The following is a 118,480-nucleotide window of genomic DNA, read 5'->3' on the forward strand; positions in this document are numbered from 1 at the left end:
TGCTTCCTTGGTTTACTCTATTTTCTTTCCCATACTCATGATATAGCTTCAACCAAGGAAATGAGGAAGCAAGCAACCTTGTGAATGGCAGAGCCACAGGATGGAAGGAGCCTGCGTTCCTGAATGACTTCATGGAGTGCAGCAGCCTCAATAGTCTAGATTATTCCCCATGGAACATGAAAGAAGAATAAACTTCCATTTTCTGTACGCTGCTGTCTTGGGCTCGCTATCAGCTTTATTTTTCTCTGCTGATACACTAATAATGGCATAGAACTTGTAACTAACAGCAAGTAATCACAGATGAATGCAGGAGACACCAATGCAGCAGCCATGTTCTCAGAATAAGTCTTATTTTCTCATTCTAGAGGGAAAGATACACCCTGGATGGTGTAGAAGCACTGCCATGAGGTGCCAAAGCATCCCAAGCCTTGAGGAGTGTGCCAGATCCCAGTCACAAGAAAATCGTCTTTTTTGGTTGCCTCAGTTTGAAGTATTTGCGTTCTACTACCTCTACTTCTACTCCAGACTTTAAAATGTATGTCTGTACCTTTTATAATTTGCAACTGACTTTGGTCATCACATATCCCCTCTCTTTTAAAGTATTGAGTTATTTTCTTTTGTCTTTGATGGTCACCTTTTACATTTCAAATCTCTGATTTAAGCTCTAACTATGTCCTTTTAACCTCAACTTCTAAATCAGGAGGTCAGAATCTCAGGCCACCTGCTTTTGTAAAGGAGTCAGGGAGGTATGGACACCTGTTTCTGAGATTCTGTTGCAATACAGCACCATCCATTTGTGTGTTGTCTATGGCTGCTTTCACACTCCAATGGAAAAGGTGAGCAACTGTGATGAGATGGCCCACAAAGACAAAAATGCTGACTTACCTTACCTGTTTCATTAGCTTATAGCTTTACTGGAATTTTTTTCCATGCCAGACTTATTTTTCATACTGTTCAGTGTTTGAATCTAGGCATTTTCCCCCTTACAGCTTTTTTTTAATTGAAGTATAGTTGATTTAGAGTTTTGTGTTAATTTCAGGGGGTACAGCAAAGTGACTGCATTCCATACACATACACAAACACATGTATATATTATTTTTTCTATTCTTTTCCATTATAGGTTATTATAGTGAATACAGTTCCCTGTGGTGTACAGGTCCTTCTCGTTTACCCAGTTTTTTTAAGTTTTTTATTATGATTGATTTACAGTGTTCTGTCAATTTCTTCAGTATCACAAAGTGACCCTGTTATACATATATATATATGTGTATATATATATATATATATGTATATATATATATATTCTTTCTCTTATATTCTATCATGTTCTATCACAAGTTCATTGTGCTATACAGTAGGACCTCATTGCTTAGCCATTCTAAATGTAATGGTTTGCATCTACTAACCCCAGACTCCCAATCTGCCCCACTCCCTCCTCCTCCCCCTTGACAACCACAAGTCTGATCTCTCTGTCTCTGAATCTGTTTCTGTTTTGTAGATAAGTTCATCTGTGCCATATTTTAGATTCCACGTACAAGCGATATCATATGGTATTTGTCTTATTTGACCTGTTTCACTTAGTATGAGAATCCCTAGTTGCCTCCATGTTGCTGCAAATGGCATCATTTTCTTCTTCTTTATGGCTGAGTAGTATTCCATTGTGTATGTGTACAACATCTATTAATCCATTCTTCTGTCAATGGACATTTAGGTTGTTTCCATGTCCTACCTATTGTGAATAGTGCTGCAATATATCTTTTTGAATGAAAGTTTTGTCCAGATACATGCCCAGTAGTGGGATCACTAGATCATATGGTACTTCTATATTTAGTTTTCTGATGTACCTCCATACTGTTTTGCATAGTGGCTGCACCAATTTACATTCCCACCAAGAATATAGAAGGGTTCCCTTTTCTCCACACCCTCTCCAACATTTGTTATTTGTAGACTTACTCATGGTGGCTGTTGTGGTTGCTGTGAGCTGGTACCTCAATGTAGTTTTGATTTGCATTTCTCTAATAATTAGTGATGTTGAGCATTTTTTCATGTACCATCTGTATGTCTTCTTTGGAGAAACGTCTACTCAGTTCTTCTGCCCATTTTTCAATTGTGTAGTTGGATTTTTTGCTGTTGAGTTGTATGAGTTGTTTGTATATTTTGGAGGTTAGCCCCTGTCAGTTCATCATTTGCAACTATTTTCTCCCATTCCATGGGTTGTCTTTTCTTCCTTTTTTATGGTTTCCTTTGCTGTGCTGAAGCTTGTCAGTTTGATTAGGTTCCATTTATTTATTTTTGTTTTCATTTCTATTGCCTTGGGTGACTGACCTAGGAAAATATTTGTGTGGTTGATATCAGAGAATGTTTTGGCTATATTCTCTTCTAGGAGTTTGATGGTGTCTTGCCTTATGTTTAAGTCTTTAAGCCATTTTGAGTTTATTTTTTGTGCATGGTGTGAGGGTGTGCTCTCATTTCATTGATCTACATGCAGTTGTCCAGTTTTCCCAGCACCACTTGCTGAAGAGACCATCTTCTTCCCATTTTATATTCTTGCCTATTTTGTTGAAGATTAATTGACCAAAGGCATTTGGGTTTATTTCTGGGTTCTCTATTCTGTTCCCTTGGCCCATATGTCTGTTTTTGTACCAGTACCACATTGTCTTGATTACTGTAGCTTTGCAATACTGTTCAAAGCCTGAGAGAGTTAGGCCTCCTGCTTGGTTTTTGTTCCTCAGGATTGTTTTGGCAGTTCTGGCTCTTTTATGGTTCCATATAAATTTTTGGATCGTTTGTTCTAGTTTTGTGAAAAATGTCATGGGTAATTTGACAGGGATTGAATTGAATTTGTAGATTGCTTTGGGTAGTATGGCCATTTTAATGATATTAATTCTTTCAGTCCAGGAGCATGGGATATCTTACCATTTTTTCGAATCCTCTTTCCTTGATTATAGTTCTTAGCATAGAAGTCTTTCACCTCCTTGGTCAAGTTTATTCCTAGGTATTTAATTTTTGGGGGTGCAATTTTAAAAGGTATTTTTTATTTTCTAATGTTTCATTGTTAATATACAGAAATGCAACTGATTTCTGAATGTAATCTTGCTAATTTGCTGGATTCATTGATCAGTTAGAGAAGTTTTTGTGTGGAGTTCTTTGTTTTCTATATATAGTATCATGTCATCTGCATACAGTGACAATTTTACCTCTTCTCTTCCAATTTGGATACCTTTTATTTCTTTTGTTTGTCTGATTGCTGTGGCTAGGGCTTCCAATACTATGTTGAATCAAAGTGGTGAGAGTGGGCATCCTTGTCTTGTTCCAGATTTTAGTGGGAAGGCTTTTGATTTTCTCCATTGAATATTATATTGGCTGTGGTTTGTTGTAAATGGCTTTTATTATGTTATGTTCCCACTGTACCCACTTTGGTGAGAGTTTTTATCATGAATGGATGTTAGATTTTCTTAAATGCTTTTTATGCATCTATTGAGATGACCATGTGGTTTTTGACTTTTGTTAATGTGGTGTGTGACATTGGTTGATTTGTGTATGTGAAACATCCTGGTGAGCTTGGGAAGAATCCCACTTGTTCATGGTGTATGATCTTTTCGATGTGTTTTATTGGATTCAGTTGGCTAAAATGTTGATGATAAATTTTGCATCTATAGTCATCAAAGATATTGGCCTATAATTTTCTTTTTTGGTAGTATCTTTGTCTGGTTTTGGTATCAGAGTAAGGGTGGCTTCATAGAGTGTCTTTGGGAGTCTTCCTTCTTCTTCAATATTTTTGAAAAGTTTAAGAAGGATGGGTATAAGTTCTTCACATGTTTGGGTAGAAATCACCTACCAATGAAGCCATCTGGTCCTGGACTTTTATTTGTAGGGAGTATTTTTATTACATATTCAATTTCATTTCTAGTGATTGGTCTGCTCAAGTGATCTATTTCTTCTTGATTCTGTTTTGGTAGGCCATACATCTCTAGAAAATTGTCCTTTTCTTCTAGGTTGTCAGATTCGTTGGCATATAATTATTCATAGTATTCTTTTATGTTTTTTTTTTAAATTTCTGCAGTATCCATTGAGATTTCTCCTTTTTCATTTCTTATTTTGTTTATTTGGGTTCTCTCTCTTTTCTTCTTGGTGAGTCTGGCCAGAGGTTTGTCAGTTTTGTTTACCATTTCAGAGAACCAGTTTTTTGTTTTATTGTTTTTTTCTTTTTCTAAAATCTGTTTTATTGATTTCCATGATTTCCTTCCTCCTGCTGACTATAGTATTTTTTGTTTTGTTTTTCTAATTCTTTTAGTTGGTAGATTAGGTTGTTAATTGGAGATTTTTCTTGTTTTCTAAGGAAGGCCTGTGTTGCTATGAACTTCCCTCTAAGCACTGCTTTTGCAGCATCCCATAGATTTTTTAAATTACTCAGTGAATTTTATTACATTTATATTTGTACAATGATCATCACAGCCCAGTTTTAGAGTATTTCCATCCCAAACCCCCACCCCCCAACCTGTCTCCTTTGGAAACCATGTTTTTCAAAGTCTGAGTCAGTATTTGTTCTGCAAAGTTCATTGTGTCCTTTTTTTGGATTCCGCATGTAAGTGATTAGCATATGATGTTGGTGTCTCACTGTCTGACTAACTTCACTTAGCATGACAATTTCTAGGTCCATCCATATTGCTGCAAATTCTTTCCTTTTAATGGCTGAGTAATATTCTGTTGTGTATATGTATATCTTCTTTATCCACTCCTCTGTTGATGAACATTTAGGTTGTTTCCATGTCTTGGCTATTGAAAATAGTGCTGCAATGAACATTGGAGTACATGTGTCTTTTCTAGTCATGGTTTTCTCTGGATAAATTCCCAGGAGTGGGATTGCTGGATTGAATGGTAATTCTATTTTTAGTTTTCTCAGGCATCTCCATACTGTTTTCCACAGTGGTTGCACCAATTAAGTTCCATTTTCTCCACACTCTCTTTAGCATTTATTGTTTGTAGATTTTTGGATGATGGCCATTCTGGACAGTGTAAGGTGGTACCTCATAGTGGTTTTGATTTGCATTTCTCTGATAATTAGTGATGTTGAACATCTCTTCATGTGTTTTTTGGCCATCTATATGTCGTCTTTGGAGAATTGTCTGTTTAGATCTTCTGCCCATTTTTTGATGGGGTTGTTTGTATTTTTTTGGTATTGAGCTGCAGAAGGTGTTTATAAATTTTGGAGATTAATCCCTTATCAGTCATTTCATTTGCAAGTATTTTATCCCATTCTGTGGGTTGTCTTTTTGTTTTCTTTAGGGTTTCCTTTGCTGTGCAGAGACTTAATTTATATCAAGTCCCATTTGTTTATTTTTGTTTTTATCATCATTACTCTAGGAGGTGGATCTAAGAAGATAATGCTATGGATTATGTTGGAGAGTGTTTGGCCTATGTTTTCCTCTAAGAGTTTAATAGTGTCTGGTCTTATATTTAGGTCTTTAATCCATTTTGAGTTTATTTTTGTGTATGGTGTTAGGAAGTGTTCTAATTTCATTCTTTTCCATGTGGCTGTCCAGTTTTCCCAGCACCACTTATTGAAGGGGTTGTCCTTTCTCTATTGTATATTCTTGCCTCCTTTGTCATAGATTAGTTGACTGTAGATGCATGGGTTTAATTCATACAGTTTTGATGACTGTTGCTTTGTAGTATAGTCTGACGTGAGGGAGCCTGATTTCTCCAGCTCCATTTTTCTTTCTCAGGATGTCTTTGGCTATTCTGGGTCTTTCGTGCTTCCAAACAAATTTTAAGATATTTTGTTCTTGGATTTCCAGTCGTGGCTCAGCAGTTGGCAAACCTGACTAGCATCCATGAAGATATGGGTTTGATCCTTGGTCTCACTCAGTGGGTTAAGGAGCTGGCATTGCCATGAGCTGTGGTGTAGGTCACAGACACAGCTCAGATCCCACATTGCTGTGGATGTGGCTTGGGCCAGTGGCTACAATTCTGATTGGACCTCTAGCCTGGGAACCTCCATATGCTGAGGGTGTGGCCCTAAAAGACAAAAAGACCAAAAAAAAAGATACTTTGAGTTCTGTAAAAAATGTCCTTGCTATTTTGATAGGGATTGTATTGAATCTGTAGATTGCCTTGGGTAGTATAGTCATTTTGGTAATATTGACTCTTCCACTCTAAGAGCATGGTATGTGTTTCCATCTATTTGTGTCATCTTTGATTTCTTTCATCAGTGTCTTATAGTTTTCAGAGTACAGGTCTTTTGTTTCTTTAGGTAGGTTTATTCCTAAGTATTTTATTCTTTTTGATGCAATGGTGAGTGGATTTGTTTCCTAATTTCTCTTTCTGATCTTTCATTGTTAGTACATAGAAAGGCAATTGATTTCCATGTATTAATTTTTTATTCTGCAACTTTTCCAAATTCATGGATGAGCTCTAACAGTTTTCTGGTAGTGTCTTTAGAGTTTTCTAGGTGTAGTATCATGTCATCTGCAAACAGTGATGGTTTTACTTCTTCCTTTCCGATTTGGATTCCTTTTATTTCTTTTTCTTCTCTGATTGCCATGGCTAGGACTTCCAAAACTATTTTGAGTCCTCTTTTTTTTTCTTGATAAGTCTGGCTAAGGTTGTATCAACTTTGCTGATCTTTTCAAAGAACCAGCTTTTCATTTAATTGATATTTTCTATGGTTTTCTTCATTTATGTTTCATTTATTTCTGCTTTGATCTTTATGATTTCTCTCCTCTGCTGACTTTAGGTCTTGTCTATTCCTCTCTCTCTAGCTGCTTTAGATGTAAAGTTAGGTTGTTTATTTGAGCTTTTTCTTGTCTCCTGAGGTAGGTTTGTATTGCTATAAACTTTCCTCTTAGAATGGCTTTTGCTACATCCCATAGGTTTGGGAGTGTTTTGTCTTTGTTGTCATTTGCTTCTAGGTATTTTTAAATTTCCTTTTTCATTTCTTCAGTGATCCATTGGTTGTTTAGTAGCGTGTTGTTTAGTCTCCACCTTGTTTGGGTTTTTTTGCAGTTTTTTTTTCTTGTTGATGGTTTCCAGTTGTATAGCATTGTGGTCAGAAAAGATGCTTGATATGATTTCAATTTTCTTAAAGTTACCAGGGCTTGATTTGTGGCCCAGAATGTGATCAATCCTAGAGAATGTTCTGTGTGCACTTGAGAAGAATGTGTATTCTGCTGCTTTGGGAATATTCTACACATACCTATTAAGGTCATTTAATCAGATGCATCACTTAAAGCCTGTGTTTCCTTGTTGATTTTCTGTCTGGATGATCTGTCAATTTATGTAAGTGGTGTGTTAAAGTCCCGTGCTATTATTGTGTTATTGTCAGTTTCTCCTTTTAAGGTTGTTAGCAGTTGCCCTATATGTTGAGGTGATCTTATTTTGGGTGCATATATATTTATAATTGTTATATCTTCTTCTTGGATTGATCCTTTGATCATTATGTAATGTCCTTCTTTGTCTCTTATAATATTCTTTATGTTAAGGTCTATTTTGTCTGAGTATTGCTACTCCAGCTTTCTTTTGATTCCTGTTTGCATGGACTATTTTCTTCTATCCTCTCACTTTCAATTTGTATGTGTCCCTATAAGTGAAGTGGGTCTCTTGAAGACAGCCTGTATATGGGTCTTGGTTTTGAATCCATTCAGCCAGTCTATGTCTTTTGGTTGGGGCATTTAGTCCATTTACATTTAAGGTAGTTATTGATATGTATGTTCTTATTGCCATTTTCTTAATTGTTTTGGATTTGTTTTTGTTGCTCTTTTTTCTTCCCTTCTTCTCTTGTTCTCTCCTCTTGTGGTTTGATGACTATCTTTAGTGTTCTATTTGAGTTGATTTTTCTTATTTGTGTATCTATTGTAGATTTTTGGCTTGCAGTTACCCTGAAGTTTTGATATAGGAGTCTATATATATATATATATATGAGATTGTTTTAGGTTGTTGGTCTCTTAATTGCAAGTGCACCTCCAGTATCCTGCATTTGTACTCTCCTCTTCTCATGATTTCTCCTTTTGGTAGCACATTTGTGCATGGATGATTTCTTATCTTTACTGTATATATACCTTGCTGGTGATCCTTGTCATTTATGGTATTTTTGTTTCTAGTTGTGGCCTTTTCTTTTCTGCCTAGAGAAGTTCCTTTAGTATTTGTTGTAAAGCTGGTTTAGTGTTGCTGAATTCTCTTAGCCTTTGCTTGTCTGTAAAGCTTTTGATTTCTCCTTCAAATCTGAATGAAAGCCTTGCTGGGTAAAGTAATTTTGTTTGGAGTTTTTATTCTCCTTTTCTCATTTTAAGTATATTGTGCCACTCCTTTCTGGCCTGCAGAGTTTCTGCTGAAAAATCTGTCGATAACCTTATCGGGGTTCCCTTGTATGTTATTTGTTTCTTTTCCCTAGCTGCTTTCAATATTTTCTCTTTGTCTTTAATTTTGGTCAGTTTGATTAATATGTATCTCAGGATGTTCCTCCTTGGATTTATTTTATGTGGTACTCATTGTGCTTCCTGGATTTGAGTGAGTGTTTCCTTTCCCATGTTAGGCAAGTTTTCAGATATTATCTCTTTGGATATTTTTTCTGTCCCTTTCTCTCTCTCTTCTCCTTCTGGAACCCCTATAATATGGATGTTGGTGGGTTTAATGTTGTCCCAGAGTTCTCTTAGACTGTCTTCTTTTCTTTTCAATCTTCTTTCTCTTTTCTGTTCTGCATCAGTGATTTCCACTAGTCTGTCCTCCACCTCACTTAATTCGTTCTTCTTCCTCCTGTATTCTGCTGTTGGTTGCTTCTAATGAATAATTTATTTCATTTAATTGTATTTTGCATCTCTGCTTGCTTAAATTTTAAATCTTATATTTCTTTGCTCAGTGTTTGCTGTAAATTATCACTCTTTGCTTCCAGTTTATTTCCAATGTCTTGCATCATCTTCACTATCATCAGTCTAAAGTCTTTTTCCTGGAGGCTGAGAATCTCCTCATGGCTTAGCTGTTTTTCTGGGGTTTTTCCTTGCTCCCTCATCTGAGTTATAGTTCTCTGTCTTTTCATTTTCATAGGTTTTTGGTGTGGGGACCGTTTTACAGATAATAGAGTTGTAGCCTCTCTTACTTCTGGCATCTGCCCCCCCTTGTACCTGAAGTTGGTACAGGGGCATGCTGTAGGCTTCCTGATGAGAGGGACTGGTACCTGCCCACTGGTAGATGGTGCTGATTCTAATCCCTCTGATGGGTGGGTTTTTGTCTCTGGGCGAGATTAGAGGTGGCTGTGTGCCTGGGGGGTCTTTAGGCAGCCTATTTACTGATGGGTGGGGCTGTGATGCCACCTGGATTATTGTTTGACCAGGGGCTTCTCAGCACTGATGGGTGGGGCCAGATTTTCCCAAAATGACCACCTCTAGAGGAACACACACTCATGAATATTCCCAAGACCTTTGCCTCCAATGTCCTTCCCACACAATGAGCCACAGTCGCCCCCTGTTTTCCAAGGAGATCCTCCAAGAACTGCAGTCAGATCCAACCCAGATTCCTATGGAGTCCCTGCTTTTCCCTGGAACCCAGTGCACATGAAAGCCTGTGTGCCCCTTTCAAGAATGGGGTCTCTGTTTCCCCCCGTCCCATGAAGCTCCTGTGCACAAGCTCCACTAGCCTTCAATGCCAGATGCTCTGGAGGCTCTTTCTCCCAATGCCAGGGGACCTGATGTGGGGCTCAGAACTCTCACTTCTGTAGGTGAGTCTCTCTGATACAGCAACTTTCCAGTCTGTGGGCTGCCCACCCAGCGGGTATGGGGTTGCTTATATTGCATAATCACCCCTCCTACAGTCTTGATATGGCCTCCTTTTTGTCTTCTGGAGTGGGATATATTTTTTGAAAGTTTCCAGTCCATTTGGTTGAAGATTATTCAGCATTTTGTTGTAATGTTATTGTTTTTATGAGAGAAGGTGAGCTACAGTCCTTCTACTCCACCATATTAATCCCATCTCCCCCATAGATTTAGAATGGATGTGTTTTCATTGTCATTTGTCTCAAGGTTTTGTTTTTTAATTTTTTGGTATTTTTTTAAGGGCCACACCTGAGGCACATGAAAGTTCCCAAGTTCCCAGGCTAGGGGTTGAATCAGAGCTGCAGCTTCAGGCCTACCCCACAGCCACAACAATGCCAGATTGTAGCTGAATCTGTGACCTACACTACGGCTCACAGCAACACTGGATCCCCAACCCACTGAGCAAGGCCAGGAATCAAAACCACATCCTCATGGATTCTAGTCAGATTTGTTTCCACTGTGTCACAACGGAAACTCCTGTCTCGAGGTATTTTTTGATTACCTTTTTGACTTCCTCCTTGACCCATTCATTTTTAGTAGCATGTGTTTTCTCATTTCTTTTTCCTATGGTTGATTTCTAGTGTCATGCCATTGTGGTCAGAGAAGATGCTTGAAATAATTTCTGTGCTCTTAAATTTGTTGAGATTAGTTTTGTGCTCCAGTATGTGGTCAGTCCTAGAGAATGTTCCACGTACACTTGAAAAGAATGTATATTCTGTGTTTTGGGGATGTAATGTCCTGAAAATATCAATGAAGTCTAACTGTCCTATTGTGTCATTTAGGACCTCTGTTGCCTTGACTTTCTGTCTAGAGGATCTGTCCATTGATGTGCATGGAGTGTTAAAGTCTACTATTATTATATTCCCATCGCTTTCTCTTTTTTTGTCTGTTTGTATTTGTTGTATGTATATCAGTGCTTCTATATTAGGAGCATATATATTGATGATTATAATATCCTCTTCTTGAATTGATCCTTTTACTTTTAAATGGTGTCCTTTGTTGTCTTTCTTTATGGTCTTTTTTTAAAGTCCATTTTGTCTGATATGAGTATTGCAACTCCCACTTTCCTGTCGTTTCCATTCACATGAAATTTTTTTTTTCATTCCCTCACTTTGAATTTATATGTGTCCTTTGCGCTAAGGTGAGTCTCTTGTAGGCAGCATATTGTAGGCTCTTGTTTGTTTGTTTTTTTAATCTAGTCTGCCACTTTATTTTTTTATTAAAACATTCAGTCCATTGACATTTAAGGTAATTTTTTTTTTGTCTTTTGTCTTTTTGCTATTTCTTGGGCCGCTCCCATGGCATATGGAGGTTCCCAGGCTAGAGGTCGAATTGGAGCTGTAGCCACTGGCCTACGCCAGAGCCACAGCAACTTGGGATCTGAGCTGTGTCTGCAACCTACACCACAGCTCACGGCAACACTGGATCATTAACCCACTAAGCAAGGGCAGGGATCGAACCCGCAACCTCATGGTTCCTAGTCGGATTCGTTAACCACTGCGCCACAACGGGAACTCCCTAATTATTAATAAATATGTATTTATTGCCATTTTAAACCTTGTTTTCCAGTTGTTTTTTTTTTTTTTTGGTTGGATAATTTCCTTTTATTTTATGCTTGTGTCCTCTTCTTTTTAGTTTTTGTGAATGTAATGTTTGGTTTTGATTTGTGGTTGTCCTGGTTTTCAAGTATGTTAACCCCTTTCTATATCTGCTTGCTTTAGCCTGATACTCATGTAGGCTCAAACACATTCTAACAAAAGTCTAAATTTTCTTACTTTCCTTCCCCATATCTTAACGATTTTGAGATCCTTTTTTTTACATGCTTGTGTTTATCCTTTTGCATTTCCTTGTGTTTATTGTTACTTTTAGAAATAGGGGTTTTTTCCCCAAATCTTTATACCGTCTTATTTAAGTGATTGCTTTCCAATTGTGATTTCCTCAATCCTATATCTTCTTACTTATTTCCCATTTAGAGGATCCTTTTCAGTATTTCTTTGAGAATGGATTTAGTATTGTTTTTGTTTGTTGGAGAAATTCTTTTTTTTTTTTTTTGGAGAAATTCTTTATTTCTCCTTTTATTTTAAATGATATTCCTGCTGGGTAGAGTATTGTAGGCTTCAGATTTTTCCCTTTTAGACTTTGAATATATCTTGCCACTCTCTTCTGGCCTGTAGTGTTTCTGTAGAGAAATCAGCTAATAGCCTTATGGGGGTTCCCTTATAATTAATTCTGTTTTTCTCTTGTGGCCTTTAGAATATTCTCCTTATGTTTAACTTTTGCCATTTTTATCATAATATGTCTCAGTGTAGGTCTGTTTGGGCACAATTTGTTTGGGGCCCTCTGTGCTTCCTGTATATAGATAGCTGTTTCCTTTAGATTTGGAAAGTTTTCAGCCATAATTTCTTCATATACATTTTCAATCCCCTTTTCTTTTTCTTCCCCTCCAGAACCCCTATTGTGTGTTGATTGGCCCACTTAATATTATCCCATAGATTTCTTATATTGCTTTCATGTTTTTTCATTTGGTTTTCTGGCTGCTGTCCTGATTGGGTGATTTCCATTATTCTATCTTCCAAGTCACTAATTTGTTCCTCTGCACTATTCATTCTTCTTTTCAATGTCTTTGCATCTCTGCAAATGAATTTTCCAGTTTTTCATGGCTCCTCCTTATAGTTTCTAGTTCCTTTCTAAAGTAATCTTTAGAAATATGAATAGAAATATGCATTACTGTTCATATATGCTCTTAATTCCTTCAGTATTTTCATTACCTCCTTTTTGAACTCTATGTGTTAGACTGTAGCGATGTTTCATTCTTTGCTCCTTCAGGTGAATTCTCCTGTTCTTTTAACTGGATATGTTTCCCGAGATTCTTCATTTTGCTAATACTTTTCTTACACTGTAAGTTTAGGGAAAACAGCTATCTACTGTAGTCTTAGAGCACTATTTATATGCAAGGATGCCCAAGGTAGGTTGTGAGGGCTTACTTTTTTTTTTTCCCCTTGAGAGCTGCTTTTGGTTTAGATGCTTGCTGTCTCTTTCCTTAGTGCATGCAGGCTGTTATCCCCTTTATAGTGGGTGTGCAAGGGTATGGCCTGCATGCACTTCCAGGGAGATGGAGGCAATGGCAGGACCTGTAGCCAGTGCCTGGTTGTTGGACCCTTGACAGTACTAAGGATCCATAGGGAGGTGGGAGCACAGGCTGCTCCTGGTTGCAGGACTCTGGGAAGTGGCTGTGACCCTCAGGGATGTGGAGGTGGTGCCCAGTGGCAATGTCAGGGCCTATACATTCCCAAAGGAGTGAAAGTAAGGGGTGGCACTTGGTTGCAGTACCCTCTTTGGTGGTGACCTCTGAGGTGACATGAGCTGCGGGTGGTGCCTATTCATGGGACCCATAGTGGTAGTGGGCTGTACCCACCTCTGGAGTCTGAGATGGCTGTGGCAGTTTGCACTCACCACCCATAGCCTGCGCCAGAGGTTCCCTCCACCTGAGAGTCCTTGCATGCTAAGAGAAAGATGTTCCTATGGTTGTCCCACCCCTCCTCCTCTCACCCTCCCCAACAATGCGCCCTGCTTCCCCTGTGGGCCCAGGCCTCCTCCTATGATGCCTCGGTTGTGGCACTCCACTCCTCAGCCTCTGGTGCACTACTCCCCGCCATCTGCAGGCTGTCTCCACTTAGCCAGTCTTTCATATCCTCTCCATGGAACTAACCTCCAAAGCCTGAGGCTGCCCAGCCCCCACCTGAGTGTCTCAGGCTGTGGTGTCCCAGGTGGTGGTACCGATGGTTGGCATGGTACTCTCTTTACTTTGCCCTCCTCGGTCCAGCTGCTGAGCTATTCTTCAAGGCTTTGAGGTTCCCCCTCCATCCTGGCTGATCTCTCCATCAGTCAGGTGGCCTCCTCCCAGGGTGCAGATTCCTTTCCTCTTTCACAGCTCCCTCTCAGGAGTGCTGGTACCTTTTTTTTCCTCTTCTCTCTCTTTTTTCCTTTTGTTCTACCCAGTTATGTGGAGAGTTTCTTGCCTTTTTTGGAGGTTTAAGTTCTGCTGGCATTCAGTAGGTGTTCTGTGTGAATCATTCTACATATAGAGTTTTTTTTTTTTTGATGTGTTGTGGGAGAAGGTGAGTGCCACTTCTTACTCCTTTGCTATCTCAACCCCTACTTGTTTATCTATTTTATGCATGGTAGTATGTATCTGCTAATCCCAAACTCCTAATTTATCCCTCCCTCACCCTTTCCCCTTTGGTAACTATACATTTGCTTTCTATGTCTCTGGGTCTGTTTCTATTATATAATAACAGAACTTATGTAAATAAGTTAATTTGTATCATATTTAAGATTCTACATATAAGTGATATATGATATTTGTCTTTCTCTGACTTCACTTAGTATGATAATGTTTAGATCCATTTATGTTGCCATAAATGCCAATATTTCATTCTTTCCTATGCCTGAGTAGTATTCAGTTGTATGTATCTACCACATATTCTTTATCCATTCATCTGTCAATGGACATTTAGATTCCTTCCAAGTCTAGATTAATGTAAATGGTGCTACAATGAATATGAGGATGCATTATCTTTTCAAATTAAGTTTTCGTGTTAATAAAACCCATGGTATATGCCTGGGATTGGGATTTCTAGGTCATACGGTAATTATATTTTTAGTTTTTTAGGAACCTCCATAATATTTTCCATAGTGGTTGTACCATTTACATTATTACCAACAGTAGAGAAGGGCTCCCTTTTCCCCATGCTCTCTCCATCTTAAATTATTTGTAGCCTTTTTGATGATGGCCAATTCGGACCTGTGTGAGCTGGTACCTCATGGTAGTTTTGATTTGCATATCTCTAAGAATTACCGATATTAAGCATATTTTCATGTGGCTTTTGGACACTTGTATGTCTTCTTTGGAGAAATGTCAGTTTAGGTCTCCTGTCCATTTTTGATTGGATTATTTGTGTTTCTTTTTATATTGAGCTGTATGAGCCATTTGTATTTCTTGGAAATTAATCTCTTGTCAGTCACATCATTTGCAAATATTTTCTGCCATTCCATACATTGTCTTTTCATTTTGTTTATGGTTTCCTATGCTATGCAGAAGCTCTTAATTAGGTCCCTTTTGTTTATTTTTTTCTTTTGTTTCCATTACTCTAGGAGATGGATAAAAAAAAAAACATTGCTGTGATATATGTCAAAGAGTGTCCTGCCTGTGTTTTCCTCTCGGAGTTTTATAGTATCTGGTCTTACATTTAGGTCTTTAATCCATTTTGAGTTTATTTTTGTGTACGGTGTTAGGGAATGGTCTATTTGTATTTTTTAAATGAGTTTTATTTTTTCCATTATGTTTGGTTTACAGTGTTCTGTCAGTTTTCTACTATACAGCAAAGTGACCCAGTTTCTCTCTCTCTCTCTCTCACACACACACACGTATATTCTTTTTCCCACATTATCCTGCATCACGTTCCATCACAAGTGGCTAGATATCCTGCATCATGTTCCATCACAAGTGACTGTTCTATGCAGCAGGATCTCATTGCTTATCCACTCCAAATGCAATAGTTTGCATCTGTTAACCTCAGACTCCCAGTCCATCCCACTCCCTCTCCCCCTTGGCAACCACAAATCTGTTCTCCCAGTCCATGAGTTTCTTTTCTGTGGAAAGGTTTGTTAGTGCCATATATGAGATATAAGTCATATCATATGGTATTTATATTTCTCTTTCTGACTTCTATTAGTATGAGAGTCTCTAGTTCCATCCATGGTGCTACAAATGACATTATTTTGTTCTTTTTAATGGCTGAGTAGTATTCCATTGGGTATATGTACCACATCTTCTTAATGCATTCATCTGTCGAAGGACATGTAGGTAGTTTCCATGACCTAGCTATTGTGAACAGTGTTGCATGTATCCTTTTCAAGGAACATTTTGACCAGATATATGCCCAAGATTGGGATGGCTGGGTCATATGGTATTTGTATATTTAGTTTTCTGAGGTACCTCTACACTGTTTTCCATAGTGGTTGTACCAGTTTACATTCCCACCAATAGTGCAGGAGGGTTCCATTTTCTCCAAACCCTCTCCAGCATTTATTATTTGTTGACTTACTAATGATGGCCATTCTGACCAGTGTGAGGTGATACCTCATAGTAGTTTTCATTTGCATTTCTCGAATAAATGTTAACATTGAGCATTTTTTCATGTGCCTCTTACCCATCTGTATATCTTCTTTGAAGAAATGTCTATTCAGGTCTTTGCACATTTTTCAGTTGGGTTGTTGGTTTTTATGCTGTTGAGTTGTGTAAGTTGTTCATATATTTTAGAGATTCAGCCCTGGGCAGTTACATCATTTGAAACAATTTTCTCCCATTCCATAGGTTGTCTCTTATTTTATGATTGCCTTTGCCGTACAAAAGCTTGTAGGTTTGATTAGATCCCATTGGTTTATTTTTGCTTTCATTTCTGTTGCTTTGGGAGACTGACCTAAGCAAACATTTGTATGGTTGATGTCAGAGAATGTTTTGGCTATGTTCTCTCCTAGGAGTTTGATGGTGTCTTGTCTTATGTTTGAATCTTTTTTTTTTTTTTTTAGGCTCTTGTTTGTTTTTTTTATTTAGTCTGCCACTTTATGTCTTTTTTTTTTTTTTGTCTTTTTGCTATTTCTTTGGGCCGAGCGGCATATGGAGGTTCCCAGGCTAGGGGTCGAATCGGAGCTGTACCCCCCAGCCTACGCCAGAGCCACAGCAACGCAGGATCCGAGCCGCGTCTGCAACCTACACCACAGCTCACGGCAACGCCAGATCACTGAGCAAGGGCAGGGATCGAACCCGCAACCTCATGGTTCCTAGTCGGATTCGTTAACCACTGCGCCATGACGGGAACTCCATATGTTTGAATCTTTAAGCCATTTTGAGTTTATTTTTGTGCCTGGTGTGAAGGTGTGTTCCAGTTTCATTGATTTACATGCAGCTGTCCAGTTTTCCCAGCATCACCTGCTGAAGAGACTGTCTTTTTCCCATTTTATATTCTTGCCTACTTCATTGAAGATTAATTGACCATAGGTGTCTGGGTTTATTTCTGATTCTCTATTCTATTCCATTGGTCTGTATGTCTGTTTTGGTACCAGTATCACACTGTCTGGATTACTATAGCTTTGTAATATTGTCTGAAGTCTGGGAGAGTTATACCTCCTGTTTGGTTTTTGTTCCTCAGGATTGCTTTGGCAATTCTGGCTCTTTTACGGTTTCATCTACATTTTTGTATTGTTTGTTCTAGTTTTGTGAAAAATGCCATTGGTAATTTGATATGGATTGTATTAAATCTGTAGATTCCTTTGGGTAGTATGGCCATCTTTATGATATTAATTCTTCTAACCCAGGAGCATGGGTATCTTTCTATTTCTTTGAATTAAAGAAATTAAATTTCTTTAATTTCTTTGATTAATATCTTACAGTTCTCAGCATAGAAGTCTTTCACCTCCTCAGTCAGGTTTATTCCCAGATACTTAATTCTGGAGGGTGTGATTTTAAAATATATTGTAGTTTTATATTCCTTTTCTAATATTTCATTGTCAATATACAGAAACGCAACCAATTTCTGAATGTTAATACAGTATCCTGCTATTTGCTGAATTCATTGATCAGTTCAAGTAGTTTTTGTGTGGAGTCCTTAGGGTTTTCTATATGTAGTATCATGTCATCTGCATACAGTGACAATTTTACCTCTCTTCTTCCAATTTGGATACCTTTTATTTCTTTTGTGTGTCTGATTGCTGTGGCTGGGACTTCCAATATTATGTTGAATAGAAAGTGGTGAGAGTGGGCATCCTTGTCTTGTTCCAGATTCTAGCAGGAAGGCTTCCAGTTTTTCTCCATTGAGTATTATATTGGCTGTGGGTTTGTCATAAACGATTTTTACTATGTTAATATCTGTTCCATCTGTACCCACTTTGGTAAGAGTTTTTATCGTGAATGGATGTTGGATTTTGTTAAATGCTTTTTCTGCATCTATTGAGATGACCATGTGGTTTTTGACTTTTGTTAATGTGGTGTATGACATTGATTTGTGTGTGTTGACACGTCCTTGTGAACTTGGGATGAACCCCACTTGGTTGTGGTGTATGATCTTTTTTATATGTTTTTGGATTCGGTTGGCTAAAATGTTAAGAATCTTTGCATCGATATTCATCAAAGATATTGGCCTATCTATAATTTTCTTTTTTTGTAGTATCTTTGTCTGGCTTTGGTATTAGGGTGATGGTCACTTCATGGAGTATGTTTGGGAGGATTCCTTCTTCAACTTTTTGGAAAAGTTTAAGGAGGATGGGTATAAGTTCCTCTTTGTATGTTTGGTAGAATTCACCAATGAAGCCATCTGGTCCTGGACTTTTGGTTGTAGCGACTGTTTTTATTACATATTCAATTTCATGTCTAGTGGTCAGTCTGTTCAGTTGATCTATTTCTTCTTGATTTAGTTTCGTGGGCTGTAGGTCTCTAGAAAGCTGTCTGTTTCTTCTAGGTTGTCAAATTTGTTGGCATATAATTGTTCATGGTATTCTCTTATGGTTTTTTGTATTCCTGCAGTATCCATTGAGATTTCTCCTTTTTCATTGTTTATTTTGTTTATTTGAATTCTTTCTCTCTTCTTGGTGAGTCTGGCCTGAGGTTTGTCAATCTTATTTACCTTTTCAAAGAACCAGCTCTTGATTTTATTGATTTTTTTTTCCTATTGTTTTTTGAATCTCTATTTTATTGACTTCCTCTCTGGTCTTTATTATTTCCTTCCTTCTGCTGACTTTAGGTTTTGTTTGTTCTTTTTCTAATTCTTTTAGGTGGTGGGTTAAGTTCTCTGTTTGAGATTTTTCTTCTTTTTTGAGGAAGAACTCTATTTCTATGAACTTCCCTCTGCTTTTGCAGCATCCCATAGATTTCAAATGGTTGTGTTTCCATTATCATTTGCTCGAGGTATTTTTTTTCATTATTATTATCATTTTTTTTGTCTTTTTGCCTTTTCTAGGGCCGCTCCTGCGGCATATGGAGGTTCCCAGGCTAGGGGTCAAATTGGAGCTGTAGCCACCAGCCTACGCCAGAGCCACAGCAACACGGGATCTGAGCCACGTCTGCAACCTACACCACAGCTCACGGCAACGCTGGATCGTCAACCTACTAAGCAAGGGCAGGGACCAAACCCGCAACCTCATGGCTCCTAGTCGGATTCGTTAACCACTGTGCCACGACGGGAACTCCTCCAGGTATTTTTAAATTTCTCTTTTGCTTTCCTCCTTGACCTATTGGTTTTTTTAGTAGCATGTTATTTAGTCTCTGTGTAGTTTTTTTTTTTTTCTCATTTCTTTTCCTGTGGTTTATTTCTAGTTTCATATATTGTGGTCAGAGAAGATGCTTGAAATAATTTCTATACTCTTAAATTTTTTGAGGTTAATTTTGTGCTCCAGTATATGGTCAATCCTTGAGAATATTCCATATGCATGTGAAAAGAATATATATTCTGAGTTTTTGGATGTAATGTCCTGAAAATGTCAATTAAGTCCAAATTTTCTATTGTGTCATTTAGGATCTCTGTTGCCTTATTGATTTTCTGTCTAGAGGATCTGTCCATTGATGTGAGTGGGGTGTTAAAATCTCCTACTATTATTGTATTCCCATCAATTTCATCTTTTATGTCTATTAGCACTTGTTGTATGTATCTGGGTGCTCCTATATTAGGAGCATATATATTGATGATTATAATATACTCTTATTGAATGGATCCTTTTATCATTAAATAGTGTCCTTCTTTGTCTTTCCTTATGGCCTTCGTTTTAAAGTCTATTTTGTCTGGTATGAGTATTGCAACTCCTGCTTTCCTATCTTTTCCATTCACATGAAATATCTTTTTCCATCCCCTCACTTTCAATTTATATGTGTCCTTTGCCTGAAGGTGAGTCTCTTGTAGGCAACATTTTGTAGGCTCTTGTTTTTTTCATCCAATCTGCCATTCTATTATATCTTTTGATTAGAACACTCATTGTCATTGATAAATATGTTTTTATTGCCAACTGGTTTTCCAGTTGATTCTATTTTTTCTCCTTTGTTCCTTTCTTTTTTCTTTTCTTTTCTTTTTTTTTTGGCTGAATGATTTTCTTTTATTTCGTGCTTGTGTCCTCTTTTTAGTTTTTGTGAATGTATTATTTGGTTTTGATTTGTGGTTGCTCTGTTTTTCAAATACGATAACCCCTTCCTATCAGGCTTGCTTCAGCCTGATAGTTTTATAGGCTCAAATACATTCTAAAAAAAAAAAAAAGAGTCTAGATTTTCTTACTTTTCTTCCCCACATTTTATGACTTCAAAGTCCTTTTTTTAACGTCTTTACGTTTATCCATTTGCTGTCCCTTGCATTTATCATTGCTTTTAAAATAGTTTTTTTTTTTTTTTTTTTTTTTAGTTCTGTATACTGGCTTATTTAAGTGATTACTTTCCAACTGATTTCCTCCATCGTATATCATAGTTATTATTTATTTGGAGGAGCCCTTTCAGTATTTATTTTAGAATGGATTTAGTATTGCTGCATTCTTTTAGTTTTTGTTGGAGAAATTCTTTATTTCTCCTTCTAGTTTAAATGATATTCCTGCTGGGTAGAGAATTCTAGGCTGCAATATTTTTCCCTTTTAGAACGTTGAATATGTTTTGCCACCATCTTTTGGCCTATAGTGTTTTGGCAGAGAAATCAGCTGATAGCCTTATGGGGGTTCCCTTACAATTAACTCTTTGTTTTTCTCTTGCTGCCTTTAGAATACTCTCTTTAACTTTTGCCATTTTTATTATAATATGTCTTGGTGTGGGCCTATTTGGTTTCAACTTGTTTGGGGCCTTCTGTGATTCCCGTATCTTGGTAACTGTTTCCTTTAGATTTGGAAAGTTTTCAGCCATCATTTCTTCATATACATTTTCAATCCCCCTTTTTTTTCTTCTCCTCTGGAATTCCTATTATGCATAGATTGGCCCACTTAATATTATCCTATAGATCTCATACTGCTTTCATGTTTTTTCATTTGTTTTTCTGGCTGCTGTCTTGATTGGGTGATTTCCATTATTCTATCTTCCAAGTCACTAATTCAGTCCTCTGCATTATCCATTCTGCTCTTCAGTGCCTTTAACTCAGTTTGCATCTCTGCAAATAAATTTCCTAATTTTTCTTCATCCCTCCTTATATTTTCTAGTTCCTTTCTTTTTTAATTAATTTTTTAAAAATTTGTATTATGATTGATTTACAATGTTCTGTCAATTTCTGCTGTACATATATATAAAGAATATATATATATTCTTTTTCTCAGATTATCCTCCATCATGTTCCATCACAAGTGACTAGATACATAGTTCCCTGTGCTATACAGCAGGATCTCATTGTCTGTCCACTCCAAATGCAAGAGTTTTCATCTACTAACTCCAGATTCCCAATCCATCCCACTCCCTCCTCCTCACCCTCCCAAATGTGAGTCTGTCCTACATGTCCATGATCTTTTCTCTTTTGTAGATATATCATTTGTGCCTTATTTTAGATTCCACATATAGATGATATCATATGGTGTCTGTCTTTCTCTTTGTGACTTACTTCTCTCAATATGAGTCTCTAGTTCCATCCATGTTGCTACAAGTGGCATTATTTTTCCTTTTTATGGCTGCATAGTATTCCAGTGTATACATGTACCACATCTTTCTAATCCATTATCTGTTAATGGGCATTTAGGTTGTTTCCATGTCTTGGTTATTGTGAATTGTGCTGCAATGAACATACGAGTGCATGTATCTTTTTCAATGGACGTTTTGTCTGGATACATGCCCAGGATTGGAATTGCTGGGTCATATGGTAGTCTATATTTAAGTTTTCTGAGGTATTCCATACTGTTTTTCATTATTGTTGTACCCGTTTACACTCCCACCAACACTGTAGGGGGGTTCCCTTTTCTCCACATCATCTCCAGCATTTGTTATATATGGACTTGTTAATGATGGCCACTCTAACTGGTGTGAGGTGATATCTGGTTGTAGTTTTGATTTGCATTTCTCTAGTAATTACTGATGTTGAGAATTTTTTCATGTGCCTACTGGCACTTGTCTTCTTTGTTGAAATGTCTATTTAGGTCTTCTGCCCATTTTTCAATTTGGTTGTTTGTTTGATTTTGGGTTGTATAAGTTGTTCATATATTTTGGAGATTAAAGCTTTGCCAGTTGAGTCATTTGCAAAATTTTTCTCCCATTCTGTAGGTTGTCTTTTCTTTTTAAAAATGGTTTCCTCTGCTGTGCAGAAGCTTTTGAGTTTAATTAGGTCTCATTGGTTTATTCGTGTCTTTATTGTCTTTATTCTAGGAGGTGGGTCAAACAAGTTTTTTATGAGACATGTCAAAGAGCATTTTGCCTATGTTTTCCTTTAGGAGTATTATAGTATCTGGCCTTACACTTAGGTCTTTAATCCATTTTGAGTTTATTTTTATTTATTGTGTTAGACAATGTTCTAATTTCATTCTCTTGTATGCAGTTGTGCAGTTATCCCAGCATCATTTATTGAAGAGAATATCTTTCCTCCACTGAATGTTCTTGCCTCCTTTGTCATAGATTAAATTGACCGTAGTGTCTGGGTTTATTTCTGGGCTTTCTATTGTGTTCCATTGATCTATATTTCTGGTTAGTATCACACCATTTTGATGACTAGCTTTGTGGTATAGTCTGAAGTCAGGGGGCCTGAGTCCTCCAGTTCACTTTCTTCTTTTCAATATTGCTTTGGCTATTTGATGTCTTTTGTGTTTCCATACAAAATTTAAAATATTTTGTTCTAGTTCTGTAAAAAATGTCATTGGTAATTTGATAGGGATTGCACTGCATCTGTAGATAGCCTTAGGTAGTATTGTCATTTTGACCATATTGATTCTTCCAACCCAAGAGCATGGTATAAATTTTCCAACTATTTGATTTGTGTCTTCTTTGATTTCTTTCATCAGGGTTTTATAGTTTTCAGAATGCAGGTCTTTTGTCTCTTTAGGTAGGTTTATTCCTAGGTATTTTATTCTTTTAGATGCAATGGTAAATGGGATTGTTTCCCTAATTTCTCTTTCTGATCTTTCATTGTTAATGCATTAAAATGCCCAATTTCTGTGTATTAATTTTGTATCCTGCAACTTTACCAAATTCATTGACCTCTAATAGTTTTCTGGTAGTGTGTTGAGGATTTTCCAGGTATAGAATCATGTTATCTGCAAACAGTGATAGTTTTACTACTTCTTCAATTTGGATTCCTTTTTTCTCTTTTTCATCTCTGATTGCCAAAGCTAGGACTTTCAAGACTATGTTGAATTACATTGGTGAAAGAGGATGTCTTTGTCTTTTTCCTAATCTTAGTGGAAATGCTTTCAGTTTTTTTTACCATTGAGAATGATGTTAGCTGTGGTTTGTCATAAATGACTTTTATTATATTGAGGTAGTTCCCCTCTATGCCCACTTTCTGGAGAGTTTTTATCAGGAATCGTTATTGAATTTTGTCAAAAGCTTTTTCTGCACCTATTGATAAAAGCATATGGTTTTTATTTTTCAGTTTGTTGATGTGGTGTATCACATTGATTTGTGGATATTGGAGAATCCTCCCACCCCTGGGATAAATCCTACTTGATCATGGCATATGATCTTTTTAATGTATATTCGTATGTGGTTTGATAATACTTTGTTGAGGGTTTTTGCATCTTTGTTCATCAGTGATATTGGCCTGTAATTTTCTTTCTTTCTTTCTTTCTTTCTTTCTTTCTTTCTTTCTTTCTTTCTTTCTTTCTTTTTTGGTATCTTTGTCTGGTTTTGGTATCAGGGTAATGGTGGCTTCATAGAATGAGCTGGGGAATGTTCCTTCCTCTGCAATTATTTGGAAAAGTTTCAGAAGAGGTGTTAATTCTTCTCCAAATGTTTGGTAGAATTCAGCTGTGAAGCCATCAGGTCCTGGACTTCTGTGTTTTGGAAGTTTTTAAATCACATTTTCAATTTCAGTACTCATGATTGGTCTGTTCATATTTCGTATTTCTCCTGATTCAGTCTTGGTAGGTTGTACCTTTGTAAGAATCTGTCCGTTTCTTCTAGGTTGTCCATTTTAATGGCATACAGTTGCTCATAGTAGTCTCTCGTGATCCTTTGTATTTCTGCAGTGTCATTGTAACCTTTTCCTTTTTCATTTCTAATTTTATTGATTTGAACCCTCTCCCTTTTTTTCTTGAGTCTGGCTAACTGTTCATCAATTTTGTTGATCTTTTCAAAGACCCAACTTTTGGTTTCATTGATCCTCTCAATTGTTTTCTTTGTCTCTGTGTTACTAATTTCTACTCTAATCTCCATTTCTTTCCTTCTGCTAATTTTGGGCTTTGTCTGTTCTTCCTTCACTAGATGTTTAAGATGTAAAGTTTTGTTTATTTGCATTTTTTCTTCTTTCCTGAGATAAGATTGTATTGCTATAAACTTCCCTCTCAGAACTGCTTTTGCTGTGTCCCATAGGTTTTGGATTGTTGTATCTTCAGTGTCATTTGTCTCTATGTATCTTCTAATTTCCTCTGATTTCTTCAATGACCCATTTGTTATTTAGTAGCATATTGTTTAGCTTCCAAGAGTTTGTGTTTTTTGCTGTTTTTTCTTTTCTTTTTTTGGCTTTTTAGGGCCACTTCCACAGCATATGGAAGTTCTCAGGCTAGGGGTTTAATCGGAACCACAGCTGCCAGCCTATGCCATAGCCAAAGCCACACAGGATCTGAGCCACATCTGCAACCTACACCATAGCTCACAGCAATGCCAGATCCTTAACCCACTGAGTGAGGCTAGGGATCCTGCATCCTCATGGATTCTATTCAGGTTCATTAACCACTGAGCCATGAAGGAAACTCCTTGCTATTTTTTTTTTCTGGTAGTTTATTTCTAGTCTCATAACACTGTGATCAGAGAAAATGTTTGAAATAATTTCAATTTTTAAAAAAATTTCAAGGCTTGATCTATGGCCTAAGATGTGATCTATCCTGGAGAATGTTTCATGTGCACTTGAGAAGAAAGTATATTCTGCTGCTTTGGGGTGAAAAGTTCTATAGATATCAGTTAAGTCTATTTGGTCTTGTGTATCTTTTAAGGCCTATGTTTCTTTGTTGATTTTCTGTCTGGATGATCTGTCCATGGCTGCATGTAGGCTGTTAAAGCTCCCTACTATTATTGTGTTACTGTCAATTTCCCCCTTTATGGCTGTTAGTAGTTGCCTTATATATTGTGCCTGCTCCTGTGATGGGTGCATATATATATTTAACATTGTTGTTTCTTCTTCTTGTATTGATCCCTTGATCATTATGTAATGTCCTTGTTTGTCTCTTGTGACCTTCTTTATTTTAAAATCCATTTTGTCTGATATAAGTATTGCTACTCCTGCTTTTCTATAATTTCCATTTGCATGTAATATTTTCTTCCATTCCCCTCACTTTGTCTGTATGTGTCCTTAGATCTGAAGTGGTCTCCTGTAGACAGCACATATGGGTCTTGCTTTTGAATCCATTCAGCTAGTTGTTTTTTTTTTTTAAGTTGGAGCATTTAATCTATTTACATTCAATGTAATTGTGGATAAGTATGTATTTATTGTCAATTACTTAATTTTTTTTGGCTTGCTATTTTGGGTCTTTTTTCTTCCCTTCCTCTTTGTTGTCTTTTCTTGCAATTTTCTGACCATGTTTAGTGTTATGTGTGGCTTGGTTTTTTTTTTTTTTTAATGTGTATGACCATTATAGTTGTTTGACTACTGGTTCCCCTTATGTTTTGATATATCCATCTACATGTGTATAGAATTGTTTCTTCTTGCTGGTCTCCTTAATTTCAAATGCATTTTCAATGTTCTGCATTTGTTCTCTCCTCTTCTCATGCTTGCTAGTTGAGATATAATATGTGTCAATGGGTGATTTCCTACTTTTAAATTATGTTTGCATTTTGCCAGTGAGCTTCTTCATTTTTAATACTTTTCTAATTGTGGCTTTTCCTTTTATGCTTAGAGAAGTTCCTTTAGTAGTTGATGTAGAGCTGGTTCAGAAGTGCTGAATTAGCTTTTGCTTGTCTGTGAAGCATTTGATCTTTCCATCAAATCTGAATGAGAGCTTTGCTGGGTAGAGTATTCTTGGTTCTAGATTCCTCCTCTTCATCACCTCAGACATATTTTGCCACTCCCTTCTGGCTTGTAGAGTTTCTGCTGAGAGATCAGCTTATGGGAATTCCCTTACATGTAATTTGTTGCTTCTCCCTTGTGACTCTTAATATTTTTTCTTTGAACTTAATTTTTGTCAGTTTGAGTAGTTTGTGTCTTGCTGTATTTCTTCTGGGGTGTATTTTTGTATGGCCTTCTTTGCACTTCTTCCACTTAAGTGAGCATTTCTTTTCCCATATTTGGAAATTTTTCAGTTATAATCTCTTCAAATGTTTTCTCTGGCCCTTCCTCTCTCTCTTCTCCTTCTTGAACCCCTATGATATGAATATTGGTAGGTTTAATGTTGTCCCAGGTGTTCTCTTAGACTCTCCTCAGTTTTTTTCCTTCTTTTTTCTTTATTCTTTTCTGTAGCAGTGATTTCCACCACTCTGTCTTCCACCTCACTTATTTGTTCTTCTACCTCTGTTAACCTGCTGTTGGTTCCTTCTAGATTATTTTTCATTTCAGCTATTGCACTGTTTATTTTGCTCTTCAAATCCTCTAGCTCTTTGTAAAACATTTAAGTTCTTGATCTGAGTCTCCATTCTTTTTCCATTATCTTGGATCATCTTTACTATCATCACTCTGAATTCTTTTTCGGGTAAATTGCCTATCTCCTCATCATTTAGTGGTTTTTGTGTGTTTTTGCCTTGTTCCTTTGTCTGAAAGCTGCTTCTTTGTCATATATTGTCTACCTTTCTGTTTATTGTCCCCTTGATAGTTGCCATGTAGATGCTAAAGCAGGTGCCCAGTCCTGAAGTTCTCAGGGGTGTTAGTGGTTCATGTGTACCCAGAGCACATGTTGGGAGTAACGGTATCATGCTTCTTCTGTAGCTGGGTGTCTGCTAGGAATAGGGATGGGGTCTGTGAGGCAGGTGGTGGTACTTCACTGTTCACAGGCTTGCTTTTGCAGCTCGCAGGGGTAGCAGTGTCTCTTACAGGCCCTCCTGCTAGCAGGTAGCTTTGAGTGCTATTCCTCATAGCTTGCAATGTCAGCGGTTTCTCCTCCCATCTCTCTTTGCTGTGTAGGCTCTAAGGTCTGCTCTCTGTAGATATAGGAGCAGGTGCCACTGTTTTTCCAGCACTCTCCTTGCCTGGCCACTCCAGGGATCGCTCTCTAAAACCTCAGGGGCAGGGGGCCTTCCGTAATTGTTGGTCACAGGCTCTCTCTGTAGCTGCAGGATGTGTGTTTCTGCTGCTGGTAGGAATGATCTCTGTAGCCCTGCAGATTGGAATATGGGTTAATGGGTCTTCCCTGGCTTCCTTGGTGTGGAAGGACTGCTATGGACGTGAGCCTTCACAGGGCCACTAGCAGGGCTCCTGTATATTGTGCTTTTTGCTGGTTGAGCAGTTCACAGCTCCATCACAGAGTGGGCACTGGGAGCTCTCTTGGGAAATGGGCACTGCTGCCAGCAGCTCTTGTGGCACTGTCCTGCTAGTGTGAGGCTCTTCAGATTTTCTGGGAGGAGATGAGATGCCTGTGTTTTCCCTGATCAAGCAGGCCACTGCTTTTGCAGGGAGTGGGTGCAGCCACCAGCAGCTTTTCTGGCAATGCTTTGCCGGCAAGAATCTCTGCAGATTCTCTGGTGGAGCCAAGGCACCTGTGTTTTCCCTGATCAACATGGAGCGGGCACCAGCAGACCTCTCATGGGAATGGGCTCTGCCACTCTGGCATGAGCCTCTGCAGATTCTCTGGGCAGAGCTGAGATGCCTGTGTTTGCCTGCTTTCCCTGCTCAAGGGGTTCACTGCTTTTGCAGGAAGTGAGTGTTGCTGCCAGCAATTTTTCTGGCATTGCCTTTGCTGGTGCAAGCCTCTGCAGATTCTCTGGGCAGAGCCAAGGTGCCTGTGTTTTCCCTGATGGACAGGGAGTGGGCACTACCTTTCTGGGTGGAGTTGAGATGCCTGTGTTTCGCCTGCTCAAGCGGGTCATTGCTTTTTCAGAAAGTGGGTGCTGCCGCTAGCAGCTTTCCTGGTGCTGCTGTGCTTTTCAGAACCTATACAGATTCTCTGGGTGGAGCCAGAGCACTGTTTTCCCTATCTCTTGGGGGATGAGCACCGCCACTGCCAGCAGTTCTTCTGGTGCAGGTTGGGCTCCACTAGCATGGGGCCCCACCAGAAGGAACCAGAAACTTGTGTTATTCCCCAAAGCAATTACTCCACCTGCTCCAAGAAGTCTGTAGCCCTGAGGGCAGGGCTGCTTCCCAGACATTGCTAGGCAGCTGCTATGGCCAAGAGGTTCCTGAGCCAAAGAAGGTAGTGTCCTTCAGCTTGAGAAAGTGGGTGTAGGAAACAAGGCTGTAGTGGTGGATCCCACCTCTTATTTCCTGCACCCCCAAACAATGGTGTCTAATCTCTAAGCCCAGCTAGGTTGCCTCTACTAAGATGCTCTCCATTGTTGTCGTCCTATTTTCTAGACCCTCCAGCTGTTTCCGCCTGGCCAAGCCTGGTTTTATCCTCCACAGAGTCGGCCCCAGCTCCCTCTTTGGGTCTGATCTCGTAAGTCCAAAGTTTTAGTTCCCAACACCTTCTGGCACTTGCCTACAGTTGCCTGTTGCCCATAGCACTGACCATTTGTGAAAGACTGTCTCCCTTTTAACTGCTTCAAACCATTTGTCTGAGTTCCTCCTCCGTTTTGGGCTGATCTTGTCACTGGTGGGGGAGCCTCCCAGGACACAGAAGCTGTTTTTCTTTCCAGCTCCCTCCCGGGAGAGCAGATCCCATCTCATTTCCTTTCACTTCTTTTTCTCTTGTTCTTCTTTCTTCTTTCTTTTGTCCTATCTGGTTTTGTAATGTTTTTCTTCTTCTATTATAACCTTGAGGCCTTTAGCCAGTTTTTTGCAAATTTTCTGTGTGAATAGTTCCCCAGATAGTTGTATTTTCAATATACTTGTGGGAGTAGATGAGCCTTATGTCCTGCTACTCTGCCATCTTAGACCTCCTCCTGTATTTCTGGTTCATATCTAATGTAATTTTTTTTTGGTCTTTTTGCCTTCTCCAGGGCTGCTCCCACGGCACATGGAGGTTCCCAGGCTAGGGGTCCAACCAGAGCTGCAGCCGCCGGCCTACACCACAGCCACAGCAACTCGGGATCTGAGCCACGTCTGCAACCTACACCACAGCCCACGGCAATGCCGCATCCCTTAACCCACTGAGCAAGGCCAGGGACTGAACCCACAACCTCATGGTTCCTAGTCAGATTTGTTAACCACTGCACCACGACGGGAACTCCCTGTAATCTTATATATTATATATTCTCTTAATTCCTTCATATTCACCCTTAATTCCTTCAGTATTTTCACTGTTTCCTTTTTGAACTCAGTGTCTTTTAGACTGCAGAGGTCTATTTTGTTGTTTGCTGCTTCAGGTGAACTTTCCTGTTCTTTTAAGTGGAAATGGTTCCTGAGCTTCTTCATTTTGCTTATATTTTTCTGATTCTGTGAGTTTAGGGAAAACAGCTGTAGTCCTGGAGGGCTATTTATATGCAAGAGCTCCCCTTTGTATTTTGTGGGAGCTTACTATTTATTTTTGGCTTGGGAATTTGGATATTTGCTGTCTCTTCCCCCAATGTGAGCAGGCTGTTATCCCCTTGATAGGGCGCTGTGTGTGTCCAGGGAGAAGGAGGCAATGGGCCGGGCTAGTAGTCACTGCCTAGTTTCTGGACTCTTGACAGTAGCAAGAATCCGTGGAAAGGTGGCGCAGTCTATTCCTAGTTGCAGGATCCTGGGAAGCGGTAATGAGCCTCAGGCAGATTTTGGCGGTGCCTGGAGCATTTGGCAGAGGCAGCGGCAGGGTGTATTTGTTCTCAGCAGAGTGAGAGCAACAGTGGATGGTGCTTGGTTGCAGTGCCCTCCTCTGTGGTGCCCACTGAGGTGATTTGAGCCACAAGTGCTGCCTGTTCATGGACCCCTAGTGGTGGCAGCTATGGCCACCTCTGGAGTTGGAGATAACTGCAGTGGTTTGCCCCCACCACCTATAGACCACAGAGGAGGCACCCTGTCCTGCATAGCCTGTGTCACCTGTAGCTGGCACAAGAGGCTCAGTCACCAGCCCAAGATGCACCTCGTTGCCCATAGCCATACCCTCCAAGAGTCTGCTCATGTGCAGAGAAAGATATTCCTATGGCAGTCTGCCCCTCCTCCTCTTGCCCTCCCCAACAATGGTGTCTTGCTTTCCCTGCAGGCCCAGTCCTCCTCCCAGGTCCCCTTGGCTCTGGCATCTGCTCCTCAGCCCTTGGTGCACTTCTCCCTAGCTCTCTCCAGCTGATTCTGCACTGACTGTACTGTCAACCTTAGTCCTCTCCCCAGAACTGACCTCCAGAGCCTGAGGCTCAGCACCCAGCCCCCATCTGGTTGTCTCAGGCTGTAGTGTCTGGGGGCAGTGGTACTAATGGTCTTTGCAGCTCTCTCTACACTTTGCCTTCCTCAGTCCAGCTTCTATGCTTTTCTCTGCTGCTTTGAGGGCCCTCTGTTTCAGCTGATCTCCCCACTGGTTAGGTGGCTTCCCAGGGTGTAGGTTCCCTTCCCCTTTCTCAGCTCCCTCTTAGGAGTACTGGTCTCATCCTGATTCCTATCTCTCTCTTTTTTTCTTTGGTTTTCCAGTTATGTGGAGGTTTTCTTGCTCTTTTTGGAGGTTTAAGGTCTTCTGCCAGCATTCAGTAGGTGTTCTGTGCGAATCATTCTACATGTAGATGGCTTTTTATAGATGTGTTTGTGGGAGAAGATGAACACCACGTCTTACTCCTCTGCCAATTTGATCCCACCTACTGTATCAAAGTAGGTACAGTATACTTTGTACGACGAAGGTTCAGAAAGTTCTAGTAACTAGTGGATAGGATTTTAGGCTATCCATTAAAAAGCTGTAAAACCTAGACTGAAAACACTACCTAATTCTTATTTAATGGAATGTTGGGGCAAAATATTTTGAGATGCATAGCTTCTATAGAAAATGAGGAGCATTATAACTCAGAGAGAATTATGGCTCAGAGCCATGGAAATAAGAATGAAATGGACTGGCTCAGAAACCTAGTCCATGGCAGTGGCTTGGCCATGGCAGTGGCAGCAGACATGAGGCTGGAAGCCGCTCTGGTAGCAGCGGTGGTACCTGAGAGGGGAGGGAGGCCAAGACAGTGATTATAATACAGTCTGGTATGTTTTATTGAGATATGTTGTAAGAACACAGAGGAAGAATATCTAAAGCGGAAAAGTTTCCATGAAGGGTGACAGAAGGTATTCCATGAGGATCCAAAACTACCAATGGACTATTCAACCCCTTCCCCCAGCACCCAAGAGCCCCCTGAACTATGATACAGAGTACTACAAGTCTACAGGGGGTGTAGCATGAATGCTGAATTAAAGAAGGAACCAGGCACAGAAGGGGCCCCCTTCTATAGAGACCCCATGCTCAGGAACAGAGATACCTGAAGTGGAAATAGAAATGAGCAAGAAACATTATAATCCTACCCTCTACCCTACACACATATGCATCCTCATTCATGGAGTCCCTGCAATGGACAACGGGGGAAAATGGACCCCCTTATGCCCAACACAATCAGTCATGACTCCAGGAAACCTGAGCAAATAATGCAGCAGGTATGATTAAGGCTTTACCGGGGATCAAACAGGGCTGGGCAGGAACCACACTGGAAAGCAGGGCCTATACACCAAGCCAGGACTTGTCTTCAGGGCAGTGCTGGGAGTTGAGAGCAGAGCTCTCTGAACCAGGGGTCTGGTTTGGCTCCTCAGAACAGAAGCAACAATGGAAGGGAAGGATAGTAGGTTGGTTTTAGCGAAGGAGGGATAACATGGGGTGAGAGAGGAACTTTGCTGAAGATAAGTGGGGACTGAAGCTTGAAAGGATGGATGGAAAGGGATTGGGAGGGAGATAAGGGGGTCAATAGGGCACCTAGAGTGAATAGAAGGAGAAAGAAAAGGAAAGATGGTTCTGGGTGCAAGGAAGTCCAGGTGTTCTCCAGGGTGCTGGCACAGCAAACACAGCACTGGCTCCTTATTTCATCTCCTGGCCTTCCAGGACTCTACTTGTTGCCCCACACAGCAATCTTTAGAAACATTGGGTTTGGGTGGAAGCGGCTGGACTTCATGTAGGCAGAGATCTTCTTTAGGCCCTGATGGTGGGAAAAAGAAGGCCAGATATCAGGTCTGCTGCCCCCACTGGGACTCATGCAGATCTAGGTTTGGGACCCAGGCATAACCCTCCTATGTGGGGGTCAAATGGTGGGATAAAATAGTCTTTCCAAGGTCTCCAGCTCTGGAAAGTCACCTCTTCCAATTTCCTGTAATTCATGGGATATCTTGATAAGACTTAGCACTCATATGGAGACTTTACCCAGTGCTTGGTACTATGTGTCCTCTAGAGATGAGGACATAGGTTTTGAATCTCTACACAACTACCCTGCAAGATACTAAGGCACACATAGGTTAAGCATGACCCTCATACTAATACAGCTCATAAGTAATATGGATAGAATAGAGCCAGGCTTGCTCATTCTCTTGCTCTCTCCCCACCCCCAACTCCCCATTATCAGTTCTTTCTGCCGAACCTCCTTCCTCACAGCTGAAAACAAAAAGAAAGAGAGGCCCACTTATCATTAGGTTACACAAAGGGCTAAGTCACCACTCAGGGCATTTGGCCACCAAAAGTGGACCTGGAGGAGAGTACAGGATGGAGAAAAACAAGGTAAAACATCTGCTATTTTAGATACATGGGCCCTAAATAGTTAAGATGGATATCTAAGGAAGAATTCCAATGAGCCCAGATTCATGCATCTTTCCATACACAGAAAAGCATTCAAATCATTAATTATGATTTTTTGATCAGCAGAACTTTTTACCAAGATGTATGGCTGACTACATGTATTTCCTAGTCTTCTTCCCTGAATTCTTGAGATCAGTTCCTTCAAGTTGAGAGGCTGTCTCCTGGGCTATAGTTTTAAGTAAGATCCCCAAATAAACAAACTCACACCTCTTACATTGTGTTGATATTTTTTTCAGTTGGCAGTTTTGGAGACCATGAAGAGACCCAGAGCTGATTTTTCATCACCTGAACTTTGAAAGGATCTGAAGACTTTATACCAGCAAGGTCCATTGTCCCCCTCCACTTCCTCAGTAAGTTGCAGATTTAGGTGCATCTCTTCTGGTCTCAGATCTCTCACCTTGGTTAACAATCCTGTTTTGTTCATGGTGGATAAAAAAGGTACCTCACTTCTCAGTTGAAAGATGCCTAGTTTAAGAGACATTGGGAAGTTTGGAACTAGATGAATAGGTAAAGGGATAGTTGATGGCTTTCCTTGAATTGACTTAGTTTAACAGAGTTGTTGGAATCAAAGTGTAGATACTATATGAGAGTTCTTAGCTCCAAAGATAAGGGACACAGCTCTATCTTGGCCTCTTGGTCACAGATACTCTTGAGGTAAGAGTATCTCAAACAACCGAGAAACATGCAGTACTGGTAGAGGCAAGTCCTCATGCCATAACTGCTGTTCCTGAGGGAAAACCCAATCTTTAAAGAAACTCGCCCATCCGAGGATGCACAAAGATTTGGCCACCCAGCGTTCCCAGTGCTCATGGTGGTTTTAGCTTGTAGGAGAAAGAAAGTGAAACAATTAAAAAACTGAAACAGAGGAGTTCCCATTGTGGCTCAGGGAGTTAAGAACCCAATTAATATCCATGAGGATGCAGGTTTGATCCCTGGCCTAGCTCAGTGGGTTAAGGATCTGGCATTGCCATGAGCTATGGTGTAGGTCACAGACAAAGCTCAGATCCCACATTGCATGGCTGTGGTGTAGGCTGGCAGCTACAATTCCAATTGGACCCCTAGCCTGGGGATTTCCATATGTTGCGGGTGTGGCCATAAAAAAACAAACAGATAAATTTAAAAAAAACTGAAATAACTTTCAGGTGACACCTAGAAGAGTTAAAGTCACAAATAGCTCACCGGCCCATCACACATTGATCAACAGTTGTTTCATCCTGATAGACTCTGAAATGGAAGCAAAACTTTCAAAAGAAAAGAAAGTGGGGTAACAGATTGCTAACCACTGAGTAACATCCCAGCCAGGTTCAGCTTTAGTAGTTACAGGGCTTACATTTTCAAGTACTTACTTACTTGGGGCAACTATGCCTAAAATGGTCAAAATGGGTTTCTTTTGACATTCCAAAATTATCTTTACTTGTGTGTCTATATCCAGGGAGAGAAAGCAGGCTGTAAGACCAAACAGACTGAATGGGATATGTATTTCAATTGGCATTGACAAGCTTCTAAAAAAGGAAATTATAAAATAACTTCTTTGCAGAAAAGCAACAAGAAATTACTTAAAATTATTTCAGACTTTTAAAAAGGCCCCTGAAGCTGGCCATGTTCTGTGCTCCTCCTTGTTCCTTTAAGTGTACACAGCCAGGGAGTTCCCAACATGTCTCAGTGGAAACGAATCCAATTAGGAACCATGAGGTTGTGGCTTCAATCCCAGGCCTCACTCAGTGGATTAAGGATCTGATGTTGCCGTGAGCTGTGGTGTAGGTCATAGACATGGCTCGGACCCCATGTTGCTGTGGCTGTGGCATAGGCTGGCAGCTATAGCTCTGATTAGACCCCCTAGCCTGGGAACCTCAATGTGCTGCAGGTGTGGCCCTAAAAAGCAAAAAATAAAAAAGTGTACACAGCCATGCTCTCCTTCTTTGCATCCCCCTCTCTGAACTTCCCTTTATGTAACACAAAAAATGATTCCTCACAGGAAGCAACAATAATTCGAGAGGCTTGATAAAATTGTGATTCTTTTGGCCAAAAAAGATTTTAAAACTTTTTTTACCCAAAACTATGACTTTAAGCAAACAAAATCCCTTCTAGGAAGAGTTTGCCTTACCTCCCTGTGCTTTTAAGATGTAAATGTTCTACCTGACCTTCTTAAGCATTTTCCACTGTGTTTTGAGAGCTTAGTCTCTGCCACTGGAAAAGTACACAGATGGTGCCCCTTTGCCAGCAAGTGAAATAGACTGGGATTAAAGCAGTCTCTTTATCTAGAAATGCTATTTTTCAGGAAAATTTGTCCTGAGTGGTCCCATTCCATAAGGAGCCTTTCTTGTCTCAACAGTCCTTGCATCTCCCTATATAAGGAAAGCCTTTACTTTCTTAGAATACATTTAGGAACCAACTGTCTAGATCCTGTGAAGGCATCATCCTTTTCACTCTCTTGTGCAGAGATACCTCTTGCATCTTACTGGTTTAAGCCATATTTGAAATGCTAACAATGGGTCCTCTAAATTGGATCTGATTTCAGAGAGACAGCAGTGAGTGATGGCTTGGAGCAAGATCTTAATCCTCTGCTCAAGAGTTGAACCAGTGCAGCCTGGATAAAAACTAGGAATCCCAGCCACCAGATCAGAGGCTAAAAGCAGAACTGCCCTGATTCTTGCCCACTGTTGAAAGCAAAAATATTCCAAGGAGGCAAGGACTATGAAAAGAGGTACAAGGTTTATCATTAGAAATACAGTACAATATGTGGGGGAGCACAGAAAGAAGTAGTCTATCTAAGGCAGAAGCAAAGCAGTCATACACATCCAAAGGAGGAGTGCAGGTTCGGGTGTCCCCCTGAATGAGAAGCACACCAGCGAGGTGATTTAAATCATTTATATAGGCCAGTTCTTCAGGGTCTTTGTTTTCCTTTGGCTGAATTACCTTGTGTTATTTCTCAGACCTGACCAGACCCAGGGCCCTCCCTGATATGTGTGTACATCTTTTGGCCAAGATAGATTCCAGAGCAAAGGGTAATGGGATGGTTATCAGGACTTATTATGGCATTTCTTATGAGGTCTACAGGCAGCAGGGGCAAACCACAACAGTCATCTCAGACACCAGGGGTAGGCATGGCCCACCACTGCTAGGGGCCTGTGAACAGGCACTACCTGTGGCCCCAGTCACCTCAGAGGTTGGCAAAGAAGAGGGCTCTGCAAACGAGCACCTCCTCACTCTTTGACCCAGAGGGGTCTTTCAGTGCATGTGTAGTTGGAGCCTCCCTGACTTCAAGGATAGGAAGTATGTGACCTCTTGCTCTTTGCCCAGTCTGGGCTTAGCCCCTTCCCTGTCTCTGCTATTACCATTATTTAACATGTCCATAGAAGATAAATTCCAGCTATTTGCCAGCTGTTGTTATTTCTATTTTAAAGTATAGATAGGTGGCTGGTTGTAAATGTCTATCATGGAGCCCAGCTATATCCTGCCTCAGATCCATTGGAACCCTTTTTTAAAAAATTTAAGCTTTTTTTTTTTTTCTTGGGGAGAAGGATCAAGATGGTGGAAGAATAAGGCATGGCACTCACCTTCTCCCACAAACACCTAAAAAAAACCCTACATAGAATGATTTGCACAGAACATCTACTGAAGGCTGGCAGAAGACCTTAAAACTCCAAAAAAAGCAAGAAAACCTCCACATAACTGGGTAGAACAAAACAAAAAAAAGAGAGAGAGAAAAAAAAGGAATCAGGATGGGACTAGCACTCCTGAGAGGAAGCTCTGAAAAAGGAAAGGAATCCACATCCTGGGAGCCACCTAACAGATGGGGAGATCAGCAGAGACAGAGAGACCTCAGAGACACAGAGAAAAGCTCAGAAGCTGGACCAAGGGGGCAAAGCAGCGTGAGAGCCTCATAGACCATCATACCACACCCCTGGACACCACAGCCTGAGATGCTTGGGCAGGGGCTGGGCACTGAGACTCAGGCTCTGGAGGTCAGTTCCATGGAAAGCCTAGGGTTGGCTGTGTGGAGACAGCTTGAGGGGCTAGGGATATACCATGGGATGGAGAGCTGAGCAGCATAGCTGAAAGAAACCAGAAGGAGGTCTGGGCCTACAGGAGAAACAAAGGCACCATTGTTGGGGAGGGCAAGAGGAGGAGGGGCAGACCACAATAGGAATATGGTCCTGTGCATGCACAGACTCTCAGAGGGCGGGGCACCTCTGGTGCAGGCTATGGGTAGCCAGGCACCTCTTGTGTAGGCTAAGGGCAGTGGGGGGCTAAGTGTAACAGGGCATTTCTTATGAGGTCTACAGGCAGCAGGGGCAAACCACAACAGTCATCTCAGACACCAGGGGTAGGCATGGCCCACCACTGCTAGGGGCCTGTGAACAGGCACTACCTGTGGCCCCAGTCACCTCAGAGGTTGGCAAAGAAGAGGGCTCTGCAAACGAGCACCACCCATTGTTGCTGCCACTGCCAAAGTCTCCAGTCACCACCTACACCTACCTGGGCACTGTCACTTCCCAGGGCCCTGCAACTAGGAACAGCCTGAACAACCTTCCCATGGGTCCTTGCCACTGTCAAGGGCCCAGCAACCAGGTACTAGCTACTTGCCCTGCCTATTGCCTCCATCTCCCTGGAAGCATGCACAGCACTCTAAATATCAAAAGTAAGCTCTCACAAAATATCCAGGGGCACTCCTGTATATAAATAGCCCTCCAAAACTATGTAGTTATTTTCTCTAAAATATGGGCAAAATTAAAAAGCTCAGGAACCATTCCCAGTTGAAAGAACAAGAGAGTTCACCTGAAGCATCAAACAATGATACAGACCTGCAGAGGTCTGTGTCTATTAGAACTCAGTCTAATAGACACTGAGTTCAAAAAGGAGATAGTGAAAATACTGAAGGAATTAAGAGTGAATATGAAGGACTTTTAGAGTGGATATGAACAGTAATACAGATTACTTTAGAATATAAGAAGGAACCAAGAAAAATTAGAAAATTCATTTGCAGAGACACAAGCTGAGTTAAAGGCACTGAAGAGCAGAATGGATAATGCAGAGGACTGAATTAGTGACTTGGAAGATAGAATAATGGAAATCACCCAATCAAGACAGCAGCCAGAAAAACAAATGAAAAAACATGAAAGCAGTATGAGATCTATGGGATAATATTAAGTGGGCCAATCTATGCATAATAGGAATCCCAGAGGAGAAGAAAAAAAGGGGGATTGAAAATGTATTTGAAGAAATGATGGCTGAAAACTTTCCAAATCTAAAGAAAACAGCAGTCGAGATACAGGAATCATAGAAGGCCCCAAAGAAGTTGAACCTAAACAGGCTCACACCAAGACATATTATAATAAAAATGGCAAAAGTTAAAGAGAGCATTCTAAAGGCAGCAAGAGAAAAACAAAGTGTTAATTGTAAAGGAACCCCCATAAGGCTATCAGCTGATTTCTCTGCCAAAACACTATAGGCCAAAAGACGGTGGCAAAACATATTCAACGTTCTAAAAGGGAAAAATATTGCAGCCTAGAATTCTCTACCCAGCAGGAATATCATTTAAACTAGATGGAGAAATAAAGAATTTCTCCAACAAAAACTAAAAGAATGCAGCAGTGCTAAACCCATTCTAAAATAAATACTGAAAGGACTTCTCTAAATAAAAAAAGATATAGGATGGAAGAAGTCATACTTGGAAAGTAATCATTTAAATAAGCCAGTATACAGAACTAAAAGGAAAAAAATACTGAAAAAGCAACAATAAACACAACAGCAGAAGGACAAACATAAAGATGTTTAAAAAAAAGGACTTGCGTCATAAAATGTGGGGAAGGAAAGTAAGAAAATCTAGACTTTTGTTTTTTTAGAATGTGTTTGAGCCTATACAACTATCAGGCTAAAGCAAATAGATATAGTAAGGGGTTTTCTCTCTTGAAAAACATAGAACCACAAGTCAAAACCAAACATTACATTCCCAAAACAAAAAAAACACAAGCATAAAATAAAATTGTCCAATTAAAAAAAAAGGAACAAAGGAGAAACATAGAATCAACTGGAAAACAAGGTTTAAAATGGCAATAAATACATATTTATCAATGATTAAATATGTCAATGTACTGACTGTTCCAGTCAAAAGATATACAGTGGCAGACGGATAAAAAAACAAGAATCTACAATATGCTCTCTACAAAAGACTCACCTTAGGGTAAAGGACACATATAAATTGAAAGTGAGGGGATGGAAAAAGATATTTCATGCAAATGGAAAAGACAGGAAAGCAGGAGTTGCAATACTCATACCAGACAATATAGCCTTTAAAATGAAGGCCATAAAGAAAGCCAAAGGACACTATTTAATGATAAAAGGATCCATTCAAGAAAAGGATATTTCAATCATCAATATATATGTCTCTAATATAGGAGTACCCACATATATACAATAAATAGTAATAGACATAAAAGGAGAAATTGATGGGAATATAATAACAGTCAGAGACTTTAACACCTCACTCACATCAATGGATAAATGCACTAGACAGAAAATCAATAAGGCAACAGAGATCCTAAATGACACAATAGAAAATTTAGACTTAATTGACATTTTCAGGACATTACATCCAAAAAATCCAGAATATACATTCTTTTCAAGTGTACAGGAACATTCTCGAGGATTGACCACATACTGGGGCACAAAACTAACCTCAACAAATTTAAGAGTATAGAAATTATCTCAAGTATTTTCTCTGACCACAATGGCATGAAATTAGAAATCAACCACAGGAAAAGAAAAGAGAAGGAAAAAAACCCTGATTATATGGAGACTAAACAACATGCTACTAAAAAAAAAAGCAGTGGGTCAAGAAAGAAATTAAAAAATACCCCAAGACAAATGATAATGAAAACACAACCATTCAAAATGTATGGGATGCTGCAAAAGCAGTTCTTAGAGGGAAGTTCATAGTGAAGTGATATAGGCCTTCCTCAGAAAAGAAGAAAAATCTCAAACCAACAACTTAACTGACCATCTAAAAGAATTAGAAAAAGAAAACCCAAAGTCAGCAGAAGGAAGGATTTCACAAATATCAGAAGAAATCAATAAAATATATTCAAAAAATAGGAAAAAAATCAGTAAAACCAAGAGCTAGTTCTTGAATTGACAAACCTCTGGCCAGACTCACCAAGAAGAGGAGAGAAAGAACTCAAAACAAGCAATGATAAAGGATAAATCTCAATGGATATTGCAGAAATACAAAAAAAAACCCATAAGAGAATATTATGAACAATTATATGCCAACAAATGTGACAACTTAGAAGAAATGAAAAACCTCCTAGAGACTTACAGCCCACCAAAACTGAAACAAGAAGAAATAGATCAATTGGACTGATCACTAGAAATGAAACTAGTAATAATAAAATTACTCCATATAAACAAAAGTCCAGGACCAGAGGGCTTCACAGGCTAATTCTACCAAACATGCAAAGAAATTATAACCATCCTTCTTAAACTTTTCCAAAAGGTCGAAGGAGAAGGAATATTCCCAAACACATTTCATGAAGTGACCATCACCCTTATACCAAAACCAGGCAAAGATACTACCAAAAAAGAAAATTATAGGCCAATATCTTTGATGAATATAGAGGCAAAAATTCTCAACATTTTAGCCAACTGAATCCTAAAACATATAAAAAAGATCATACACCACGATGAAGTGGAATTCATCCAAGGTTCACAAGGATGGTTCCAACATATGCAAATCAATGCATATATCACAGTAACAAAAGTCCAAAACCACATGGTCATCTCAATAGATTCAGAAAAAGCATTTAATAAAATCCAACATCCACTCATGATTTAAAAAAAAAAAAAACTTTTACTAAAGTGGATATAGAGGGAACATACCTTAACATAATAAAATCCATTTGTGACAAACCCACAGCCAATATAATACTCAATGGAGAGTAGCTGAAAGCCTTCCCACTAAAATCTGGAACAAGACAAGGATGCCCACTCTCAATACTTTGACTCAATATAGTATTGGAAGTCCAAGCCACAGCAATTAGATAAAAGAAATAAAAAGGGTCCAAATTGGAAGGGAAGAGGTAAAACTGTCACTCTATACAGATGGCATGATACTATATATAGAAAACCCTAAAGACTCCACACAAAAACTACTCAAACTGATCAATGAATTCAGCAAAATAGCAGGATACAAGATTAACATTCAGAAATAGGTTGCATCTCTGTATACTAACAATGAAGTATCAAAAAAGGAAAATATAAAATATCTAAATATAAAAAAACCTTTTCAAATCACTCCCCCCAAAATTAAATACCTAGGAATAAACCTGACCAAGGAGGTGAAAGACTTCTATGCTAAGAACTATAAAACATTAATCAAGGAAATTAAAGAGGACTCAAAGAAACAGAAAGATATCCCATGTTCTATCCCATGGAAGAATTAATATCATTAAAATGGCCATACTACCCAGAGTAATCTACAGTTTTAATGCAATCCCTATCAAATTTTGCATCTTGATAAACATTGATACACACATTTATTACATTTTTTGCAGAACTTTAACAATCCAAAAATTTATAGGGAACCTTAAAAGACCCAGAATTTCTAAAGCAATCCTGAGGAACAAAAAACATAACCCACAACTCTCCCAGACTTCAGGCAATATTACAGAGCTACAGTAATCAAGATGGTGTGGCACTGGTACAAAAACAAACATACAGACCAATGGAACAGAAGAGAGAACCCAGAAATAAACCCAGACACCTACAGTCGCTTAATCTTTGACAAAGGAGGCAATATAAAATGGGGAAAAGATAGTCTCTTAAGCAAGTGGTTCCGGGAAAACAAATCAGCTGCATGTAAATCAATGAAAGTATAACACACCCTCACACTAGACACAAAAATAAACTCAAAATGGCTTAAAGTCTTAAACATAAGACCAGATACCATAAAACTCCTAGACAAGAACATAGGCAAAACATTCTCTGACATCGACCATACAAATGGTGGTTTTTTTTTTTTTCCCAGTCTCCCAAGGCAAAAGAAATAAAAACAAAAAATAAACCAATGGGACCTAATCAAACTGACATGCTTTGGCACAGCAAAGGAAATCATTAAAACACACACACACACACACACACACACACAACCTATGGAATGGGAGAAAATAGTTACAAACAATGCAACTGACAAGGGTTTAATCTCTAAAATATGCAAACAATTTATACAACTCAACAGCAAAAAGACCAACAACCAAATTGAAAATTTTGCAGAAGACCTAAATAGACATTTCTCCAAAGAAGACATATGGATGGCCAATAGGCACATGAAAAAATGCTTACCATCACTGATTATTAGAGAAATGCAAAGCAAAACTACATTGAGGTAACACCTCACACCAGTGAGAATGACCATCATTAACAAATCAACAAATAACAAATGCTGGAGAGGGTGTGGAGAAAAGGGTACTGCCTACACTGTCGGTGGGAATGCAAATGGGTAAAACCACTATGGAAAACAGCATGGAGGTACCTCAGAAAGGTAAATATGCAAATACCATATGACCCAGCCAGCCCAATCTTAGGCATATATCTGGACAAGACTTTCCTTGAAAAAGATACATGCACCCATATGTTCATTGCAGTATTATGATTTATATAATAGCCAAGACATGGAAACAACCTAAATGTCCATCAACAGATGAATGGATTAAGAAGAAGTGGTACATATACACAATGGAATACTACTCAGCCATAAAAAAGAACAAAATAATGCCATTTCTAGCAACATGGATGGAACTAGAGACTCTCATACTAAGTGAAGTAAGTCAGAAGCAGAAAGACCAATACCATACGATATCACTTATATCTGGAATCTAATATGCAGCACAAATGAACCTATCTACATAAAGGAAACAAACCCAAGGACTTGGAGGTCAGACTTGTGGTTGCTGAGGGAGTGGGGTGGGCTGTGAGTTTGGGGTTAGTAGATGCGAACAATTGCATTTGGAGTGGATAAACAATGAGATCCTGCTATATAGCACAGGGAACACTATCCAGTCACTTGTGATGGAACATGATGGAAGATAATGCAAGAAAAAGAAATTATATATATATATAATTATATATTATATAATAAAAAATATATTTTAAAAAATATATATAATGTATGACTGGGTCACTCTGCTGTACAGAAGAAATTGACAAATCAACTGTAATAGAAAAAATAAAAATCTTAAAAAAAACCTTTTTTTCTTTATTTGGTCATGCCCATTGCATGTGGAAATTCCCAGGCCAGGGATCAAACCCACACCACAGCAGTGACCCGAGCTATAACAATGACAATACAGATCTGTTAACCCTCTAGGCCACCAGGGAACTTCTGGAAAAACTTCTTAAGTTGGTAACTGTTTAGAGACCTCTCATTGTAAACAGCTCTTTTACTGGTACCTATGAAAAGACCAAATTAATAAGTGGATACAAAGAAATTAACAGCTAAATTTGGGAACTCCCTTAGGTTAAAACAAACAAGGTTTGTGGTCTGAGCTTCCCCTCAATGCATCTTACAGATGCTAATGAAAATAGGTGATTAATGTTAATAAGTTAATTAATAAGGGAATAGGTAAACATTGAAGGTAAAGTCAATATATTTTTTTTCCTAACAAGGTAGAAGTTTTAAAGGGACTAGTCCCAGCAGGATGGAAATTTTGAGATGGTTATTAAGAAATGGGATGAACTGGTGAGTTACCTGGTGGCTCAGCAGGTTAAGGATCTGGTGTTTTCCCTGCTCTGACTCTGGTTACAGCTGCAGTGTGGGTTTCATCCATGGCCAGGGAACTTCCAAATGCTGTGTGGGCACAGCCAAAAAATAAATAAATAAATAATAGGATAAATTAAAAGGACATTGATGGGATTAAAACAAAAGTTTTGATAGAACACTACCTAACATTGGAGGAGATTGGGACAAGATGGCAGAGTAGAAGGACTTAAATTCACCTTCTTTCATGAAAACACAAAAATTACAACTAACTGCTGAACAACTCTCAACAAAATAGACTTAAAACTACCAAAAAAAGGATATCCTATACCCAAAGATAAAGAAAATACATTGAGATGGTAGGAGAGGCACTTTTGCAATATAAGCAATCCCCTCCCAACTGGGTGGGTGAGTCACAGACTGGAAAATAACTACATCATAGAGGCTCTCCCACATGAGTGAGAGTTTTGAACCCCACATAAGGTTCCCCAGCCCAGGGGTCTGGCACTGGGAGAAAGAACCCCCAGAGCTTTTTGCATTGAAGGCCAGTGAGGTGTGTGTGTGCAGGAGCACCATAGAACTTGGGGAAACAGACCACTCTTGGAGGGTGCACACAGGATTCCATGTGCACTGAATCCCAGGGCAAAGCAGGGACTGCTTAAGAATCTGGGTCAGACCTACCTGGAGGTCATAGAGGGTATCCTGGAAAAGTAGGGGGCAGCTCTGCCTCACTATGGGGGCAGAACATTGGAGGCAAAGATCTGAAGAATATTCATCGATATGAGCTCCCCTGGAGGCTGCCATTTTGGAAAGACCTGGCACCACCCATCAGGGCTGAGAAGCCCCAGGCCAAACAACAAACAGGGTAAGAACACAGTCCCACCCATAAGCAAACAGACTACCTAAAGTCCTCCTAGGCACAGAGCTGCCTCTAATCACACCCAGAGACAAAGCTTCACCCACCAGAGGGACAAGACTCAGTTCCACCAGTGGGCAGGCACCAGTCCTCCCATCAGGAAGCCTGTAACAAGCCCCTGTATCAACTTGCCCTATAAGGGGGCAGACACCAGGAGAAAATGAGGCTACAGTTCTTTAGCTTGCAAAAAGGAAACCAAACGAAAGGCTATACAAAACGAAAAGGCAGAGAAACAAATATAAGCCAGAGGAGGGAACTAAACAAAACCCCACAAAAACAGCTGAGTGAAATGGCAATTAGCATCCTACAAGAAAAAGACTTTAGAATAATGATAGTAAAGATGATCCAAGATGTTGGGAAAAAACTGAAGGCAAGGATCAATAGATTAGAAGAAACATCGACCAAAGAAATAGAAGATTTAAAGATTAAACAAGCAGAGATCCAAAATACAATAACCAAAATAAAAAATTCACTAGTAGGAACCAATAGCAGATTACAGGAGGCAGAAGAATGAATGAGCAAGGTGGACGACAGATTGGTAGAAATCACTGATGTGGAAAAAAATAAGAGAATGAAAAATTAAGAGAGTCTAAAAGAACTCTGGGACAACCTTAAATGAACCAACATTCACATCATGGGGTGCCAAAAGGAGAAGATAGAAAGGGCCAGAGAAAATACTTGAAGAGATAATAGACAAAAACTTCCCTAACATGGGAAAGGAATCGCTCACTTAAATCCAGGAATCACAACAAATAGCATATAAAACAAACCCAAGGAGGGACACCCCAAGACACATAGTAATCAAACTGACAAAAATTAAAGATAAGGAGAAAAATATTGAAAGCAGCTATGGAAAAGCAACAAATAACATACAAGAGAACCCCAATAATGTTGTCAGCTGAAAGGAGTGGCATGATAAAGTGGTGAAAAGAAAAAAATCTCCAATCAAGAATACTCTACCTAGCAAGGCACCCATTCAAATTTGAAGGAGAAATCAAAAAGATTACAGACAAGCAAAAGCTAAGGGAATTCAGCACGACTAAACCAGCTTTACAAAAAATACTAAGGAAACTTCTATAGGTGGAAAAGAAAAGGACATAACCAGAAGTAAGAAAATTACAAATGAGAAGGCTCATCGTGAAAGCAAACATATAGTACAGATAGGAAATCATCCACACACAAATATGATATTGAAACTAGCAAGTGTGAGAACAGGAGGGTACAAATGCATGATACTGGAAATGCATTTACAATTAAAAAACCAGCAACTTGAGATCTATAAAACATTAATCAAAAAAATTAAAGGGGATTCAAAGAAATGGAAAGATATTCCATGCTCCTGGAGAATTAGTATTGTAAAAATGGCTATACTACCCAAAGCAGTCTACAGATTCAATGCAATCCCTATCAAATTACCCATGACATTTTTCACAGAACTACAACAAACAATCCAAAAATTTATGAGGAACCATAACAGAGCCAGAATTGCCAAAGCAATCCTAAGGAACAAAAAAACAAGCAGGAGGCATAACTCTCCCAGATTCCAGACAATATTACAAAGTTACAGTAATCAAGACAGTGTGGTACTGATACAAAAACAGATACACATAACAATGGAACAAAATAGAGAACCCAGAAATAAACCCAGACACTTATGGTCAATTAATCTTCAACAAAGGAGGCAAGAATATAAAATGGAAAAAGTCTCTTCAGCAAGAGGTGCTGGGAAAACTGGATAGCTGCATGTAAATCAATGAAACTAGAACACACCTTCACACCATGCACAAAAATAAACTCAAAATGGCCTATAGATTCAAACATAAGACAAGACACCATCAAACTCCTAGAAGAAAACACAGGCAAAATATTCTCTGACATCAACCATGCAAATGTTTTCTTAGGTCAGTCTCCCAAGGCAACAGAAATGAAAGCAAAAATAAACCAATGGGACCTAATCAAACTGACAAGCTTTTGCACAGCAAAGGAAACCATAAAAAACACCCCATAAAGACAACCCACAGAATAGGAGAAAATAGTTTCAAATGAATTAACTGTAAAGGACTTAATCTCTAAAATATACAAGCAACTTATACAACTCAACAGTGAAAAACCAACAACCCAATTGAAAAATGGGCAAAAGACCTGAATAGACATTTCTCCAAAGAAAATATACAGATGGACAACAGGCACCTGAAAAAATGTTCAACATCACTGGTAATTAAGGAAATGCAAATCAAAACTATGAGGTACCACCATACCAGTCAGAATGGCCATCATTAATGAATCAACAAATAACAAATGCAGGAGAGGGTGTGAAGAAAATGGAACCCTCCCACACTGTTGGTGGAAATGTAAATTGGTACAACCACTATGGAAAACAGTATGGAAGTACCTCAGAAAATTAAATATACAAATACCATATGACCCAGCCAGCCCAATCTTGGGCATATATCTGGACAAGACTTTCCTTGAAAAAGATACATGCACCTATATGTTCATTGTAGCACTATTCACAATAGCCAAGACATGGAAACAACTTAAATGTCCATCGACAGATGAATGGATTAAGAAGATGTGGTACATATGCACAGTGGAATGCTATTCATCCATAAAAACAAAATAAGGCCATTTGCAGCAATATGGATGCAAGTAGAGATTCTTATACTAAGTAAGTCAGAAGCAGAAAGACAAATACCATACGATATTACTTATATCTGGAATCTAATATACAACACAAGTGAACCTTTCCACAGAAAAGAAACTCATGGACTTGGAGAACAGACTTGTGGTTGTCAAGGGGGAGGAGGAGGTGAGTGGAATGGACTGGGAATGTGGATTTAATAGATGCAAACTATTGAATTTGGAGTGGATAAGCAATGAGATCCTGTTGTGTAGCACAGGGAACTATATATCTAGTCACTTGTGACTGAACATGATGGAGGATAAAGTGAGAAAAAGAATACACACACACACACATATTTGACTGGGTCAGTTTGCTTAACAGTAGAAGTTGACAGAACACTGTAAATCAACTATAATGGAAAAAATAAAAATCATTAAAAAAAATTAAAAAATAAAAGGGGTTTAAAAAAAAAGAAACCAGCAACTTAAAATAATCTTGTGTTTGTGTGTGTGTGTATATATATAGGATCATATATCCAAATGTCATAGTAAATGCAAACCAAAAACCTGCAGTAAATACACACATGAATAAGAAAAAGCAATCCAAGCACTACTCTAAAGATAGTCATCAAACCACAAGAGAAGGGAAGAAATAAGACCAACAAAAACAAATCCAGAACATTTACCAAAATGACAAGTAATAACCTTAAATGTAAATTGACTAAATGCTCCAACCAAAAGATACAGACTGGCTGAATGGATTCAAAAATAAGACCCATATATATGCTGTCTGCTAGAGACTCACCTCAGTTCTAAGGACACATAGAAACTGAAAGTGAGAAGGTGGAAGAAAATATTCCAGGCAAATGAAAATCAAAAGAAAGCCAGAGCAGCAATTCTCATATCATAAATAATAGACCTTAAAGAATGCTACAAGAGAGAATTAATTACATAATGATCAAAGGATAAACCCAAGAATATATTACAATTGTAAATATAAATGGACCCAATATAGGAGCACCTCACTATATAAGGCAACTCCTAACAGCCTTAAAAGGAGATTATCAACAATGACACAATAATAGTAGGGGACTTTAACACCCCACTTACAGCAATGGACAGATCAAACAGAAAATCAACAAGGAAACAGCTTTAAATGATGCATTAGACCAGATGGACTTAATATTTATAGAATATTCCATCCCAAAGCAGAAGAATACACATTCTTCTCAAGTGCACATGGAACATTCTCTAGGACAGATCACATTCTGGGCCATAAATCACTTCAGTAAATTTTAAAAACTGAAATCATATCAAGCATCTTTTCTGACCACAATGCTGTAAGACTAGAAATCAACAACAAGAAAAAAAAAGCAAAAAAACAAAACTATGTGGAGACTAAACAACACACTACTAAACAACCAATGGATCACTGAAGAAGTCAAAGAGGAAATTTAAAAATACCTAGAAGCAAATGACAACAAGGACACAGCAATCCAAAATTTAGGAATTCAGCAAAAGTAGTTCTGAGAGGGAAGTTTATAGCAATACAAGCCTACCTCAGGAAACCAGAAAAATCTCAAATTAACAACCTAACTTTACACCTAAAGCAGCTAGAGAGAGAACAAACAAAACCCAAAGTTAGCAGAATAAAAGTAATCATAAAGATTAGAGAAGAAATAAATAGAAATGAAGAAAACAATAGAAAAGACAATGAAACTAAAAGCTGTTTCTTTGAAAAGATAACAAAATTGATAAACAGCCAGACTCATCAAGAAAACAAGAGAGGACTATCAATAAAATTAGAAACGAAAAAGGAGAAATTTACAAAGGACATCACAGAAATGCAGAGGATCATAAGCGACTACTACAAGCAACTATCTGTTAATAAAATAGCCTCAAGGAAATGGACAAATTTTTAGAAAATTTCAACCTTCCAAGAGTAAGCAAGAATAAATAGAAAAGATGAATGGACCAATCATAAGTACTGATATTGCAACTGTGATTAAAAACTTCCAACAGGAGTTCCTATTGTGGCTCAGTAGGTTAAGAACCTGATTATCATCCATGAGGATGTGGGCTTAATCTCTGGCCTCAGTAGAGGGTTAAAGGATCTGGTGTTTCCTCAAGTTATGGTGTAGGTTGTTGCAGACACAGCTTGGATCTGACCTTGCTGTAGCTGTGGCATAGGCCAGCAGCTACAGCTCTGATTTGATCTCTAGCCTGGGAACTTCCATATGTCACAGGTATGGCCCTTAAAAAAAACCAAAACAAAAAAAAAACCTCCAGTAAACAAAAGTCCAGGACCAGATGACTTCACAGATGAATTCTATCACAAATTTACAGAAGAGTTAACACCTATCCTGAAAATATTCCAAAAAATTACAGAGAATGGAACACTCCCATACTCATTCTATGAGGACACCATCACCCTGATACCAAAATCAAAGATACCACACAAAAAATTACAGAACAATGTCACCGATGAATACAGATGCAAAAATCCTCAACAAAATACTAGCAAACCGACTCCAACGATAAAAGGATAATACACCGTGATCAAGTGGAATTTATCCCAGGGATGCAGGGATTTTTCAGTAACCACAGTCAATCAGTGTGATACACCACATCAACAAACTGAAGAATAAAAAACATATGATTGGAGTTCCCACTGTGGCTCAGTGGAAACAAACCCACTAATGTCCATGAGGTTGCAAATTTGATCCCTGGCCTTGCTCAGTGAGTTAAAGACCCAGCATTGCCATGAGCTGTGGTATGAGTCACAGACACAGCTCAGATCCCTCATTGCTCTGGCTGTGGTATAGGCCAACAGCTGCAGCTCTATTTCAACCCCTAAGCCTGGGAACTACCATATGCCACAGGGGCAGCCCTAAAAAGCAAACAAACAAACCAAAAAAAAAAAAAAAAAACAGAAGCAGAGGCAGAAAAAACTTTTGACAAGATCCAACACTGATTTCTGATTACAAAAAAAACTTTCCAGAAAGTGGGCATAAAAGGAACCTACTTCAACTTAATAAGGCCATATATAACAAATCCACAGTTATCGTTCTCAATGGTGAAAAGCTGAAAGAATCCCTGCTAAGATCAGTAACAAGACAAGGATGTCTGCTCTTGCCACTTGTATTCAACATAGTTTTGGAAGTCCTAGCCATGGCAATCAGAGTAGAAAAAGAAGTAAAAGGAATACAAATTGGAAAGGAAGAAGTAAAACTATCACTGTTTGTAGATGACATGATTTTGTACCTAGAAAATACTGAAGATGCTACCAGAAAACTTTTAGAGCTCATCAATGAATTTGGTAAAGTTTCAGGATACAAAATTAATACACTGAATCAATTGCATTTCTATATACTAACAATGAAAGATCAGAAAAAGAAATTAGGGAAACAATCCCATTTACCATTGCATCAAAAAGAATAAAATACCTAGGAATAAACGTACCTAAAGAGACAAAAGACTTGTACTCTGAAAACTATAAGACACTCATGGAAGAAACCAAAGATGATACAAACATATGGAAAGATATACCACATTCTTGGGATTGGGAAAATCAATATTGTCAAAATGAGTATATTACTCAAGATGATCTACAGATTCAATACAATTCCTATCAAAGTACCAATGGCATTTTTCACAGAACTAGTTCAAAAAAATTTTAAATTTGCATGGAAATACAAAAGACCCAGACTAGCCAAAGCAATCCTGAGAAAAAACACTGGAGCTGGAGGACTCAGGCTCCCTGGCTTCAGACTATGCTATACAGCTACAGTCATTAAAACAGCATGGTAAGGGCACCAAAACAGAAATTTAGATCAATTGAACAGGATCGAAAGCCCAGAAATAAACCCAAGCACCTGTAGTCAATTAATCTATGACAAAGGCAAGAATATACGTTGGAGAAAAGACAGTCTCTTCAGTAAGTGGCACTGGGAAAACTGGACAGCTACATGCAAAAAATGAAATTAGAACATTCTTTAACACCACACACAAAAATAAACTCAAAATGTATTAAAGACCTAAATGTAAGACCAGATACTAGGCCTATACATAGGTTGAACACTCTTTGACATAAACTGCAGCAGTATCTCCTCAGATCCACCTCCTAGAGTAATGACAATAAAAATAAGAATTAACAAATGGGACTTAATTAAACTTAAAAGGTTTTGCACAGCAAGGAAATCCATAAACAAAACAAAAGGACAACACACAGAATGGGAAAAAATATTTGCAAATGAAGCAATTGAGAAGGGATTAATATCCAAAACATACAAACACCTCCTGTAGCTCAATATCAAAAAAACAAACAACCCAATCGAAAAAAAATCTAACTAGACATTTCTCCAAAGAAGATATATGGATGGTAAAAAGGCACATGAAAAGATGCTCAACATCACTAATTACTGGGGAAATGCAAATCAAAACTATTATGAAGTACCCCCTTACACTGGTCAGAACGGCCATCATCAAAAAGTCTAGAGATAGGAGTTCCCGTCATAGCTCAGTGGTTAACAAATCCGACTAGGAACCCTGAGGTTGCGGGTTTGATCCCTGGCCTTGCCCAGTGGGTTAAGGATCTGGCGTTGCCTTGAGCTGTGGTGTAGGTTGCAGATGCAGCTAGGATCCCGTGTTGCTGTGGCTCTGGCGTAGGCTGGTGGCTACAGCGCCGATTGGACCCCTAGCCTGGGAACCTCCATATGCTGCAGAAGCCGCCCAAGAAATGGCAAAAAGACAAAAAAAAAAAAAAAAGGTCTACAGATAATAAATGCTGGAGAGGGTGTGGAGAAAAGCAAACCCTCCTACACTGTTGGCGGGGATGTACACTGGTGCAACCACTATGGAAAACAGTATGGAGGTTCCTCAAAAAAACTAAAAATAGAACCACCATACAATCCAGCAATCCCACTCTTGGGCATCTATCCAGAGAAAACCATAATTCGAAAAGATACATGCACCCCAATGTTCATTGCAGCACTATTTACAATACCTAAGACATGGAAGCAACCTAAATGTCCATCAACAGAGGAATGGATAGAGAAGATGTGGTACATATATACAATGGAATATTACTCAGCCACAAAAAAGAATGAAATAACGCCATTTGCAGCAACATGGATGGACCTAAAAATTATCATACTAAGTGAAGTTAGAGAATGAAAGACAAACATGATATATCACCTACATGTAGCATCTTTTTAAAAAAGGATACAAATGAACTTTTTTGCAGAATAGAAACAGGCTCACAGACTTTGAAAAACTTGTGGATAGGTGGGAGAAATGGACTTCGGGGGGCGTCTGGGGTTGGCATATGCACACTGAGGTATATGGAATGATTGGCCAGCAGGGACCTGCTGTATAGCACAGAGAACTCCACCCAGTATTCTGTGATAATCTATGTGGGAAAATATTCTGAGAGAGAATGGATATGTGTAAATGTATGACTGGGTCACTTTGTTGTACAGCAGATATTATCACAACCTTGTAAATAAACTATACTTTAATAAAACTTTTTTAAAAAGAATACTAACTAATGTTAGATGAGCCAAAAGGACCCCAAATCACCACAAACAAGTCCACTCCACTTATACTAATTAAGAAAAAATTTTAAAGGCAGAAAGTGAAAAAATTGCTCTGAGATACCTAACCAGCAATTTTGAAGGCAACAGGCCAATTAATCCAGTTAAATACTGACAAAAGGGCCTGAATCCCTTGGCTCACCCCTTCACTGGGGACCCCAAAGCCTTTTACACAGAAATGGATATAATGGCTGGGGATAAAAGGAGAAGTTTCTGGGATTCCTTATAAGACCAAGACTTGTTAACAGGGTCCTAATGAGGGCTAAATGTATAAGAGTTGGTAGAAATGAGATGAAAACTTGGTATAGTTGAATGGGCTTTATGTAAGATGATTACATCTTTTACTTGATTATATTATAGGGATGTACCTTTGTTGATAGCCTTGTACAAACTATGATGTGTTGAACCTCAAAGTTCTATAATGCTGAAATGTTTTGATTTTCAATTTAGCTGGAAATTTTCTCGCTGGTGTAAAGTTGAAAATTAAACAAAATATAGTTGGGCAAATCAATCCTTTGATATCATTTACATGACATCTCAGTTCTTTGGGGAATTAAAAGTAAGCATCATTGTCTTGAAAAGCTCTACAAATCAGAAATGTAAATAAATATTGTCCTCAGTGACCTGAAACTGATCCTAATTAACCCAATCAGGCACAACCTGAAAACATAGGGCAAAAAAATAAGGGGAAAAAGGGCCTTTTAAAACTTAAATTGCTGGAAAGGCTCCCTTACCCAACATCTAATTCACAGCCTCCTTAATTATTTGTCCAGGATGAATACACATCTTAAAAGTCTTTTCCACCAATGGTAGAAATCCTTGGCCATTTGAGCAAAAAAACTTATTTCTACTGTTATTTTATAAACTAATAAGTTTTACATTGTAATACCTGGTTCATGATTTTAAAATAAAGCTATGAGATTTCTGTTTATATGTCTATGTGTGTGATAGGTATGAAATGTCTGCCTTCAGATGACATTATCAAATTTATATGTAAAATTTATCTATGTAATTGACTTTAAAGTGGTTATAAATTAAACATTCATACATGTAATAGAAACTGACCCAAATAAATTTCAAGTTCACATGATCTGAGAAATACTTAATATTAAATTAAGACTCAGTATCAAAGTTTAAGCTGTTTTTTGTTTTTGATTATTTTGAATCTACAGAGTTTATAAATGTCTAAAAAAATAAGTATTGAATTTACAGCAAGAATATTTATAAACATTGTGTTAGGGATAAAGATTTACAATATAATGAGCACTTTGTAGAGTACCCAATTTAAGCAATGGGACACATCCACATAAGTTTGTTGTTTTAATTAATATAGACATGTCTGTCTTTTATTGCATCCAGGTTTATTAAAGCAAAATAAGGTTGTATTATCTGTTACAAAATTTATTAGCAAGGAAAACAGCTTGAGATAATGTCTGACTTTGTCTAATGTCTCATGAAGTTTTTGTTGATAATCTACACAATAAATGAAGCATGGTAAGAGCTTTAAGATAAACTCTTTAAGAATAATTATGTTTTGGAGTTCCCATTGTGGCTCAGTGGTTAATGAATCTGACTAGGAACCATGAGGTTGCAGGTTCGATCCCTGGCCTTGCTCAGTGGGTTAAGGATCTGGCGTTGCTGTGAGCTGTGGTGTAGGTTGCAGACACAGGTCGGATCTGGTGTTGCTGTGGCTCTGGCACAGGTGGGTGTCTACAGCTCAGATTGGACCCCTAGCCTGGGAACTTCAATGTGCCACGGGTGCAGCCCCAGAAAAGACAAAAAAAAAAAAAAAGATGAATTATGTTTTATGGTATGTTTACTTAAAAATAGTTTCTCCAGATTGTTGCTAACTTGCAACTTTAGAGTTTTGTTATGTTAGGTTAAATGATGGAAGTTTCTTAAATAGCTAGATAATTCTCTAATAAAATACTGAAACATTAATTTCTGAAAAGTGGCTGGCTTTCATGGAGAAACTAAAGATATTTAGGACTACTAGTAAATATGTTTGATGCCACAATGAAAATTTTTCTACAAAAAGGCACGTTTTTAGGAATTGAAAATAGTATTTATAAAGTTTGCCAGTCTACAGAATACTAATATAAAAGTTCATAATTGCTTACTTCTTAGTTTTTGCTAGAAATTAAGTTATTAAAGATTAGGAATTCTAATACATATAATAAAAACTACTGAATAAAACCCTTTTGTATCCTAGTAGGAAAGAGTCATAAAGACTGGAAGTATGAGCAGCTATATGCTAATAAAATGGGCAACCTAGGAGAAATGGACAAATTCTTAGAGAGGTATGATCTCTCAAGACTAAACCAGGAAGAAATAGAAAATACGAACAGACCAATACTGAAATTGAAACAGTAATTTAAAACTCCCAACACACAAAAGTCCAGGATCAGATAGCTTCACAGGCAAATTCTATCAAACATTTAGAGAAGACTTAACACCTATTCTTCTCTAATTTTTCCAGAAAAAAAAATGAGGAAGGAACTTTTCTGAACTCATTCTATGAGGCCACCATAACCCTGTTACCAGAACAAGACAAAGATATCACAAGAAAAGAAAATTACAGGCCAACATGACTGATGAACATAGACGCAAAAGTCCTCAACAAAATACTGGCAAACTGAACCCAATAATATATTAAAAGGAATCATACACCATGATAAAATGGGATTTATCCCAGTGATGCAAGGATTTTTCAATACCCACAAATCAGTGTGATACACCACATTAACAAATGGAAGAATAAAAACCACATAATCATCTCAACAGATGCAGGAAAAAGCTTTTGATAAAATTTAGCATCCCTTTATGGTAAAAACTCTTAAGAAAGTGAGCACAGAATGAACACACTTCAATATAATAAAGGCCACACATGACAAACACATAGCTAACATCATACTCAATGGCAGAAAGATGAAAGCATTCCCTCAAAGTTCAGGAACAAGACAAGGATGCCCAGGAGTTTGTAGGTAGCAAGCAGATAAGGATCCAATGTTACCACTGCTGTGGTGTGGGTTCACTCCCTAGCCAGGGTACTTCCCCATGCCACAGGTGGAGCCAAAAAAAAAAAAAAGCAAGGATGCCTACTCTCACCACTTTTATTCAGTATAGTTTCAGATTCTAGCCACAGCAATCAGCAATCAGATAAGAAATAGAAATAAAAAGGATGGAAACTGGAAAGTAAGAAGTGAAACTGTCACTGTTCACAGATGATGATACTATGTATAGAAAATCCTAAAGATGTCAGCAGAAAATTACTACGGCTCATCAATGAATTCAGCAAAGTTGCAGGATACAAAATTAATACACACTAATCTGTTGCAACACTAACATACACTAACAACAAAAGTCCAGAAAGGAAAAAACCCTATTTACCACTGTACCAAAGAATAAAATACCTAGGAATAAATCCACCTAAGGAGGTAAAAGACATGGACTCTGATAACTATAAGACACTGATGGGAGAAACTGGAGACCACACAAACAGATGGAAAGATGAACTGTGTTCTTAGATTGGAAGAATCAACATTGTTAAAATGGTCATACTATCCAAGGAAATCTGCAGATTTGAGGCACTCCCTACCAAATTACCAATGGCATTTTTCACACAACCAGAACAAGAAAGTTTTCAATTTGTATGGAAACACAAAGACCCTGAATGCTAAAACAACCTTGAGAAAGAAGAATGGAGCTGGAGAAATCATGCTCCCTGACTTCAGGCTATACTACAAAGCTACAGTCATCAAAACAATATGGCCCTGCACAAAACCAGAAATATAGACCAATGGAACAGGATATAAAGCCCAGAAATAGCCCATGCACTTATGTTCCATCATTCTACAACAAAGGAGGCAAGAATATACAATGAGGAAAATACAGTTTCTTCAATAAGTGGTGGTGGAAAACTGGACAGCTACATGTAAAAGAATGAAATTAGAACATTCCCTAACAACATACATAAGAATAAACTCAAAATGCATTAAAGACCTAAATGTAAGACCAGATACTATAAAACTTCTAGAGGAAAACACAGGCAGGACACTCTTTGACAAAAATCACAGCAATATTTTTTTGATCCATCTCTAAAGTAATGGAAACAAAAGAAAAACAAAAGGGACCTAATTAAGAGCTTCTGCACAGCAGAGGAAACCATAAACAAATGAAAAGACAACCTATGGAATGGGAGAAAATATTTGCAAATGATGCAACTGACAAGGGATTAATTTCCAAAATATAACAGGAGAAGAGATCAAGATGGAGAATAGAAGAACATGGAGCTCACCTCCTTCCACAAATACATCAGAAATACATCTACATGTGAATGATAGGACCTGAACTCCTGGGAGGGAGGTGTGAAAGAGGACATGTTCTCACACCCTAGGAATCCCCTTCACTGACTAGGAGAGCAGCTGGTACAGAAAAATAGCCACAGAGGCTCAAAGGAGAGTACAGAAGCTGGTCTGTGGCAGGCAGAACGGTGAGAGATGAGCACAAGTGGTCCTGGCTACATTCCTGCACTCTTGAGCCAGAGACATACACTGCTGTGTGGCAGCTGGGTGCTGGAACTTGAGCTTCAGTGGACAGATCTGGGGAGAGGACTGGAGCTGGCTGCACAGAGACAGCCTCAAGGGGCTGGAGTGTGGTCCAAGTATCAACCAGGGGTGTACCCAGCAAGACTCTCATTCAGATTTGATGGAGGAACCAAAAGCTTTAGAGACAAGCAAAAGCTAAAAGATTTTAGCGACACTAAACCAGCTTTACAACAAATGCTAAAGGAACTTCTCTGGGCAGAAAAGAAATGTCCATAACTAGAAATAAGAAAATTATGAAATGGGAAAGTCAACCAGTAAAGGCAAACATAAAGTAAAAGTGAGAAATCATCCACACACAAATATATCAAAACCAGCAATCATGAGAGGATTAGAGTACAAATGGCGGGTATTTTAAATTAAGAGATAGGAGTTCCCGTCATGGCGCAGTGGTTAATGAATCCGACTAGGAACCATGAGGTTGCGGGTTCGGTCCCTGCCCTTGCTCAGTGGGTTAACAATCCGGCGTTGCCGTGAGCTGTGGTGTAAGTTGCAGATGCGGCTCGGATCCCGCGTTGCTGTGGCTGTGGTGTAGGCCGGTGGCTACAGCTCCGATTCAACCCCTAGCCTGGGAACCTCCATATGCCGCGGGAGTGGCCCAAGAAATAGCAACAACAACAACAACAACAATAACAAAAAAGACAAAAGACAAAAAAAAAGAAATTAAGAGATAGACAACTTAAAACAATCATGTATTTATATAGACTGCCTAATCAAAAACCTTATGATAACCATAAATCAAAATGCTATGAAATGTATCTACACAAAAAAGAAAAAGGAAGCCAAACATAACATTAAATGTAGTCATCAAATTACAAGAGAACAAAAGGGGAGAAATACCTATAAAAACAATCCAAAATAATAAACAAAAGGACAATTAAAACATATGTATTGGAGTTCCCACTGTCATTCAACAGGATTGGCAGCACCTCTCCAGCACCAGGACACAGGTTTTACCTCTGGCCCAGCACAGTGGGCTGAAGGACTCAGCATTGCCACACCTGTGGCATAGGTCACAACTGTGGCTCAGATCTGATCCCTGGCCTAGGAACTCCATATGCTGTGGGGTGGCCAAGAAAGAAAAAAAAAACATGTATTGATAATTACTTTAAATATCAATGGAATTAAACTCTCCAACCACAAGATATAGAGTGACTGAGTGGATACAAAAACAAGACCCATAAATATGTTGTCTACAAGAGGCTCACTTCAGATCTAGGAGCTCGTACAGCCTGAAGGTGAGGGGATATAAAAAAGATATTCCATGCAAATGGAAATCAAAACAAAACAATACTCATATCAGACAAAACAGACTTTTAAAAAAAAACTTTTACAAGAAACAAAGAAGGACACTACTTACTCATCAAGGGCTCAATCTAAGAAGAAGATATAACAATTGTAAATATATATGCACCCAATACAGGAGCACCTCAATATATGAGGCAAATATTAAATACATAAAAGGAGAAATTGACAGTAACACAATAATAGTAGGGGACTTTAACAACCCCCTTACATCAATGAAAAGATCATCCAGCCAAAAATCCATGAGGAAACACAAGCCTCAAATGACACATTAGCCCAGATGGACTTAACTGATATTTATAGATCATTCCATCTGAAAGCAGCAGAACACACATTCTTTTCAAGTGTTCGTGGAACAGTTTCCAGAATAGATCACATACAGGGTCACAAAGTAAGCCTCTATAAATTTAAGAAAATTGAAATATCAGGCATCTTTTCAGACCACGTCACCATGAGATTAGAGATTAACCACAAGGAAAAAAAACTGTAAAAAACACAAACATGTGGATGCTAAACAATATTTTACTAAACAGCCAATGACCACTGAAGAAATCAAAGAGGAAGTCAAAAAATATCTAGGGACAAATGAAAATGAAAACATCACGATCCAAAACCTATGGGGTACAGCAAAAGCAGTTCTAAGAGGGAAGTGTGATAGCAATATAAGCCTATCTCAGGAAACAAAAATCTCAAATAACCTAACCTTACACCTAAACTAACTAGAGAAAGCAGAACAAACAAAAATAAATCATAAAGATCAAAGCAGAAATAAATGAAACAGAGAATAAGGAAACAATAGAAAAAAATCAATGCAACTAAAATCTGTTTTTTAAAAAGATAAAATTGAGAAAACTCTAATGAGACTATCAAGAAAAAAGAGAGGGAGTTTCCTCAATTGGAGGAATCAATATTGTCAAAATGACTATACTATAGATTCAGTATATCTACAGATTCAATGCAATGTCTATAAAATTACCAATGGCATTTTCCACAAAAGTTTTAAAATTTGTGGGGAAACACAAAAGACCCTGAATACCCAAAGCAATCTTGAGAAAGAAGAATGGAGTTGGAGGAATCACCCTCTCTGACATCAGACTACCCTCTCTGATGACTACAAAGGTACAGTCATCAAAACAGTATGGTAGTGCCATGTAAACAGAAATATACATCAATGGAACAGGATAGAAAGCCCAGATATAAACCCATGCATCTATGTTCAATTAATCTATAACAAAAGAGGCAAGAATATACAATGGACAAAAGATAGTCTCTTCAATAAGTGGTGCTGGAAAAATTGGACAGCTACATGCACAAGAATGAAATTAGAAAATTCCCTAACACCATACACAAAAACAAACTTAAAATGGATTAAAGATCTAAATATAAGATGGGAGACTATAAACTCCCAGAAGAAAACATAGGCAGGACACTCTTGGACATAAATCACAGTAGTACTTTTTTCAATCAGTCTCCTAGAGTAATGGAAACAAAAGAAAAAATAAACAAATGAGACTGAATTAAATTTAAAAGCTTTTGCACAGCAAAGGAAACTGTAATCAAAACAAAAAGACAGGGAGTTCCCATTGTGGTGCAGCAGAAACAAACCTGACTAGTATCCATGAAGATGTGGGTTTGATCCCTGGCCTCGCTCAGTACATTAAGGATCCCTTGCTGCTGTGAACTGTGCTGTAGTCACAGATGCGGCTCACATCCTGCATTGCTATCGCTATGGTGTAGGCTGGCAGCTGCAGCTCCAATTAGACCCCTGGCCTGGGAAATTCCATATGCTGCAGGTGCACCCCCCACCAAAAAAAAAAAAAAGAAGAAAAGACAAACCACGGGATGGGAGAAATTATTTTCGAACAAAGCAACCAACAAGGAATTAACCTCCAAAACATACAAAGAGCTCATACAGCTCAATATAAAAAAAAACAACCCAATCAAAAAATGGGCAAAGACCTAAACAGATACTTCTCCAAAGACGACATACAGATGATCAAAAAGCACATGAAAAGATGCTCAACATCACTAATTATTAGAGAAGTGCAAATCCAAACTACAATGAGGTATCACCTCACACGAGTACAAATGACTACTATCAAAAAAAATTTATAAATGATAAATGCTCAGGGTGTGGAGAAAAGGGAATTCTCCCACAATGTTGGTGGGAATGTAAATTGGTACAACCACTATGGAGAACATTATGGAAGTTCCTTAAAAAACTAAAACTAGAGATAACATGTAATCCTGCAATTCCAATCCTGGGCATATATCCAGAGAAAACTATAATGTGAAAAGATACATACACCCCAGTGTTAGCCAAGACATAGCCAAGACGTGGAAGTAACCTAAATGTCCACTGACAGATGAATGGATAAGGATGTGATATATGATACAATGGGGTATTATTCAGCCATAAAGAATGAAATAATGCCATTTGCAGCAACACAGATGGACTTAGAGATTATTATACTAAGTGAAGTAAGTCATACAGATAAAGACAAATATCATATGATATCACTTACAGGTGGAATCTAAAAAAATGCTACAAATGAACTTATTCACAAAACAGAAACAGAACCAGAGACACAGAAAACAAACTTAGTGGTTACCGAAGGTTTAAGGTCAGGGTGGGTGGGGAGATAAATTAGGGATTTGGAAGTAACATATACACACTACTACATATAAAATAGACAAACAAGACCTACTGTATAGCACAAGGAAATATACTCAATATTTTGTAATAACCTATATGGGAGAAGAATCTGAATAAGAATATATATATATCTTATATAGGTATACATCTGAATCATTTTGCTATACACCTGAAACTAATACAACATTTTCAAAAAACTCTACTTCAATTAAACAAGTATAAAATATACTAACAATGAAATTATTTATATAAGTTCTGTTATTACATGACAGAAACAGACTCAGATATAGAAAACAAACTTATGATTACCAAAGTGGAAAGGTGAAGGAGAGTAATAAATTAATAGCTTGGAATTAGCAGATAAAAACTACCATATGGAAGACAAACAAGCAACAAGGCCCTACTTGTCTAGTACAGGGAACTATATTCAATGTCTTATAATAAATTATAATGGAAAAGAATGTGAAAAGATGTGTGTGTGTGTATATTTATATCTGAATCACTTTTCTGTACACCAGAAACCAACACAACATTGTAAAATAACTATACTTCAATAAAAATATATATATACAAATAGCTCATATAGTACAATGTCAAAAAAAAAACATACACAATACTATATACAAAATATATAAACAACAATGACCTACTCTAAAGCACATGGAAATATATTCAATATCTTCTAATAACATATAATGGAAAAGAATCTGTAAATTAATATATATATATACAAAATACACATGTGTGTATTTATATATATATATATATATGAATCACTTTGCTGTATACCTGAAACACTGTAAGTCAATTATACTTGAATTTTTCTTAAAAGAATGTAAGTGTATTTTCTTAAGTAAAAAGAAAATGATTTTGTCCTGAAGCTCATTATTTCTAAATGGGAAAGAAAATAAGAGACAAACTAATATGGGCATCAAAAGTTGTGAAAGTTTTGTGAGAAAAAAAGGAAACTTTAGAAAGTAATTTTGTGTGTAGTCCAGACTGGTTAGGATTAGAATGAATTAATTAAGTAAATAAATTTCAACATTAAATCTCAGGTCATACAAAACTAGAATTTGATTTTTCTGTCAAGAGGACAAAGTTTTCTTGAAGTATTGATCTGCTTTTGGTAATAGATGGTAAAAATTTTCTTTACCTTCTAAGTGATCTATTATAATTTTACACTTTGACTTTAAAATCTTTTACTGTCTCTTTAAGTGAATAAGTATTAATCCACTGGAACCTGCAATCCTAGTTTGTCCAAGTGCTTTAAAAACTTTTGATATCTTTGACTAACTTCCCCAAGTCAGATTCTAAATGACCTTCTTTTGATCTCTAAGCTTGGAATGCTTTAGAGGGCCCCCGAAACATTTCAAAGAGAGATACTAATTATGCTTTTGTTATGTTAAATAACATGAGAAATACTGTCAAATGATTTATAATAAACTCTCTTAGGTTACACTATATGGGTAATTATTATACGAAATCACTAAAATTTGTAATGCCTTGGTATGATGTCAGTCATAATTCTAGCTATTACCTTAAAATACTGTATGTCAAAAAAATAGCCGAATTTCAATGACAATTTTGTTAAATTCAGAATTTTCACCATGTCAAGTCTTTTGGCATTTATGAGCAGTTGTCTTACTCTGATAATTTTTTTAAATGTAGACCGTGAAGTTTCATTAAAACGACTTTTTGATAAATATAGATTTCTGATAACTTTTAAATGATTCCACAGAACCTGGGTGGGAAATTACAGAGCTAATGGGAAACCTGGTGGCTTCATAAAACTAGTAATAAAAAAGTCAAGGTCAATAAGAATTAATTACATGGGACTGAATGGCTGATGAATGTGATTTATAATTTTATGACCATTTGAAATATTACTGCTTTTAATCTTTGTTTTCCAGATATGGGGAAACCATTCCTCTAATGCCTACCATAATGAGCAGCAAGGTGCAAAGCACACCTTTGCAAATGAAGATGAAACATTGCTTTTCCTCTCTTCCCCATCCCTCCAGAGAATTTGGAGAATTTGGCTTCTCCAGCTGGCTCTCCTCTGGACTTGCTGGCTTATTGCAATCCAGATTGCAATCAGTTAGACTCATCATCATTTTAATTTGTTCTCTTTTTGTTGTTTTCAAACTACTTATGCTTTTTGTGTTCCCTCACTGCTGTGCTATGACCTTAAAAATGATACTAGCTATATTACTTACATCCTATTTCTAAAACCGTGGTTTCTTGCATTACCCTCTGTAAAGCCAAGTCTCGGAGAAAATTAATGATGGCCAAACCCCTGGAGGCAACTGATCACACACAGAGCTCTATATAAAATTAACTGTAATAATACAACCCTCGATACGGGAGGAAGCACCAAGGGAAAACACTTCCTGGATCATAACAGATGAGTTAGTAAGACAGATGATCCAGAGACTGTTTGAGTTATTAACAGGGCCTAATCCAGATATAGCACAGGAAGGACCTATTAATGGAATCCTCGCCTGACGTAGGAACGAGCCGTCCTAGTGCCATGGGATACATTGGTCAAGAAATGCCGCCCAAATCGCCATCCCTCGATCCAATTTATGACAAAAAGGCAGGACTAAAGAATAAAGAGTCTCTCTCATTATCTGGTTATTAAAAGGGTTAAGCTGCAACCCATGGCCGTCACCCACTGAGCGCTCCCTGAGGGGGCTTCGGGATGAAACAGTTTGTGTGTTGGATACAGGGGCCCTAGAGAGTTAGGATGCACATATAGGAAAGCAGTGACCCCAGATTCAGGCATCTTCCTAACACATAGAAAAGCACTAAAAACATTAATGTGAGATGTTTGTTTTCTGATGATTAGTAATCTTTTGCCAATGTGCATGCTTGACTCTGTCAACTGAAAAAATTGCACGACATAAAAGTGGAGCATTACATAGTATTCAGTGGACTTTCTGAAGACTTCAGGTTCAGGAGGCAGCCTCTCTGATAGCGCTAAGGGACGGAGCCAGAGAGGGAAGGGAAGAGCCAGGATGTACAGAGGTTTTGTAACAAAAACCAGGTAGTCAGAATATTAAAATATCACCATTAATTAAAGAAAACTAGACATCGCAAATAAATGGCTTTAGTGTTTTTCTCTGTGTGAGAAGATGCAACGTCTGGGCTCACTGAAATCATTCCTTTGATATGTACCTCAGCTCTCTAGGGCCAGGATCCCGTGTTTTCCCATCCTGAGTTTCCTCAGCATGCTCCACTGGGGCTGGCTGCAGTGGCTGATGACTTGGGGGCAGGTATCCTACTTCCATCAGGAGTTCCACCACGTCCCACCTTTGGGAGTGGCTGTAAATGCGATGGTTTGACGACTGCAACATCCCTTGTTACTGACATGGAAAGCAGCATTTCTCACTCACAACTACGTGCATTTTCCTGCTAAAAATTCATATACCTACTGTCTCCCACCCCACCTCTTCAGAGCAGTTCCTCAGAGCCACTGAGAGGCCATATCGTGGGGTACAGTCCTCTGTAAACGCCCCAAATAAAACTGAAATTCACTGCATTTCCCAGTAAACATCTCCCCACAGAAAAACTTTTCCTTATTCTCTTTTTCAGCGGGAGGCTTCTGGCTTCCCAGTTTGCCCACAGAAGGACCCCATGAAAACAAAGGGGCTCAGAAAGTTCCCGAGCAGCTAACAGAACAGACTAGATCTCTTCCAATGACTCGGCCAACCCTGGATGAAAGATGACAGAGGGTGGGGAGCGGCCAGGCCAGGCCAGGCAGAAATCTGCTTAAAGGACAGAATCCAGCTGCCTGGCCTGGGACCGTAGCCCAGCCTCTCTGGGCTCCACCCTCATGCCCAGTCCTGCTGCAGCCAACCAGGCAATATGACACGCAGGGGTGTCTGTACACCATCTTCCCAAAATAGGGAGTGTCTGGTAAGCTCCCAGGATGCAAAGATCCCGGGGCTGCCTGTACCCACAGCCCAGGCCACACAGCGCAGCTCACTACTTGGCCCCATCCTTCCTGCAGCACAGTCTTCCCAACTCTTATAACATTATCAAGGTTGAGCAGCCTGGAATAGAACCAAAGCCAATGAGACAGCAAATTTCAGGATGGGAATGGGAAGCAGACTGTAGGCTGAACAATCTGTAGACTAGAGCTCAGATTCCCAAATGTGTCCCAAAGCCGACTTTGCTGCTCGGCCATTGTTGACTGAGGGTGACGGATGATGACCTGGGAGGTGAGGGCAGGATGGGCTCCCCCAGCACCAAGGTGGCTGCACGTGCACCACACACCTCAGGGTTCCTGTGTTTCCCCAGCTGCTCTGAGCCCTGGAGGGAGGGCACCAGAGCTATGTGACGTCTGCATCCCCCTGTGCCTGACACAGTGCCTCTTACAAAGGACTCGGTCAGATCAGTGAATGTGACTTAAAAGAAATGTCCTGTCCCATCTCTGAGATGAATCTTGGCTAATTGGAAGGAAGCAGGAAAGGGAGATGGGGAGGGAAGGTGAGAGGTGACACAATAAGAGGTGTCAGGACAAAAATCCCTCCACATGGGCACCTGCCTACGTAGTAGTAAAATCAGTACTAATTAGTCCTGGGAATCACAGATTTGCAGCCCTGGGGATGTGAGAGCTGCAAAGCCTAATGAAGATCAGGAGAAAATGCTGTCTGTATCTTTGATACATAAGATCAATCCTACTGTGTCTCAACTCTACTAATGCAGATGCATACAAACTCCTGCAGGTTCTGCTTCATCCACACTGTCCAGAGCGGTGAACTAGATGACAAAAGAGGGTCTGAGCTAGTCCTTTCAGCACAGGAATGGGAGAGCCACCAACTGCTGCCCACAGATGCCATCCGCTGAGCCTGGGAGGCCCGCACAGACTGTACGGGCTCTGTGGCCTTCAGAAATTATGTATCCTTTTAGCTAAATTCCTTATCTGCAAAATGGAGGGTAATTCAACCCTCTGGAAATGTAATGCAAAGATTAAACTTGATATGTAAGATGCCTAACAAAGATTCTGCCATAAACCGATTCCTCAAAAATATGGTAGCTATTCTTCATTTTAGCTCCAAGAAAGGGGCGGGGGAGGGCTCAGGCAGAAAAGAGAAAAGAAAAAATAAATAGTAGAATCAGTGGAATTACCTCAAAGCGAGTGATGAAGTCTTTCAGGTTTGGGAATCCATCCAGGCACTTGGGTTCAAATATGCGGTTCCGGTCAAGGACATCGTAAGCCAGGAAATCCACATAGGTGAGCTGCAGAAAGGCAAAGCTTGCATGGGCACCAAACACCAAACCTGCAAAAAATGACAACCCCGGGTCCCCAAAGCCATCCCCTTACCTTGTCCCCTGCAAACCAAGGCCTCTTCCCCAGAAACTCGGAAAAGCACTTCAGGATTTCAGGGATCTCCTTCAAGTACCCAGGCTTCAGTTTCTCCTGAGGCACAAAACAGCTGTCACCACCCTCACACACACACTCCCTGGCACACAGCAGGCCTCCCAGGGCTGGGCCGGATCCCAGCGGCCAGGGAGCAGCCACGTCCCCCGACGGCACCTGTTTCGGTGCCCAGGCTATGCTTTAACCCACTGTGGTCATTAGAGTCCTACTGGGTCCCTCCTCCACCTGTGAGAGGGGAATGGAAGGCAAGGGAAAAGCCACCCTGTCCCTGAACCTGTCACCACTCAGCTCCAAACACCTGCCATGGGTCAGACCAGCAGTGCTGTGAGACCTGGCGGAGCTCAGGCCTCAGCCCTCAGGCAGATCAACACTCAAATGATTCGGGAAGGAATGGGCCTCTACGAAGCACTGCAAAGAGGGGCAGAAATGGTGTGGATGCCTGAGCAGTTTCTGCTCAGTTGCGGAGAATCTGAGAGGCTGAAAGGAAGGAGGGAGAGGAACCAAGCTGGACCCTGTGCTGCCTACTGGGCAAATGCGCTGATGCCCGAGATGCCCAGGAGGAGGCACTGGGCTGACGCGGTAAACACCCTCTCCAGGAAATGGGGACAGGGGGATGATAAGACTGGTGGGAACCGAGAGTTTCTGCTTCACACACTGTGGGTTCTCGGGGTCACTCTGGGGACCATATGGACTGGCTGGGTGGGTAAGTAGCTCCCAAGAGTTCCAATGACAAAAGAACCAGTGCACATGGGACCCTGTCCAGCCCAGCCCAGTGGGAGGGGACTCACAAAGTCAGGGCTGTAGCAGATCCTGGCCATCTGCAAACGGACATCCATAGCTTGGTTCTCCAAAATGTCCACTCGAATCTTCTCTTCCTCTGTCTCCCCACCTGCAGCCACACCCCAGAGACACATCCTCAGTAGCCGACCCCGGCCAAGGCCAGGGCAATGCCACCTGGTCCCCTGCCACCTCCCCCAGCCCCACTCACACATATTGTGCTTGCGAGCAATGTAGCGCAGGATGGCGTTGCTCTGGGTCAGCTTGTGAGCCCCGTCAATTAAGTAGGGCAGCTGGAAGAACAACAGGCACAGGTCGCTCGGGCCTCCAGGCCCCCCTGCACCCTCCCTTCAGCAAGGGCACAGGTGACACCTGGCACTCACACAGCCTGGCCCATGGGAGCCACTCCACTATCTACCGAAACACGAAGGGAGGAGCTGGGACCAGAGCATCATGGAAAGACGGCGAAGAGCACCAGGAGCTGAGACCGTGAGCACAAGGCACCAGACCCTGAGACCGCTAAGCTGGCAAAGGAGCTGGAGAGAGACACCGTCCACTCTCCCCCACGGCAACCCAGCCCCCACACCTACATTGGGGAAGTCCAGGCCCAGCTTGAATTTGTCACTCAGCCACTGGCTTCTGTCATAGTCGGGAGCTGTGGGAAAGGAGATGCAGTGAAACAACCCTCCCCACACACCAGCCCTCCTTCATGGGGACCCGCCACCGGGTCAGAGGCAAACCTCCTGGAACAGGTGGATCTGGCATCTGAACCACTAAGACTCCCATGGCAGCTCTGGGGGAAAATGCACTTAGGAGGATTTGGAACCTACACGAGGAAGGCTTACTAAGTGCCTGGGCAACCTCTTAGGGGAACCCATGCCCATGGCTGGTACAAGCACCCAGCCATGGACTCTCACGTCCTGCCTTGGTGGCCAGCTGCACCCCCAAAGGGTTTGGGAGAGGGCAGATCCCTGTGGCAGCTGGTGGAGCCTGACAGAGGCGGGCCACAGGGGTCAGGACATGGCATGCTTGGCCCGAATCAGCACGACCTGAACAGAACAGGATGCCATTACCGTCCCCCATCGTGTACTTCTTCTCCTCGTAGCTGGAGTCTGTGTACTCCAGGAGCAGGCGGATGGCGTGGGCCAGCTGGGACAGATTGTCGTGACAGAGGTCAGAGGCGAGCTCCCACTGCAAACCTTTCTCGGTTCCAGGTCACCTCCCCGACACCCCAGCCGCCCTCCCCACCCACCCACAGCTACCCCTAAGCAGCTCAGGCTGAGGGAAGGGGCTCCCCTGCAGCAGGACCCACAGAACCTCCTGGTAGAACAGGCTCCCAGCTGCGCAGCATTTCCCCAGCTGCGCATTTCCCACCTGCCAGCTTCCTCCCCACCCGCCCCAGGGGACCCCTCGCTCACCCCGCGGATGTCCCAGTAACCGAGGATCATCGTCATGCTGCTGCTGTCTGAGCTCCGAGGGGAGAGGCTGCACGGAAGCTGCCCTGGAAATCTCTCCCCTGACCCGCTGGTGAAAGGAGAGAGGAAGCTCCGCCCCCTCCTCGGCCCCGCCCCCAGGGCCTCCCTCCGCGCTGCCCCAGGGAGGCCGCCCAGGAGCACCCGCCCCTCCCAGCAGCTGCAACTTCAGAGGCAAGTTCGGGCACCTGGAGGAACCCAGCCACCTGGCTCAAGTTCGCTTGCTTCCCACCCCCGATGGACCGGCGAAGTCCGGGACACTGGCAGTGTCCCCGGAATCCTGACACCACCAAAACTCCCCACCTCCCCTCCACTCGCTGGCCAAGCTCCGCTTTAACCCTGGGTTGCAGAGTTCCCACGGGCTCTGGGAGGCTCTGACTGCCGAGTGAAAACCAAGAGTGGTGCCCCTCAAGCCACCGCCTACGCCAGAGCCACAGCAACGTGGAATCCGAGCCGCATCTGCGATCTACACCACAGCTCACGGCAACGCCGGATCCTTAACCCACTGAGCGAGGCCAGGGATCAAACCCACAACCTCATGGTTCCTAGTCGGATTTTTTCCACTGCACCACGAGGGAACTCCCCAGCTTGCTAATTTCTTTAGCCATAAATATCGTCTGTGTAAGCTAAGGATATCCAGGATAGAGAAAACATTTTTAACCTGAAATAATAAAAATAACCATTGACAAGAGACTGCCAAGTTGTATATTGGACAACATTTTTCCACCGGCCTATAATATTTTTGATAAAAACTACAGACAAACTAAGACTGCAGACATTAGAAAAGGAACTAAGTTCAAGAGGAAAAATATGGAAAAAAAGAAACACCAGTAATTAGAAAAATTTCCCGTTCCAACAAATTGTTTACTCTTTAATTGCAGTCTTTGTACAGATTACCTCCTGTTTTAAGGACCGCATTAATTTGTTCTTCTTGTTTTCTTTATGTTTTTTGCTTTTTTGCTTTTTGTTTTTTAGGGCTGCACCTGCAGCATATGGAGGTTCCCAGGCTAGGGGCCGAATCAGAGCTGCAGCTGCCGGCGTGCACCACAGCCAACTAACACCAGATCCAAGCCGAGTCTGTGACCTACACCACGGCTCACAGCAACGCCAGATCCTTAACCTACTGAGCAAGGCCAGGGATCAAACCTGTGTCCTCATGGATACTAGTCGGGGCCTTAACCCACTGACACAAAGGGAGTGTGTTTTGATTTTTAAGTAATCATCTTTTACCACTGAAATCTAAGATTTAAGCTTGAATAAAGCTATGCCCTTTCAATTCGAGTTCCTAAATCAGGAGTCTGGAAACTAAGCCCCCCGTTTTTGAAGTTCTGTTGAAATACAGCTCCATCCATTCTTGTAGGTCTGTGGCTGCTTTCACACTGCAGGGATAGGGGTAAGCACTTGTGATAGAGACCATAGGGTCCCCGAAGCCAAAATATTTACTGACTTATCAGTTTCATTAACTTTTAACTTTACTGGACTTTGACATCTTTCCAGTTTTATCTTTTTTAAAACTAATCATTTCTTAATTTTATTATTATTCCTACTTCTCCCTTTTTAATTAACAGCTGCAAGAAATGACCATCTAGACAATTGGCCAACAAGAGACTTTTCCAAAACGTCTCCCTGTTTTGTTTTTTGTTTGTTTGTTTTTTGTCTCTTATAGGGCCACATCCACAGCCTACGGAGGATCCCAGGCTAGGGGTCAAATCAGAGCTATAGCCGCCAGCCTGCACCACAGCCACAGCAACATGGGATGTGAGCCACATCTGTGACCTACACCACAGCTCACGGCAACCTCGGATCCTTAAACCACTGAGAGAGGCCAGGGATTGAATTTGCCGCCTCATGGATGCTAGTCGGGTTCCTTAACCACTGAGCCTTGACAGGGACTCCTCTCCCTGTTGTAGCTAAGACTCCAGCCTGTGCCTTCACAAGGCCAGCTCTGCCACCCAGCCGCTCTTTGAGGAACCTGCCAATCAGATCGTACCTGAGAGCGCTGCGGCTTTGCAGGTGTCCTGTTGGAAAACGCTCAGCCCCTCTTTACTGCACAGATGGGCTGGCACTTTGGCCCAGCAAACTAGGCCTGCCCATTGCAGCCCAAGTTATTTCAGAGCCAGCTACAGTCTATGAAATGCTTAACTTACACAGACCCAGTGGCTTCCCCCATACCTGCAGGCTTAATCTTCTGAACATTCTCCTGGATCCCCAGGGCCTGCGATAGGTGTCTCCAGAGCTTTGAATCCCAATCATGCCTGTAGAGTTTGCCAGGCTTTTGGTCCTCTTGTGTCTTGGTTTTTATTTTTTTGGCTGCACTGGTGGCATGTGGAAGTTCTCAGGCCAGGGACTGACCTGTAGCACAGCAGGGACCAGAGCCACGGCAGGGACAGCGCCGGTTGCTCAACTCACTGTGCCCCAGGAGAACTCTGCCAGGGTTTTAGCTAAAGATAATACTTTCAAATTTCCAACATTATTGAACACACACTGTTTGCGAGGCAGTGTAACAGATATGAGATATATAATCACATAAGTCACGTGTTCTCTCCTGAACGAACGTGTGGTCAAGTTGGAAAGGAAAACAGGTATCAAAATGAGGACGACACAGCAGGTGTTTTACTGAGATAAGGTCCTAAGAACACAGAGGAGGGGGCTCTAAAGCAGAGGATCCCACCCTATCAGTGGACTGCTCAACCCCCTCCCCCAGCACCCAGGAGCTCTTGACCATGACACAGAGTGCTACCAGCCCACAGGAGGCGTCCTGTGACTGCTGAATTAAGGTGGGAACCAGGCCCCCTTCTGTAGAGACCCCATGCTAAGCAACAGAGGTGCCTGCAGTGGAGGTAGAAGGAGCAAGAAACATTATCATCCTCCCGTTCCCAAGCCTCCACCACACTCACCTGCCTCCCCATCCACGGAGCCCTGCAGTGGATGACAGAAGGGCAAATGGACCACCCCACACCCAGCAAGGGCAGTCGTGTGTCCAGAGCGCCAGGAGGGCGTAAGACAAGACACAGCGCGTGTGATTGAGGCTTTACTGAGGACCAGACAGGGCTGGGCAGGAACCACGCTGGGAAGCAGGGCCTGCACACCAGGCCAGGACGGGTCTTCGGGGCAGTGCTGGGAGCTCAGAGCAGAGCTCCATGGGCCAGGGGTCTGGCTGGGCTCCTCCGAGCAGAAGCAACCATGGAAGCATAGCAGGGTTGGCTTTAGGGCAGGAGGGAAAACATGGGGCTTGGGGGGAACAGGTTGAAGAAACGTGGGGAGCTGAAGTTTAAAGGATGGATGGAAAGGGGGCTAGGAGGGAGAAAAGGGGGCCAATAGGGCATCTAGAATGACTGGAAGGGCAAAGGACGGGGCCTGGGCTGCAGGGAGGCCACCTGTTCTCCAGAGCCCCAGTCCTCCGTCCATCTCCGGGCTGCAGGACACTACTTGTTGCCCCACATGGCCACCTTCAGAAACAAAGGACCTGGGAGGAAGCGACTGGACCTCATGTAGGCAGCGATCTTCTTCAGGCCCTGAGGGGAGCAAAAAGAAGGCCAGACTCAGGTCTGCTGCCCCCACTGGGGCTCATGCAGATCCACCCAAGTTTAGAACCCAGGTACTGCCCTTCCCCAGGGGTCAAGTGTTGCGGGGGGAAAGACAGTCCGCCGGGCTGCCTTGCTCTGAAAAGGTAACTCTTCCAACTTCCTGAAATTCATGTGATCCCTAAGGAAGGCTTCCCACTTATACGAAGACTCTGCCCAGTGCCCGGTGCCATGGACCCACCAGAGATGAGGACGCAGGTCTAGAATCGCCACGCAACGACCCTCTGGGCTGGGTACTATTGTTAAAATGTATCAGGAGGCAACTAGGCACAGAGACGTTAAGCACCTCCCTCGTGCTCACACAGCTCCTAAGGAATATGGCTAGAATGCGGCCGGGCTCTCTCTCTCCAGCCTCAGCTCTTTCAGCTGCATGCCCTTCTTCACAGTTGGACACTAAAAGGACAAAGAGGCTCGCTCATCATCAGGTAATACAAAGGGTTAAGTCTCAAACCCAAGGCAGTTACCCACCAACAGTGTGCTGGGAGGGGAACTCAGCATGGAACAAAACAGGCTGAGATATGCTGTAGATACATGGCCCCCGGAGAGTCAAGATGCAGATCTAAGGAGGAATTCCAGTGACACCAGACTGGCGCAACTTCCCCTACCTAGGAAAGCACTGAGACCATGAACTTGAGACAGCTGTCTTTCAGTGGTCGGCGGTGATCTTTCAGCAAGCTGTGGGATTGCCTACATGTATTCCTGGCCCTCTTCCCCTGCCTCTTCAGAGCAGTTCCTCGGAGCTACGCTCAGAGGCTTTCTCCTGGGCTAGAGTCCTCAGTAAGGTCCCCGAATAAAACGGAAACTCACTGCCCTTACACTGTGTGGGTTTTCTGTCCAGGGGACAGTTTTGACAGCTACGAAGGAACCCACAGGAGACTTCTTCCGTTCACCTGAACTACAAGGATGTGGAGCCTTGTGCCCATGCACCTGTCTGCATGGCCAGACAAACATGTAGAGCCTCTCCCGGTCTCATCGCCCATCTGGGTTGAAGATTCTGAGTTTTCTTCATTGGTGAATGAAGAAGGTACCTGACTTCTCAGTCGAGAGACAGTGAAAAAGGACCCAGTTGGGAAACATGGGGAAGATTCAGTCTGCATTAATAAGTAAGGGGTTAGTTGGCTTTTTTTTTCTCTCTCTCTCTCTGCTTTTTCGGGCCGCACCCTCGGTATATGAAAATTCCCAGGTTAGGGGTCGAATTGGAGCTACAGCTGCCGGCCGACGCCACAGCCACAACAATGCCAGATCCGAGCCATGTCTGTGACCTACATCACAGCTCACGGCAAAACAGATCCTTAACCCACTAAGCGGGACCAGGGATCGAACCCACATCCTCCCAGATTCTAGTTGAGTTTGTTTCCGCTGAGCTGCAGTGGGAACTCCTGGTTGGCGTCTTAACAAGGGAAACCCACTCATTAAATTAAAGAACCCCCCAACCCCTGCCCCCCGTGCCGGGGATGCATACGAAGGTCAGCCATCCGATCACCGGGCTCACAGTGCTTTTAAACCATGAGAGGGAGAAACTGAGATGTGTCCAAGAGCTGCAATGACTATGGGGACACTGAAGACAGTTAAGCTCACCATCAGGACACCAGCCAGCCAGATGCAGTAATCGATAGTAATTTCATCCTGAGAAACAGACTCTGAAATGGGAAACAAAGCTTTCCAAGCAAAAGGAACATTGCTGTAGCTGCGGGGTAGGCCGGCACCTGTAGCTCCGATTTAACCCTATCCAGGGAACTTCCATATGCCACACGTGGGGCCCTAAAACGCAAAAAAAAAAAAAAAAAACCAACCCAGTAAAAGAGCCAAGAAGGTAAAAGATTACACTGATTACACTGAGATACCTGAGCAGCAATTCCCTGGGGCAACAGTTAGGTCAATTAATTCAGTTAATGATTAAACAAAGGGCCAGGGTCTGGGCTCATCCCTTACTGGGGTCCTCCAAGCCTTTTATACAGAAATGGATTAAATAGCCAGGGAATCAAAGGAAAAGTTTCTGGGACTCCTCATGGGACCAAGACTGCTTCACAGGATCCTACTGAAGACTATGGTTAAAGGTATAAGAGTTAACAGAAATTAGATGAAAGTTTATTAAAAACCGGTGTAACTGGGAGTTCGCGCTATGGTGCAAGGTTAAAGATGCAGTGTTGTCTGAGCGGCGGTGTGGGTTTGATCCCCAGTCCTACCCAGTGGCTTAAGGACCCGGCTTAGTGCCAGAGCTGTGGTGTAGGCCACAGCTGCAGCTCAAATTGGATCCCTGGCCTCGGAACTTCCATATCACAGATTCGGCCAAAAAAAAAGGGAATTAAAAACACACTGGTAAGAAAAAAAAAAAAGAAAGAAAAAAAGAAACGAGTTCCCGTCGTGGCGCAGTGGTTAACAAATCTGACTAGGAACCATGAGGTTGCGGGTTCCATCCCTCGCCTTGCTCAGTGGGTTAACGATCCGGTGTTGCCGTGGGCTGTGGTGTAGGTTGCAGACGCGGCTCGGATCCCGAGTTGCTGTGGCCCTGGCGTAGGCCGGAGGCTATAGCTCCAATTGGACCCCTAGCCTGGGAACCTCCATATGCCATGGGAGCTGCCCAAGAAATAGCAAAAAGACAAAAAAAAAACACTGGTGTATTTGAACAGACTTTCTGTCAGGTGGTTACATCTCTTTTGCTGGGTTATATTGTGCAGATGGACAATATGTCTCATCAGGGAACGCCTCCCTGCAGGTAGCATATGATGGGACATATAAAAACATTAGTTAAAATAAAGGAAACCAACAGCGTTACCCTAGCCCACATGCTCGGAAGTAAAACCTGGGGTCTGATAATTAGGGACTAATAAAAACAATAGTGGAGATTGGGCTGGATTTTTTTTTGTTGTTGTTGTTCCTAAGGTAAACTGGTCTGAGTTTGACTTGTGTGCTCAGAAAGAGGGCTTCTGTGAATCGCCTTGTGCAAACATCTCAAGGCATGATGCACTGATCCCTAAAGTTCTAGAACCTAGAAATCTTCTGATTTCTAGTTCAGTTGGAAATGTTCCCACTGATAGAAAGAAACACATGAACGAAAATGGGAAAATCAATCATTCGATATCACTTAGGCGGCAGCCTCCCACTGCAATGACCCATAAGAGGGTACCCTGAGAGGAATTCACAATGGCCCAAACCACGATGACACATCGGTCCTGTGGATATCGGGGCCCCTAGAGACCTAGGATGCACATACAGGAAAGAAGTTCAGTGGCTCCAGATTCATGCATCTTCCTACACAGAGAAAAGCACGAAAATCATTAACTTGAGGTCGTTTTCTCTTTTTTTTTTTGACCACACCCACAACACATGGATGTTCCCAGGCCAGGGACCAAGGCCATGCCCCAGCAGCGACCCAAGCTGCTGCAGTAACAACCCCAGACTCCAATCGGCTGCACCACAAGAGAACTCCGAGATACCTGTTTTTCAATGATTAGCAGGAAGCGTTGCCCTAAAGGCATGGTGACTGCAGGTACTCCCCAGCCAAGGAGTCATACACCTCCAGGCTCCTGCTCTACTTCCTCAGAGCACTTCCTCGGACTCACCCCAGACACCGACTCCTGCGCTGCAGTCCTCAGTAAGGGCCCCCAGTACAACGAAATCTCGCCGCTCTGAAGTTGGGAGGTTTTTTCCCCAGGCAACACCTCACCCCAAGAGGACTTGTTCTTCTCCTTCTGCAAAATGCACACTCTTTTTCAGAAAAGGCTTCTGGGTTCCCCAGGTTGGCCTTTGGAGGGAACTCGAGCAGAACAAAGGGGCTCAGGAAGAAGACAGATCTCACACAATAACGCAACACAAACCTGGATGAAAGGCCAGGCCGACTCTAACCAGTCCACTGCAAGGACAGAGTCCAACTGCCCCGCCTGGCACCCGAGCCCCGTCTCAATGGACTCCTACCTACTTCATCTGCCGTTGCAGCCACCCAGGCAATAAGACACGCAGGGGTGTCTGTGCACCATCTTCCCAAAATAGAGAGTGAGTGTGCAGTAAGCTCCAGGGATGCAAAGATCCTGGGGCTGCCTGTACCCACAGCCCAGGGCCCCAGCAGGCCATGCCACAGCCCACCTCTGGCCCCATCTTCCCTGCCAGGCAGTCCTTCCAGCTCTTGCAAAATCCCCCAGGTTGATCAGCATGGACCAGAACCAGAGCTGATGAGAAGTAGCTGAGAAGGCACATTTAAAGATAGGAACCAGAAACTGATTGTGGGCGGAAAGACCTACTGGACCAACGCCTCAAATTCCCCAATCTGTCACAGATCTGCCGACTTTGGTGTTTGGCTTCTGGCTGACCGAGGGTGACCGCTGATGAGCTGGGAGGTGAGGGCAGGCTGGGCTCCTCCAGCACCAAGGTGGCTGCACGCCACACGCACCACACAGCTCCGTGGTCCTGTAGTTCCCAGCTGCTCAGAGCCCCAGAGGGTGCGCCCCCGGGTGTTACGTCTGCACCCCCCTGTGCCCGACACGGTGACTCCGACAGTGGACAGGGTCACACCAGTGAACGTGACTTAAAAGAAACATATGATCCCACCTCTGAGACAGAATCTCGGGTTATTGGAAAGATAACGGAAGGAGCAGAGAAGGAAGCAAAGGGCTGACCAGAAGAGACAGGAAGATAAAATCCTTCAAGGAAGGATCCTACCTACGTTCTCAAATCCAGCATCAACTACAGGCCTGAGGATCTCAGCACAACCCCGACGGAAGGTGATAAATACAAAGCCCTCTGGGAACCTGGAGAAAACACTGTCTGTGACTTTGATATTTCATACCAATCCGACTGCGTCTCACTTACTAATGCCAACTGCCTACCAACTCTTGAAGGGTCTGCGTCACCCACACTGTCCAGGGCTGTTACGCCAGAAGAGAAAACAAGGCCCAGAGCCTTTTCTGTTCAGCACAGGAACAGGAGAGCCCCTGACTGCTGCCCAGAGACGCCGCTTGCTCTGACTGGGAGCCCGGCACAGCCTGTACGGGCTCTGTGACCTTCAGAAATTACGTATCCTTTCAGCTGAATTCCTTATCTGCAAAATGGGGGGATAATTCTTCCACACAATGTTGGAAAGATTAACTGTGACACAATCCATGTAAGAGGCTGAGCAGACCCTAGCACAAACCAAGGCCTCAATGAATGGTGCGTATACCTCACTTTTGTTTCAGCTAAGCAAGCACCAGGGAGAGGAGGGAAGAGAAAAGGTGTAAACAGTAGGGGCAAGAGGTGACTCACCTCAAAGCGGCTGAGGAAGTCTTTCAGGTTTGGGAATCCATCCAGGCACTTGGGATCGAATATGCGGTTCCGGTCAAGGACATCGTAAGCCAGGAAATCCACATGGGTGAGCTGCAGAAAGGCAAAGCTTGCATGGGCACCAAACGCCAAACCTGCGAAAAATGGCAACCCCGGGTCCCCAAAGCCATCCCCTTACCTTGTCCCCTGCAAACCAAGGCCTCTTCCCCAGAAACTCGGAGAAGCACTTCAGGATTTCAGGGATCTCCTTCAAGTACCCAGGCTTCAGTTTCTCCTGAGGCACAAAACAGCTGTCACCACCCTCACACACAGACTCCCTAGCACACAGCAGGCCTCCCAGGGCTGGGCCGGATCCCAGCGGCCAGGGAGCAGCCACGTCCCCCAACGGCACCTGTTTCGGTGCCCAGGCTATGCTTTAACCCACTGTGGTCATTAGAGTCCTACTGGGTCCCTCCTCCACCTGTGAGAGGGGAACGGAAGGCAAAGGGCAAAGCCACCCTGTCCCTGAACCTGTCACCACTCAGCTCCAAACATCTGCCATGGGTCAGACCAGCAGTGCTGTGAGACCTGGCGGAGCTCAGGCCTCAGCCCTCAGGCAGATCAACACTCAAATGACTCAGGAAAGAAAGGACTTCTCTGAAGTCCTACAAAGTGGGTAATAGAAATGGTGTGCAAGGAGTTCCCAGTGTGGTTGGGTGGGTTAAGAAGCCAGCGAGTACGCATGAAGATGCAGATTCCATTCCTGGCTTCAATCAGTGGGTTAAGGTTCGGGGGTTGCCACAAGCCGGGGCGTAGGTGGCAGACACGGCTCATATCCCGTGTAGCTGTGGCTGTGGTGTAGGCCAGCAGCTGCAGTTCCAATTCAACCCCAAGTCTGGGAACTTCCATATACCACAGGTACGGCCCTAAAAAGGAAAAAAAAAAAAGAAACGGTGGGGATGCCTGAGCAGAGTCGGCACAGTTGCGGAGAATCTGAAGCTGAAAAGAAGGAGGGAGAGGAACCAAGTCAGACCCTGTGCTGCCTACTGTACACGTGGACTGATGCCCGAGATGCCCAGGAGGAGGCGCTGGGCTGACGCGGTAAACACCCTGTCCAGGAACTGAATTTCCACCTGGGGAGTCTGGACTCTATGCTAGGATCGGTGGGATCTTAGAGACTCCATTTCATGCACTGGGGGTTCTAAGAGTCACTCTGGGGACTCTGTAAGGACTGGCTTGATGGATCTATAGCTCCAAGGAGTTCCAATGACAAAAGAACCAGTGCACATGGGACCCTGTCCAGCCCAGCCCAGTGGGAGGGGACTCACAAAGTCAGGGCTGTAGCAGATCCTGGCCATCTGCAAACGGACATCCATAGCTTGGTTCTCCAAAATGTCCACTCGAATCTTCTCTTCCTCTGTCTCCCCACCTGCGGCCACACCCCAGAGGCACATCCTCAGTAGCCGACGCTGGCCAAGGCCAGGGCAATGCCACCTGGACCCTGCCACCTCCCCCAGCCTCACTCACACATGTTGTGCTTGCGAGCAATGTAGCGCAGGATGGCGTTGCTCTGGGTCAGCTTGTGAGCCCCGTCAATTAAGTAGGGCAGCTGGAAGAACAACAGGCACAGGTCGCTCGGGCCTCCAGGCCCCCCTGCACCCTCCCTTCAGCAAGGGCACAGGTGACACCTGGCACTCACACAGCCTGGCCCATGGGAGCCACTCCACTATCTACCGAAACACGAAGGGAGGAGCTGGGACCAGAGCATCATGGAAAGACGGCGAAGAGCACCAGCAGCTGAGACCGTGAGCACAAGGCACCAGACCCTGAGACCGCTAAGCTGGCAAAGGAGCTGGAGAGAGACACCGTCCACTCTCCCCCACGGCAACCCAGCCCCCGCACCTACATTGGGGAAGTCCAGGCCCAGCTTGAATTTGTCACTCAGCCACTGGCTTCTGTCATAGTCGGGAGCTGTGGGAAAGGAGATGCAGTGAAACAACCCTCCCCACACACCAGCCCTCCTTCATGGGGACCTGCCACCGGGTCAGAGGCAAGAATCTGAACCACTAAGACTCCCATGGCAGCTCTGGGGGAAAGGACACTTAGAAAGCTCTGGAACCTACACGAGGAAGGCTTACAAACGGAACCCATGCCAATGGCTGATAAAGGAGCCCAACAATCGGCTCTCACGTCCTGCCTCACAGGCCATCTGCACCTTCAAATTTGGGCCAAGAGGCCAGGTCCTGCTCCAGCTGGTAGAGGGTGGCACAGGTGAGCAAGACGGCGGGACAGGGGTTCCTGGTCAACTAATCAGCATGAGTTGGGCAGAAGTCAGAACAGGATGCCATTACAGTCCCGCATGGGGTACCGTTGGAGTCTGTGTAGTCCAGGAGCATTGGATGGCGTGAGCCAGCTGGGAGACAGGGCCATGACAGAGGTCAGAGGCGAGGGTCCTGATGCAGGAGTTTCACTGCTCCAGGTCACCTCTCCCACACAGACACCCTTCCCCGCGCAAGCCCACGTGACAAGGAAGGACGGAGGGCTGGGGCTTTTAGATTTGGCTTCAGCAAGCTCCGAAGAGAAGCTGCTGGGGAAACCCATCCCCAGCGGCGCAGCATTTCCTCCTCTCCCCCACCCCGCCCGCCTCCACCCTCCCCGCCCTGGTGGACCCCCAGCTGGACCCCCAGCTCCCCGGTGGATGCCGCAAAAACGCAAGATCTTGGGCCTGGCGCTCCTTAAGCCGCCCCAAGCGAAGAGGCTTCAGCGAGGCTGGACTGGAAATTTATCCTCCAATCGGCGAGGGAGACAGGGAGCCAAGTCCCCGCCCCTCCTCTCGGCCCCGCCCCCAGCCCCCCCCCCCCCCCCGCCCCTCTCCGACGCAGAGCAAACAAGCCAGAAGCTGAACAAAGGCAGGACTCTTTCTCCTCCTTTCCCTTCCCTGAGGGCGTCACTTAGCTCCGCGCCTGGGCTGCAGAGTTCCCTTCAGGCTCTGACTGCCAACTTCAGGACAAGGAATGGAGACCTTAAATCGGCCCCTGTTTCAGGACGAGCAGGACTCCAGGTGGGCCCAACCCTCTCCCTGCATTTGGGAATCCGTGACAGCTGCGGTCCTCCTGAACAGACCATCCGTGGGATGGGAAGCAACGCCCAGGTGAAGAGGCAGGAATAGGAAATGTGGTCTCAGGGGTCTCCTTTCAGAGACTGCAGGGGACCTGAGAGTGACAATGCTCACATGTCAATTACTCAGGTAGGTTTATGGCCTCAGTTGTGAACCCAAATCCCTCACCAGGCCCAGCAAGGGAACAGGGTGCTCAGGTGCAGCCCCAGAGGTACCAGGACAGACAGCTCCATGTCCCTCGCCTGACAGGGACAGTGACCCAGACTGTCCTGGCCACAGAGGGAATGTGACTGAGCAGGGGGAGAGCTGGCTAGGTACCCCTCCTCCTGCTGCGGAGTGGGCGGGGGCAGAGGGGGTGACAAGCCAGGAGCCTGGAGGGGACCACAGTCAGAGTACCCTGCATACCCTTGGCTGCCCGGGTCCATAGATCCCTGGACCTCTTACACGTCTCTCGTTTTGTACAGGAGAGGTGGCTCAGGTGTCCTTTGATGATGTCCTGTCATCTGTGACCTCTGTCATCTGTGGTACACTCTGCACAAGAACAGTGTCCTAGCTGCCAGCGTTCCTCTTTGAAGGCTCAAGATTATGTTAGAACAGGACATAGGTTGGTCTTTGGTTCCTTTTTTCTGTGTAGAATATTTTACAAGGTGGTAGGTATATGAAGACAGATGAGGCGTTCCCATCGTGGCTCGGTGGTTAACAAACCCGATTAGTATCCAGGAGGACGCAGGTTTGATCCCTGGCCTTTCTCAGTGGGTTAAAGATCCAGAGTTGCCTTGAGCTGTGGTGTAGGTCGCAGGCACAGCTCACATCTGGCGTTGCTGTGGCTGTGGTGTAGGCCCGTGGCTACAGCTCCGCGATTCGACCCCCTAGCCTGGGAACCTCCACAGGCCACGGGGGCGGCCCTAAAACGACAAAAGACAAAAAAAAAGAGAAAAAAGAAAAAAACAGATGAGAGGAACTTTAAAAAACCAAATGGCTTTTACAAGTTAAAATGCAAGGTTGGTAAACTACAGAAAAATAAGCTTACCATGAGCTCACACTTGATACACCTGATAAGGAAAGAAAGGTATGAACCCAGTATTCAATGGAGGCATGGGGGTCGAGAAGGGAGACTTTAGCTAATCCCTGTGAAATCGCAGAGTCAGAGTCTGCCCATCTCTGCTAAGTGTCGGGGCTGGGAGGGTCTGTCACCCAAGACCTGCAGAGCTCAGTCCCTGTGGCAGGTGCTCCCCAGCCGTGCTGACCTTGCTGGTCCTCAGGGCTCCAAGCTGAGGGTCCAGACTCAGGATGCAGCTCAAGGTCAGGTGGATTCCCTGATCAGTTTGCCCACAGGGAGGCAAGGGGGGCCTCGCAAACATACACGGGCTCCTTATAGTTTCCATAGCTCATGAAGGAGTTTTCATGCTGAGTGTCATACATCTTCAGCTTGAGACAGAAACATTAACTGGGTTCCATGGAGAAAATGGCTTTTCTGACTAACATTAAAGAGAATACCAACATTGAAAATAGGTGGAACAGATACTGTAGTGTCAGGATTCCGGCATCCAGTCGTTCCTTTTTTGGAAAAAACGGTGACTGAAATCCTGCCATAGAGCAGGCACTCTGAGTAAGACCATCCTGCGTAATAAAGCCTGGAAGTCAGCTGGGATAGTCAAGGAGAGACAAATCACACTGGATCTATAGCAAAGACTGAAACACATCCGGTAACTATCTAGAGTCTGTGGGCAGGTGGATGGCCGATATGTACAGATTTTTAAGTGAAATGTTAAGGGAGGAAAGAGCAGAACCTGAGAGTGCATGCACACACCCATTACATCTGCGCACAAGTAGGCATGAATGAAGATCAAACGAATATTTGAAGTGACCCCCCCCCAAGAGTAAGTATAATTGGCTTAAGAGCTATACCTTGAGCACCCACAATATCCCAGGGGCTGTTCTAGGTGTATGCTGTTCTGCTGCCAACACCAGGCACAAGAGAGACACCAGGAACAAGAGAAACAAAAATTGCTGCCCTCCTGGTATTTATGCCCTATGGGAGAACAGATGAAATACACAAGCAACCGAACAAGACAATGCCTGTGTATATCACATGCAGGAACGGGCACCATCTTAGCTGTAGGACTCTAGGGGGTCAGGTATGTGTACTTTCATGCAATCACCACCCAGACCAAGATAGGGAACTGTTCAGGAGTTCCCATTGTGGCAGAGCAGAAATGAACCCGACTAGTATCCATGAGGATGTGGGTTCGATCCCTGGCCTCGCTCAGTGGGTTAAGGATCCCCTGTTGCCATGAGCTGTGCTGTAGGTTGCAGACATGGCTCAGATCTGGCGTAGCTGTGGCTGTGGTGTAGGCCGGCAGCTGCAGCTCCAAATTGACCCCTAACCTGGGAATCTCCATATGCCACAGGTGCAGCCCTTAAAAAAAAAAGCAAGATGGAGAACTTTCCAGCACTGCTCCATCACTGGTCAGCTGACCTCTGACCTCTGTCGCCTTGGATTCATCTTGCCTCTTGGTCATGTAAAGGGAATGAGGTAGTCAGTACTCTTTTGTGACTACACCCTTCTGTGCATCTTGTGTCTGTGGGAATCACTGTGGCTGTTGCTGTGTGTTGCAATAGCCCTTCCATTGTCATTGTAGGGTGTGTATTGTGTAGCCTTCCGTCATGTGACTAAGGGGTTTGTAAAAACATATCACCGTTCATGGGTCCATTGTCACTCACACTGAATCACATTTGAAACGTTGCTGGTTTGTGGCTTCTTAGAATAAAGCTTCTTTGAATATGACTGTCCCTGTCTTTTGGAGTGCATGAGCATGAGCACACAGCCCTATTGGTATCTGACAAGGCGGGGGTTCCAGGGGCAGAAGGCCTTACTTACTACTGGTTTCCCAAAGGAGGTGTCCCACCAGCGGTGAATGATGGTTTAAGGTACTCCTCGTAGTCAAGACCTGTTGTTGGTCTTTTACATTTGAGCCTATGTGGGGATATCCTTGGATTAACGTTGCTCACAACTTCTCCAAATCCGGTGATGTCAGGCACGCTTCCCTATGCTTCTTGACTTTTGGGAAAGGCTGCTCCAGACTTGGGCCTTTTGATCATTGGGTGATAGGCGTGGCTATGCATCTTTGGAGATGTGGCCTTGGTAATTTGCAATAGATTTTCCCGGCTGAGCCTTGTCTACATGCTGGACCCCCAAGCCAGCAACTCTATAGAGTCACACACTTTGGGAACACCTGAGCTCCTAGAAACTTCCTCTGAAGCAGACCACTGGCCCACGTGCTTGGAAATTGCTTCCAGAGGATGCAGTGCAGAGGAGGCATGGTGACTGGTCAATCAGAGACAGGAAACATATACCTAGGATGTTCACGGAAGGGTGTGAAGTAGGAACCAACAGTCCCCAGATCCGTACATTGACTTAAGACTTGGATACCCCGCAATGGCAAAACGAACCAAAAAAAAAATATATATATATAAGCATCGTCAGTTAAAGAAGAAAAAAAAGAGGCCGTCTACCAGAGAGTCACGGAAGACGGGCCTCACCCTTCTCGTGAACACGGCTGGATTCTGGAAGCTCTGACTCCCTCGGAGGTCTGGCAGCTTCATCCTAGAATGTATGCGCAGCCAAAATCCTACTTCAGTGTCCACGAGCACGACATTTTCACATATGCAAGGACTAAAGCCACTTACTCGCGAGGAGCTCAGAAAATGCGGGCGGACAAGAAGGTCCCGAGTGGCAGCTGTGCAACAGCCGGGACAGGGCGCTTTGGGGGCGTCTGAGGAAAGAGTGCAGACAGGATCCCAGACATTACAGAGGTGCTAAAGCCAGACGGCTGGAAGGACAAAGACTCCTGTCCCTGCCACAGGGGATTCCCAGCACTTCTGGCCTCACCCACAAAGACACACGGCGCTACAGAACCATGAGCTCTTCACAACCCAGGACGAAGGAAGGAGGAACGGTGGCTCCGGAAGAGGCCGCCCTTCTGCAGAGCGTGCCCGGAGGATTCCTGCTCGAGGCGTCCCCAACAGGAACAAGAAATCTCAACACCCCTCAAGCCCAGACAGCTTCGCCAGGCACCCGCCTCGAACAGTGTCCCCACTCAGGCCCCAGGAAGCAGCAGGGCCGCTTGGAGAGCTCAGGGGGGCCCGAAGGGAAAAAAGATACCACACAGCAGGTGTGAGTGAGGCTTTACTGCTGATCAGGCAGGGCTGGGTGGGGACCACGCTGGGGGAGCAGGGCCTGCACGCCGGGTCAGGGCTGGTCTTCAGGGCAGGGCTGGGCAGCTCAGGACTGAGCCCCACAGGCAAGGGCCAGGCTCCACATGTCAGGCCTGAGCTCTCCAGGTCAGGCTGCTCACAGCAGGAGCAAGCACAGAAAGGAAGGCGGGTCTGGTTGGCCTCAGAGCAGAAAGGATACCTTCAGCTGCTGACTTCACGGCAGAAGGGCGGGAGGCTGCAGAGCGCTCAAGAGCCAGGTGAATGCGGCCTGGGAAAGGCTCAGGGGCCACGTGAGGCCTGATGGGAACAAGGAGGACAAGCAAGACGTCTGGTCGTGGGCTGCAAGGAGGGCCAGCTGTCCTCCAGGGCCTGGTCCTCACTCCATCTCCTGCTTCCAGGGCACTACTTGTTGCCCCACGTGGCCATCTTTGTATACACGGGGTGTGGCAGGAAGCGGCTGGACCTCATGTAGGCTGAGATCTTCTCCAGGCCCTGAGGGTGGGAAGAGAAGCTCAGACGTCAGGGTCAGCGGCCCCTCGGGACTCAAGAGGCTCCACTCCAGACAGACACCGAGTTAGAGAACCTGGGTGTGCCCTTCCTCGTGGGGTCAAGGGGTCCACAAAAGACAGTCTTCCTGGGGTTCCTAGTCTGGTCCGTTACCTCTTCAATGCCCTGTAACTCATGTGGTCACGCTTCCCACCCAGGGACACGTTCCACTGTGCTGGGTGCTGTATATCCTCCAGAGGTGATGACGGCAGGCATAGCTCATTCAAGCCCACGTCCAATTACTGTGCTTCACAGATGGTGTGTCTTTTCCAAATGGAAGCTTTTGGAGTTCCCGTTGTGGCTCTGTGGTAATGAACCTGGCAAGTATCCATGAGGATGCAGGTTCGAACCCTGGCCTGGCTCAGTGTGTTAAGCATCCAGCACTGCTGTGAGCTGTGGTGCCACTTGTACCCACATTGCTGTGGCTGTGGTGTAGGTGGAAGGCTGCAGCTCCGATTCAACCCCCTAGCCTGGGAACCTCCATAGGCTGGGTTGTGGCCTTAAAAAGACAAAAAAAAAAAAAAAAACAACTAAGCTTGATATCAACCCTGCCTTAAGCAAGTTAATCAATCCCAATTTTTCAACAGCATTTGCTCACTTCCTGCCTGTGTCACATGGGATGATTTTCCCAAAAACTCCCCCTTTTTCGTTGTGATTATGTTTGCTCTGGTGATTTGAATTCAGCGATCTTTGATGTTGCTACGGCAAAAGATTACACTCAGTGAAGGCTCAGATGATGGTCAGCATTTTTCAGCAATAAACTATCCTCAAATTAAGGGAGCGCACACTTTGTTTAGACATAATGCCATTGCACATTCTATCGATGGCGGTTCAGTGTAAACACAACTTTGCTGTGCCCTGAGAAACAAAAAAAGTCATGCGACTTGCTTCACTGCAACAGTCACCGTGTCGTGGCTGTCTACAGAACAACCGCAATCTACCCAAGATACGCCTGGGGGTTGAGAAGGTCCACACAACTAACCTGAGTTCGGCTCCTGCATCAGGAGGGAACTCCAGGTACCCAAAGAATAAGCACCTTCCTCGTGTTCAGGCATCCAATCAGCTATCCACCCGGAGTGCAGCCCAGCTCGCTCTCCAATCCTGTGCTCTTGGCCGGGCACTACCCACAAGAGGACCTGTCGTCTGCCTCACTGCTCACAAACTTGCTCCATTGTCAGAGGGAAGCTTCTAGACCAGAGGGATGCCTAGACCAACAAAGACCCACACAAAGTGCCAGAGCAGCTTGCAGCACAGAACAGGTCGCATCCAATGACTCAGCAAAACCTGGATGAAAGGTGAGAGGCGGATAAGGAGTGGCCAGGTCAGGCCAGGCCAGGCCGACTCTAATTATTCCACTTCAAGGACAGAATCCAACTGCCTAGCCTGGCACCTGAGCCCCGTCTCAATGGACCCCAACCTACTTCATCTGCCACTGCAGCCACCCAGGCAGTAAGACACGCAGGGGTATCTGTGCACTGTCTTCCCAAGATGAAGAGTGCCCGGGAAGCTCCAGGGGTGCAATGATCCTGGGGCTGCCTCTACCCACAGCCCAGGCCCCAACAGGCCACAAGGCAGCTCCCTTGCCTGCCAAGCAATCATCTCGGCTCTTACAAAATGCTCAGGCCACAAGCCTGGAGCAGAGCCAGAAGGAGCCAGAAAACAGATTCAGGATGGGCATGGCAAACACACTGCAGGCTGCAAAACCTACTGCACCAATGCCTCAAGCGCCCAAATCTGTCAAAAAGCAAACTTTGCTGCTCGGCCACTGGCGGACTGAGGGTGACGGGTGATGAGCTGGGAGGTGAGGGCAGCCTGGGCTCCCCCAGCACCAAGGTGGCTGCACGCGCCACACACCTCGGGGGTCCTGTGTTTCTCCAGCTGCCCTGAGCCCCAGAGGGAGGGCACCAGAGCTGTGTGACGGCTGCATCCCCCCTGGGCCTGACACAGCCCCTCCTACAGAGGACAGGGTCAGATCAGTGAATGTGACAACGGTCCCACCTCTGAGATGAATCTTGGTTTAGTGGAAGGCGGAAGGAAAGGGAGACGGGCAGGCGAGGAAAGGGCCCACAAGAAGAGACACAAGGCCCGCGACAGGACAAACTCCTTCTACATGGGCATGTGCTCAAAACACAGCACTGCTGCGTCCTGGGAATCTCAGTACAAGCCCAGGGGGGGATCTGATGGTTACAAAGCTGTGTGGGAATCAGGAACAATATTGTTCGTGGCTTCGATATTTAATACCAATCCTTCTGTGTCTCAGGTCTACTAATGCCAACGCCATACCAACTCTTGAAGGCTCTGCTTCATCCACACTGTCCAGAGCTGTAGTCCAGACAAGACAAGGACCTGAGCGGTTCATGTCAGCACAGGAGAGGGAGAGCCACTGACAGCTGTGCTTAGATGCCAGATGTTCTCTCTGCCTGGGAGCCCAGCGAGCCTGTCCTGGCTCTTGACGTTCAGCAATTACTGATCCTTTCAGCTGAACCCCTTATCTCTAATATGGGGGAGATCATTCTGCGACCCTGGAGGAATGCCGTTCACATCAAATTTGATATATGGAAAAATCCAGAGCATAGATTCTGATGTGGCAGTCTGCAATGAACGCGAGCTAGTCTTCATTTTCCCTCCACAACGAGGCGAGCATCAGGGAGAAGAGGAAAGACAAAAGAGATAAGTAGTGGGGGCATCAGGAGACTCACCTCAAAGCGGCTGAGGAAGTCTTTCAGGTTTGGGAATCCATCCAGGCACTTGGGATCGAATATGCGGTACAGGTCAAGGACGTCGTAAGCCAGGAAATCCACATGGGTGAGCTGCAGAAAGGCAAAGCTTGCGTGGGCACCAAACACCAAACCTGCAAAAAATGACAACCCCGGGTCCCCAAAGCCGTCCCCTTACCTTGTCCCCTGCAAACCAAGGCCTCTTCCCCAGAAACTCGGAGAAGCACTTCAGGATTTCAGGGATCTCCTTCAAGTACCCAGGCTTCAGTTTCTCCTGAGGCACAAAACAGCTGTCACCACCCTCACACACAGACTCCCTGGCACACAGCAGGCCTCCCAGGGCTGGGCCGGATCCCAGCTGCCAGGGAGCAGCCACGTCCCCCAACGGCACCTGTTTCGGTGCCCAGGCTATGCTTTAACCCACTGTGGTCATTAGAGTCCTACTGGGTCCCTCCTCCACCTGTGAGAGGGGAACAGAAGGCAAAGGGCAAAGCCACCCTGTCCCTGAATCTGTCACCACTCAGCTCCAAACACCTGCCATGGGTCAGGCCAGCAGTGCTGTGAGACCTGGCGGAGCTCAGGCCTCAGCCCTCAGGCAGATCAACACTCAAATGATTCGGGAAGGAATGGGCCTCTACAAAGCACTGCAAAGAGGGGCAGAAATGGTGTGGATGCCTGAGCAGTTTCTGCTCAGTTGCGGAGAATCTGAGAGGCTGAAAGGAAGGAGGGAGAGGAACCAAGCTGGACCCTGTGCTGCCTAATGGGCAAATGCGCTGATGCCCGAGATGCCCAGGAGGAGGCACTGGGCTGACGCGGTAAACACCCTCTCCAGGAAATGGGGACAGGGGGATGATAAGACTGGTGGGAACCGAGAGTTTCTGCTTCACACACTGTGGGTTCTCGGGGTCACTCTGGGGACCATATGGACTGGCTGGGTGGGTAAGTAGCTCCCAAGAGTTCCAATGACAAAAGAACCAGTGCACATGGGACCCTGTCCAGCCCAGCCCAGTGGGAGGGGACTCACAAAGTCAGGGCTGTAGCAGATCCTGGCCATCTGCAAACGGACATCCATAGCTTGGTTCTCCAAAATGTCCACTCGAATCTTCTCTTCCTCTGTCTCCCCACCTGCAGCCACACCCCAGAGACACACCCTCAGTAGCCGACGCTGGCCAAGGCCAGGGCAATGCCACCTGGACCCTGCCACCTCCCCCAGCCTCACTCACACATGTTGTGCTTGCGAGCAATGTAGCGCAGGATGGCGTTGCTCTGGGTCAGCTTGTGAGCCCCGTCAATTAAGTAGGGCAGCTGGAAGAACAACAGGCACAGGTCGCTCGGGCCTCCAGGCCCCCCTGCACCCTCCCTTCAGCAAGGGCACAGGTGACACCTGGCACTCACACAGCCTGGCCCATGGGAGCCACTCCACTATCTACCGAAACACGAAGGGAGGAGCTGGGACCAGAGCATCATGGAAAGACGGCGAAGAGCACCAGCAGCTGAGACCGTGAGCACAAGGCACCAGACCCTGAGACCGCTAAGCTGGCAAAGGAGCTGGAGAGAGACACCGTCCACTCTCCCCCACGGCAACCCAGCCCCCGCACCTACATTGGGGAAGTCCAGGCCCAGCTTGAATTTGTCACTCAGCCACTGGCTTCTGTCATAGTCGGGAGCTGTGGGAAAGGAGATGCAGTGAAACAACCCTCCCCACACACCAGCCCTCCTTCATGGGGACCCGCCACCGGGTCAGAGGCAAACCTCCTGGAACAGGTGGATCTGGCATCTGAACCACTAAGACTCCCATGGCAGCTCTGGGGGAAAATGCACTTAGGAGGATTTGGAACCTACACGAGGAAGGCTTACTAAGCGCCTGGGCAACCTCTTAGGGGAACCCATGCCCATGGCTGGTACAAGCACCCAGCCATGGACTCTCACATCCTGCCTTGGTGGCCAGCTGCACCCCCAAAGGGCTTGGGAAAGGGCAGATCCCTGTGGCAGCTGGTGGAGCCTGACAGAGGCGGGCCACAGGGGTCAGGACATGGCATGCTTGGCCCGAATCAGCACGACCTGAACAGAACAGGATGCCATTACCGTCCCCCATCGTGTACTTCTTCTCCTCGTAGCTGGAGTCTGTGTACTCCAGGAGCAGGCGGATGGCGTGGGCCAGCTGGGACAGATTGTCGTGACAGAGGTCAGAGGTGAGCTCCCACTGCAAACCTTTCTCGGTTCCAGGTCACCTCCCCGACACCCCAGCCGCCCTCCCCACCCACCCACAGCTACCCCTAAGCAGCTCAGGCTGAGGGAAGGGGCTCCCCTGCAGCAGGACCCACAGAACCTCCTGGTAGAACAGGCTCCCAGCTGCGCAGCATTTCCCCAGCTGCGCATTTCCCACCTGCCAGCTTCCTCCCCACCCGCCCCAGGGGACCCCTCGCTCACCCCGCGGATGTCCCAGTAACCGAGGATCATCGTCATGCTGCTGCTGTCTGAGCTCCGAGGGGAGAGGCTGCACGGAAGCTGCCCTGGAAATCTCTCCCCTGACCCGCTGGTGAAAGGAGAGAGGAAGCTCCGCCCCCTCCTCGGCCCCGCCCCCAGGGCCTCCCTCCGCGCTGCCCCAGGGAGGCCGCCCAGGAGCACCCGCCCCTCCCAGCAGCTGCAACTTCAGAGGCAAGTTCGGGCACCTGGAGGAAACCAGCCACCTGGCTCAAGCTCGCTTGCTTCCCACCCCAGATGGGACTTGCTTCCCGAAGTCCGGGACACTGGCAGTGTCCCCGGAAAACCGGCTTGAATCCTGACACCACCAAAACTCCCCACCTCCCCTCCACTCGCTGGCCAAGCTCCGCTTTAATCCTGGGCCACAGAGTTCCCACGGGCTCTGGGAGGCTCTGACTGCCAAGTGAAAACCAAGACTGGTGCCCCAGGGTTTAATCTGCACCTGTTCTAGGAAGATCGGGAGCCCAAACAAGCCTAACGTGCCCCCCCAACACACACACCTTAAAATCCCTGAGAGCAGCACGTCTCCCAGAAAAGACTATTAGTGGCAGGGGAAGACCTACCCACCATGAGGGCCCCCAAAGGACACATGGTCTCACTGTTCTCCTCCCAGGGATTGGGGAAGACCCAGCCCGCCAGTGGCGAGGCTGAGAGTGGTCATGATCAAATGGCAATTTATCAAGGAGGTTTGTGATCTACTCATTAATGTGAATCCAGATGCAGAACCAGGCCCAGCAGAGAGAGATCCCTTTGCAGTTGCAGTCATGTCCTAACAGACGGTGCCCAGGAGTGTGGTGGGAATGTGACAGAGGGAACAAGAGCTGTCCTCTAAATGGCAGGTGCCACTCTAGCTCCAGAGAGTGGCCACATGAGGGTGACAATACAGCACCCTGCAGGACACCCCCACCCCCCAGGACCACAGTCAGAGCAGACCCAGCACCCTCATGACACAGGTGGTGCCCATGTTCCCACAAAAGTGCCAGTCGCCTGCTCCGTAGTTGTAGTTTTCATGACATACTATGGAGTTTTCATGCTGAGTTTTATCCATCGTGAGCTTGGAACAGAAACAGGACCAGATTCAACTGAGAAAATGAGTTGTTTTAACTAATATCGAACAGAATGATAACAATTAAAACAGGTGGAACAAATACTGTCGTGTTAGGATTCCTCCATCTAGTCATTCTTTTTTTAAAAAAAAAAAAAAAAAAAAAAAACACTGGTTGAGATCCAGTCATGCAGCAGGCGCTGTGCGTAAGACAGTCCTGGGTCCTAAAAGCTGGGAGTCAGCCGGGAAAGACAGGGAGAGGTTTTGAAAATATGGAAGCGATGTTAAGAGCTCAAACCCTGAGAGGCAGCGAGAGGGAGGGAGGTGAAGGCAGGAGAAAGAGGCCGCGGCTGGTAAGACAAGGGCCTGTGGACACAGGGATGCGCCCAGAGTAGCGGCAACTCCTTCCCAAGGAAGAGGGACAGTTCTGCACCGGGAGGGCCAGACCCTCAGACTCAGGCCCCGGGGAGCAGCCCAGGGGGCCCGGCGGGCATGTGAGAGGCAGCAGGGGGCAGTGGGGAAGCTGGAGAGGGGGCTGAAGGCCTGATGCAGCCAGTGGTTGCCCCGCTGAAACTCAGTCCCAATGTGGCCACGACTTCTGGATTTCCATGTGCTCTCTCTTGGCGCTAGATGTTGACAAGGCCTGATGTTTTGGGGAACCCTGAGCAGGACATGGCAACCTGGAGTGTCCAGTGTCCTGGCAAGCAGGCTGCCTCTGGTCTGACTCTGCGCTGCATCCCACAATTCCCTCCAGCTCTACTGCTGACCTTCCGAAATCTCAACGTAAATTAAAAGTCTGTACAAAAGAGGAGCTGCTGTGGCTCAACGGTAACGAAACCCACTAGTCCATGAAGACACAGGTTCCATCTCCAGCCAGGCTCAGTGGGTTAAGGATCCAGCATTGCCATGAGCTGTGGTGTAGGCCGGCAGCCATAGCTCTGATCTGACCCCTATCCTAGGGACTTCCATATGCCATAGGTGCAGCCCTAAAAAGACACACACACACACGCACGCACACAAAACTCTATATTAAATAGCCTCGGAATACAAAACAACACGTTAGAAATAAATACCAACGGCAGTGTTAAAATGTGTATTTTGTTGCTTTTTTAAAGGTTTTTAAAATATTACAATATTTTTAAATCTGAAAGTAAAATAAAGATCACAATTTATAAGATACTGTGATAGTGGAAGACAGAAAATAAATGTTCTGCATGTTTATAGTTTTAAGAAGAAAGAAATATGAACTGTCTTCAAGCATTTAGGCGGAAATTCAGTTTAAAATAAATAATATGTGGAATTCTATGTCTACATGTTTCAGCCCTCCTCGCTTTGTGTTTCTCGGAACATTTATTTTATCTAGATTATCCAATTTGTTGGCATATGGTTATTGGTAGTAATCTGTTATAGTATTTTTACTTCTGTAGAAGCAGTAGTCCTGTCCCATCTTTCATTTCTGATTTTAGTAATTTGTATTTTCTCCCTTTTTTCTTTGTCAGTCTCTTTAAAGTTTTGTTACTTTAATTAAGCCTTACAAAGAAATGTCTTTAACCTTTTCATTGATCTCCTCTATTGTTTTCCTATTCTCTTTTTTATTTATCTCTGCTCTAATCCTATTATTTCCTTTCTTCGTCTAGATTTGTGTTTAGTTTATTCTCTTCCTAGTTCCTTAATCAGTAAAGTTTGGATGTTGATTTGAGGTCCTCTTGTTTTTTTTTTGGGGGGGGGAGGATGTAGGATTTTGGGTTTTGGGGGTTTTTCTGTTTTGTTTTTTTGTTTTTCATTTTTTGGGTGTGGTTTTAGTTTTTCTTTTTGCATTTTAGGCCTGCACCCTTGGCCTATGAAAATTCCCAGGCTAGGGGTGGAATCAAAGCTCAGGATCCCCAGCCCACTGAGCAAGGCCAGAGACTGAACCCATGTCCCCATGGATGCTAGTCAAGTTTGTTACCACTGAACCACAATGGGAACTCTGAGATCCTCTTGTTTTTAATGTAGGCATCTACAGCCATAAATTTCCCCTTTAGCACTGCTTTTGCTGTATTCCACAAGTGCTGGCATTCTGTGTTTTTATTTTCATCCATCTCTAATATTTTCTGACTTCCTCTGTGATTTCTTCCTTTCTTTCTGGCTATGCACATGGCATGTGGAAGTTCCTGGGCCAGGGATCAAGCCTGTGCCACCAAAGCGCCCCAAGCCACAGCATGATAACCCTGGGTCTTTAACACACTGAGCCATCAAGGACGCCTCCCCTGTGATTTCTTCTTTGACTCATTGTTTAAAATGTTTTACTTTCTACAAATTTGTGGATTCTCCGGTTTCCTTCTATTACTGATGTCTAACTTCCTTCATTGTGGTTGAAGTAGATACGAGATGGGATAGCCAGGAGGGACCAAAAAAAAAAAAAACTAGACAGAGCAGTTTTGGGCAGCCTTTACCTGGTGACCACACATGTCTAGGGCTGGAGCCAGTCCAGCTGCTGCAGCCGACAGCAATAAGGGGCCCAGCTGGCCATGAGGCCTCCACGCCAAGCTGGCATTGGCCTGGCAGGGCAGTGGAGAGCACTTCAGCATTAAGTACAGCAGGTGAGAGGTAGGCTGGGGACCTATTCACTGAACAAAGATGCTACCCTTCAATGACCCTGACAGCAGAAGAGAATATGCAGCTGGAGCAAGTGCACGAATCTCATTGAAGGGTGCTAGGTAGCTGAGGCCTAAGGACACGTGGAACTCGCCAGGCCTCCAGGACCAGTTATACTCTGGACTGGAAGGAGCAGCTGGCTTCTTGCAGGCAGAGCTCTTTCTTTAGGCGCTGAGGGTGCAGAGGAAGAGCCTGCCACAAGGTCTGGAACCCACCAGAGCACGAGCACTGAAGGCCCAGACAGCCCAGGGAGACCAGCGACAGCTGTGCGCTCTGGGGTTAACAGTGACAAAGAAGATGGCAACCAAGAACAAGATCTGGGCTTTTCTTCCAACCTCTTTGCAACCAAAAGGGGAAACTGAGGCACGCTGGGGCTAGGCAACTTTCTCATGCTCACATAACTAGGAAAGACTGGACTGCAGCCTGGCCCTGGCTCCCCCAAGGTCCATGCTCTTCCCCCTGCAATCCCCTCACCACCCCCCAGCCACCACCTGCCCCTCAGGAAGCCTCGTCACTAACTCCAACTCACGGGGTTATTCTTCGGTATCACAAGGAGGCTCACAGCTCCTTAAGAGCTGCAAACACAGGAAGGACCCTAGAAGAACACAGGCGTTCAAAACATGCCTGGGCCACTTGCAAGAGAGGCTAAATGACTCAGCAAAACCCGGGTAAAGGTGGATGAGGCAGGTGGACCCAAGAAGCTGAGAAGCTGGGCCGGGCCAGGCTCCAACTACGCCTTTTAGAAGAGAGAGTAAAACTCGAGCCGGTTTGGGGACTGACTCCAATTTCCTCACTTGCCCCTGTAACTTTGTCTCCTGGTCTCTGAGGCAGAACAACTCTCAGATGTGGAATGAGAGCAGAGGATTCAAGGATTCATCGTGCCCCCAGAGGATGGAAAGATGAATGGGACTCATCTTCTAACACTGAAACCTTCACTCCGCTTCCTCCCACGCTCACCTGGATGGAGTTACCAATCCTCCCAGCCTCGGCTCTCCTCCACCCGCCTTCCAGGAAGAAACTTCTGGCTGGAAGAAAGGACCTAAACATCCGCTGGGCTCCCTCGGGCAGAGACTGGCCCCAGGACGTGTCCCACCACCGGTCTTCTCGGCGTCCTTGTCCCTGAGGGGCCACCATCAACAGGATGGAAGCTCCCACTGGCCTGAGCTGCAGCTGGAGCACAGACCTCTTCCTGGACATCCCTTGGAGGGGCTGAGAGGGCGGCTCCACCCACCCTTGCCCACCTGGCCTGCCAGGTGCTCTGAGACCTGGGAGATGCAGCCTCTGGCTAGAAACTCGGAGGGAAGAAGTGACATCTGCTTCTGCCTCTCAACCTCAGGGGTCTGAAACACCAAGCTCCTAGAAGCCAAATGAGAGGGTGGAAGCAAGAGCGGGGTTGGTGTTGGGGAGAAGGTTCTCGAAAATCCAAAAGGATTTAGGTGAGGGAGATATTTGCAGAGAAGTGAGCCGCACTAATCCGGGCAGGCTTTGATCTATAAACATGTAATTATCCTCTTGCTTTTCCCTTTGTTAAAAGTCCCAACTCTGCGAGTTCCCCGGTGGCTCAGAGAGTTAAGGATCTGGTATATTCACTGCTGCAGCACGGGTTTGATCCCTGGCCTGGGAGCTTCCACATGCCACCAACACAGACCAAAAAAAAAAAAGTCCCGATTCTGCTAGTCACTCATTCAACAAACATTTTCAGTACTTCTCTGTGCTAGCCTCAGGGGATGACTCTGAGAATGCAAAGAAAAATCCCTACCCTCGAGAAGCCTGTAGATTAGAATTCCGTTGTGCCATGTAGGATCCACCAGCCACGTGTGGCCACCAGGAGCTTGAAGTGTGGCTGGTGCCAGCAAGGAACTCAAATCTTCATTTTATTTAATTTTGAATAGATTAACTTTTAAAACTGATACTTAACAACAAAACAGCAAACAACCCAATTGAAAAATGGGCAGAAGACTTAAGCAGACATTTCTTTCTTTTTTTTTCTTTTTTTTCTTTTTTTCCTGCTTTTCAGGGCTGCACTCATGGCATATGGAAGTTCCCAGGCTAGGGGTTGAATCAGAACTAAAGCTGCTGGCCTACCCCACAGCCACAGCAACACCAGATCCAAGCCACGTCTGCAACCTACACTACAGCTCACGGCAACCTCGGATCCGTAACCCACTGAGCGAAGCCAGGGATCAAACCTGGATCTTCATGGATACTAGCCAGGTTCGTTACTGCTGAGCCACAACAGGAACTCCCTAAATAGACATTTCCTCAAAGAAGACGTATGATGGTCAAAAGATGCTCAACATCACTAATTATTAGAGAAATGCATGTTAAACCTACAATGATGAGGTACCACCTCATACTGGCCAGAATGGCCATCATTAAAAACTCTATGAATAACAAATGCTGGAGAGGATATGGAGACAAGGGAACCCACCTACGCTTTTGGTGGGAATGTAGGTTGTTGCAGTCACTATGGCAAACGGTACGGATGTTCCTCAAAAAACTAAAAATAGAATTACCATAGGAGACAGATCCTGGGCATTTATCTGGACATAACTATAATGCAAAAAGATACATGCACCCCTATGTCCATAGCAGCACTATTCTTAATATCCAAGACATGGAAACAACCCAAATGTCCATCAACAGATGAATGGATAAAGATGTGGTACATACATACAATGGAATACTACCCAGCCGTAAAAAAAGGATGAAATAATGCCATTTGCAACAACATGAATACAACTAGAGATTATCATACTAAGTGAAGTATGTCAGAAAGAGAAAGACAAATACCATATGATATCACTTATATGTGGAATCTAAAATATGACACAAATGAATTTATCTATGAAACAGAAACAGACTCACAGACATAGAGAACAGACTTTTGGTTGCCAGGGGGAGGGAAAGTGGGAGAAGAATGGACTGGGGGTTTGGGGTGAGTGGATGGAAACTACTGTATATAAAATCAATAAATAACAAGGTCCCACTGCATAGCAAAGGGAGCTATAGTCAATATCCTGAGATAAACCATAATGGAAAAGCATATATAAAAATGTGTGGAGTTCCCATCATGGCTCAGTGGTTAATGAATCCGACTAGGAACCCTGAGGTTGCGGGTTCGATCCCTGGCCTCGCTCAGTGGGTTAAGGATCCGGCGTTGCAGTGAGCTGTAGTGTAGGTCACAGACACAGCTCAGATCCTGTGTTGCTGTGGCTGTGGAGTAGGCCGGGGGCTACAGCTCCAATTGGACCCCTAGCCTGAGAACCTCCATATGCCGAGGGTTCGGCCCTAGAAAAAGACAAAAAATAAATTAAAATTAAAATTAAAAAAATAAAAATAAAGATGTGTGTATATATATGTGTGTGTGTGTATATATATATAACTGATTCACTTTGCTGTATAGCAGAAATTAACACATTAAAAATCAACTATACTTCAATTAAAAAAATAAAAACTGATACTCAAGTCAGTCATTGAAAAACTTTTAGGTATACTTGGGAAATTTGGGTATGTGAATCAATTTTTTCAACTATGAATGTGTTGAAATATAGATACAGGTTAAGTGTTTCTAATGAAATAAGATATGAATTGAGACGAGCTCTAAGTGTAAATCATACATCAGATTTCAAAGATGGTAGGGACAAAAAAACGTGTAAAATATCTCATTAATTATTTTAAGTTGATTTACATGTTGAAATTATAACATTTTTGACATACTTGGTTAAATAAAATATGTTAATAAAGTTACTTTTTAGGGCTGCAAGTGCAGCACATGGAAGTTCCCAGGCTAGGGATCGAATTGAAGCTACAGCTGCCAGCCTACACCACAGCCACATCAGCGCCAGATCCGAGCTGCATCTTCGACCTATACCACAGCTCACAGCAATGCCAGATCCTTAAGCCACTGAGGGGGGGCAGGGATCAAACCTGCAACCTCATGGATACTAGTCAGATTCATTACCACTGAGCCACAATGGGAACTCCTAAAGTTACTTTTTTAAACGCTTTCTTTTTTCTTTCTTTCCTTCTTTCTTTCTTCCTTCTCTTACTTTTTAGCAAACACAATTAGACAGGCAGCTAGCATTGTAGTAACCTTTCTTGACCTAGGATAGATTTTTGCTAAGATAGATTTCACCTTACATTGTAAGCAGAAAATGCATTTACTACAACTAGGCTACTTTAAATGTACTTAGAACATTTCTATTGGCCTACATTGGAGCAAAATCTAATACAAAGCCTGTCTTATAAAAAAAATGTTGACTAACTCATGTAATTGATTGGGTATTGTACAGAAAAGGGAAAAAGAATGGTCGTGGAAGATGATGGTGGTGGCTCCTTGGCCGTGCTGCCCAGCATCATGTAAGGGTGTTAGACTGCACACCGCCAGCCTGAGGAGATGCCAAAATCAAAATTCAAAGCACGGCTTGCACTGCATGCCTATGGTCCATCATGAAGTGGGAACCATCGTGAGCCAGGGACTCTCACATTCCCATTGGATGGCGCTGGCTGAGAGCGTGAGGCGCTCCACAAGGCACGGCAGTGACCGTCTGGATGTGGAAAGGACAGGAAAGCCCAAGGGAGTGAAGCAAGGTGCACCCAGGTATGGGGTGGCCGTCCTGAGCAGGGGGAGGAAGGACGCAGAAGGGGGCGGCAGTGGACCCTCTGCAGGAACCGCACGGGGTGGGAGCCACATCAGAGAGGAGGTGGGTCTCTTCGGCTCAAACCCCACCCCCACCTCTGGGGGGCCCACAGCCCATGATCCAGAAGGCAGTGAAGCACAACCAAGGCCACGCAGCTGGGGGGCAGCCCCCCAACTCAGGCCTCCCTGGATTTGAGGGCACATGTGTGCTGCTTTCCTTGGGTTCCAAAATCAAGAGAGACTACTGGGTCCTGAAGTCCGTCTGTACATGTCAAAATGCACTTTGTATCTGAGCAAGTCCATGTCCAAAGGGATCACGGTGCAGGGACCTCAGTGCCTGAGATAAACTCCGACACTGTACCTTAGTCCTGGTGATGTACTTTCTTTTTTTTTTTTTTTTGCTATTTCTTGGGCCGCTCCTGCGGCATATGGAGGTTCCCAGGCTAGGGGTCAAATCGGAGCTGTGGCCGCCAGCCTACGCCAGAGCCACAGCAACGCAGGATCCGAGCCGCGTCTGTAACCTACACCACAGCTCATGGCAACGCTGGATCCTTAACCCACTGAGCAAGGGCAGGGACCGAACCCGCAACCTCATGGTTCCTAGTCGGATTCGTTAACCACTGCGCCACGACGAGAACTCCTGATGTACTTTCTTACTGTTGACGGGGGAGAGGCAGTGATGGCGACTTGAAATAAACACTGAAAAGTCCACCCATTTGTGTCCTCAGGTACTGCGGGCAGGTTCCAGAGGCTGCCTGGGGAGGGCATCCACCAGAACCGCCAGCAGCCTCAGAGACGGGGCTGCAGCCTTGCCAAGCGGAACACAGAGGGGACGGAAAGGCAGAGACGAGGCAGGAACAGGGCTTATAAAATGCAGGTACTTGGAGAAGTTCCCTGGTGGTGCAGCAGGCATTGTCTGGCATTGTCTGGCATTGTCACTGCTGTGGCTCAGGTCCCCGCAGTGGCTCGGGTCCCTGCAAGTGGCTCAGGTTCAATTCCTGGCCTGGGAACTTCCATGTTGCGGGCAAAAGCAGGTGCTTGGAATCCTGGCAACCCCATTTTAACTCTGGACCCCTGGGCTCTGGGAAAAGAAGGATCACGTTCTTTATGGGGCATAAAAAGAGGAAATGGTAAGAAGTACCTGTTTTGTTGGTTCTAAGATGCCCTCTTCCTCACATTCTAACATCTCTAAAATCATGATATGGGGTTACGGTTTATCTTCCTTACTTAAAGACCCGGGTCCCTTCCCAGATTCCTGGTATAGATCTTGCACAAAATCTGAAGTGTTTGAAGACCCTCTGCTTTTGTGAGAGAGAGAGAGAGAGTGTGTGTGTGTGGCTTTTTGTTTGTTAGTTTTTCTCTTTTTAGGACCGCGCACCATATGGACATTCCCAGGCTAGGGGTCAAATCGGAGTGGTAGCCGCCAGCCTACACCACAGCCACAGCAATGCCAGATCCTTAACCCACTGAGCGAGGCCTTATGGATACTAGTAGAGCTTGTTACCACTGAGCTATGACGGGAACTCCAATTGCGTGTTTCCATCAGAGAAGAGGGTGAACACTGCGGCTCAGAGCTCAGGGAGAGGTGAGGGGTGCGTGATGGGCTGTCACCTGCAGCCCACAGGGCCTGCTAAGGAAAGCAGCAGTCCTGCACCTCCATGAGCTGCCCAGGGTGCCCTGCAAGGAAGGGTAACAGGCACTCCTCAAAGTCCGGTGGATGGAACCAGGCCTGGGTCATCCAAACAGTGGAAGATCTGCACCCCTAGGGGAAGGCGGAGTGGGTGCTGGCCCTGGTGGCAGGGGGTCCTGAGATGTCCCTCTCATTGTAATTATGAGAGGCCAAGTACTGTCTGGCCAGGAAGGGGAAGCAGACTTCATTTTTGTGGCTCCAAAACATTTCCTCAGAAAGATGTTGCAAGAAATAATACCCTCCTGGAGTTCCTGTTGTGGCGCAGCAAAAATGAATCTGACCAGTAACCATGAGGTTGTGGGTTCGATCCCTGGCCTCGCTCAGTGGGTTAAGGATCCGGCGTTGCCGTGAGCTGTGGTGTAGTTTGCAGACGAGGCTCGGATCTGACATTGCTGTGGCTGTGGTGTAGGCCGGCAGCTGTAGCTCCCATTTGACGCCTAGCCCGGGAAATTCCATGTGCTACAGGTGCAGCTCTAAAAAGCAAAAAAAAAAAAAAAAAAAAAAAAAAGCCTCCTGACACGTGTCATTGGATTTTCCCTCATGCACAATGTGGATGCATTCCCTATAATAGTATCCCATAGGAAACATTCCTTTAAGTGGTCATTTCTAGAATAGGGGCGCATTCCCCAAGCCACTTTTTCACTTTTTAAATTTTACACAGAATTGCATATCAAATTGAACGTCACACTTTGCATTGACATCTAGGAAAGTTTCAGTCAAATTCTGTCATCTGAAAAGAACACGAGGTCTCTCATTTTTCATTCCTTGTAAATCTGGCCTCTGACTCGGCATTATTTCTCTTCCTTTTATTGTACTTTTCCCCCCATTATTTCGCTTTAAAATTTTTTGTATGTCTGGAGTTCCCATCCTGACTCAGTGGAAACGAATCTGACCAGGATCCATGAGGATGCAGGTTCAATCCCTGGCCTCACTCAGTGGGTTATGGATCCAATGTTGCCGTGAGCTGTGGTGTAGGTCTCAGACACAGCTCAGATCTGGCATTGCTGTGGCTGTGGTGTAGGCCAATGGCTACAGCTCCACTTCAACCCCTAGCCTGGGAACCTCCACATGCTGCAGGTGCGGCCCTAAAAAGACATAAAAAATATTTTTACATGTCGTTTTATGTCTCTTGAAATGTCTCTTGGAAAAAGAGAGAGGCCAGAGTGGGAGAGAAAGGGCACTTGAGAAGCACAACTATTATCAAAGAAAGCAACACTCTGAACAAGAGGCACCAACAGACACAGAACCATCTTGATAAATGGGCCGAGAATTTTTTTTTTTTTTTTTTTTTGCGACATCCGCAGCATGCAGAAGTTTCCAGGCCAGGGATTGAACCCAAGCCACAGCAGTGACAATTCCAGATCCTTAACCTATGGAGCCACCAGGGAACTCTGGGCCAAGAATTTTAAATGGTGAGTACTGTCACTGCCCTCCAGCCAAAGACTATCGCAAACACAGCTGTGGTAGCAAGACGGGTTTATTGACCCTTGCAGCCGGGAGAAGACTCAGGGAACCACAGAGCATCTCAGGAGAGCAGCGTTAGAGAGACCCTGTCAGGGCATTGGGGTCCTGGTTGGGTAATTTGGGACAGGTCCAAAGAAGCAGGGGCTCCTTCTAGATTTAATACTGTCAGAAAGCTGGAGGGCAGGGTATTTCCCTCTGTGGCACAGTAGGTCCATGATCTGGCTTATCTCTCTGGCATTGCCAGGTTTGATCCCTGGCCTGGCACAGTGGGTTAAGGATCCAGCATTGCTGCAGCTATGGCACAGGTCACAGAAGCAGCTCAGATTCCATCCCTGGCCCAGAGGGGTGCAGCCAAAAATGGGGGGGAGAAAAGAAGGTTGGGTGAGATTCTGTGATTGGGTATTTTGTGGTTACCACAGTGACCTTGTTTTTGTCTGTAATGAGGTAAAATTATGACGTGGTCTTGTTTTATTTCATTTTATGTTGGTCTCAGGTTGTAAGTCTGTGGGGTTACTCGTTCAAGAGGAAAACCGGTCTGTGAGCATCAAAGCAGCGTGTGATACCACTGAGGTCTCACTGTCAATGTCAGCTCACTTCCAGACACCGGGGAAGGTTCCCAGGCTAGGGGTCCAATCCGAGCTGTAGCCGCTGGCCTATACCACAGCCATAGCAATGCAGGATCCAAACCGTGTCTGCGACCTACACCACAGCTCACGGCAATGCCGGATCCTTAACCCACTGAGCAAGGCCAAAGATGGAACCCGAAACCTCAGGGTTCCTAGTCGGATTCGTTAACCACTGAGCCACAAGAGGAACTCCAGTAATCCTATTTTTCTTAAGGACTGTAGATGATAAAAGCAGTACAATTTGGGAGTAAAAGGCAAACATTGCAGAGTTCCTGAGTAACAGTACCAGTAAGATGAGCATCTGTCAGAGTTCCCGTTGTGGCTCAACAGAAACAAATCTGACTAGTATCCAAGAAGACACAGGTTCGATCCCTGGCCTCGATTAGCATGTTAAGGATCTGGCGTTGCCGTGAGCTGTGCTGTAGGTCACAGACGCAGCTCAGATCTTTCATCGCTGTGGCTGTGGTGTAGGCCAGGGGCTATAGCCTCGATTTGACCCTAGCCCCTCCATATGCCAGGGGTGCGGTCTTAAAAAAAAAAAAAGCATCTGTCATTCTTAGTAAGATAAGTGGGAATTCCCCAGCCCCCCAAAAAAAATCCAGAAAAAATAAAATTTTTTTACAGCAATTAGAGCCATAGCTCTCTGGCAAGAGAAAGCTTTCATCTACTCTGAAAAGAGAGCAGAAAATAACCAGAATAGAGTATTTATAACCCATTGCCAGAGGCGTTTGTCGCAGTTCCATTGGAGGATTGTCCTTGTCCACATCCTACCTTGACATTGTCCCAGCATCACATGTTAGCAGTAGCACGCGTTGTAAAACATCTCTGGCAGGATCTCTAACCAATGTGTGTTTAGTATTATTGTCGGTGTGTCTCTGCTGTTATGAGTAATATCATGAAGCATGTTTGCTAAGCTCCATTTTAAGTTATTTGGTGCAGCGGTGAGCCCGCCACTCCGAGAGCACCAGTAGCTAACCTTACGCAACTTTCCCCCCTTCTGAATTTTGCCACATTTCCAGATTAGGGATTTGTCTCTGACAGTTAAGAATAGCCTCTTTGAATTCCTCCAAGGCCTCTCTTCCCCATATAATTACAGGAGCGATTATCTTGGTGACCACTGCCCGGGGAGCAGACGGTCAGCTAAAGCATCGCCTTGAGATTCTGGGTCTTGGTGCTTTGAATGATGGTCCGCGTTTATGACAGCTATTTCCTTAGGTAACAGCAGACCAGCTAAAAGGTTGTTTTTTCCATTTGTTGTCTGATTTTTCTGTGTTTTATCAAAATTAGGAAACTCTATCGAAAGTGCTCCAAAAGCAGACCTCCTGGTTCTTTTATTTTTTACCAGCTAGCAGGCCTGGGTAAGTCTCTGGAGCTGATTTAATTCCTGGGATGGTCTCTATTTTAAGGGTGAATTTAGGTCTGTGATGGCATTTTATTTATTTATTTATTTATTTATTTTTATTTTTTTTTTGTCTTTTTGTCTTTTTAGGGCTATACCCAAAGCCTTTGGAGGTTCTAGGGATCTAAGCGGAGCTGTAGCTGCCGGCCTACACCACAGCCACAGCAACTCAGGATCCGAGCCGCATCTGTGACCTATACCTCAGCTCACAGCAACACCAGATGCTTAACCCACTGAGGGAGGCCAGGGATCGAACCTGCAACCTCGTGGTTCCTAGTCGGATTTGTTAACCACTGAGCCACGACGGGAACTCCTGTGATGGCATTTTAAAATATAAAGAAATAAAATCAGGGAGCTCCTGCTGTGGCACAGTGGGTTAAGAATCCAACTGCAGCAGCTCAGGATGCTGTGAAGGTGCAGGTTTGATCCTCAGCCTAGGACAGTGGGTTAAAGGATCTGGCATTGCTGCAGCTGTGGTATAGGTCACAGCTGTGGCTCAGATTCAGTCCCTGGCCTGGGAACTTCCATATGCCATGGATGTGGCCATAAAATTTAAATAAATAAATAATAAGTGTAAAATAAAATAAAATTAGGTAAGGGCTCACCAAGGGAATTTAACAAAGTGATTTAAGAGTATGAGAAAAGCGCTGAAAGTTATGACAATCATTTGATAAAGAAAAGGAACCTCTGGAGTGCCCATCGCAGCACAGCGCAAATGAATCCAACTAGGAACCGTGAGGTTGTGGGTTTGATCCCTCCCTGGCCTTGCTCAGTGGGTTAGGCATCTGGCATTCCTATGGCTCTGGTGTAGGCCAGCAGCTACAGCTCAGATTGGACCCCTAGGCTGGGAACTTCCATATGCCATGAGTGAGGCCCTAAAAGGACAAAAAAAAGAAAGAAAGAAAGAAAGAAAAGGCATCTCTGCTAATCTGGGCATAAAATAATTTAGTCATTTTTCATGAAAGATACAAATTCTAATTTTACTCCTTTGGTACATTAATTTTGTAACAGATTGTACTAAAGATCTATTAACCTTCCTTTATTCGTATATATTTAGGCATACGTAGATATATAAATATGAAATAGATAATAATTCAAAGATTTAACCATAGCTTTAAAATACAATTTCTCATATTAGCTGAAACAATTAAGTATCATATTAAATTTATCATTTGAATAAACTGTAATAATTTTTCTAAACAGAAAATCACTTCCGTCTGCATACATACATATCTCTCAGTAATTCCTGCATCCAGTACAATTGAGCATCTACGTTATTATTTTTAATTAGGGTAACCAATATTTTCTCTTTTTTTGGACATAAGAGAAACTCAGAGGAAAGAAAGATTAGAAACTATCCAGCTATTTTTTACAAACATTTATCTCATAGTACGTAAACATTCTGAGAAGGCTCAAATATACATGCATTATCATCTGAAGATATTTGCATATCTTGTTACTTTTCTGACATTTTAAGAAATCAGGACAGGAGTTCCCGTTATGGCTCAGTGGTAGCAAACCCGACTAGTATCCATAAGGACGTGGGTTCAATCCCTGGCCTTGCTCAGTGGGTTAAAGGATCTGGCATTGCCATGAGTTTTGGTGTAGTTCTTAGATGTGGCTGGGATCCCTCATTGCCGTGGCTGGCAGCTCTAGCTCCAGTTCAACCCCTAGCCTGGGAACGTCCATATGCCCCGGGTATGGCCCTAAAAAGACAGACAGACAGAAAGAAAGAAGAGAAAGAAGAACAAATTAAAATTATGTTTAGTAATCAGTGTTTTTGCATCTTTCCCTTCCTCCTCTTAGAAACTGCCTTAGCTGCATCTGCCTGGAAGGAGAAGCTCTCATCCAGCCCCAGACGGGTCATGCCTGGTCTTCGTCCAGGTCTCAGAGATGCACGTTACACTAGCCACTCTCAGGATGGGCACACTGTTCTTACGGGGGCTTTTCTATCTGAAACTGCACTTCCCTCCAAGCCGCACACCTGCCCTGTCACTCTTTCCCACCGTAACCCTCACTCCCGTGTTTATCTTTCTAAATGGCACAGTTTCACCCATGACAATTTGGAATTACACTGGCCACGTTGGGGGAACTTTAGGATGGAGAGGTTGTTTCTTTGAGAGGCACCTTCTGGTAAAACAAACAAAATCTCCAACTGGCCGAAAGTCTGCTTTAGTTAATTGGTATTAGAAAGTTCACTTCTAAACACACTCAGACTCAAAAATTTCCCTGAAATATTAGCTAAAACAATCACAAAACATGAGAAACTCTCTTCCTAATCATTCCCTTTAGACATCAGTCCGAATTAGTTCCTGACATTATTCTAACGCCCTGTCCACATTTTTGTTGATGGTTTAACACCAAAATATGTGCCAGGGTTGGCAAATCGCTCCATTGCATGAACCTCAGCCTTTGGTTAAGCAGTTTAAGGAGCCTTTGAACACCAAAACCAAAATAACTGCCACGAGAAACTGTCCATCCTATTTGCCTAAAGAGATCATTCTGTCTAATGTGGGACGCATGCCCTCCTTCATCTGCTTCTCCTACTTTGGGGGCGAGTAGGTGCTTACACTTCCATCTATGGCTGGTTTTTGTGTCCCAGGCAGGGCGAGGGCCTCAGAGCTGGGCTGGGAGGTCCCTCTTTAGTGTGTACCTAAGCCCCCAACCCAAACCTTGAGAAAAATAATGGTGGACTGTGACACCTGTCAAACGTGAGTCTTTGGGGTCAGACCACACCTTGAAGGGGCGAGGGATAGAACTTCCCCGAAGGGGTCCTTTGTTCCCACGAATGGTCAGAGAGGCTTGTCCCAGGCTGGAAGAGCAGGGGGAGGAGGAAGTAGCGGGGGAGGCCATTCGACCTGGAATCTCAGGTGTGGGGAGCCCCGAGGTGCATGTTGATGGGGGCTGGATTCGCTTCTCCTGTTTCAAGTCTCGCGGGAGTCACAAGGGACTCTCAGGACCGTTGGCACCTGTGGCTACCACCAGTAAACCCCTCTAGAGACACGCCGGCTGCTTTAGCTTAGCTACCTGGTGCTAAGAGATTCCTTTCCTCATCTGTTCAATGGGGATAGCAGCGAGTAGCTGAGGAGAGAGTGAAGGGAAGCAGCTGGAGCTGCCAGCACACAGCCTCAGCCGTGACAATGGCAGTGATAAGGCCGAGGATGGCGATTCCTCCCATTATCCTCATGCCTGGAGGGGAGTCTTCCTAACTGCTTTCCACCTGCTTCCTGTTCCAGGCTCTGAGGTGGAAACCAGGAGTGTGGAGGATGTCACCAGCTGTGCCAGCTCAAGGCTGTCACACTGCGGTCAGAGCAGGGGCAACAGGGGTCACATGTGGAGCAGGGCTCTGGGCAACTCGCAGAAACAGAGTATATACGACCTGCCAATCGGATCAAAGAGGCTTCTGCCATTCAAAAGTCAGTGCGAAAATGAAGTGTTATCCCAGCAAAGTCAGGATGGGAATAAACAAGCTACAATATCTCACCCAGCTCTGCACCGCTCAAGACACAATCAGTAGGAGCTGCCTTGTGGCACAGCAGCTTAAGGATCCAGCATTGTTACTGCAGTGGCACAGGTTCAATCCCCAGCCCAGGAACTTCCACTTGCCCCTGGGGCCCAGGCCCCCCAAAAAGAGAGAAAGAGAGAAAAAGAAACAATAAAATGAAAATGCAAGCCACAGGATGGGAGAAATTATTTCCAAGCCATGTATCTGATAAGAGGGTAACATTCAAAATATATAGGGAACTCATATAAATCAATAGCAAAAAAATTCCAAAAAACCTGATTGAAAAGTAAACAAAGAAGCTGAAGAGACATTTTTCCCAAGACAAATACAGGTAACCAAGAATTACATGAAAAAGTGCTCAACAGCATGAATCATCAGGGAAATGCAAATTAACACCATAATGAAATATCAACACACACCTGTTCAAACGGCTATTATTAAGGAGTTTCCATTGCGGCTCATCAGTAATGAGCCCACCTAGCATTCATGAGGATGCAGGTTTGACCCCCGGCCTCACTTAGTGGGTTAGGGATCCAGCCTGGCTGTGAGTTGTGGTGTAGGTTGCAGATGCAGCTCGGATCCTGCGTTACTCTGGCTGTGGTGTAGGCCTGCAGCTGCAGCTCTGATTCGACCCCTAGCCTGGGAACCTCCATATGCCGCAGATGTGGTCCTAAAAAGACAAAAAACAAAACAAAACCAAAAAAAACTTCGTTTGGCTCATGGGAAACATCCTGACCAGGCCCTGTGCACAAGGACAAGTGACAAGCAGGGAGAAATGAACACATCCCCCAGGGTGGCTGCGGGAAACCGGGGCCTGATGGACTTTACTCCCCCTCCTTTAGGAACAAAAGCCTGCATTCTAACTCAGGCAAGAGGATTATTCGAGACCAGCTTCTCCGAATAAAGTCGCTCCTCCTTCCCCTCGCACTCGACTCTAGAGTTCCTGGCCTGGGTGTGGCGAGCAGTACCAGCCTGGACTGGCAAACACCCTCCGAAGCTGCCCAGAAGGAAGGGCAGGTTCAGACCCCAACACACCCAGGTCCCAGGGAATGTGCAGAATGCGCTCAGACGATCCAGGCCTTCCGACTGGGTGCAAAGCCCCCAGCCTCCAACCCTGGGGATCTAGGTCCCTGCCGAAGCCTCGCTGTCAGAAAAAACTAGACTTTGAAAGCTTGGAAAGCAGACCCTTCCTTGAACTACAGGGGTGTCGTATCCTGTGAACATTGGAACTCCCAGGAGGTGAGCCTAAGTGCTCAGAGGCGATTCCTCGGAGGTCACACACAGCTACGGACAGCAAGCTAGAAAAAGCTGCAAGAACGCAGCTTGTACGAAGGAAAAGAAACGGGTCAGATGGTCTTTGAAAACAGGCAGCAGGGAGACTGGGACCCGGTAGCTTGCAGGCCACGTCTCACTGTGACTTGGGTTCAAATCTTGAATTGGCCCTCTACCAGCTGGGGAATCTGGGACAAGTTACTTCATCTCCAAGCCTCCTCTGATTCCAGCACAGGCTTACTTACACGCCTCCCAGAGTTTGTTCATTTGCCAAATTTGTATCAGGTACCTACTAGGGGGCAGGAGCTCCTGTGGCCTTGAGCAGTGAACAAAACAGACAAAGGGGGGCGTTGGGGGGATGGAGCTTGCAAAGCACTTTGCAAAGGTGTGCAAAGCACTTTGGCACGTGTTCAGGAAGGTGGCTGATCCTCAGGGCACCTCACTCGCTGCCCAGGGGCTTCCAGCAGCTCTCATAATAGTGAGGCCTGAGTTCTCATCCCCTCAAAGCTCGGTTATTCTCTGAGATTTGATCCCAGCAACACTGCCTCGGCCTCGCGCTGCCCAGAGGGAGGGCGCAGCTCCTCCAACAGCAGAAATTGGAAATGCTCGTTCTCCTACCTTTCGCCTGAGGGTGCAGACCCCTGAGCCACGTGGAAGCCCCTCCCCGCCCCCCCCCCCCCGCTCCCCTCCAAAATACCCCCTCCCCTTGGCCTCTGCTCCTGGAGACCTTGGGAACAATGACTTCTTGGCAGCCAATTTAATATGACGATATAAGTGTTTAGGAAAGAGATCTGCTCCTTTTTAAAGGAGTGGCCTGTTGGCATTGACAAATAATTTGTCTTTTGGGGGCCACACCGCAGCATATGGAAGTTCCCAGGCTAGGGCTCAAATCAGAGCTGCAGCCACTGGCCCACGCCACAGCCACAGCAGCACGGGATCCGAGCCACAGCTTCGACCTACACCCCAGCTCACGGCAGCACCAGGTCCTTAACCCACCGATCAAGGCCAGGGATGAAACCTATACCCTCATGGATGCTAGTCAGGTTCGTTACCACTAAGCCACAGTGGGAACTCCCAGTCAACATTTTTTGAGGGCCAGTCACATTTACTACACTTTCTCACCGAATTCTCCAAACATCTCTTTAAAATACCTATTTCTCCCCCCAGTTATTGGATTAGAAAACTGAGGCTCAGAGAAATTCAGTAACTTGCCCAAGGACACACAGCTAGTGAGTCACCGAGGTGTATTTGGCTCCGTCCAGCCAACTCCAATGCCCAGCCCTACCCAGGACAGCACACAGCTTGAAAAGGCTGCAGAGCAAAATCACAGGAGAGGATGATCCAACAACGACCCAAGACTGTCTCCAAACCCCGTGGGAGCTGATGCTGGACAAGCCCGGCAGCTGGCAGAGGGCCGTCGCACACACATCGGGCGTTTCTTAGGAGGCTGTGTGTCCTTTGCATTCCTTCTGGTCAAGAAACCCAACTCCATAGGCCAGACGGTTTCAGTGTAAGTAGACCTTAGAAACACTTGATTGAAGTGGTATAAACAAGGTAAGTGATACACCAGAGAGAAACCACAGGCCAGAAAGAATGTGCTGGAAGGATTCAAAAGAGTGTATCAGGGTGCAAAAACATCATCAGGCTGCAGAACACCTGGCGTATCTAGGCTTTGGGCTTTTGCACACCATGGTAATTAAGATGCACGAACCAGGGAGTTCCCTGATGGTCTAGTGGTTAGGACTCAGTGCTTTCACCGCTGCAGTCCAAGTTCCGTCCCGTCTGGGACCTGAGATCCCACATCAAGCTGCTGCATGCCGTGGCCAAAAAAAAAAAAAAAAGGCAAAAATCTAAGTACAAAAAAGTGTACAGAGAAAGGGAGGGACCAGGTGGGGGAGGTATAAACAAGAAGAGGGCGTTGCAGAGTTCCCATCGTGGCACAGTGGTTAACAAATCCGACTAGGAACCATGAAGTTGTGGGTTCGATCCCTGCCCTCGCTCAGTGGGTTAAGGATCCAGCATTGCCGTGAGCTGTGATATAGGTCGAAGACGCGGCTCGGATCCCGCGTTGCTATGGCTGTGGTGTAGGCCGGTGGCTACAGCTCCAATTAGACCCCTAGCCTGGGACCCTCCATATGCTGCAAGTGTGGCCCTAGAAAAGACAAAAAACTAAAATAAAAATAAAAAAAAAAAAAGAAGAGAGTGTTGCTCGTAACCCAGTTCTGCAAGGATTAAGCCACCACAGTCCCTGACCAATGATGCACTCCGCTCCAGAGGAGATGACTGTGATGCCAGGACGCCCTATGCTTTGGACAAGCGAGCCCTTAGGTAGTTATATCTCAAGAGGAATTTTAATGACCCCAGATTCTTGCATCTTCCCACATAGAAAAAGACTTAAGGAGTTCCCGTCGTGGCGCAGTGGTTAATGAATCCGACTAGGAACCATGAGGTTGCGAGTTCGGTCCCTGCCCTTGCTCAGTGGGTTAACGATCCGGCGTTGCCATGAGCTGTGGTGTAGGTTGCAGACGCAGCTCGGATCCCGCGTTGCTGTGGCTGTGGTGTAGGCCAGTGGCTACAGCTCCGATTGGACCCCTAGCCTGGGAACCTCCATATGCCGCGGGAGCGGCCCAAGAAATAGCAAAAAGACAAAAAAAGAAAAGAAAAAAAGAAAAAGACTTAAGTCATTAACTTGGGATGTCTGTTCTTTGCAACTACGAGTCATCTTTTACCAAGACGCAGGCTCAGGCAGAAGTGGCTGGAAGAGAAGGAAAGGCTGTCATTTGGTGACACAGAGGGATCGGGCACACCTGGGATCCCCAGGTCCCTGACCTCCAGCAGGGAGACCAACCCCAACCTACCAGGGCCTGAATCTGAGCTTCCCCACACCCTGCCTGCCTCTCAGGATTGGCCTGGCCCTAACAGCAGACACAAGGCGGTCTGTGCAGTAGCTGGGGGTGGCTGGGCCGGGTGGCGCCTGACCCCCACTCTGAGCTCACCCCCGCTGCCCCAAGAGATGCAACAACCCCTCTCCTCTAGCGAGGCCATAGGCAAGAAAGGAGGGGAGAGGAGCCTAGAGGGACCACCTAGGCCAGTCGGGGGGCGGGGATTCCCTCCCTTTCCACTCTTAGGTCTTTTAGCTGGAAATTAAAGTGATAGAAGGCAGGTTAACAAGAGAAAACCACATTTATCATGTGCACACGGGGGATCCCTGGAAGTATGAAGAATTCCAAAGACAGCAAGACAACGTGAGATACACACACACACACACACACACAGAGGACCAAAGAGAAGGAGGTGAGGTCAGAGACTTTAAAAGAAAATAAGGTAATTCATGGGAAGATAAAAAGATTAATGTTTGGTAAACAAATGTTTGCTCAGCCAGCCAAAAACAATGAGACCAAAAGGATCTTGCTGGCTTCTTCCCTGTCTAGCCCACCGGATCCGAACCTTAACTATGCTCGCTCCTCCCTGGGGCAGGGCTCCGATCTTAAATTCTTTTAGCCAGTAAGAGGCAAGTGCAAAGATTCTTCCTGAGTCTTTTGGCTCAAATTAATCTGCATGCCAGAAGCGCACACCTTGGTACAGCCTGCCCTGAACCCCATCATCAGCAACATGAGAAGACTGATGAACCCTGACATAACCCACATGTGGTAGACTGCATGGTTCCCAGGACGTTTCCAAGTTTAAGGATTGGTCCCGGATCCCATTCCTGGGAAGAACAGGTCCAGCGGCGCCCCCTGGTGGCCACTTGTGCAAGTCCCAGGCCGGGAAAGGCCCAGCTTCTGACCCGGCCCTGCTGAGCCCCTCCAGCCCCCCCACGGAAGCCTCCGTCTCTGCTCTCAGCAGGCCACACCCGCTCCCCTGCTCCTGCAAGAGGCACACACCCGTCGAGCAAGAGCCGCAGCCCACGAGGCGCCACTTCGCAGCTAGAGCTCTTGGGGGGTTTTGCGCTGGAATATAAGCTGGTTTTTCTTAATGAATTAACTTAAAATCAATTTTAAGAAAATAATAGCATGGCCGTAGGTAGAGTAGGTAAGGCTGACAAACACAAAGCCTGGAGCTTGGAGATAACAAAACAAATTGATGCTTTTTTGTCCCTTTCCACTGGCCACTCTGCCTCCCCTCCAGCCCCCATGCCAAACCCAGCCTGACTCCACAAGACGCCTCCCCAGCTCCTCTCTCCTGCCTCGAGGCAAGCCCCAGGTTGAAGCACTGGGACCTCTGAGTCAGAGGGCCATCACTGCGCTTCCCATCTTTTTGGTTTGTTTGTTTGTTTTTTCTTTTTAGGGCCCCACCTGCGGCATGTGGAAGTTCCAAGGCTAAGTGTCGAATTGGAGCTGTAGCCGTTGCCACCAGCCTACACCACAGCCACAGCAACACGAGGTCCAAGCCTCATCTGCAACCTACCCCACAGCTCATGGCAACACCGGATCCTTAACCCACTGATCGAGGCCAGGGATCAAACCCACAGCCTTATGGATACTAGTCTGGTTGGTTACCACTGAGTCACAACGGGAACATCCTGTGTCTCCCGTCTTTAATACCAGGCACCTGGTCATGAAGCCCAAGTCTCTTTTGCAGGCTCTAGGCTGGGGTCCCCAGGGCAGGTGTGTGGGTTAGCCCCCACTCACCTATGATTTTGATTTTTAACTTGAGTATTAAAAACATAGAAGAAAAGTATACAAGTGACAAGGGTACAGTATGATGTATTTTCACAAATTCAACGCTCTGGATAACCAGCACCCAGATAAAAAGAGCATGTGCTTAACACCCCAAACAGCCTTAAAATTTTCTACTACCCCCCCAAGGGTTATCACTAGTCTGCCTTTTCTTTTTCTTTTTTTTTTTTTTTTGTCCCAGCCCCAGCATGCAGCAGCTTGGTGGGATCTCAGTCCCCAGACAAGGGAGGTGAAAGGACTGAATCCTAACCACTAGACCATCAGGGAACTCCCTAGTCTGACTCTCTAGACTGACCATAGAGTGGTTTGGCCTGGTTTGAGGTCTACATTAATGGAATCTTGTAATATACACTGTCCTCTCCCCCCCACCCCCGTGCTATTTGTGTGACGTTCCTTTGTGTGTGTGTGTTTGTGTGTGTGTGTGACTGTGGTTTGTTCCCTTGCAGTCTGGCCTTCCTGTCTATGACTCTGCCACATCCATTTATTTATTCTTCAGTTGACCAGCATTGAGCGGTGTCCTCACGGGGCTATCTGGATGGTGCCACTACAACATTCTCCCCAGGAGGGAGGGTTCTGGTCCCAGGGTGTGCCTGGGTCCTGCTTTGCCAGATACTACCAGACACTTTTCATACCCGCGTCCACTGACACGCTCACCAGTAACACCTGAGAGTTCCAGTGGCTCCACATCCTCACCAACACCTGGTGACATCAAGCTTTTTCCTTTTGGGCAATTTGGCAGGTGTCTGAGAGTAGCAGTCCGAGGCCTTAGTTTTCATGTCCCTTATGGCAAAGGAAGATGTGCACCTCTACGTGTGTTTGTTGGTCATTTAGATAGCCGCTTTTGTGTCTGTGTGTGTGTCTTGTTAGGGCTGCACCTGCGGCATATGGAAATTCCCAAACTAGGGGTCAAATCAGAGCTGCCACTGCCAGCCTATGCCACAGCAACAGCCACAGCCACAGGCACACCAGATCCAAGCTGTGTCTGCGACCTACACCACGGCTCACGGCAACGCCAGATCCTTAACCCACGGAGCGAGGCCAGGGATCGAACCGCATCCTCATGGACATTAGTCGGGTTTGTAAACCACTGAGCCACGATGAGAACTCCCAAGATATCCTCTTCCGTGAAATACCTAACCAAGACTTCTGTTTATTTTCTATGAGTTGTCTTTCCTTTTTTCTTTGTACAAGTTCTTTATTCTGGAGGCAAGCCCTTTATTTTTTGTTCTCACGCTGTGGCTTTTGATGAACTGAATTTCTTAATCTCAATATAAACATTTTTTCCCTCCATGGTTAGTGCTTTTTGTCTCCTGGTTGAGACCTCTTTGCACCCCAGGGTCATCAGACTCTTCCTCTATATTTCCATGTAAAAGTAGATCTTCCAGACATATGGAATTGACTTCTGTGTATAGCATGAGGCTGGAGTTGATGTTTGCATGTGCACACCCAGTTATTGAAAAGGCCATCCTCGAGAGTTCCCATTGTGGCTCAGCGGTAATGAATTCAGCTGGTATCCATGAGGACGTGGGTTCCACCCCTGGCCCCACTCAATGGTTTAAGGATCTGGCATTGCCATGAGCTGTGGTGTAGGTCACAGGCATGGCTCAGATCCGGCATGGCTGTGGGCTGTGGTGTAGGCCGGCAGCTGCAGCTCCAGTTCGACCCCTAGCCTGGGAACCTCCAGATGCCATGGGTGTGGGCCTAAGAAAAGCAAAAAAGAAAAGAAAAGGCCATCGCTTCCTGACCCCCAGTTCTGAGGTAAGAAACAACAGTAGTTTGTCTTTGACTTGGGGCAGGAGCGGGTGGAAGGCACTCTGCTTTCTCTGGGTTGTGAATAAGAGTTGCACTTTGGTCTGTACCTGTCACAGCCATACCAGTGGTAAGTAGTCCCTGGGAGAAAAATAATTGTGCCCGAGAACTAGGAGGCAGATAGGAGATCGAAGGAAGACCCTAGGGGCCAGAAGAGGAGTGGAAGTGGGACATTCGCAGGGAGTCCAGGGGCTGAGGCTTTGGCTTGGCGGGTATGAGACAGAAAATGGGGACAAAGAGTGGACTCTAACTTTGGGTCCCAGAGACAGGGCAGCCCCGGGCTGCCATCCTGGAGAGGAAGGGTTGCTGTCCAGTCCCAGGGCTGCAACCACCTCCTCTATGTGGGAATTCACTGAGAGGGGCTGGCGAAGCCAAGAGTCCCTTACAATTTGAGGGACCCCCACCCACCCAACCACCTCGCCATAATCTGCTCCTAGCCCACCTCACTCACTGAACCCAAAGGAAGAAGGCAGCGGGGCACAACAGGTAGAGAGCACTGCCTCCAGATCCTAGCTGTGTGACCCTGGGAAAGTTACTTAACTACTCTGTGCCTTTTTCCTCTGTAAATGGCAATAATAATAGTGCCAACTTCATAGGGCCTATCTGAAGACAAATGAGATCTTACCTGTCAACTTCCTAAAACCATGCGTGGCACATGGAAAGTGCTCAGTAAAAGCCGCTGTTATCATGATTCTTGATGGCTAACTTCAGGGCCCCAAACTTCCTGCCAGAGCTCTAGGCTGAGCACCCATGGGAGCAAAATGCTGAACAAGCTTCTTATGCTAGCTGACTCAGCTTCTGTCTCCAAGAGGCAAGAAGACGCTTCCAGGTTCCATCCCAGGGAGCCATTGTCCCCCATGGCCTTTAGGACACTGAGCCCACCCCAGAGGGTAAGGGTGAGATGTCCCCGACCAGCCCCAGGATGCCGTCCTCCCTCCCCCTCCTCCATGCAGGCTCTCCCCGTCCTTGTAGAATCTGTCAAAGCCCGCCTCCTCCTTGAAGCCCACCCTGACCACCTCAGCCCACATGGGCCTCCACCAGAGCTCTTAGCAAGGAACCTTAGTTCTTCCACCAGGACTGGGCTGCCCCTCGTACTTGGCAGAGGGACAAATAGGCCTTCCTCAAAGCCCTGAAGGTTCCAGGAGAATGTGCTCAGAGGAGAAGAAATGAACTCCTGCCGAAATCATCATCCAACTGAGAGGCGTTCCAGATGGGGGGACAGGGACGGCCAGGAAACGCCGTCGGGATCTCCTAAGTGTAAAAGGAGAGGGGGCCTAACCGCACGTGGCCCACAGACCTGAAAGAAGAAGCTGGAAACGAGAGGACGGGGGTGGAGTGGAGTCTAGAACAGCCCAGCAAAAGGGTTAGAATCCTCGTCTAGGAGAAAGTGTGTCCTCTTCCTCTGAACCCTGGGCAGCTCTCCTCTGAGGGGAGTCCCGGCTTAGCCTAAGCCGGATCTCATGGGGAGGATTTACACATGAGCCAGACTGCCTACTGGGCTAGTGGAGTTCGGTCCCACAGATGCCCACCGCATGAAATGGTGGCATGGGTGCCTGGAGAGGGTGCCCCAGCGCAGCCTCAGAGCCAGGAGCTGAGGGCAGAAGGCAGCATCATTCTCACAAGGGTCTCAGTACTGCCACCCTGTGGACAAGTTGGAAACTGCACAGGGCTACCCATCAAGAGGCAAGTGGAAGCTGAAATTCGGCCTGCACTCTGCTCCCTTAGGAACTCGCCCTGTAGTTACATGGAAGCGGAACAAACACTCTTTTCTCTGCCCCCAAATGCCATCAGTTATGGGAGCTATCAGGGCTACGTCTGCCCAGAGGGCCCGCCTTTCCCTTTCTCACACTAAGGTGACATGCAGGCCCCGCATTTGTGAAGGGTCCAGGTGTCCCAGGTGTCCAGGCAGCCCCACGAGGCCCCTGCTGCACAAGGACAAGATGTGGCAGAGAAGGAGGGAGAGATCCATGCACCTGATTCTTCACAGTGACTGCCCCGGGGAGACCGCAGCATGAATGCACACCCTCCTCCCCCACAGCAGCACCGAGGCACCCAGGCAGCTCAGTGGGCATGGCGCCTTCTTCAGCTACAGGGAAGGGATGGACCAGAAGTGCCAGGGACAAAAAAAAAAACAGCCTTTCTCTGCTTCCCCAAGCTGTGCTCCCCAGTGTGAGGCTGTGTCTCCTCAAAGAAGGGGCATCTTCTTCTAAATACACGAAGGCACTCTACGAGCTAGCATGGCTCTGCCCGGGGATGCAGAGGAGAAGGAGGCCCAGGGCCAACAGAGGCTGTTCAAAACCCCAGTTCCATCTCACTGCTCAACAAGCCACTGCTGACCGCCTTTTGAAAAAGTCCTCTGCTTGGTGTTTTGATCGCCTATTATAAGTTGGTGAGGGAGTTCCCATTGTGGCTCAGTGGAAACAAACCTGACTGGTATCCATGAGGATGCGGGTTCAATCCCTGGCCTTGCTTAATGGGTTAAGGATCCGGCATTGCTGTGAGCTGTGGTGTAGACCCTGCAGCTACAGCTCCAATTAGACCCCCAGCCCGGAATTTCCATGTGCCGCAGATGCGGCCCTAGGAAGACTAATAATAATAATAATAATAATAATAATAATAATAATAATAATAAGCTGGAGAGGACTTGCCTGGTCTGTGGCACGTCTCCTGTGAGCCGGATCAGAGGGAGTCAGGTCCTGTGCACTGGTCATCTTCAGATGCTGCGACAGATCGAGGGCCCTGCTGCTCCCCTCCCCCTTCCTCTGCCCCCCGCCCCCCAGCACATGCCTCTCACCCAGCAAATATCTTTGCTGATTCTGGGGCATGAACAAAAAGCAGCAGCAGGAATCAGCCTCCGTGGCCTGCTGGGAAGAAGGAGGGGTGGGCAGCCAGAGAGGCGGTGAGGAAGCACGAAGGGCATTCAG

General features: G+C 44.3%; 3 protein-coding genes across 5 annotated transcripts; all 3 read right to left on the reverse strand.

The window, feature by feature from the left end:
* Positions 1–31,159: 31,159 nt before the first annotated feature.
* On the reverse strand, positions 31,160–68,952 carry LOC125129882 (glutathione S-transferase Mu 1). The gene is made up of 8 exons (XM_047785089.1): positions 68,833–68,952; positions 68,488–68,563; positions 68,005–68,069; positions 67,626–67,707; positions 67,426–67,526; positions 66,581–66,676; positions 66,385–66,495; positions 31,160–32,151 (listed from the first exon to the last, which is right to left on the reverse strand). The coding sequence occupies exons 1-8, from the start codon at positions 68,866–68,868 to the stop codon at positions 32,062–32,064; spliced, it is 657 nt and encodes a 218-aa protein (XP_047641045.1). The 5' UTR covers positions 68,869–68,952; the 3' UTR covers positions 31,160–32,061.
* A 2,952-nt stretch (positions 68,953–71,904) lies between these two features.
* On the reverse strand, positions 71,905–80,219 carry LOC125129883 (glutathione S-transferase Mu 1-like). Of its 3 annotated transcripts, none has more exons than XM_047785090.1 (7): positions 80,074–80,219; positions 79,612–79,676; positions 79,233–79,314; positions 79,034–79,134; positions 77,905–78,000; positions 77,709–77,819; positions 71,905–72,401 (listed from the first exon to the last, which is right to left on the reverse strand). In XM_047785090.1, the coding sequence occupies exons 1-7, from the start codon at positions 80,099–80,101 to the stop codon at positions 72,312–72,314; spliced, it is 573 nt and encodes a 190-aa protein (XP_047641046.1). In that variant the 5' UTR covers positions 80,102–80,219; the 3' UTR covers positions 71,905–72,311. The 3 variants fall into 3 exon arrangements, with proteins under 3 accessions (XP_047641046.1, XP_047641047.1, XP_047641048.1); XM_047785091.1 differs by lacking the exon at positions 71,905–72,401 and adding an exon at positions 72,777–72,863 and having other exon boundaries at positions 80,074–80,208; XM_047785092.1 differs by lacking the exon at positions 71,905–72,401 and adding an exon at positions 77,153–77,215 and having other exon boundaries at positions 80,074–80,203.
* A 4,780-nt stretch (positions 80,220–84,999) lies between these two features.
* LOC125129884 (glutathione S-transferase Mu 1-like) lies at positions 85,000–90,866 on the reverse strand. The gene is made up of 8 exons (XM_047785093.1): positions 90,735–90,866; positions 90,390–90,465; positions 89,907–89,971; positions 89,528–89,609; positions 89,329–89,429; positions 88,483–88,578; positions 88,287–88,397; positions 85,000–85,533 (listed from the first exon to the last, which is right to left on the reverse strand). The coding sequence occupies exons 1-8, from the start codon at positions 90,768–90,770 to the stop codon at positions 85,444–85,446; spliced, it is 657 nt and encodes a 218-aa protein (XP_047641049.1). The 5' UTR covers positions 90,771–90,866; the 3' UTR covers positions 85,000–85,443.
* Positions 90,867–118,480: the final 27,614 nt, after the last annotated feature.

Source organism: Phacochoerus africanus, chromosome 6 (genome assembly GCF_016906955.1).
Source record: "Phacochoerus africanus isolate WHEZ1 chromosome 6, ROS_Pafr_v1, whole genome shotgun sequence".
Lineage (NCBI taxonomy): Eukaryota > Metazoa > Chordata > Mammalia > Artiodactyla > Suidae > Phacochoerus > Phacochoerus africanus.

Excerpts from the sequence above, each read along its gene's own strand:
- LOC125129883 (XM_047785090.1), bottom strand. The coding sequence starts at position 80,101 with ATGCTCCTGGACTACACAGACTCCAACG. Across the intron at positions 79,135-79,232 it reads TGCTCGCAAGCACAACATGT|GTGGGGAGACAGAGGAAGAG; the intron begins GTGAGTGAGGCT and ends GTGTGGCCGCAG. Across the intron at positions 72,402-77,708 it reads ACTTCCTCAGCCGCTTTGAG|GGCCTGAAGAAGATCGCTGC; the intron begins GTGAGTCACCTC and ends TGCTCCCCTCAG.
- LOC125129884 (XM_047785093.1), bottom strand. The coding sequence starts at position 90,770 with ATGACGATGATCCTCGGTTACTGGGACATCCGCGGG. Across the intron at positions 90,466-90,734 it reads GTTACTGGGACATCCGCGGG|CTGGCCCACGCCATCCGCCT; the intron begins GTGAGCGAGGGG and ends AATCTGTCCCAG. Across the intron at positions 85,534-88,286 it reads ACTTCCTCAGCCGCTTTGAG|GGCCTGGAGAAGATCTCAGC; the intron begins GTGAGTCTCCTG and ends TCCCACCCTCAG.
- LOC125129882 (XM_047785089.1), bottom strand. The coding sequence starts at position 68,868 with ATGACGATGATCCTCGGTTACTGGGACATCCGCGGG. Across the intron at positions 68,564-68,832 it reads GTTACTGGGACATCCGCGGG|CTGGCCCACGCCATCCGCCT; the intron begins GTGAGCGAGGGG and ends AATCTGTCCCAG. Across the intron at positions 67,527-67,625 it reads TGCTCGCAAGCACAATATGT|GTGGGGAGACAGAGGAAGAG; the intron begins GTGAGTGGGGCT and ends GTGTGGCTGCAG.